The sequence below is a fragment of the Salminus brasiliensis genome, chromosome 2 (genome assembly GCF_030463535.1).
Source record: "Salminus brasiliensis chromosome 2, fSalBra1.hap2, whole genome shotgun sequence".
In the NCBI taxonomy this organism is placed as follows: Eukaryota; Metazoa; Chordata; class Actinopteri; order Characiformes; family Bryconidae; genus Salminus; species Salminus brasiliensis.
Window position 1 is genome coordinate 38,218,118 of NC_132879.1, and position 121,896 is coordinate 38,340,013.

General features: G+C 40.1%; 2 protein-coding genes across 3 annotated transcripts; one reads left to right on the forward strand and one right to left on the reverse strand.

Annotated features, from left to right (window-relative positions):
• Window positions 1-23,874: 23,874 nt before the first annotated feature.
• Window positions 23,875-100,868, reverse strand: nell2b (neural EGFL like 2b). 2 transcript variants are annotated; one of them, XM_072672606.1, is made up of 20 exons: window positions 100,511-100,868; window positions 96,209-96,337; window positions 84,043-84,193; window positions 74,827-75,000; window positions 74,576-74,672; window positions 74,390-74,462; window positions 74,164-74,246; window positions 73,562-73,690; window positions 72,752-72,854; window positions 71,991-72,082; window positions 70,245-70,347; window positions 69,010-69,144; window positions 61,756-61,881; window positions 51,993-52,115; window positions 51,445-51,540; window positions 38,896-39,036; window positions 37,103-37,296; window positions 35,274-35,450; window positions 26,412-26,639; window positions 23,875-25,641 (listed from the first exon to the last, which is right to left on the reverse strand). In XM_072672606.1, the coding sequence occupies exons 1-20, from the start codon at window positions 100,617-100,619 to the stop codon at window positions 25,600-25,602; spliced, it is 2,505 nt and encodes an 834-aa protein (XP_072528707.1). In that variant the 5' UTR covers window positions 100,620-100,868; the 3' UTR covers window positions 23,875-25,599. The 2 variants fall into 2 exon arrangements, with proteins under 2 accessions (XP_072528707.1, XP_072528706.1); XM_072672605.1 differs by having other exon boundaries at window positions 74,137-74,246.
• Window positions 100,869-118,205: 17,337 nt separating this feature from the next.
• Window positions 118,206-120,792, forward strand: prl2 (prolactin 2). Its single transcript, XM_072673851.1, has 5 exons — window positions 118,206-118,227; window positions 118,582-118,757; window positions 119,525-119,632; window positions 119,975-120,154; window positions 120,601-120,792. The coding sequence occupies exons 1-5, from the start codon at window positions 118,206-118,208 to the stop codon at window positions 120,790-120,792; spliced, it is 678 nt and encodes a 225-aa protein (XP_072529952.1).
• Window positions 120,793-121,896: the final 1,104 nt, after the last annotated feature.

Consider the following 121,896-nt stretch of genomic DNA (forward strand, 5'->3'; position numbering starts at 1 on the left):
GAGAGCACTGGTCAGAGAAGCAGCCAAGAGGCCCATGGTCACTCTGGAGGAGCTGCAGAAGTCCACAGCTCAGATGGGAGAATCTGTCCACAGGACAACTGTAAGTCGTGACCACCATAAATCTGGCCTCCATGGAAGAGTGACAAGAAGAAAACCATTGTTGAAAGAAAGGCAGAAGAAGTGCCGTTTAGGGGATGAGTGGAAGAAGGTGCTGTGGTCAGATGAGACCTAAGGTAAACTTTTTGGCCTAAATGCAAAGTGCTATGTGTGGGGTGGAAAAGTAACACTGGCCATCACCCTGAACAAACCATCCAGCATCATTCTGTGGGGATGCTTTTTTTCAGCAGGGACAGGAAAGCTGGTCAGGGAAGACGGATAGAGCTAAATACAGGGCAATCCTGGAAAAAAACGTTTTGGAGGCTGCAAAAGACTTGAGACTGGGAAGGAGATCCAGCAAGACAATGAACCTAAACATACAGCCAGAGCTACAGTGGAATGGTTTAGATCAAAGAATAATCATGTGTTAGAATGGACCTAGTCAAAGTCCTGACCTACATCCCATTGAGCATCTGTGGCAAGACATAAAAATTGCTGTTCACAGACACTCTCCATTCAACCTGGCTGAGCTTGAGCTATTTTGCAAAGAAGAATAGGCAAAAATCTCAGTCTCTAGATGCGCAAAGCTGGTAGACAAAGACTTGCAGCTGTAATTGCAGCCAAAAGTGGCTGTACAAAGAATCGGCTGGATGAGCTGAATACTTTTGCACATCACACCCTTGAGATTTATATTTGATTCAAATTTTGAAAACCATGTATCATTTTCATTCCACTTCACAATCATGTGCAATTCACAATTATTCCAGACAAGTTGATGAAGTTAAGTACACCAATTTTCTGATTTTCAAAGATCGATTTAAACTGTAAGATTTAAAATAAAGATTAATAAAGGAATAAAGGCTCTGAGTGGACCAGTGGACTTGGGTTCTCCCACTATGATTCGAGGTGCTGGTTCGAGTGGATCATACTGCTTGTCATCAGTATTCAGAGTCTGAAAGAGCACAATTGGCCTGGCTCTTTTAGGGGTGGATCGATGTTTCTTACTACATTATGTTGGTCAGCAAAGGTGTCTGTTGGCTGTTGTAACATAGCTAGGGAGCCATGCTTTCCTCTAAGCGACTGGCTACCTAACAATGTTGCATCAGTGGCTGTTCAAATTCACACTTCAAGCTCAAGAAACCATTCTACCATTCCATTCCATCAACACTATCTACCAACAGGACTGGCTGGAAATGCATCCAATGTTTCCACCAGACTTACCATATTTCTTTTCCTTCATCTGACCATCATGCAACAGACATGTCGCATACCTTCCCTAACACACAAATAGGCTTCCAGTACAACACTGAAGTCGTCAGGTACTCCTGCCTAAACACCTCTGCCTCCATATCCTAGTTCCTTCCAGGGTTAATCATTTTGGGAGGAGGACCACACTCTAAACTCCACCATCCTCCAAAAATGAGCTAGCCTAGGTTTGCAGGCTGCTTAGAATCATTGATGGCATTTCAACAATGTTCTTTATTGTGAAAAAGGTGCTGTGGGACAAAATGATATGCATTATGTTTCATGTACCCTTTTGTGAGACCCTGTCTGGTAAAGAACTCAGGCCTTGACCATGAAGCTTTAAGATGTAGACAAAATATTTCCTAGTATTTTTAGATGTAAATGGCAGAAGCTTGTGACTAACCCTACAATACTGATGCTATCAAGGCAGGTGGCCGGCACAGTAGCAGGGCTAACACCACAGTAACAACGCTAACACTGTGGTAGTGATGAAGAGAAAGTCCGGTGGCTGGCGTTATGCTGATGCTAATGCTGTGATAGTGGTGCAAACGTCACAATAGCGACAGTAGCACTGCAATAGTGATGCTCATTCTGCAGTAGCAATGCTGGGCAAGACCACTGGTTGCCACGCTAACGCCATGGTAGTGACAATAATATCACAATTGCTATGCTAAAGCTGTAGTGGTGATGCAAACACTGTGGTAGCAATGCGGACTTTTACACATACATCAGACATATCTTTGCATCACATCCTTTTACAGTAATATCTTCAGTAGATACAATCAGGAGATACAATTTTAGCCTAAATGTACTCTTTGGAAGCACAAAGCCTTGTGGAAAAATGTCCTTAGACCATCCAGAACATCAAGAAATCCCACTCAGCACTATGATGTTGAAAAAACGTCCATGCTGTTTGTAGAAACTATGTCCCATTTTGGTAGAAAATGAAAAAAATCATTTTCACGTAAAAAAAGACATTCCCCTATGCCTATATTTGGTTGCAAATGAAAGTTGAAAAGGCATTTTTTTCAGGTTGTTTTAGTAACTTGATTTCAACCGAATTACAAACAAGAGTTTCTATACTGTATTCATAACATCTCTAAAAACTGACAAAATGTACCCATAATACTAATTATTTTTAGTAAGACAGTTTATGCATTTCAATAAGACAAAAAAACAAAACAAAAAACGAAACAGTTCAATTGTACATATCCCACTTTTGACAGCAGCAGCATTGACATTTTAATCAACCATTATTTAATCTTGATTTAAGCCCTGATTTAATGAACCAAGTAGTGATTGTTATGACTTTGTACACATCTATTTGCTTAAGTCAAAGAATGTGTGGCTGTTTCTGCAGACTGAACATTGGCTTATAGCCAATTTATCGCGATGTGCTAAGTGCTAAAGATAGTGCTAAAGAAACATGAATAAACTTACCAAAAAAAACAAACATGTGTTAAACCCAATTTAGACCCAATTTAAACTTAATCTGAATGAGGTCACATTTAATCTAAATGGTCACATTAAGACATCATTTAGACCTAGATCGCATTCAAATAGTCACATTTAGACATGAGATTTAGCCTCCAAAACAGCGTCCATTTGACATCATGTGCTGGGTGGATAGGTTTTTGTTAGCGGCTAATGCTAGCATGAAACTTGCCTGTCGATTACAATGTGCTACCTGAGCAGCTTCAGCTGGGTTTCTAGTGTAAAGTGTGTTTTGTCCAACTAAAACTCATAAAATGCTTAGTGGAACTTTGGCCACTGCCATTTTAGAGTAATTCTGAATGTAATATGATATGAAATCATAAATTCATGATTGTAATCAGGTAGACAACATAATTCTTGATACCAAACTTTATTGTTCTTGGAACAGCCGCTTTATATACGCTTCTTTATCTTCCACTGGTCTGCATTCTGATAGGTTGCCAAGGTTACGCACATTGCAACAGAAATCATTAAATGATGTTTCAACAAAAACAAACAAACAAACAAACAAAATAAACCCCACAATCTCAACAGAAGACGTCTTAATATGTAGAAAAAAAAAAAAAAAAAAAAAAAAAAAATAATGAGAGAAATAAGCAAATTGGCCACCATCAAGCCTTAACTATGAGCTAGAGGTGTAACAGTTTAGCAAGTCTAACAGTTTAGCAGTAGAACTGCATACTTTGGAGCAATGGATCTCCATCATGAAATGAATACAGTCATTTTCACACAGCTTGGGTAAGTCTACAGAGCTAAAACATCTATAATACACACAACTGTACTTCAATGTTACACACTACATAAAGAACTAAACAATAGTTAGTCTTGTAAGTTCAATATACATGAAAATATGTCAATGGCTGAGATATGAACAACTGAATTTTAAGCACATACTATAATATTTGCATAAGAAGGCATAGTATGTAGATTATACAGAATTAAGCATTGTTTTGCTTACATGAACAGAATAAACAATTTGCAATGTTAACTAGACCTATATTTTGATTTTGAGAACAGAACAGACTAGAATACCTTTAAAACTACCACAGAAATGTTGTAATATCTGCAACTAGTTAGAAACATCTTCACTACAACATTTCACCTTGTCTTGGGTAGCTGAGATATATCAGAGCCATCAGCAAGGTACAAGCCCTTGATATATCCAACCCCTTAAGGGCTTCTGTCCCCTCACAATAGTCGCATTGGCTGGACCTCATGTACTGGTATCTTTACTGACAACAGCTGTGTCCAATTTTCAGTGCTACTTAATTCTACAATGCACTGCAATATAAAGTGTACAAACGATGTACACTGAACGGACATGGAATGTCCATAACCCATTGCATGGTTTGGTTTTAAGATTTGTGTGCAGCTTCTCTGAAGAATAGCGATGTTCAGTTTATGGACCAGTGTTTCCAGATTGGGTGGTTTCCCACCAATTGGGCGGCTTTTGCCATCTTTTAATGCATGCAAATTTAATTACATGTATTGACTTTTCTGATTACATTACTGAGAAAGGCCACAGACTGTTTAATAGGTTGTAGGTATGTCTAACAACACTTAATTTAGCTTCAAAATACATTGTCCAAAACGACAAAAGTGGAAAAATTTAGACAGTTAGAGGTAGCATTCTAGAAAATGTCTCAGAAAAAGAATATTCTGGGGAACAGCATCAAGAAATCTATACATATGCTCTGAAATGTTACTATCTAAAAAATCAAAAATAGTCTCTGTAGTAGGAACTTGAAGCAAAATTGGAACTGACTGTGGGGTAACCTTTTTATCTGCCCACTTATATGGGGAATCTATGATTAATTTGTTTAGTTCTTCAAGAGTGAAATACTTTAGGCTTTAGGGCACAACGCTACCTCCAACGCTACAATACCACTGTAAAAAAAACAAAAACAAAAAAAAAACTTTTTTTTTAAAAGTCATGTTACAAATCAGGTGGGTTGTCAGATAAATCATCACTAGCTGTAGCTGTAGCTAGACACACTTATAGGTACCTGTGCAGTCGGAACATGCACTCTGTGGCCTGTTGTTGCTGTTATAACTTCGCTTACTTGGAACTGTGACCTTTCTCCTAGACTGAAATAGCAGAAATGTGAAGTAGAGAAGGTTGTCTGCAAAACAAAACATAGTACCTTTTCCCTGTCTGCCTAATGAAAGTAATGATAATAATATCAATATTTTATATTGTATGGAGTCTTTACATTGCTTTTATTTACTAATGCTCTAAATCATATGACTTCTGGTTTGACAGTGTCCATCGACAGGCTAGGACACTTTGTCAATTGCAATTTTGTCTGCACATACTATAATATTTGCATAAGAAGGCATAGTATGTAGATTATACAGAATTAAGCATTGTTTTGCTTACATGAACAGAATAAACAATTTGCAATGTTAACTAGACCTATATTTTGATTTTGAGAACAGAACAGACTAGAATACCTTTAAAACTACCACAGAAATGTTGTAATATCTGCAACTAGTTAGAAACATCTTCACTACAACATTTCACCTTGTCTTGGGTAGCTGAGATATATCAGAGCCATCAGCAAGGTACAAGCCCTTGATATATCCAACCCCTTAAGGGCTTCTGTCCCCTCACAATAGTCGCATTGGCTGGACCTCATGTACTGGTATCTTTACTGACAACAGCTGTGTCCAATTTTCAGTGCTACTTAATTCTACAATGCACTGCAATATAAAGTGTACAAACGATGTACACTGAACGGACATGGAATGTCCATAACCCATTGCATGGTTTGGTTTTAAGATTTGTGTGCAGCTTCTCTGAAGAATAGCGATGTTCAGTTTATGGACCAGTGTTTCCAGATTGGGTGGTTTCCCACCAATTGGGCGGCTTTTGCCATCTTTTAATGCATGCAAATTTAATTACATGTATTGACTTTTCTGATTACATTACTGAGAAAGGCCACAGACTGTTTAATAGGTTGTAGGTATGTCTAACAACACTTAATTTAGCTTCAAAATACATTGTCCAAAACGACAAAAGTGGAAAAATTTAGACAGTTAGAGGTAGCATTCTAGAAAATGTCTCAGAAAAAGAATATTCTGGGGAACAGCATCAAGAAATCTATACATATGCTCTGAAATGTTACTATCTAAAAAATCAAAAATAGTCTCTGTAGTAGGAACTTGAAGCAAAATTGGAACTGACTGTGGGGTAACCTTTTTATCTGCCCACTTATATGGGGAATCTATGATTAATTTGTTTAGTTCTTCAAGAGTGAAATACTTTAGGCTTTAGGGCACAACGCTACCTCCAACGCTACAATACCACTGTAAAAAAAACAAAAACAAAAAAAAAACTTTTTTTTTAAAAGTCATGTTACAAATCAGGTGGGTTGTCAGATAAATCATCACTAGCTGTAGCTGTAGCTAGACACACTTATAGGTACCTGTGCAGTCGGAACATGCACTCTGTGGCCTGTTGTTGCTGTTATAACTTCGCTTACTTGGAACTGTGACCTTTCTCCTAGACTGAAATAGCAGAAATGTGAAGTAGAGAAGGTTGTCTGCAAAACAAAACATAGTACCTTTTCCCTGTCTGCCTAATGAAAGTAATGATAATAATATCAATATTTTATATTGTATGGAGTCTTTACATTGCTTTTATTTACTAATGCTCTAAATCATATGACTTCTGGTTTGACAGTGTCCATCGACAGGCTAGGACACTTTGTCAATTGCAATTTTGTCTGCTGGGGATTCATATAGACAGGGGCAGGGGTGTTTATAAGACCCTAAATAGCAGCCTATGTGAGAGAAAAGGGTTATGTTTAAAAACATTAAAACCATTTGGATGGTTATGTGGCCTCAATATACTCTAAACACCTCCTGAAATTCTGAAATCTGAGTCTGAAATTACCTCTAAATTCTGAGAGACCAAAAGGGGGGAGGTTGAATATTATTCAATATTCAAAAACTTTTCACCAATCTACACGATAAATGATAAATGAAAGTTCATGTGAATTGTAGATGGTGACTGTCCTACTGACCAGACTGCCCAGCTCTTTTGTTACCTCCTGCCCCCAACTGCAACCGGCTACTCCTGCTGACCACCAAGACGAGGCGCTGTTCATCTCGCACAGCCTAATCACCGGAGCATGGGTGAGTGTCAATCTCTCCACTCAACCACTACTCACAAACAGACAGTGCCAAGATAAAAGTCCCTAATACAAACAATGCAGTAATACAAAATATATTCAAATTCAAGCTAAAATTACTGCCTCACTGACAATGCAAAGTGGCCCTACAGCTTTTCCATATAACGATGCCCCCAATGGTTATTCAGTAGCTGACATTGTAAATAAGTAAGCACCCTTATGAGAGTGCAAGGAAGATGGTTTTGGCATACCCAAAATCACTCTTGATGAACTTGATTGGCACTGGTTATTGTTCTGGCTTAAAACAGATGGCCAATAAAGTTGACCTTGACAGGAGAATGAAATATGATTTTAAAAGACTGAATTCACCACAAAGGCAGTGCACAGATATCTATGGATGCTATGGTCTAATTTTTCCAATGAAGATGCTATAAGCTATAAGAAGAAAGGGCAGTGAAAAAAAATGATGGCGGTCAAGTTGGGGCCTGGAAGACCAAGGTTATGTCCACAGTAATACATTTTAGTTTTAAATGCATCACTTTTGTTTCATTCATGCCTGGCGCCAACTTTATTTTGACTGCTGAAAGCACTTTAGTTAGAAAACTTTGGGACTGCATTTTTGTGTGGATGGGCAGACTGAAGACTTTTAGAAATGTTTCCATCACGCAAGTTTTTTTTCTGGATGATTTGGCACAGACTAACAGTTCTAAATGCATCATGGATAATGAATTACAAGCTTTGCTGACTTTGTTGTCTTTGATATTAGATGTTGTGCAAGATGCATGCTATTATTCAAGTGATTAAAGGAAGAAAGCTAAACATTTGTTATTACATAACTATGATGTGATGTGTATGACTTCTTTGTAAAAACAGACGTTAAAAGCTGATGGAGAAATTGTTGCAATATAAATTAAAGCTAAATGCTATGGTTAATTGCATACAAATACATATTTCTACAGTGTAAATTTATTATTTGTCATTTTGTTTTTCCTTTAAAGAAATGCTCACGTATCACCATCACCAAACCCTTTACAGTATTCACAAAGTAAAAGCTTACCTTATTTGGTCACCAATGGATTCTTCTGATGAGATGGGGGTCTGGGAGAGGCCAAAGTGGGATCAATCTGATCTCTGAAGTTAATGATTGGTGATCCGCAGACCTCCAAGCCACCATTCAAAGAAAAACCTTAAAGTGATGGAAACATGTATGGATTTGAAGAGTGTCCAAGTTGGTGTCACACTTGATTCTTAATCATGATGTCTCTCTATTTGGAATGACAGTATCCCAATAACCAGATACAAAAAGGTTAGATCAAGTCCTTATGATGCTTTCAGTGTTCCATACAGCTCTAAAAACTAGGCCAATGCTTTAAGCATGATTTTCCAATTGAGATCAAATGTGGCAGGTTTGGCATCTTTCACAGATAGCGCTTTGACACTCTATGACAAAGAACAGAGGCATGTTCTGTGTAGAGGATTTGTTCACTTATAATTAGGAAATCAACAAAAAATATGGGTGCCAAAACTATTGCCTATGACTGTTCTAATCTAATGTGTATTCAGTAAGATTCCTCAGGCTTGCACCTGCAACTTTATTGACAGGTACATAAAAAAAGTCTAAGGCGGAGGTCAAATACACCATTACTATAATTATTCTGTTATTTATGGAATATTATGTTATTATAGTGACTTATTACTTTGTGTGCGCTCTGGCTTCTGTAGCAGAAATGCCTTGCACACGGCTAACCATGAGTCCAAAATCATACAGTTCCCAAACAACCAGCTTAATTGGCCACTCCTAGATAACTACAAAGTGTCTGCCGACTGTCAGGAATTAACACCTGTTATAGTAAATCTGCTCTAACTCAGATCTCAACTGTTGCTGTTTTTCTGAAACTGAAAGTCCTGAACATAACACGGTTTATTTCCTTCTCCTGTAAAGTTAATGGTTTGGAGATGTGGGTTGTTACAATATAAAGAGGTTTAAAGTTAAATGTAAATGAAAGTAATACGTACAGTGCCCAGTTTATACAGGCCATATATAAAACATAACCTAATTTTAAAAACAGCCTGTTTGTAGATCACTGTTTCTCCAATGTCACAAGACTCAACTGATTTACATATGCCCGCCTATTCAGCCTACCACAGTTTAGCTCTGTCATTCCATATTTAAATGATCAGGAGTGTTTCAGTTTTTAGTGTTTTTAAATGAGGCACAATACAAGACAACTAATCAGAATGGAGCTCCTTCATCTTATGTCTGTCTTAAAGAAACAGAATCATCCTGTTTAATTCTAACCCTGCTGGTACGCCACAAATGATAACATTGCTCAGGGTTGCCTATGACATAACATTTTACATCATTTGAAAACACAATTTAACCAATAAACTGGTACATGTTAGTTTACTCTAAATCTGCCGATAATATATACGCAGCAATTTCCTCTAAAAAAGGCATTATTCCACTATGGATACGAGAAAGATTGTCTAGCGGCAAGTTCAGATTGGTGTACTTAGTAGTCCTAACATGGCATGTTCGACTCCCGAGTACATTTACAGGGGGTTTATCAGACGCTCTTATTCTGAGCGACTTACAAAGTGCTTTGCTGTTTACTCCTTAAAAAATATCCTTAGCTAGTTTTGTATAGACAAGGATTCAAAAGTACTCTTGGAAGAGATGGGTCTTCAGTCGAGGTTCGAGTACAAACTCCAGAGGACAAGAGGACGCTGTATGGTAATTTTGCAATTGGAACAGCAGCGTGGTGCATAATGCATTCTGGGATATTCGGCTGTGCCAAGTCTGGCTAGATGTGAACTTTTTAATGGAACAGTACTTGGGCTGCAACTGATGACATTTCACAAGTCCACAGGAACACAAGCACAGACAAGAACGCAGATTGCAAATTGGCGAAGCTTAGTGTATCTTAGCCCTGGTCCTGGTGGCACACTGCCCGGCACATTTTACTGCTTTCCCACCTCCCAACACACTTGAGTCAACTAATCAGCTCACTAACAAGGCCTTTCAGAGTTGCAGGGGGTGAGTTAAAGCAGCGAGTTAAAACACTGGTCTAGCTGACTTGGCAAAAACGCTGTTACCTCCATTTTACGAAAGGAACAAATATCCACTAGAAGCCAAAGTCAGTGGGGCAGTTTTGAGGGAAAGTGAGAATCTGTTTTCACAGTGTCACTGTTCATTTGTATAGAGTTGAGAAGAGCTCAACTTGATAGTTTCACTGAATTCGCCCAATTCACGTTGCTCATAGTTGCTTCTGGTTGCTGTATTGCTTTCATCTCTTGCGTCGTAAAGATAAAATAAAAAATACAATACAGTATATGTGAGATATGAGCCCTTTAATAATAATGGAATAACATGCCTGCAGTTTTAGGGGTTTTAAGCCCATGGTTTAAAATTCTGAAAGCTCAAACCTCCCCAGCGAGCACCTCTAAACTCCATGCTTATTAGTGTGCAGCAGTAGAAAGCCCAGTCATTGTCCTTGAGCATTACTTTCAACAGCATTAAAAACTGCCTCAGGTCTAATATACTCTTGACTTTGTACCGGCAAAATGCTTTTTTGTGTAGGTAAAACAAATCAGTGACCGATTTCCTCTCATTACCAGTGATGCACAGTGTAGAGAGAGGTAATAGTGAAAAATAAACAAACAAATAAGCTGGCCTGTTTGCTCTGTCTTGCCTCAGATGCGGTCCAGTATCACCACCCCCTGAATCCCGATCTAATGCTGGACGAGGCAGTGAGACAGTGCTGCAAAGAAGCGTGATCTCTGACCTCTGAGAGATGCTGCGCAGCTCCACACTGCAAACACACACCAAGATTACAGCAGCAGCAGACTGACAAGCTCACACACACTACAGATTTAAGGTCACACAGAGACAGAGAGACAGGGAAGAGTGATGCTGAGTGCAAGAGAGACAGTCTGAGAAACGTTGAACAGAAGAGACAGAAAAAGAGAGAGAGAGAGGGGGACGTAAGAGAAACACATATGAAAGAAAGGAAAAAAAACATCAGGGTAGGACATAGATAAATAAAGAGGGAGGTGAAAGGAGAAAGAGAGGAAGATTGCAGACAGAGAGGGGACAGCGAACAAAAAGCGAGAGGAGAAAAAGAGCGAGAGATGGAGACAGCAGAGATATGAGAGAGGAGTGAGGGGTGGAAACAGAGAGAGGACAGAAACAGAGAGAGGGAGATAGAGAGGAGAGAGCAGAAAGAGAAGGAGAGACAATGAGAGAGGCAAGGAGAGAGAGAATGAGAAATGGAAGGAAGAAAAAGTGGGAGATATAGGAGATGAGAGCAGAGAGAGAGAAAGCGCGAGAGAGAAAAAGAGAGAGAGAGAGAGAGGGAGATAGAGGAGATGAGAGAGCAGAGAGAGAGCGCAAGAGAGACAAAGAGAGGGAAGAAGAGAAAGAGGGAGAGAGGAGATGAGAGAGCAGAAAGTGAGACAGATAATGAGAGAGGGAAGGAGAGAAAGAGGGAGATAGAGGAGGAGGAGAGAGCAGAGAGAGAGAAGAAAGGAGAAAAGAGAATGAAGAGAGAGAGAGAACGAGAGAGAGAAAAGGGAGTGTGAGAGTGAGATAGAGGAGGTAACAAGAGAAGAGTGTTCAGAAAGAGAGAGAGGGAGAGAGAGGGGCAGAAAGAGTGTGTTGGGTTGTTTGGTTGGGGGATAATGATGGGGTTGGGTTATGTTGGGTCTGAAAGCACTCTGACAGTGTCCACTTAAACCCCCCTTTTCTTCCTGGAGCTGCGGACAGAGAGTACAGCCATCTGTCAAGATTCCTTACACTGCAATCTTCCAGCTATCTGACACGCTGCTGCTGTGGGAAGAATGGCCTGACAGCTCACTGTTAAACCAGCATTAGTATTCGGAGAGCACGAGCGAGCGAGGGAGAGAGAGAGTGTAGTGTGTGTGTGTGTGTGTGCGTGTGCGTGTGTGCATAAGGGCAAGTCAGAGCCCCGTATCCTGCTGACATTACAAGCTGACTTTGTGCACAAATTATTCAAAAGAGGTTCCTTTGTCAGAACCCTCCTGCCCCATCCACTTAGTCTCGGGGGGGGGGGGGGAGACAAACACTCGGCGCTGCGTCGTCTTTGTTTCGAGCCTTTATTAAAATGCACATTTCGGTACGACCAAAAGGCAGGACTGAGGCCATGCTTCTCTTTCAAACTGCAGCATGGAGGTGCACGTTGGCAGCAAAGGAGATGGTGTGTTGACTGGCGTGTTGACCTGAGGCTCAAGGTTAAAAGTAACAGCAGTGCCTTGAGGATGTCACTAATCTCATGAAGCACCACACTGTATCAGCATGCAGATGCACACTTTGAGCATGTGACCTTGGTTAGTGAAGTCGGACTGTTGCACTGTTGGGTTAAATGCTTTCTTAGAGTCTCCAACACTTTACCTCGGGTTCTGATGGGGCAGAGCTCCTCTAAACTACATTCTAGGGCAATCCATAGTTTTGACTGCCTTGACATTGACTGACGGCTGTAGATGGACAGCATCCGTCAATAAAAATGACAGCAATGATTCATTTTCGTTCCCACAACATTCTGACTCCCTCTAGAGAGAATAAATCCATAGACCCAGGACTGGACTCTCTTTCTCAAACTCCAGGGCAAAATTCCAGAAAGAGTAGAAATCTCAAAGCAAGTTCACAGGATGATCTGAAAATAAGCATTCATAGACTGGAGGAAAAACCTCAGCAGTGCCCACCCATTGATCCAGCAGCTAGTATCGCCATCGGAGCAACACCTGCAGAAAAGTGGCAGAACAGATACCAGTGGAAAAAAAAAACACGAACCAGTATCTGCAGATATATCTGGAACCACTGCAGATATATTAGTCTAATATTATATAACCTAAGAATAGCGACTAGCTAGCTGAGAATTATACCACAATTACAGGTCCAGCCTAAAGGAGGAGATTTTGCAGATTGACTGGCTGAGTGACTGACTGACTAACCTTGTTGAAATGCTCATGCACAAGGACTGCCTCTTTTTCCTCTTCTTGTTTTCTTAGAAAAGACATTTTCTTGTACTGACTTAGGACTATGTTTTGATGTTAAGCTAACAATTAATATGCTGCAGAGAGAAGATGTAAACTTAGGTTAGCTGAAGTTGTGTCTCCTTGCTTGAAATATTAGTGTAAAAGAAAATGTTGTACAAACCACAACCGCGGCATTAGCAGTGCGCCGCCACCAGCCTCGTCTAGAATCGCTACTGCGACATTAGCATTGCTCCTGTGACGATAGAATCATTATCGCAATGTGCATTGTTACTGCGCCGGCCGCCACCCTCGACCAACATTGCACAGCATTGCTGTCACAGCGTTAGCATGGCTACTGCACTGGCCACCGGCCTTGTCCAGCATCATTATAGCGGCTTTAGCATTGCAGCATTAGTGCAGTTACCACAGTGTTGCTATTGCCGCGTTACCATCACCACTGCATTGGCCGCTGGTTTCGCCCAACATTGCTACCATGGCTTTAACATCCCTGCTTTAGCATTATTACCTTGGTGTTAGCTTTGCTAGTGCAGTGACTGCCGGCCTTGCCCAGCATTGCTGACACAGCATTGGTCACAAGAAGTGTTCATGAAATCTTGAGCCCTTCACATCTAAAAACTAGTAAATATGTGGTCTACAATCTAAGGCTCTGAGGGCTAGGCTTGAGACCTTTAACATGGAGGGTCAGATGAAATGGTACATATGGTGCATATTTTACATTGGGTCATAATTTTAGGACGAATGGGGGAAAAATCGTTTACACTGACAGACTGTTTATTGACAGTTATGGCGGTTTTACCTGCTATAAAGTTCTGGAGATGGATGGATGGATAGTTGTGGTCAACAGTAACAACAGTGATTTACTGATGAGCCAAAGCCTTATGACCACCTGCATAATTTTCTGTTGGTCCTCAACAGAAAATGTTCTGTGGACAACAAAGCACTGTAGTAAGTTGCTGCGGATAAGAGTCTCTTCTAAAATGTTTCTTTAAAAAATGTAAATAATTAATAAATAGAAAGAAGATAAGAATACAATTAATTCTGTTTACAAACAATCCAAACTACTTTTTCTTATGTTAGATGACTGACTTGAGATGTCATCCTGAATCTGGATTGGTCAGGTGTGGATGGCGTTTGGCGCACGTTCTTTGGCTTCAACTCCAGTTTTTCAACAAAAATGAGTTTAACCAAGTTAAAAAAACAACCCAGGTTTAAAATCTGTTTTGAAGGCCAAAGATGTGCTTTCCAGTGACAGTGCCTGCTGTTCCACATGCCACGATGGGGGGAAAAAGCAGGCTTCAAAGAGCTGAAGCTGTCCACAGACTACAATGGCAGCCAGAATTTTGCATTGTGGCCTACTCTTATTCTAATGTATAGTTATCACTCTGACTAAGCAACTACTGCTCTCGGGTTCCTCTGCATTCCCACCTAGTTCTAAATTGTCTACAGTGACGCCTAGTACTGCTTAGCCTTTAGCGTCCGAGAAGGGCAGTTTGAGCTAATACAGCTGCAGCAAGAGGTGAGGCAGGTGGTCATAATGCTTTTACTCATCAGTGTAAAAGTAAGTCACTGTTACTGTTGACCAAAGCACCCATCTCCAGAACGGATATCTTCTTTACAGAAGATAAACGACCTAATATAAAATATACTAAGTATATTATGTACTATAACATACTCTCTCTCTTTAACTCTTACTCTATGTATTAGGTATTATTCTCATGTAATATTCAAATCATATTATGTTGTTTTTATCATAACTGTGTCACTTATATCTCTTCTCCTGTGCTCCTGTTCACCTTCAGCTGAGAACTTCCTTCAAAAACACCATTAATGCCTGGTCAGAGCATATTCTGCAACATTTTAATTTCGATGAACCAATCAATGCTCTCCCCTGTCGGCATGGCGATGCAGCTTCTCACTGCTCATTTATATATTTATGCTGCTGCCAGTTAAGTCTTGCATGCTGTTCTGTTGCAAACTTCTCTGAAGGCCGAATCACACAGCCAAGAAATAAACATGGTTGCCAAAGAATAAAAAAAAAAAAAATGAACAAGAAAAACATAGAAAGTAATGATTCTGGAGAGAGGGCCAGGCTGACCAAGTGTATTTCTGTCTTCTAAATTCAGTGCTCTATTCATGAAACCCCAGAAACTGATCACAAGCTTTCTGTAGAAAAAGATTGGGGCTCTGTTGGGCACTAATGTGTATCAGCGTCTATTGAGATTAAGGACTGCCTTGCTTGTTCGAATCCCGGGTCATGCTGCCTGCCATCAGCAGCCCCAGCCTAAGCCATAATTCGGCTTGCTGTCTCACCCCACATCACTTCAGCGTGATGCTGGCCGGCACAAGCGTCTGCTAGCATCAGAGCTGGGTACCCGGTGCTTTCCTCAGAGCGCATTGGTTGCCTGGTGACACTGCATCAACGCCAGTTTGAAGAGAGACAGTGCTCACCCAAGTGTTGGGGGCATTACATGTAATAGAGGAGAGTTCTAACGAGTGGGTTGGGCAATTGGCAATCCTAAACTGGGGCAGAACATTGTGTAAATCATTTTAATATATAATAATAATAATAATAATAATAATAGTACGATTTAGGGATTATAGACTGATGTCTAGATCTGATCCAAGCATATTCTGATAATTTAGGTATTTACTGCATTAACTCCTCTAACCTACAGTATTTCCGATGCTTTGGTGCACTATTTAAGGTAGAATAGGAAATTCGTTTAAGTATACGTTTAAATATTTAAAGATAAAGCCCAACCCTCTTGAAGAAAAGACTCTCAGCTAAGCATGTCAAATTTGGTCTAATATTTGCACCAAGGCTATTGTGTATTCTCCATACAGCTGCATGCTGTAAATAAAAACATCTAGCCGTTTAGGATAAACACACGCACAGTTACACCTTTATCCAGTATCTGCCTACAGTGCAAATCAGGTGATCAACCTGATCAGACTGGATCAAGACCAAATTTTCATAATAGCTTGGTAATAGCAGATACTCAACAATACGTAAGGTACATCCCTAGTGCTCACATCCTCGCCCAGCTTTGAAAGACAGTTTTATGTATGGGTGCTGTTTATATGTGCACGTGCAGTCTAGCGCTAATTGCACTGTATGAACTTTTAAAAGGCCAGTTTTGCCAATATTTCAAGCCTGACCTATATCGATGAACCACAGCCGAGCATGCTGTAGGCGCAGCCTCCAAGAAATGCCATGCATGTTTTACCTCTTCCATTCCTCATCCAACCTTTGAAGTCCTACCATCCTGTAGAGAAGGCAGTAATACTGCTATCACTCATCATATCATATCAAACCCATGGATATCTGTAGCCTGCAGGCAAAAACAGAGATATGTAAAAAATGATTTTTGGTGAAGAAAGCATGAATTGTCAGAGGAGTCAGCCATGACTCACGCCTCCTTAGCACAGGGCTGCCGTAATCGGCCAATCATCAGAGCATGCAGTTTATGCTGCATTTTGAGGAAACGCCCTTTATCACAGCCATCTCTCGCAGCTCTTTATTCCCACAGGCTTCATCAGTGCCTGGCCTTCGCAATTACTGTGTTGTAATGACTGATAAGCCTCTTCTACACTAGCTCATTCAGAGACTCTGTCTCTGTGTGTGTGTGTGCGTGTACAGGCTCAGCGCACGACTTGAGCTGATTTAATCTACAGAAACAGGATAGAGCTAGAAGGGCTCTCATATTCATCACTGATTCCCTCCCATATGATTAGAGAGAGAAAGTGTATGTGTGTGTGAAAGAGAGAGTATTGGGCCCTACCTGTGATCTCAAAAAGCAAAGTTGGTCCAGGCATTCCTTAAATAAGAGGATACGCTCTCTGGCCACTTTATAAGAAATGTCCTACATGTAGTTTTGTCTTGCTGGTTTACCGTTAGAGATATTGGGCGACTCCAGAAGTAGGATAACACTTAAGCCATATTTCAACTGGATTAGTCTTACATAGGGAAAAGTGTGAATGCAATTATTATTGGTCTATCTCAGTGAATTTAAAGCTGCTTAAATCTGCTGTGTCAGTAATGTTTACAGACTACAAGCTCCCGCATAAGTATAGATTATGGCACTTTTCACCTTTAACCGTTAGTTTAACTAACCCCTTGTTAAATTAATCCTGCATGAACAGACATTTCATCACAACCTGTGGAACATTTTTGCGAGTTTTCTCAAGTATGGAAGTCCAAGCAAATCAAGCAGGTTGCACAGGTCTCTGGCAAATGTGTAAAACACTGAGCAGTGTACAACATAACATTCATGTTTTGAAGATTTTCCAAATCTGAGACCCCTGGGAAGAGAGATGCCCCTGGAATCAGCTTACCTTTCTACACTAGGTAAGATACTGAACTGTCAAATTTCTTAGCCCTGTATGAATCACTGCTTAACATTACACACCTCCTGGGGTACAATGACATCATCATGCCTCCTTTAGCTGCAACTGTTAGGTGGTCTGCATTTTACTAATTGCAAGTATATTAGCACTACTTGCCTGGACCTCTTAGGTCAGGTGCTTTAAAACGGTAAAGATAAATGCAATGATATGCAAAGATAAATTTCAACTTTTTTAAATTACATTTTTATTTTATTTACATTATTTTTTGAGAAATATGTTTGTTTTTTACGTTGACATTTTGAATTCTTGTCAAAAGACTTAAAATGTAAAAATGATTTTGAATATGATTCCATTCACATAGCTCTGATTTAACTTGTGAAAAAGGGGTAAAATAAATACTTGTAGAATAATTGTAGAATATAAAGAATATAATATAAGCTTTACCATATCAACCTGCTCCTGCAGTAATGACCTTGAATGCACTGCTGACTAGAAAGAAAATAAAAAAAAACGAAACATACCGAACATCATTCAATCCAATCTTATTAGCCCTGTCATTTCTGACAAGGTCATTCAAAACCAGGATAAAAGACATCGTCCAGAATAGAAATGCTATGCAGACAATGACTCTAATTAGTCACAACATGCACGTCCTTTCTTCATGGATCGCAATGTCTAGCTAGGCCTTCCCGGCAGACCCATTTTGCAGTGAATTCAGCTGGTCTGGCAGCAACACCACTGTAAAAAGTAAACACTACAAGGCTTGGAGTTGAATTGTGGAAAAACTGAATGAAGCTATGGACATATAAGTGAAACCTGTCTCTGTCTGTGTCTTTGCTTTGAAATAAGATATTGATATATTTTTTTTGTCTGCTACCTGACGTGGTAAGAGGTAACAGTTTAGAACAGAGGAACAGCCTCACTGAAGAGAGCCCAAAGCTCAGTCCTAGAGTCTTCGATATTGCTGCAACGCTCACACCTTTGAAGTTGGGTGAAAATAGCAAGAACAGGGGAAGCCTAGAGAGAGGGAAGGAGGCAACAGGGGGTGGGGGAGAGAGAAAGAGATTTCGACAAAGTGACTTCCTTCATTCAGTCAAGATCAAAGCAGACATGATTCCTTTTCTTCTGTTAGATCACAGCAAAGCGCTGCCCCTCTCTCGTACAGTAAAGCAGCCGTGCTGCTGAGACCGTCACCCTCATTACCAGCAAATTAACATTTTCTCTTTTCAAAAAGAATGACGTGATCTGAAGCACCGCCTGTGTGAAATTCGAGTGAAAGCTCAACACACTTTTCATCTTATTACATGCAGCTCTATTGTGTAAAACAAACTCGTACCTTAAGATGGTCTAAAAAGCTGATAGTGCCCAGCAGTCTAGTTCACAAAGAATTCTGATATGAACGAGAGCTACAAACCTTTTCTGACTGATTATTGATACTGACTTTAAAGGCACCATATAATGCATTCATCAAGTGTTTTAAATTGGCCTTTGATGTAGAAATATTAAGTATGTGATTTTAGCTGGGAAGCAAAATGCTTAGATGCAGTTTTTCCGGGCCTACTTACTACCCTGTTCTTCTACCTTAGAATGTCATACATGAAAAAGCTTTGTTTTTATTGGTAGTCACATAGCATAGCCTAGCTCAACCTAGTCTAGCATTGTTTTTAGACTTGCTACAAGAATTATTATATTTTAGATTAATTATTTTGTGTTGTTATTTATGGCCAGGGCTTAACTTTTAGCTGTTACCCACATCAATTTTCCCCGAGGGGCCTTTTTCCATGACTGCTGGCTGTGCGCCTCTGAACAGAGATTTTTCTGGCTTTTCGCTCTGCTCCTCCAAACAGCACCTTACCCAGCTCTACAGAGATGTGTGTTCCATGGCTGAGCTTCTCTGAAGGATGCATCCGTGAGTTAAGGTTAGCTTTTATTTCCGCAGCCACTACTTTCCCTAGGTTGTGTGCAATTAACAAAAGCCCAAAATCCTGAAGCTACTTTTTTTCTATTCTGCAGCTTTGACATGGGCTTGCAGGGCTTTTGCTAGAGGGCTAAATATATGCAAATTTGGGGGGTTTAAATAAAATGAGCTAAGACTGTAACATAGTCTTGGGGCTGTTACACAGATCTGTATTGGTTTCTTTTGGAATGGGAGACAACTGTATTCACACCATGCCACTTCCATGTACAAAATCCTCATTATTCAAATATACCAAGGCCATTAGTTTTTCATTCCAGGCCCCCTTTTATTGCCAATCAACTGTGTAGAGTGCCTACTGACAGTGGCCTGAGAGTATTAAGTGTTGATGTGCGAGGATAACGAATGCTAGGCCCACTTGTCTGAAGTCCTACTCACTAACATTTTTTCTCTTACAAATGGCTAATGGAACATGCAAGTAACACCACACAGCCCCCTGAAAATAAAATACCAATACTAAATGAGCCTGACGGTAAATCTCAGATTTCATTATCTTTTGTTATGCTTGCATGCCCACGCAGCTGATGAACTAATATTTAAAAGCCAGATTTTTTACCAGCCTGGATTGAGCATCAGTGTAAAAACTGATACTGAACAAATTAACTTTCTTGAGAAGGATTACATAGATCTTACAGCTGAGCCAAAATTTCACACAAAATATATAGTTAGTTATATCTAAATAAGTCAGGATTAGGTAAATACAACCTCAGATGACTGACAACTTACAATAGATTCCACTGTTTCATTATTTCTTGACAAAAATGAAGCCAAAATGGAAAAGCTGTGTGTAAAACTAAGTACACCCTATGACTCAATAGCTCGTAGAACCACCTTTAGCAGCAATAACATGAAGTAATGCTTTTCTGTATGAGTATATCATTCTCTTACACTGTTCTGGAGGAATTTTGGTCCAGTCTTCTTTACAACATTGCTTCAGTTCATTGAGGTTTGTGGGCATTTGTTTAGGCACAGCTCTCTTAAGGTCCTATTTCAATTGGGATAAGGTCTGGACTTTGATTAGGCTATTGCAAAACCTCTGTAGACTTGCTGATGTGCTTGGGATCACTGTCCTGTTGCATGACCCACTTTAAGCCAAGCATTAGTAGGATACACAGGTTCACATTTTTATCAAAGATTACTTCTGTATACAGAAGACTTCATGGTCAATGACTGCAAGGCTACAAATCAAGCTAGAAATCATGACCCCTACACCAACGTACTTGACGGTTAGTATGAGGCGTTTGCGCGGATATGCTGAGTTTTGTATAGAATGTAATGTTACATGAATGAAGTCAAGGTGTACTTTATGTTTTACACACTGCTTCTGCATTTTGACTTCATTTTTGTTAAATAAATAAGCACATGGAATCTGTGTTGTTCATTTATGGGGATCCCTTACCTAATTTTAAGACCTTCTAAGGACAATGCGGTGTTTGTTCTATTATATAAAACCATATAATTAAAAAATGGTGTATTTTTACATGACTGTAATTTAAGTAATTATTAGCAGGTTAAATATTAGATTTACTGAAACCTACCAATGCTTTGTGTACATGTGGTGCAACTCTTTAATGAATACACACATCAACTACATAAACTGTCATTAATGGATATTATTAATGACAGTTTATGTAGTTGATGTGTGTACTAATTAAAGAGTTGCACCACATGTACACAAAGCATTGGTAGGTTTCAGTAAATCTAATATTTAACCTAATAATACATTTTCTATTCCTGATGAACAACTTATTTGTCTATATCCTTATATATCCCAGGCAATGTATATATCCTAATATATACATTGCTTGGACTCATCAATCCCTTAGTTGACCAAATGAAAATATTCTGTGACAAAAATAAAGATGCATCAGTAAATGATATCAAAAGCTCCATATACAACTGGAGTTTGCCATAAGGCTTTGTGGTCGGATTCATCAAAAATGAGAGTTTCTCAAAATTCTAAACACTGTATGTCAGGGTGGGTGTAAACGAACACTGCACATTCCTCAACAATCACCATTCCAACAGTAAAGTATGGGTGAGGCAGCATCCTGTTGCGGTAATGCTTTTACCACACTGCAAATAATCCAAAATGTCCTCAGTTTGTAGGTATATTTTTCTGTCTTCCAATAGTGAGATGAGCTCTCCATGGTGCTGAAGCATTGGCTGAAGAGCAGCACTCCCTCCTCCATGGGAGTCAGCAGGATGACCACTCCACATGGACCTCTCATTTCCCCCTCCCATCGGTTCTCCTCTCCTTTTATTTTCTCCCCCCTCCACTCCACCTCCCCATCGCGCTTGCCTCCCTTTCTTCATCGTTGGAAATGATGATCCTGCTCTCGCCCAGGATTTACTTTCCGGTGAAGTCTTGGCCCAGGGCCAGGCCTGTTTCCGGTCTCCGGCCTAGACAAGCAGACAGATTTGGAGCCAAGAGCTGTAGCGTCACTGGGGGAAGGACAAAGTGCCAAGTTTTGGCAGGAACCTGATTCACCACTTCAGCAAGACTCCATACTGTGTTGAAAAGGGCAAAATGATTAAAGGATATTTGCTCAGCTAGGGAAAGACAAAGGGAGAGAAATAATGAGCACTCAGCTACAGCAAATGCTGATGCAATAAAGAATTTCACTTCAAACAAGTTCCAAAAAAAAAAAAAAAACCCTGCCTCACCATCTATTCACTGCATGTCAGTTTAACTGAAATCTTGGAAATTCAGTGCCTGGGCTTATTTGAGTTGTCATTTATTAAGAAATTATCCTGACCAAACACAGGTTTGCTATTTAGGGCAGCTAAGGGAATGATAATCCCAGGCAATGGAACCAACAGAAATGGTACAAAATGACTTACAATTTTGATATTAATGTACATCAAAGTTCAGAGTCCTTCTTGCCAGCCGGCTGCTGGAGCAACTATACATCACGGCATAAAGTATTGCTGAGCAAGTCAATAAAAGGACACTGCATCTCAGCTCACTGTTTTTTCCAGACCTGCCTCTGGTGCTGAGAGGGACCTTGTGACCCCAAAACTAGAAACTCATGATCAATGGTACACAATAGGGTGGAGAAATGCTTGATGTTGGTAGGACTGTCCACATTCCTCACAATTTTGCTCATTAAATAAAAGTAATCACATTTTAGGTCCAATGTCTGTAAAAACAAATGTAATTGGTATATTGGCACTGTATGTAAAAACTACAAACTTAATGAATTCAAAACTCAAAATTTGTTACAAATCACACTTTTATCCAAGTGAGGATTTCATGATATGGGCCCTTCATATGTAAATATTTAGCAGACAAGGACTGGAAGTGATGGCAGAGGGAATAGTCAATTGAAAATGAGAAAAAAAAACACTCAGTCCTATTTCAATAATTACAGATGTCTTAGAGACTGTCTGTGATAATTCTTACAGTCAACGAGTAATGTGATAATATAACTCCTTTAATATCATTAAGAAAATATTAAGAATTTTTTGAGATAAAAACTAGGAATGGATGAGCACGCTCAATCCACTGGACAGATGGATTTATGGACTTGGAACTTTGTTGTATCCACCTCCTTTCTCGTACTCTTCAGCAACCCTTTCCCAGAGTTCAGTGGACCTGGTTCTTTTGTGTTCATGGTGTTTTTGTAGCCAGGAATACTGATTAACCAGTGATGTGAACCCTCCGGACAGGTGTCTTTATACTACGTTCACTTGAGACACATTCACTGCACTCAGGTGATTGCCATTTTACTAATTCTGAGACTGGTAGTACCAACTGCATGAACCTCTGCTGAATTAGATTAGTCACTTTAAAGGGGGGTGATTATTTATGCAATCATTCATTTTACATTTATTTAAATGACTAAGTTGTAGAAAACTGTTTTCATCCAATAGGGTAAATACTTTTAATATGCACCTAGTATTGCAATAAAGGAAAACACAGGCTGCAGGATAAGACTCATAATTTACATTATTGTGCTAGCAGGTCTACTGAGAACAAAGATGCATTAGACTTACTTATCTTGAATGTGTACATCATGTCCTCATTAATGAAACATCACAATTTATCACAGTTTTGCTTTTCACTTTTCCTCAGCAATAACTACATATTTTATTCATGTGGATAGGATGCACACATTTCGAGTGCACACTCACTGCACCTCTTTTTCAGTGTATATCTTTGCTTCTTTCTTTCTGCCAGACCGGCACAAAGTGATGGCAGCCAATCTTGGGCATCTGTTAGATCACATATAAAGAACTGAGCAGTTAGTACGGGTTCAGCTGTCCTACGTGGATGCGTGAGCGGAGGCTCAAGAAGATGCATCGACTGCCTACACGCGTCACGGAGGAAACACGTGTTAGCCAGTGCTCTGCCAGATTGGAAACTACACAGCGGTAACGAAGGCCCCCAGTGGGTGAGAACTGGCAACGCCGAAACATTGGCAGAAGATTAGAAAACCAAAGAAGTAATAACATACTCAGTATATCTTTCCACAATTTCAGGAATACACATGAACATGTAACTTTGAACATTTTTTCTGGCCAAAAATTTGTTTAAAAAAAAAAATCCAAAAGGAAACAGAATTATAATTTCACTGGAAATCTTTATTTCACCATTACACAATACCAAGCCACTGAATAAATTAAACATTAATTCAACCAAAATATACAACAAAAACCATCAAAATGTAGACAGGTTCCAGATAAAAACAAAAACCAAAAACTCAAAAACATGTAAACTAGTCAAAACACCAAAGTCTTTCGTTTCTCTTGGGAACTGAACAATTGGCAATACTGCAAAACAGTCAACACTGGATACAATCATGCCCATGGAGGTACAGATGTGGTTCATTTACAGTGGACGGACTGCATGGGTTTCTGCTTACTAGCCTTAAAGGTCTAGCTTGGTTATTTTTTTGCTTAACCCAGGTGCAGTCAATCAGCCAAGATATGCTTTGTGTCTGAGCTTTGTTTTTTTTGTTTTTTTGTTTGGAACGAGAGATACTAGGCTAATGTTGCTAACCAACGCTGTCACCAATCTCTTCTCCTTAAATTTATGCCTGAAAACCTAATGAAAATGCATCCAGATCCTCTTTGATTTGCAGACACACATTGATGTGGTTTACAACACAGTATGACTAGAAACACAAAAATAGACTTTGCTATATGTCGTTTGAAAGTGAAATCAGTGGATCATCATATAAATTAAAATTCAAGTTCAGGTTTATTTATATAGCACTTTCACAACAGGCGAAGCAGCTTTGGTGGTACTTGATGGCAATGGTCAAAAGCCGATCTGCACCAAGAGCCCTTCGGGCTTCAAGTATGGCTCGGACCCGCCATCTCTCAAAATCCACGAAAGACAAGCGTCCAGGCTTTTTTCTGTCCTGGCACCGAAGTGGTGGAATGAACTTCCCCTTTGTGTCCTGGGAGTCGCTCACTGTCTTCAAACGCAGACTGAAGACCCACCTCTTCCGAGAGTACTTGGGCGAAGTGTAGAGTACTATGGTCGCCTTATTGACTAGCTGAGGTCTTTCTTGAGTAAATAGCGAACAACTTTTGTAAGCAGCTCTGGATAAGAGTGTGGGTCTGAGCCCCAAGTGAGCAAGCCAATGGTGACAATGGCAGGGAAAAATGACTCCCTTCCTCCCTCCCTAGACGATAACAAAGCTCCACATTTTGCTTAATTAGGTCTTTTTTTTTTACTAGTTTATGTAGCTTCTTCAAAGCAAATAAATTTTGGCACAAATTTACAGAGATGAGATTGGTGACAGTTCCAAGTCCGCTATTTATTAGCAAAGGTAGCCTAGCATCTCCTGCGCTAAACTAAAAACTCAAACATCAGGCACCAAACACGTCTCGCTGACTGACTTCATCTGACGTGACTAAGCAAGGTAATTACATTTTTCTAATCCTCTAACTCTTCTTCTGTGCTGTCCTGTGTGGGATGCATGTGCATCACGCGTCTTTCTTTTAGTCTAAATCATTCGATTTGTTAGAGTATCGAAAGCAAAAGCTGCTCCTATGCCAGTCTGCTAACATCAAGAAGTCTTACATATGTGACCCACTGCTGAGCAACAGCTGCATCATGTGTGTTCCAGCACGGCACATCAGTAAAAAAAAAAAAAAAAAAAAAAAAAAAATTGATAGGAAATTAGACCGTACACCAAGGTAAGAGGAGACAGTAAGGAGGAGAGAGCTAGAGAGAAAGAAAGAGAGAGAAAAAGAGAGAGATTCAGAATTCAGGGAGCAGGGAGAGAGAAAGAAAAAAAAGGGTAGTAAGAGATAAGAGTTGCCTTTTGAATGGCACTAAAGGCACAGAGGATCCACAGAGCAACAGACATGGCCGTTCTGTAGAGAGAGAGAGAGAGAGAGAAACAGAGAAAGAACAGAATAGGAGAAAGGTGAAACAGAGTTCTGTTAGCACAGAAAACAAGACAAGTTAACACACTCACTTGACCTCTAGAACATGTCTGTATCTCTGGCTCTCGATGCGTTTTGTGTGATTGTGAGAAGTCTGCGCCATTCCGCCTGTGTGCAGATTTCTTTTTCAGCACGGATGATGCTGATGTCCTTGGAAAACTATTCAGCTCATCCCTCAATAGTCAGCTGAATTCTGCTTTCTGACTCCAGAGACCCTGGCTCTGTTTTAAAGCAGCTTCATACCTGTGGCCTTCATAGCTTCAGTTCAGCTTTCCCTTATGCACAAAGCCTCATCCACTGCAAGACTGAATAGCTGCTTTTCTAAACACAGGTAAAGCTGGGCCTTGAACAAATCTGGAGTGTCTGTGGCATTATTTATAAAAAAAAAAAGCTCTATGAAACCTTTTAGGACTGAGCACTCTGGACTAGCTCTACATCAGGGGGTCAATCATTTAGATCCTTTCGATTTAATTATATTTATTAGAATATTAAATAAGGACACTGTATCATGAATGCATAGCACTCATAGTTATGTAAATATTAACAAACTCATGTGGAGAATTGCCAGCTTGCAAAACGTGAGCGAGTTGGTCAGTGCAAGTGAGTTTCAAGGTGCTGCACATATAAAACCTACCACTGGACCTAGTGCTGACAGATGGGAAAGGTTGTGTATGGATGGATGTATGTGTGGGTGTTACCTTGCACTGGCAGAGAGAGCATTCAGTCCCGTGTTTGGTCCAGGCGGAGCCGCTAAAGCGTGTGACGCCATGCTCATCCACGCAGGTTTTGGTGATGTCGTTGCGCACTGTGTCGGCCAGGCACGGGTCAGAAACGCAGCGGGGACAGCATTCGCCCTCGGGGACCACCAGGAACTCACAATTCAGCACAGGAGTGCACGGCACTGGCCAGCAGTCCACCTCCCCACGCTGAGAGACAGAGAAACACACAGACCCACACTTAAGCTTGTTCAACTGAAACATGGTGGAAAATTATTGTTTTTGTCTTTTATTATTTAATATTTTTCAATCTTGGCATTTATACACTGCCATTTTAAAATACATGGCCTGAAAAAAAAATGTGCATATTGTTCATTGTCCATGTACCCGGTCTCAGAAATGCTACTTGGTTTTGGCATCCTAACGCTGAAGAGTTCCACTCTTTATATGCTGGCGCCAAACAAAATGATCCGTAAGCATATTTTGGACGGTCATTGCTTTGCTGGTGACACCAAGCTTTGTTTAGCTAAACCAAATGAGGACCTTTGTCTCAATAAAATAATGGAATGTCTAACGTGGATGGGCCACAACTTTCTCAAATAAAACTTTACTCCAATGTCTTTTAGAACTGTCTGCAAAATGCTAATACTGTAGTATGTCTAAATGGGTTCTCAGTCATACCAGCATCATTGTAAAAAAACCTGTTGTTTTTCAACTCTCGTTGAATGATGCTGAAAAGCTGGTGCTGAGAAGCTGATGTATGCATGTATCACCTCAAGATTGAATTAATGTAATGCTCTTCTGATTGGAAGTTCATGCAGATCACTGAATACCTCCAAGTAGTTCAGAATGCAGCTGATAGAGAGCTCACTAGAGCTAGACCACATTAGTCCTATTCTCTCGTCCCTGCACTGGTTCCTAGTTAAAATCTACAGTGATTATGAAATACTGCCTCTGGCTTGTAAATCTCTCAATGGTTTGGCCCTTACAGTACCTTGGGAAACTTCCTAAACCCTACAACCCATCATGTGTCAGTTCCCTGCTTTAGACGAAGGGGCTTTCTCTTATAAAGCCTCTCAACTTGCTGTTTGGGACTCTCAGTGTTTAAATCTAGATTAAAAACCTACCTTTTAGCTCAAGCTTTTGGTTAATCCACCAGTGTACTGTGCTGTTCCATGCTAATGTTCAATGTTTACACACTAGCACTGTTCTGTACGGGTCTGATTACAGGTTCTGATTTTTGTTTATTGCTGTCTTTCTAATCTACTTCTCTTACAGGCCTACTACAGTTTACTCATACTCCTAAATCCCTTCCTTCATTTTCTCCTTTCCTCTCTCTCCCCCATGTGCTGAGCTGCCCCCTGCCCCCTGCTCGCTGCGTATGCGAGTCCATTTGTGGTTGGGCGTGGGTGCCTACACTCTGGGTCAGCCCTGTCCCCCCCCCTTATATTCTCTGTCTGTGTCTCACTGTGTCTCATTTACTGAGATGCCCTGTTCTGTCCTGGTACTGCCAGACCTGGCTCTCCACTACCCTGCTGGTGTGCATGATGTTAACTGGGAACCTAAGCAGTTTCTCAAGGTATGCTCCCAGCAGCCAGTCTGGGGCTGTGGACAGTCTGCCAGCCCTTGTCCGTGGTTGGGACGGGGCTTTTCTCCAGCCTTAATGAAAGGGATGGTTTTCATTCTGGGGTGATGTTTATTAACCTGAATGGCTGAGCTGACCATTTCCGCAATTGCCTTGAACACCTGGTCGTGGCACCAGCAGTAACTATCATCAGCCAGGGACTTAGGGCAACTGCTGAGGAGATGTTGTAGAGTTCCTCTACTAGCACAAAGGGGGCAGGAAGTAGACTTTGCCTTACTCCACGAATAAAGATTTGCTGGGCTAGGTAAGGTGTCAAACAGCTTGGACCAATAATCAGATGTGGCTAAACTTTTCTGAGATATTCTGCGTATTTTCCCACCTTGCTGGCTGAGTCCCACCATCCTGCTGACTGGAACCTCCTCCATGCCTGCACGTACTTCTCCCTGGAGATGTTGTCACTCCTTTCTTTCAGCTTTGTTGATCTGACAACTTTGGACAATTGCATCAGGGCAATCAGATCTGGGCTGTTTCCCCAAACAAGAGCCTTCTGCCTTGATCATGTCTCTGCCACCTGCAGCTCTCTAGCAGCACTCCACTTTCTGCCTATGCGGACCACAATGCCAGCTGCTGAAACGTCAGGGTCCCTGGAGTCTGTGTACTGCATGGCTTCTCTTGTCCGACCACAAACTTTTTTTAGAGGTTGCTTAAGGGAAGCTGTAGGATGTTGGTGGACCCATACAGAGCTGTGTTGTGTTATTGGCAAGCCAAGCCATCTTCACAAATGACTGCTCTCTAGAGCAGTCTTTTCTCTCTAGAGCCTCCACAGTTCCATAGGGAACATCATACAGTAACAGAGGCCACAAAAGCCTGGGCAGCATGGCATGCTGATACATCAATTATTTTAATTGGTTTATTTGATATATAGAGTAGTTAACAGGACACCTATTTGGGGAAAAAGGGGGGTGGGGGGAGCAGAGGGGGAGCCTGGTCTTTTCTAAAGCAAGTAATATTTTACTCGCTTAAGCCCTATTTAGACAGGATTACATTTACATGGGGAGATAGAGGAATGTAATTATTACCAGACTGATTTTAGTCTCGTCGGAATGTGCCATGTGAGTCATTTTTATGGACAGTGTGCTCTAGTGTCAGTAAAGATTCAGGTACCTTTTACCTTCTTGTAAAACAAGCCATAAAAATAGCCTCAGTGTATATTAATCCCACGTGAATCAACATGTGGGTAAATATCTTGTGGAAAAAGATGGTGCAGATACCTGGGGTAGTTCAAGTCTGGCAACCCCAAGGGGGTTATGCTGAGATTTCTTATTCTGCTTGAATTGGCCAATTTTACAAAGGTCCTGTAGTAAAATTACATTCCTTATGGTTCACGATGGCCAGTATTTACATTTATCCAATAATTGTCTTAATCAGTAAAAACAACACAGTATTTTCAAATATAACCACTGGATAATTTATGAATAATCATGACGAGAAGGATATAATAGATTTATTTTTAAAGTATATTATTAAATAATATCTATATACATAATAATACTATTTTTCTGTTCAACCTAAAGATATACTTCATGTGGTAACAAGCAACTGAAATTATTTACAGAACTTACTCAACTTAAATAAATACTTCTAATCAAATAATAGTTGATTCAAAGTATTTATTTGAGTTTACCAATATTTTGAAATATATTTAAGTTGAATGCACAAACCACTTTTACAGTGATGTTATATCGTGATTTAATAGGCAAAATTATACGCACTCAATGATAAGGTAGATGGCTTTAAAAGTTTTTCATGACAAAATGGGACGTTATTATTATATATTATTACATATTATTACTCAACATTCGTATATTACCAAGTTCTTCCTGCCATGTGACACGAATTGCTTTATGGCAACATGTCAGAAGGTATTGAGCCCCTGAGTTCATGGGACTTTGCTGTATTAAAAAATATATGGTACCCTGCGCTGGGAGTCTGAAACTGTAAACCACTTACGAGTTTTTTTCTTGCCAGACGGAGACGGACACATGGGATTAGAAATGAGGCCTGTGTGTATGTCAGAGTAAGAAATACAAGTAGATACTAAAGCCACAGTCATAAAACAATGTTTTCTTGTTTTTTTTTTTCTGTTTCTGTTCACTCATCCCGCACCTATAACCCTGTCTTGAGATGCACATATTTTCCCCCACACACATGGGACTCTTGTGTCCAGCTCTGGAGGTGTACTAATTCCAGCTAATGTGTTACAGCACTCTTGGGACTCAGCCCGTACAAATCTCATTACAGGGTTCCCAGCAAAAATCTCATTACTTCTGCTCTCGGCTTTCCCCTTTGTAAACACGCAATGGGATTCCCAAGGACAAAGACGTGGACCGTTTTATGCTGCATGCGGTTTTGTGGCGTTAAATAAGAAGGATTTGGTCGCCTTTCTCTTTTCTACTCTGGGGTTTATCTCCCTTTAGAGTAACGTGTTTTTAGAGCACACTGCAGGGTCTCTCTGTGGCACACTATTGAAGCAAACAGTGGCAGGCGAAGTCACTGGTCATAACTAGCATAAGATAAGATAAGATAGTCCTTTATTAGTCCCGCAGTGGGGAAATTCCAGAAATTTAGCATTTTAGCATTTACATTTTGATTCATTTTGAACTTAAAATAACGGAAAGAGGTTTTTTTGGTAGGTGATGGCACTGCCGGTAGGAGTCTAAAAACTCATTAGCACCAAAGAAACCGATCATGTGACTAAAACAGCTGCATTACCTAAGATTTCTTAATCACAACGTAAAAAAAGTGTAGCAGTGCGCTCAGATTAAGGCTCCAATGTGTCATAATAGCAAATAATGGCAAATACAAGCAAAACTGTAGATTTTAGAAGGGTAGATTTCCTAATCACGATCAGTCTTTTGCTCCAACACTTTCCTCCCCATCTGAGATCCCTGAGATCTCTCTCTTCTTTCTCCTACTCTTGCCCTCCCTGACTTTCTCTCTCCCTACATTGTTATTCTTTCTTGCATTCGGCCTCCATCTCCCTTTCTCTCCCTCTCAATCAGTCTCCTCTCACCCCCCTCACTTTCTCTTTCTCTTGCTCCCGTCCTCTCCCCTCTCTCTACCTTCCTCTACTCTTCCACTCTGTCCCTCCCCCTCTTTCTTCTGTCTTTCTCCCCACCTTCCTCTCCCTCCCCATATCCCATCATCATCTCTTTCCTTCCCTGTCTCTCTCCCTCTCTCCCTGCCTGACTGTCACTCCTTTCAATCTCCCTCACCCTCCCTCACTCTTTCTTCTTCCTCTCTCTCTTCCACCTTCTGTCTGTCTTCTCCCTCCCTCATTCCTGCTGGTTCTAATGCAGTCTCTTTATTCTTCTATTCCACGATCATTACGCACTCTTTCTCATGACACGGCAGGCCGCGCGCACGTCCCTGTAACGCTCTCTCGCTCTTTTCTCTCCCGTCCCTCGCTTGCTCACCCCCACCACCGCCGCCACCGGCCTTTCAAGTTCTGTATTCCGTGTTTACTGTGCTTGTGAGGGAACGATAAAAAAGTAATGGAAGGGAAGACGCAGTCGTGGAGATAGAGAGAAAAAGTAATGAAGAGAAACATTATCACGCAGCACAGAAAGCAAAATCAAAGCCTGTATAATGAAGAAAGGGCCAGTATGCTACACAGGTTGCACCAGATGGGTTGGATTAGGCTAGATGGAAGTCCTGTGTCTCCAGGAAGGAACAAAGCGAAATCAAATCAGCACGATTTACTTTCAGGAAGGCGCAATGTGGGACCGGCTTCTGCATAAATCACCACTAATGCCACAGTTCTGAAGAAAGGTTAAAAACCTGCTCTAAAAAAGCAAGGTGAAAGACTGGGCTGAGATAGCCCTGCTTGGCCATTGTGTTACTGTCTTTACAGAGCCTGTTCAGATCACGGTTACCACCTGCTTGATTCTGCCACAGCAATTTACATCTTAATTTACCTAAGAAATTGAAAAATGACTGAATGCGCATTGCAGCCCATGCATGTTCGGTAGACTCTATGACCACACACAAAAAGAGGTCAAATGTGGGGTCTAGAATATAATTTTTGGCCATAGAACAGAAACCTATTCCTTACCTAGCTAAACAGTGTTTGTTAGTTAATTCTTACTCAGGTAAGAAGCAAGGGCTTACTAATTATTGAATTACTAAATGGAACAGTAGCATAATAATAATAAATAGTCTTTTTGAGGGAAAAATGTAATTAGCAGGCAAGCAACAATCACACCCTCCATTCATTTTCAATAAGAGGTGAGCAAATAAGATGTGGGCTTGGCTAGCTGCTGCTGCTGAGTTAGAGTTGCAGTCCCCATGGTTACCATGTGAGAAACACAAGCTTTTTATGGTCAGCTGCATGAAACCTTGGGGTGTTCTGACCTTTCAAAGAGATTTGTCACTTTCACTGAGTGACAAACCCCTTAACAGTGTGTTTGTTTAACTATTTTCAGACCGATCTAATCTCTTGCTACATGCCCTGTGTAGTAATCATTCAGTACCAGTTTGGTTAATCAGATTCATTAAATTAAAGCATGTGCAAATGTGCTGCTGGTCAATTTGAACACAAATCTATGCGAAGGCTGGGGGCATCAAGGAGAAATTCAGAACCAAACCCATGTACCTTTAACCAGCCCACAGAAACTACCTTTCTGACATTATGTGATATTTTTACTGGTTTAAACACTCCTGCTGTCCAGATAACCGGTCTAAAAAAAATAAATACTCAGATGCCCTTTATAGAATATATATCACTGGATATCAAAATTTGTAATCAGTCAGTCAGTCAGTCCAAAAGGCCCCAGCTGAGAAAACAACAGCTGGCAGTAACATTCTGGCAGGTTTGAATCCTCAGCAAATGTGGTGCAAGAGTGGAACCTGTATCTGTGCCCAGATCGATATAACGGCAGAGATTTAGTGGCCTTGTGTAAGCTGAACTTTATGATTCAATTCCACTCGGAGTGGGAAAGGGTTTCTAGATAACGAGAAAAAGCCAAATCCCCGGAGGAAGCGGTGGCTGAGCTGAAGCGGTCCCAGTCTGCAGGGGATCGGAGTCTGTGATCTGTGGCACACGCTCTCTCCAGCAGCTCGTGTCTGTCGCGCCCTTCCTTGCACATTTCATAACACGTGGCATGCTTTCAAGAGCATTTTACAGGAAACTCATCAAACTAGAACAACTCATATGTTTAGAACTTTTTTTAGTTCCTGGAATGCAAAGATTTATGATACTAACAGGTACTGCATTTATTTCCAATCCTGACTTTAGCTATAAACATGCTTGCAAGTAGCTTTCTCATGCAAATTGGTGTAATTCAGAGAATCTCTACACAAACCTAGTTGTCAAAAGGAGATTACAAACCCTAGGTTATGTGAGAGCTTAACTGATGCACATAGCATTTACTTTAATACAGTAAATTAATCCGTACTTCTGTATTTTCATAGACTATTTTGCAGTAGCTCGATTTAGGCAGTAGATCGTTGCTCAATTTCTTAAACATACCAATGTAATTGACACTGGTAGATGACATTGTAAAAAATCTATATTTGCATGATTGCATTATTATTTCACAGTAAATTACAGTCTACACTGTTAAATAAATAAAGCAATGAGACTGGTCAAGAGTCCATGAGACTGTTCCCAAGCACCACTGCATCAGTTAATAGACACCTGTGCTGGCGAGCATCGCTTTAAGAGTGATGAAGGGAGAACGCGCCATCCAACCACCCGGTCAATAGTGCTCTCTTAGAATCCAGCCACCGAACAACCAATGCGTTTAGAGGAAAGCGCTGTGTACCCAGCAGACATCAGTGCTGGCCAGCAGAACACTGGAGTGATGAGGGGACAAAGCTCACCAGCTGCCGATGCCTAGCATTATGACCAGGATTTAAACTAGCGATGTTCTGGTCATAGTGACAGTGCTTTATTTTGCTAGTTATGCCCTAATAATATTACATTTCCGCCATATTACCCACTTCCACCTCCTGTACACCTCTCTATTGCACTCACCCATCTTATCCTGCACTTCATTTACTCTTTCTGCATAAACGTTAGGGTTCAGACTTTGCTACAGCATCTGCTTTTGCATGACAACTATAGATTATATATATAGATGAACGTACAAATAGGTCTCATTGAACTATTACAGATAATCCCTATACTAGGGACAACTCACAATCGAGTAAAATGTCGCAGACCAGCAGGGTCCTTCCTCTGTACTGGACCTGCTTTTACGTTCATGCCAAACAAAATGAATGAAATGTTGAAGTGTGAAGCCGACATGAACATGATACAGACAAATCACAATGAGCGTTGATAATTACCCAGGCATGTGAGAAGTGACTTTTTGGTGCTTTGAATTTTCCTGCCTTAAATGTGTTAAGTGGGTGCAAATGAATAAAATGTGTCACAGGAACACAGCTCTTGCCAAAACAAGTATATGAAAATAAATAAATAAATAAATTAATTAAAAAACACCGCTTTTTTCATCTGCAACCACAGTGTGGAATTCCAGCCCTTTCAAGTTCAAGACAAGCTTACGTCTGCCTTAATACTGACCTCTTTGAAAAAGCAATTAAAAAAAGGTGGAATACAAAAGTCACACCTGTCTATACCCGTTTGTAGAAGTCACAAAAGGCAAGGTCAGCAAGCGAGGTGAACTCACTGAACAAGCAAGTCAGGGTAAGTCACATGTTTTCATGTTTATATAGGCTGTTTTACACATAATCAGCCAATCAGTGACCACGTCCTTGACTTTGAACCTGGTTAGAGTTAGGGTTAAACTATCAAAATGGAGACTGGGCATATAGAGAAGATCATAATGGGGACATGAAGCACATATGATGGAGACCATTAACCACCATACATTATCAATAGCTGTTACTGTCTCTTTCTCTCAATAACTAATTAATACAAATAGTGGGTAAAGTGTGTAAATCGGTCCACTGTAACTGTACTTGTGCTCAGATGGAATGACAATACCACTTAACTTGACTTGACTCAACCATTAAAAACAATACCTACATTAAGCACACTGACAGTGCTTAAACAGCGGAGAAGGATCTATACTACTGTGTCATTTACTTCTATTAGTGGGATTAAATATAGATTAATATACTGTGCTACCTGCAGGGTTGGGATGGTCATTCCCTTTTATTCCCCAAGTTTAAAAAGTTTGGGATTAAACTATCATATGTAGTTGACCACACTCACAGCACATTGATGATCTCACCATGCATTGACACTGCTGGCAGTTCTCCACCCAGGTGTCTCCGTTGTTGTATGTCAGAAGTCCATTTTGGTGCAAACACTGAGAGGTGAGGCGAGGGTCACACTCCGGACAGCATGATACGTCCACCGTTGGGTTCTCGCAATCGCACACCATCCGCCTACACATTACCAGACCAGACTAAAGAGAGGGGAAGCGAGAGTGTGAACATTTTCTTTTAGCCCATCAAAGCATATTACACTTTACACATTAAAGTGTAATACCTGTGTTCCAGCTGTGACTAAGCTAGCCACATGTCTTTCCCCATCACACAATGCTACCAGTGCTACCATGGTAAAGGCTATCATGTGCTTCCTCAGAGTCATTTGAAGTGCCACTGTATCTTTTCGAACATCGTCTTTGTACAGCTGGATGTGCTGGGAGGATAATGTTAACTGCTAAGTTGGAGAGAGGGCTATCCACTCCATCCAGAGAATGATGCCAATTATGCTCTTTGAGACTTTAGGCCCCTTATGACTGCTGTCACCGTGTCAATGCTTGGATGGCTGAGCCACTGGGGAGCCCGTGGTCATTTTAAAAAAAGCAATACACAAGGATATTGGTTTCATGTCTGTATCGGCACATAACTGCTTTAAGCATTAATGATCTGCATGGTCTAGATTTGACCAATGTTCATGTAGGTCATCCTTAGCTAAGGTATTTATTTAAAAAAGCAGAATGTAGAGATGATGCTGGTCTTATCTCTCTAATATATAAAATAAATGTATTTTTTCATCTTACTGTATTTCTAACCCTAGATACACTATATGGAAAAAAAGTATTAGGACACCTGCTCATTCAACGTTTCTTCTAAAATCAAGTGAGGTAAAAAGTTTATCCTGCTTTTGTTGGAGTAACTGTCTCTACTGTCCAGGGAAGGCTTTCTACTATTTTGGAGCATTGCTGTAAGGATTTAATTGCATTCAGTGACCGAAACATTAGTGGTTCTACTTCTTCTCAACTCCCCAAAAGTATTAAATGGTTATGTGGTTGGTGTGGCGCAACAGATAAAACCACTACCTGCCAATGAGCTCCCACATCACGTGTGGGAAAAAAACCTTGGGCAAAACTCCTAACACTACACTGACACATCTCTGTAATATGAGTAACCCTGGAAGTCACTTTGGATAAGAGCATCAACTGTAAAATGTAAATGGGGGACCATTATTACAGAAAATGCAATGCTCCACAGCTCAATGCAAGGAGGCTCTTTACCCCTCTAGCCCATGGTGCCAATAGGTCCATGTTTATCTGCTCCAGAGAGTCCTATTCTATTGGCAATATTTTCTCTACAGGGACTTGACAAGCTGTCTGTGTTGGCATTGGGTAACTGAATGCATTCATTAGAAGGGGTGTCCACGAACATTTGAACATATAGTGTAAATAATGTAGTTCCAGGTAGATCCTAATTCCTATATCAAAATGCATTGTATTAAAGTTGCAGGGTGAAATGCCCTACTGTGGAACACTACTTAATGTGGGACTCCTAAACTTCTCAAATGTCAATCAAACAGGAGCAAAAATGTCTCACATTAGGGATTAGACTTTCACCAAATGAAAGTAAATTGCAGTCTGGTACACTGTACCTAATTATTAGACTTATTTATCAACCTACACAAACTGTGCACTGAGTCTGTACAAATATATATATATATATATATAAAGACACAAATATCAAATAGAAGCAGATGCTCTATACTTATGGAATAACAATTGGGGAAAGACGCGCCTACCCTCCTTCCTACAACGCATTCATTACACTTCCATCAGTGTGTGCTGCTAGCTGTGCTCACCTGGCAGGAGCAGACAGAGCACCTGTCGTCATCCAGCACCCAAATCTGCCTGTTGTGTTTAACCTTTCCTTCATGAACGCAGTCTCCTGTGCAGTTCTTCCCATGAGGGCACCGGCAGTCATACCCTCCATCCATGTTAAAACACACTGTGTCATTAGCACAGTTGTGCCTCCCTGTCTCACATTCGTCAATATCTGTGGAACAGGAAATACATAGATGGTGTCTGATGCGTTTTCAAAGGAATGTTATGAAAGCTTTTTAACAGGAGGGTTATGGGGCAGAATTAGCAATGTTTAGTGCCAGTCACACTGTTTAGGTGCTAAAAAGTGATAGTCACTAAATGCATATACATTTCCCTCCAAATACGCAAGATACTGGGAGGAGATTAAAATGTTATAATGTTATGCTACTGACAGTAACTGCATTCAATTTAACATCTGAGAAAAGGTCTACAGTCTGTAGCTAATATTGCAGCCATTGCTTTTGCTGAGGCATTTCAATTTCCATGTCAACAAATGACAAAAATGTAAAGAATGTTTTTTTTCTCTACAAAGCTTTTCAGCAAATCAAAGTATTCAAAATATCTCCTCTGCTTACAAAGGCCTCAGCCCTGTGCATGTCAACAGTCGCATAATTACATGAAGCTCCAAACAAATGTGGCAGATTAAGGTGACGTGTTGGGATTTCTGTGAAAATTGTCTTTACAGTAGCCTGTGAAGTCTTTCTGAACTGCTAATTGGTGATTTCGGTAAGATAATGTTTTATTAACTTTAAAATAGTCATTATAGTTATTGGTCTTTAGATACATGAGCATATGTCAGCATCGTAATTACTGTACATATGAATTTTTTCAGCTTTCAATGTTTTTTTTTTTTCGACAGAAGAAAATGTAAAACCTAAATGGATAAATCATGGCCTGTTTTCACAAAATAAAAAAAAAACAGTTTAAAAGTAAAAAAAAACAAAAAAAAACAAAAAAAAAACATTTAAAATGAATAACGTTAGTCAGTTAGAGGGTGTCACAATAATAAGAACTATATTTGAATGACACAAAAAACACAACACAAAAAGAGTTGTCATATAAGTTCCCTCTGCCTTTCAAAAGAAGAGGACCTAAGGTTGAAGGTGATATAAATAATAAAATAAATAAATAAACCCATTCAAAAGTCCATATGTCTGTGCTTACCATTTTGTAGAGGGGACACCAACACTAGAACATCCTTACCCAGAGAAATGGCTTGGTTATGAAGCTTCAGTGAAATGTATGCGTTGGGTGCTTAAGTAGGTTAGCTCTTCGACTAACCGGGTGCTTGTAAGACTCTTAGGTTAGCTCTTAGGCTGACCTCATAGCCTCACAAGCACGTGAGGCATCCGCTTCACCTGAGCTTCACACTGTTCTGATGTTGGTTTCCCCTCCAAAAAATGGTAGGAGCAGGCGTATGGACGTTTGGGTGGATGTTTTAAATTCAATCTTTGGATGAGGGGTCCCACAACACTCAGCTTTGCTCTAAATAGCTCTAAATAGCTCTAAATAGCGTTAAATAGTCTGTTGGTATGCTGGAATGTAAACAGTCTGTTGGAATAGCTAGCTACTTTATCTTGCATCAGTGATCGCCTACTTCACACTGGATTCACCCACAAACCTACTGATATGAAATAACTGGAAATACTGCACAAAAGCAGAAGAAACAAACTCCTGAAAGTGGGCAGGGTGGAATTAGGTGGTGATTCTGTCGGCTCACTGCAGTGCTTGGCATAGATAGACTTGTCCTAAATATCCTAGTTCCTCCTACCTTCACACGACTCCCCGTTGGCTGAAAACATCCCACTGTCGTGATAGCCATCGCGGCACTCGCAGTGATACCAGCCTGGCAGATTCACACAGGTGGCTCGACTGTCACACTCCACGAAGCCATCTGAACACTCGTCAATATCTGTCACATGGTTGAGAGAGAGAGAGAGAGAGAGAGAGAGATCAGCAAAATCAGGTATGATGAACTTCCACTTCACAATGTCAGTCACCAGAGCTCTGGCACGAGCCAGCTTTTTTTGTCCAGGTGGCACTTAAAGTGCATGTAACAGCAGCCATTACTGCATTACTTGTTTTACAATGCACCTGCAAGGGTTAAATATCGGTCACATTTGAACCATCTGAATAGGCCACATGTTAAGGACATAGTAGTATATCACCACCTCAAACTTAACCCCAGCAAGACGGAGCTGCTGTACATCCCGGGAACTGCTGGACCTAAAAACGATCTTGCCATCTCCTTTGAGAACTCACTGGTCACTCCTTCTACAGAAGCTCAAAACCTTGGTGTAGTCATGGATGTTTAGTTATCGCTCTCAGGTCATGTTGCAAACGTAACTCAGTCATGCAGATTTCTCCTGTACAACATCCGGAGAATTCGACCCTTCCTCTCTAGAGAGGCCGCCCAGCTGCTCGTTCAGTCTCTCGTCACTTCCAGACTTGACTACTGCAACTCTCTTCTGGCTGGTCTCCCTCTGCGCACCATCAGGCCCCTGCAACTTATCCAGAATGCAGCGGCACGGGTCGTCTTCAATGCTCCTAAATTCAGCCATGTTACTCCACTGCTGCGCTCTCTTCACTGGCTTCCTGTAGCTGCTGCCCGCATCAGATTCAAAACCCTGATGCTGGTCTACAAAGCCAAGAACGGACGAGCCCCTCTATACTTGATGGCAATGGTCAAAAGCCAATCCACACAAAGAGCCCTTCGAGCTTCAAGTACGGCTCGGCTCGACCCACCATCCCTCAAAATCCGCGGAAGACAAGCGTCCAGGCTTTTTTCTGTCCTGGCACCAAAGTGGTGGAACGAGTTTCCTTTGGGTGTCTGAACGGCCGAGTCGCTCGCTGTCTTCAAACGCAGACTGAAGACCCACCTCTTTAGAGAATACTTGGACGAACTGCAGAGTACTATGGTCACCTTATTGACTTAGGTATCTTTGAACTATTAGTCTATTCTAACTAGCTAAGGTTTTTCTTGGGTAAATAGCAAAGCACTTTTGTAAGTCGCTCTGGATATGAGCATCTGCTAAATGCCTTAAATGTAAATGTAAATGTAGTATATGAGCTGTGCACGTAGGGGTGCCTTGTAGCCGGGTCTGTAATATAGTGGTTAATTCATGGTTTTCATACTCCAATATTAGACATAACTCTATTTCCCCCAATCTAATTAACAGGCTACCTGTGTATAAAAAATTGTGATGTTTTTCGTGTCAAGCCAAATAACCTGAATCTCCAGCAAGGCTCCGAGCTCTGCTTCCCTACAAAGATTCAACACCGTTTCCCTCTCCCACACAAAGAGAGGTGCACAAATGAAAATCAAACAAATGCTGCCAAACGGCAATAGCATGGCGCTCGCGATTCTATTAAATACAGATATTCAGAGTCTTTCCTAATTTTTCCCTCTGTGCCCTTGATTTTGTGCCTTCATAAAGGCCTATAGTAAATGTCCTGCGTGGAATGTGTCAATGCGGCGACACTTCAATTACACAGCCATTCAACGTTAAAGAGGAACTGAGTGGTTCTTCAGCAGGCCGGGCATTTACCGCAGCGTTGACCGTGACACCCTTTCTGAATCGAATCCATCTTGCCCGTCTCTCTTCAATAGATACATTCCTTTTGGCTGATTTTTTTTTAAGCCATGATGCTTCAGTGGCTGTCGGTTCTCTGTGTGCTGACTGAAACAGCTTCAAGGCCATGCGGTGCATAGAAGCTGAATAATGTCTCTGGGTGTCCTTGTGCGTTTGCGCATGCGCGCGAGACGCATCTTTGTACTGAAGTAAATGTTTGAATGCATTCCTGGACTTTTAAGTGGCTGACTTTGACACAGCCACCACTCAAGCCACTGCAAGGCTTCCTCATTAACGCTTCCATTAGGAAGAACATTTCACACGACGGAAAAACATACAGGACTGCACAGAGGCAGCTTCAGGGGGACCATGAAGTCAGTGGAAAAGAGCTTTAGGAAAGCGTGCATGTACAGTGAAGTTAATAGGAAACTAACTGCTAGGGAACTAGCAGCACATCACGAGGCTCTGCAACCCCCAACTGCTGCGTATGAAACCTACAACCTGAAAAGGCTTTTCAGAAGAATAGAAAAAGCACTGTTCACTTTAATGAGCTGTACGTTTCCATTTTGCCATGCTGCTTTCTAAGGCGTCACTCCTAGAATGTCAAATCACCACTCAAACAGAACTGAGCCCAGAAAAAAACAAAAAAACAAAAAACAACTGTGACAACACAGCACAAATGACACTGAATAATAAACAGATCTAGGCAGTGTTACAGATGACATTTATTCATTTTCCTCCTTCAATACACTCATTCCAGACCCCATCCCATGACACACCTTTTCTCAAAGGAGAGGCTGGCATTTGCGCTGTCAGTAAGCGATAGGGACTATTGATTGGGTGTGCATTCTCAGGCAGGCCCCTGGAGCGAGTGCTGTCCTGCAGTCTAGCCACTAATTTGTCAAAGGAATGTCATGCTTCGACAGCACAATGCATAATCTTCATCTTATTTCAACACAAAAGGAAGAGAAACCCACCGGGCCCTGATGAGTAGAGATACGCAGTCCCCTAGTCTCAGTGAGCAGGAGCCGAGGTTTTTATACTTAATGAGAACTAAACTAAAGGTTATAACTAGGACTGAAAACAAGAAAAAACAGGCCAGGCTAGCATTGCCATGCATGGCTGCATAGAATCATCAATGCTGGCAACACTGCAGTAGCAATGCGGGTCAAGCCCAGCATGGTATCGCTACAGAATGAGACACACGTTAATGCCACAGTATTTCTTTACACCACTCCTCCAAATTCTGTTTCAATGGTGATTTAACATTCAAGGAGTTGAAGTCTTATCTAAACAGCATATAGACAGAAAGAGTTTAGTGTAACTAGACAAAAAATTCATAGTCATAGTAGCAAATATCAGATAAAAATCGGCCGGTAATAAACCTAAAAGTTCTCAAATTGAATTGGAGGACAAATTAATCATTTTGCATTGCAAACCATGTGGAGGCTGGCTATACACTACTAGTCAAGTTAAGCAAAAAGAGCTTGAATGGTAAAATAAAGCAGTAAACTGCTTTTATGGGAACATCTCACTGGTTAACAGCTTACAGACAGCTAGCAACAGAAGTAAATAACATTTTGAAAATTTATGCAAATACTTACAATTTACAAACCCTTTGTCTACAATCAAACAAAAACAGTGTTGGAACTGCAGTGTTCAGATTGTTATCATAAGAATTAGAAAAAAGACCCTTAAAGAAACACAGATAGACCATTCTAATTTTTAAAAGTATAGGTTTGTATTTTAAAGAAATTACAAATAAAGCCAGGGTGTGATGGGTACAGGTTTCCTACACCAGCTAAAGGCTCTTAAAAACTGAAAAAATGAGAACTGGTGCAGGAAAAGGTTGACAGAATCAGACAACAGCATCAGAAGACATGTTTCTGAGAGTCAACACCTTGCAGCACAGCTTACCACCGTACCAAGTATTATTTTCAACTATGAAGAGAAGACTTGTAGAGCTGTAGGTTTAACAGGCCACGTGGCCATAAGAATGTCAACAAAAAGCCTTACACAGACACAAGGGCCTGTAGATGCAACTATGGATACCTTGAGGTGAGATTGATTATCCTTTTTGAAATATGTGCTCGAATATCTTCTTTTGTGCTCACAGAAGACGAAGATTATTTTGTAAACAAAACGGCTGATTACATGTGGCAAATGAGAGTCAAATCACATAAACAAGGCAGCGTCCTCTGCCTTTGTGTGGAGAGCCTCAGGGTCAAATCATTAACATCAGTGAGTATTCTTTATAGAGCAAGTCCTCTCATTCCTTTTAATGCGAGAGCCTCCACCTCCCACACAGATTGCCTTCATCGGCCCTGCTCTTCTTCTTCCACCCATGTCCCCCTCTTCTTTCCTCTCCTCTCACTAATGAATGGATTCACACCCGCTGCTCCGTCTCTACAGAGTAAATGTGGTGCCTGGGCCCTCGAGGATGCACAGGGCCTTTGTTGTGTCCCCAGCATGTGTGTGTGTGTGAGAGAGAGAGACAGAGAGAGAGAGAGAGAGAGAGAGAGAGAGAGAGAGAGAGAGAGAGAGATTGAGTGAGAGTGTCTGTGTCTGTGCAAACACTGACAACCATCTCCTCAAAGGTCAGTCGCACATACAAAATTTGCACCTGATATCATGTGCTCTACATCTCATATAATGCTTTACACTGACTATATGATTACTTCTCCACACTATCAAAGGTCAAAAACAATGGACAAGGACTTTGATTTGGGATTTAAAACTAAAAACAAATGAACTTGACCATATCAGTCCATTTATATCAGCAATGAATGTCTAGTTAAATTCTGTATTGATTATAAAATACGACCCATAATGATTACTTAGATCACAGAGTGCTTTATACTAGTTCTCAAAATTCAGAAGTCTTCAGCAGAGGAAGAAAGTCTTGTCTTGTAAAGCCCTCCCAACTCTGTAATAACTTTGCAGATAACATCCAGAACTCAGTCTTACTTCTAGCCCAAAAGGTAATTCATGTTTCCCTTTAGATAAAGGCTACATAACAAGGGGTTCAAGGACAAAGGGAACTGTGGTAAGCTGAGAGGTTGGTTCCATTTGCATTTGATCACTCAGGTTTGTGGACAGTGGAGCGGATGGATGCCAGTGTTTCAGGGTGCTCCCCTGTCTGTGCTACCTTCTGTCTCTTTCCTTTTTTAGCTAGGCTAATTGCTAAGCTAATTTTTAGCTAGCTAGTTGTAGTTAGATCTGCCGGAGTCGTTAGCCACACTCTGATCATGTTGACGTTCTCTGTACTCTTTAAATCTATACAGAAGTAATTCCATCTCTTTACCTTTTTCCGAGTAAATGACTACCCACAGTATCCGAAAGCCGACTCTACTCTGATGGAAGTTTGACCAATGGGCTCTCTTTCTGCCAGCTTCAGATCAGCTGCCTCTTTTACAGAATATATTGAAGTTTAAATGGTTCTAATAATAACGATAACACTACTACTACTTTTCCCACTGTGGCTTTTGGCTTGCTCAGGGGTCTTATGTTTTATTTATTGACAACATTTTGTCCTATTACTGGATTTCTGTACAGCTGGCAATTTCAGTTGTAAAAAGTGCTTTACACATACATTTTATTTGATATATATTTGCAGGGTACATGCTGATAATACATACATGTGAACACAACATACAAACTGGGATTGAATATGCCTGGATTAGCATTTAAGAGAAACATTTAAATTTATTGTAGGAATTGTAAATCCAATAAATAGAATCAATAAGCAATTTTTTTATCATCATAGACATCAGAACAATAGAACAAGCGGAACACAAACACTCCTAAATTTTATCAGTGAACCGTCATATGCAAATGTTAACTCTGACTGATGAATCTACGTACTGGCAATTGAACAGATGGGCAGATCGACGCAGGAATGGAAGGATGACAGGCCGACTGAGGCACACAGATGATGACAGATAACTTTGCTTTTGCGTGGTTGAGTTTTCTTGTGTTTGCTGAATTTCTCTGACTGAACTGAGTGAAACTGTAAAGAAACAGTTTTTGTAAGCTGAGTGGGCAGAACAAGCAACACCAGCTTTGTTACTGGTGATCATCATCAAAACGAGAGAAATATGATAAAATAAACCTTTTATTAGTTATTGGAAAGTTATATATGCATTTATTTTCTCCTGTGAGCGCCTATGTTTTGCAATGTAGCTCATTTCATTATTATTAATAACTATACTAATCTTTCTCATTTCAACAGCCAATCAATAACATGTTCTAAAGCGCTCATTCAGAAAGAATTAACATTCAAGGATTTTTTTTTCTCAGATCAGACAGCTTTTATATTGAGAACAGGCAGCGTCAAAAACAACAGATGTTTTCTTTGCTACTTGTGCAACTGTGAGGAACAGTCACCGATCAGCTACTCAGAACTGCCTGATTATGACTTCTTTTAAACTCATGTTTGTGCTTCAAGCAAAGCCAAAACACAGCGGATCTTGAGATGCTCAGCTTCATGAACTCAAACCTTGAGTTCACACTGTTGTTGTGTTGTTAGTTGCTAAGCATCCTACATTAATCTCAAACTAAAAACATTACAAGATACTGAGCTGAGGTTCCTCTGCTGTATTGGAACATACATTCTGCTTTTTTCCAAGACAAAAAAACAAAAACAAACAAACAATACATTTAATTAAAAAGTAACTGGTTTATTTAAAAGGCTTATTTTCAAATATGGAAAAAATGAGATTCATGAATTGGGTTCTGACTAGAACTAAGAGATGTCTTAATGTCTTATGATCGGAATAGGCTTACTTTTCTTCAAACTGAAATCGTCAGCGAAGCAGACTAGCAATGAATGTTTTATAGTCTAGATTGTGTTTGAGAGATGTGAGCACACGCGGTACGCAGACACTGCTGCACTGAAGCAACAGTTTCAGAAGAGATAAAAGACTCTGGCTTTCATAAAGATGGAACATTTCTAAGAAACTTTCTCCCCAGACAGAAGACTTTTCTGAGAAGTTTCATTTTCACTCCAAATCTCAATGTAGCAGAAACAGTAGAAGCCAGTGCTAGAAACAGTAGGAGTTGTTGAGGATCCAATACAAAAGCTACCCTAAATGTTAGTCAATAGCTCTTATTGCTCAAACATTAAAACAACAGTGCTGTATTTTTGAACAGCAACTGTACCGCAACTAAATTGTTTAAGTACTCCATTTGGACATTGGATTTTTAAAAACCAATATACCCAAGAGGTTAAAGTGCTCAATATCAGCTTTCATCAAAATGACCTTGCTAAACCTATGCAGAGATGTGGAATCATATGATTTTGCCTGATGGTATTAGGCAGGGAAGGGCGTCAAGAGGTGCGCAAAGGAAAAGAAAGTGGAAGAGAAAACAAGCAGGTATCTGTGGTAGGCTAAGACCTAACCCTGTCCTTGCAGTATTCCAAATAAGGCTCAGGATAGCTATCCAGTAAGACTCACACTGGCAGAATAATTAGCATGTTCTTGTTACAATGCTAAAAGCAAAGCATGTTGATTCTGTATGAGCTGCAGTAGTACTAGTACTATTACAAGTATTACTATTACAACTAGTACAATCAGAACAAATGTCAACAAATCAATGACTTACCATTAAAGGAAATGAATTGCAGTAACGATGATGAGAAGACAGTGAGAAACCGTCATTAAAAACCCCGGTTTCTGAGTAAATTTCTGTAACTGCAAGTCACGGAAATACGGGTGATCCAAAAAGAGAAATTCTCAGAAAAGACCTACTGTTCCATACTGCTAGTCCTACACAATTAAGACAACGGGTGTGTGAGACAGTAATTATATGGCAATTATTTCATTAACGGTGCAGCAGAAGACATTTTACTTTTAATAGAATTTTCGGCTATAAGTGTTAAAAGGTCACATGGTTAGGGACAGCCACCGATTTTCCAAGGGAGCTCAGACGACGTCACTTACCTGTGACTACTAAGGGTTTGTTCTGAATCATGGTGGAGGTTATTTAAATGACGAATGGTGACTTGCGCAACCCTGCCTGTGCCTTTTTTTGTGAGTTCTGATTGAACTGATCTGCCTGAAGCAGCAGCATCAACATTGCTGCTGGCCCTAGTTGGCACACAGGAGAAATAGCCGTTGGGGCAGACAAAAAAAAAAATGTACTTGTTCCACCTCACTGCTAGGCTTAATCTTGGACTGGGGGACCTGCAATGAAATATATTTGGTATAAAGGTCTGACGACTTTGGAAAGGGGAAAAAAAAAAGGAATCTCAATTTTCAGGATTTAATGACTTGTCTTAAAAGCATGTCTAATATTCTAACATTCAATACAAAATAATAAAAAAAATGTACAGCCTATTATTAAAAGCAGCTAAATCAATGTAGGAGTTAAAAGTTATAAACTGCAAATGTTGTTTTGTGGCTTTTGAATAACTACCCCAACTGCGGTAGCATGGCACCTGTCACTTGGGGATATTTGTGGAGTAAATTCACAAAAGGCACTGCCTTGTAATAAATAAATAAATAAATAAATAAATAAATAACCTGCAAAAAATAAAAAAGAATCATCTTTTGCAGTGTTAAAAAAAATACTAATGAACCATGTCTGAATTAATATGACAGGAAATGCTTTCAGAAAACACAACCTGAAAAACACCTCTTAACAAGCTGAAACAAGTAGAGTGCAAGCTCTTTTTTCTGTATTTACACCATTATCCTGCTTCCTGGGGGACTTCCTTAACTACACAGAGCAATCCCGCTTCCAAAGACATCCTCATTAAAGTTTGATAGCGGTAGCTTTCCATTATGGCTTTTCATAGGAACAAACGCATCCCTAAATACCGGCATTCCTAAGGGAACTGGGCTTATTGCGTTCAAACCGGATCGGCCTTGAGGGCTTGTTTGTGTGTGTTTGCTTGTACACCATATCATACGGAGCGTTGTCCAGCACACATGCAGAAATGTCTTTATGAGGAAAGGGAGATATTTGGCCCTGGGTGTTTAACCCTGGGGGACCTGTGGTAATTGGGTTTTCTTTATGGGCAGAACGTCTGTTAAGGATCTAAGGCGCTCCTTGGGGTTTTTACAGGGGCCAATCTCCGTAGCTTTAAAGCCTGGGGTATTAAAGGCACTGCAAATTCCCACTCCCTAGCTCTCATTTCCTACATCCTTATAATGAGAGAGAGAGAAAGAGAGAGAGAGATTGATTCTTCCACCAGCTACTTGTATTCACACATTGTCCCTGCATGAGGGGAACATTTGATAGAGAAGATAATGCTAGATGCTTTTCATTAAGCACACATGTGGAATAACAATAACGTTCTTCTGAAATGTGTTCCTTTCTTCACCTTCAAATGTAAGACTTAGTGAAACTAATGGATTGCTTTTTCTATCCTAATCTGAGCAGGGGTATTATCCGTGTCGGCAATAAGCACAGAACATTTTCTAGAATTGACAAAGAGGCTCGCTGACAAAGGGAGAGTGTTTAATAATGAAATCTATTTAAATAGAGAGAAAGAGAGGTTTTAGTAGAACACAGATTTGTCTGCCTGCCTGTGCAGTGTTTCAAAACAATCAAAATGCTTTAGTCGAACACTTGAATAGTGATATTTCTCTAGCAAGCTGGCAGATAGGAGTCATGAAGATAAGAAACAGAACTGCGTTTATCTCAGAAAACTAATACACACTGTGAATGACGTCCACTGAGTAATGTGTCTGTGCAACTGTTACTTTATCAGTGTCACTGTCAGTTCTCTCCAAGAACAACAGAATTACACAACCATGAGATACATAGCCAATCAATCCTGGAACTATCTATCAATCTAGCTCTCTGTCCATCATTCTAGAAATCTAGCTCTCTGTCCATCAGAAATCTAGCTCTCTGTCCATTAGTCTAGAAATCTAGCTCTCTGTCCATCAGTCTAGAAATCTAGCTCTCTGTCCATCAGAAATCTAGTTCTCTATCCATCAGTCAAGAAATCTAGCTCTCTGTCCATCAGTCTAGAACTCTAGCTCTCTGTCTATCAGTCTAGAAATCTAGCTCTCTGTCCATCAGTCAAGAAATCTAGCTCTATCCATCAGTCTAGAAATCTAGCTCTCTATCAGTCTAGAAATCTAGCTCTCTGTCCATCAGTCAATAAATCTAGTTCTCTATCCATTAGTCTAGAAATCTAGCTCTATCCATCAGTCTAGCAATCTAGCTTTTTTCTATCAGTCTAGCAATCTAGCCCGCTTTCCATCAGTCTAGAAATCTAGCTCTCTGTCCATCAGTCTAGAAATCTAGCCCGCTTTCCATCAGTCTAGAAATCTAGCTCTCTTTCCATCAGTCTAGAAATATAGCTCTCTATCCATCAGTCTAGAAATATAGCTCTCTGTCCATCAGCTTAGAAATATAGCTCTCTGTCCATCAGCTTAGAAATATAGCTCTCTATCCATCAGTCTAGAAATATAGCTCTCTGTCCATCAGCTTAGAAATATAGCTCTCTGTCCATCAGCTTAGAAATATAGCTCTTTATCCATCAGTCTAGAAATATAGCTCTCTGTCCATCATCTTAGAAATATAGCTCTGTCCATCAGTCTAGAAATATAGCTCTCTGTCCATCAGTCTAGCAATCTAGCTCTCTGCCCATCAGTTTAGCAATCTAGCTCTCTGTCCATCAGTCTAGAAATATAGCTCTCTGTCCATCAGTCTAGCAATCTGGCTCTCTGTCCATCAGTCTAGAAATTTAGCTCTTTGTCCATCAGTCTAGAAATCTATTGTGCTCTTTTTCTAGATCTCTCTCTCTCTCTCTCTCTCTCTCTCTAGCCCTCTGCCACTCTCTCAAGTCCTCTTTCTAGCTCTCAATCTATATCTCTGTCCATCGATCTCTCAATCTATATATTGTTAGAAATCCGGCATACAGGAGGCAGATTCAGGAGTCAGGAGACTGGATCTTCAGTGTTGACGAGTTTATTGATGCACACAGAGATGTATGAGTACAACCTGATCAATCAAGGTCAGTCTAGTCTGATTAGGGGTATTCTGGGAGGGCCTTATATACATTGGGAACTGTGGAAGGGGTAGGGGGGGATGAAGGTGAGGGCACTTGGGGTATCACACAACAAATGGTTAATGGTAAATGGCTTTTCTCTCAATATCTAACTAGCTCTCTATCTATCTTTCTCTCCAGCCCTCTCTCTAGCTCTCTATCTTTTGAGTTCTCCATCTATCTTTCCACATATCTAACTAGCTCTTTATCACTGTATCTAGCTCTCTATCTATATATCTATCTAGCTTTCTATTGCTCTATCCATTTAAATACTGGCATTTCTCTAGCAAGCTGGCCAGATAGGAATCACGAAGATAAGAAACAGAACTGCATTTATCTCAGGAAATGAATACATACTGTGAATGATGTCCACTGAGTAATGTGTCAGCGCACACACACACACACACACACACACACACACACACACACACACACAGCCAAGGATAGACAAGTAACTGTCACTTGAACAGTGTCACTGTCAGTTCTCTCCAAGAACACCAGAATTACACAACCATGAGATACACAGCCAATCACATTGGAGCTATCCATCAATCTAGCTCTATATCTATATAACTATCTAGCTCTCTATCTATCCATCATTATCTTCCTCTGCTTTTATATTTGTCTCTCCCTCTTCCTTTCATGCTACTTCTGTCACTCACACATAGTGGTGGGTGAGTGGGTGTTGTCCTGCTACTTGAAATGCTGCTACGGACTCCAGCCAGATGTCCCGCTGTGGCAGTGTTACGCAATGCCCAACAACCACATGTACACACACATGCACATACACATACACGCACACCATCCCACAGGATCGAAGAATGCAAGTAACAGCCTGTACCTCAATTCTGATGCCTCAGAATGCACGCTATCACTACAGATGCACAATGCCACCATATTCACTATCCGGATCAGGAAATCTAGAACAGCCGAGATCTGGTATTTCTTTCTTTAAAACCACTAAGCTTTACACTAGGCCGTTCAGTTGCTCTAGAGTGGTGCAGCCGTCTAAGTGCTGAAGGACTGTCGGACTGATCCCATAGCATTTGGCATAATGTTAGCTAGCTGATGTAACAGAACTGGCAGTTAGTGTTCTCCTCCAAGCGTGATCTGCTGTCCAGTTGCGTTGCATTCACAGCTGTTCGAAAAGATGTGCTGGTGTGACATGTGACTCATATGTGACTCACACTAGGAGAATCCTAGCTATTGGTTAGGAATTAAAACTGACTAAAATACAGGATGAAATTTCTGTTTTTTTAATTGAAGCTCTTCACTTAAGATGATCATCGTAGACTATAGAGTTCAAACTACTAAAAGGTTTAAGGCCAGATTAGTTGCGGGAAAGGATTCATTCTTTTCGCCCTGCAATATTTGATCCGGCATTTTATGCTGATATCAGTCAGATACCAATACCCGTTCATACCAGCATGCAGTCTCCAACGGTCATGATTACTTGATTACACTCAATTACTTTCTCCTTGATTATTCAGCACTGATTACTTGGAAGTTGGCATGGTGATAATGCACATTTACAATTTTCCTCCTGGTCTCTCGCAGTGAGATACAGGGCCCGTTAGTTGCACGCACACACAGCCATAGCCCAGTAAACAGCAACCATCAAAACCAAAAACAGAAGCGCAGTCAGCTGAGATGACATTGTCAAATGTCTTGGTCACACTCCATTGACGGATTTTTACATTTCATAACTTCATTTGCTAGATAGTGGACCACACACTCTCACCTGTTTCACATCTCCTCCCGGTGAAGCCTTGCTGGCAGATGCACGTGTCTGGAGCTACGCAGGTGCCTCCATTATGGCACAGCCCATCACACTGTGCTGCAGGGCAAACATAAAAAAAACAAAACAAACAAACATAGAAATTACAGACTGTAATTTCAGTCTGTACCTTGTCCATCAATGGAAATAGTCTGAATCTAAATTTAACATATTAGAAAAATATAACACAACACAACGTTTGTACATAACAAAAAAAACAAAAAATAAATAGTGTATAATAAAAGCAATACAAATGAGCCAGAAAAGCTCCGATCACTCAGGAATGTGACAGTTGCACAGCCATGGCAACGTAAAAGAACACCGGCACAAATTAGACTTTTATCTATGAAAGGCCTGCTGGCGTTACGCTGAATACACAAACTGTGTCTCGCTTCGGGGTTTATATTTTGGGCACTACACATGCAGTTTTATGAAGCAAACATAGTTGTGTGTACCATTGGAAGTCAGTGTGAATACACATTAGGAGGGAAAGGGATAGTATCACTGCTCACCTCTGCAGACTGTGCCATTGCCCATGTATCCTGGCTTACAGGTGCAGCTGTGTCCTCCCACTGTATTGAAGCACAGTGCATTCTCATCACAGCTGTGTAGTCCGCTTCCACACTCATCATGCTCTAAAAAACAAAACACATGATCCATGAGTATGTACTTGTCTCGCATTTGCTCAAAATATCAAAAAGCTACAAGAAGAAAAGAGGAGCGAGGGAGGCCACAGTCCAGGAAGTGGAAGTGACTGGCTAACACCAGCATACACAGACCCCCCCTCCAGTGTGAGCATGAATACCTCTTTCGCAGGCCCCCTGCAAATGTCAGCAGCCACCTTACCGCGCCTGCCGATGCAGAGGAGCTCATTAACATTTCAAGTCGGAGGAAAAGCTCCTAAAGGCTGCCCATGGGTGCGGAGCTCCTCGAAGTAAAAGAAAGAAAGAATTCTGGAGGAGTCATTTCTCCAGAGTGTGAAAACAGACAAGGAGCCTATAGAAGGAGGCAGCCAAGCTCCAGCAAAGTGATTCTCATTAATACCAATGAGTTCCCACAGTGCACTGAGCTGTATACACAAGTCCAAAGAGCACTGATATGAGTGGGCTGATGTGACATACGGAAGACGTCTTCCTGCTTTTGTCAGGGAATAACAATATGTTTACTTTAAATAACACCACATATCATATGTGAATGCTGAAGAGACTTGTATTACAACAAGATGATCATAGAATGTCAGCAGAAAAAAAAAGTGAGGCTCAGGCAGCATGGGCTTAAAAATCACACAGTTAGCTAAACTAGCTTCATTCTTCTTCTCAAAAACCCTTCCAAACAGGCCTTTTTAATAAAGTCTATTAAAAACGAATAAAAATTAAGCTTGGATGACAATACATAATTATCATCTGCAGAATAACTGTAATAAGCAATATTACAAACTCTTATTACAATAATTCTGCAGATAATTATATATAACCCATAGCCTGCATCTTCCCTTGTTGTAATGGAATTACAATATAATTACTAACTGAGCAAGCTTCTAATATTACTGAATCATTTATAATGATAACTACATTCTGCACAGACAGCACACATCACTTTGAGGATTCAAGTTCATGTCTTTGGAGACAGGCAGTGGCTGTGCATGAAGGACTGGTTGAGCAATTAGAAAAAGCTTTCTCTCGACTTCGCGCAAATGAAAAGCCAGTTTTATCGGGGCATGAGTAAATCAGATAGTCACGTCCACTAAGTGAGGAGTCACGTCCACATTCAAACTACATGCTAACATCAGAAAGATTCAACACTGATTACACTGGTTCATTATTTATTTATTTGTTTACAAAATTATCTGGTGCGTTGGCATTCTCTTCTGCACAACCTTGTGAATTTTACTCTTCCGTAGGGCAGACCTCATGTACCAGAGTAATGTACCATAGTTTAATTACACATACCCCAAGCCCAGGTAATTTTTCGCTATTACTGTGAATAGTTAAAGCAGCACAATTTAGAGTGTTTTTTTTTTAAATAGTAGCTTTAAAATAATGTGGACACACGACTGACTGGAATAGGGAGAATAGAGCTGATATCGTTGCTAGTGCTACTTCACTAAACAACTCTGATGCAGCGGGCTGAAAAGAACTTACATGACCTGTGCAATGCCGTCATATCTGTGTGAAATCCTGTAATATTACTCCACCGTGACCGTCCACATACTTCTTTCACTTTCAGATTCTTTGTCTCTCAGCTTGTCCACAAAAAGCGTGTAAAGCATGTCCTTTTGGAGTGGCTCCAAAGGCGTCTAAATTAAGTAATATAAATAATTTCAGCAGTAAGTACATATTTCTTACTGTAAACTAAAGAAAAGTGAATGAATTTAATTGATTTCACAAAGACAACAGATAAATTGGATTGGATGGAGCTCCATCATTCCAGAGAACACTCCAGTTCCACTGCTGCACTCAATGCAGCGGTGGCTTCATACCCATCTAGCCCACACCTGGCTTTAGGTATGCTGCCAATAGATTGAGATGTTATCTGCTTCAGAGTCTTCTTTTATTTTGCTGATACTTACATTTACATTTATAGCATTTAGCTGACGCTCTTATCCACAAGGTTACTCGTATTACAGAGGTGGGCCAAAGTAGTGTTAAGAGTCTTGCCCAAGGTAGCCCATTGGTGCCCATAGCTCACTGGCAGGTAGTGGTGTTATCTGTTGCGCCACACCAACCACAGTCTATGGGGACTAGGCAAGCCGTGTTTGTGCATTTGCACATCTGTGTAGGCAATGGGTGAAAGCTACAGTAGCTGAATGCATTCGTTTGGACATAGTGTGGATATGTGTGGCGAACTCCTCTAAACTTCAATTCTTGGGAACATAATTCCCGGTTAAAAAATCTGTGGTCCTTTCAAACATACGATACAAACACCATCTGGCTGTGACAGTAATTGCTGTCAAATATATCAGTTACATCTAATTAAAAGTTATCTTTCTTTCTTGAGGGATAACTGGGAGGCGAAAACCGTACCCGTGTAGATTAAGCCTAAAAGCGAGGAGCTAAAGATGAAAGGAAAAAAAGATGAGAGAACCTTTATGTGTGTGCTTTGCTAATATGTGCTCCTTGGAATACAAAACAGTTTGTTTATTTTGTGCTGTCACTGAGTGTCTCGCTTGATAAATGGCGCCTTCATTAATAAAAAAAAAAATTACATGCTGTTCCTTTCCATCAATTTCTGCTAAAGGAAACTTGCGCTGTCGGTTTACTGGTGAATAAATACATTAAATGTTTAATATCAATACAGCTGTTCTGCTCCCGTACTGCATTACGAATGCTGTTATGAAGTCTTTGCCACAGACGCACATTCTAAACATTTGTGGCATTATTTTAAGTATGACAGTGTTATTACCTATTGCCTGTTACATAAGCATCATCTCTGGTGAATGTTCTGAAACTACTGGGCACATAGTCTTATCAAGGACCTTAATACACATAACTGAGGAGGCTAAAAGGTGGATATTGCCATGCCACCATGCAAATACTCCGAAGGCAGAAGGTTAGAGACGGGGTGAAAATCGCCCAGCCTAGTGAACTAATTACATCCACAATCCAAGACAATCAAACACAATTAGTTCACAAGCTGAAAATCTATACAAAAGGAATAAAAAAAAGATTTATTATTATTTTTATGTGATTGTTTTGAAAGGTTCTAATATGCTAGTCCTATGCAACTCCTCAGGACTCCTCAATATTTAGTAAATCAAGCAATAAGAAATGAATAAAGCTGTAAACGATCAATAATGCATAAAAAACATAAGAAAAGTTGTGATATAATACAATGCATTTCCAGAATTCATCACATTTGAATAACTTATAATAATTCACACACAATGTAAATACATAAATACAGTATATTATTTTGCATTAAATAACCTCTTGTTTTCCAAAGTACAAAATTCTCAATATTCAGTCACTGAAACATGCATTTGATGAGCAGCTTGTAATATTTAAATCCATTCAGTATGAGTTATTATACAGAAAACAATAGAGTACACTGTAGTTTCCACAGCATTACTACTGTATAATGAACAAATTCCTACTGTAGAACCTAAATACAGCATGTTACCGCAGATCTGTAAAGCACCATGGTCAAAATTTAGTGGTGAGTGAATTCGGCAGTAAATGTATTTCATCCTGTAAATCACAATACGCTCAGGGTTTGTTTTCAGCACTATGAACAATAATCCATCTTTGCTAACGGTACATTTTCAGGTACTAGTTTTAATTGACACATTCTATCCCCCCGAACACATCCTATCCCCTCTGACGTCAACTTACAGAAGAACCATTTAGGACCCAATAAAGTGAGCAACTACTGCTCACTAGGACACATTTAAAGCTGTATATAGCAAATGGAGCAACTGAATTTGGTAATATGTGGTTTCCATTTGATAAAAAGTAAACAGTAACACAGTCAAGAAAAAAATATGAATGGGCAATTAATCGCATGGACAATTTCACCCAACAGAACAGTCAGGAGAGACGACGTGTCAGGGGGATAGGATGTGGGTAAAGGAACTAGCTCGATAGCGGATAGCAAGTGCACGACAACTAGCTTTACCTGTTAGCATCAGCTTTATACGCCAGCGTGGCAACAATAATATTATATTGTTGAACTTGCTAATATGAGATTCATATTTAATAAATGTTAAATAAAGGTAAATAGCAACACTTTATCCAGATAAAAACTTCTCAGTAATGATCAGTAAACAGTATGACAGCCGTGTTAAGATGGGCAATTAATCACATGCCCGATTGTAACCAATATTAACAATCGAGGGGGATATGATGTGTCACAACATCGCCATTCTGTGTTACTGCATTGCTACAAAATGCTAGCTTCGCTGCACTGGGAGAGAGAAACCTCATAGAGAGAAGCTTCCTTAGCTAGTACACCAGTGATCAGAATAATCAAAATAAACAATCTGTACATGATATTTTGATCATTTCTGATGTTATCTGATGGTTAGCTGGATGTAGGATAAACATTACTGGATAAATGTGTGTGTGTGCCCATCTGTGTGCGCTAGCTAGCTAGTTGTAGTTCTCAGCATTAGCTGAATATTTTCTCTAGCTAGCTGGAACACAATTTATTTAATATCTATGCATTTTAAATGTTTTAAAATGATACAATGAATGATGAGTATTTAATGTTTACCCCTCGTAATTCTCAGTGTTAAAATGAATGCAGTAATGCCTTGAAAACAATTAAAGTTCTGTGATTATTGCTGTAACCAATGGTTACAGAACTGTGATTATTACTGTAATTTATTTTATAGGTACTGTAATTGCTGCCAGCACGTATACTGCACATTAGCTATAAGGACTGCTTGGTTCTATATTAAAAGTAGAAGAGGAACAGTCCATTTGAGACTAATATGCAAATACTAGAAGCATTCCACGCTCAAGGCAGCAATTAAAACAACTTATTATGAGAGCTGAAGGGCTGAAACAATGAGTTGTGATGTGAATACCAAATATCAGTAAGCCAATTTTAATTGTCATCTATTTAAAAATGTATAAACGTGGAAAACAATCATTAGTTTGGCGTTACAACTTAACTTTACAAAATAGTTAAAAATTAGTGGAGTAAATTAATTGCTACAGGTATTGCCCCACTTCCCCATCCCCCTAAAAATGAGTATAATTCTAGCCTGTGGATTATCTGGTTATTGCCACAAAAGAAAAATAGACATCATTCTCTGTGCGTGATTATGCACATAAATAATTGAAAATGCTAATGTTTTCCTGCTTCTTGCACAACGTAATAAACATTGTCAGTGTTACACTGGCTGTAATTAGTGATAAACTGCCTTCATCTGTTCAAGAAGAGAGAACAGCAGAGGAGAGTAGCACAAGAGAAGAGACAAGACAAGGGGAGAAGAAAAAGGAAAGGGAAAACAACGTGATGAGACAAGATAAGAGGAGAATGAGACAAGATTGGAACAAGTGAGAAGAAGAGAAAAGTGAGAGAGAACAGAAGTGATGAAGAGACAAGAAAGTCAAAAGCAGATAAGAGAACAGAAGAGAAGGGAAGGGATGAGAAAAGAGAAGATATGGGAAGAGAGGATAAAAGACTTTTGACCCAAATAAAATTAAGTTAATCAATTAAAAAAAGAAAAGATAAATCAGCCACATAATAAAAAAAGACTAAATCACAGATCCAGCACAAACCCACAAAGTTCATCACACTGTCAACAAGGGTGTAAAAGGTAAATTCAACAAGGAGTTGTCTCACCACCAATCCCCTGGCCATGAGTACTGGGTCGGGACTCTCACAGCTCTTCATTCTGTTTTCCCTAATACACATAATGGCCAACTTTGCAGCACCATACAGAAAATTAATCAATTTTGGAGACTGAATACTTAGAACAATTAATAAAAGAACTCTCATTGAATAAGCCTAAAAACTTTAAACTCCAGCCCTTGATCAAAAACCAACAACGGACCCAATTGTACACACTGGGAAGAAACCTATGAAACACTGTTTCTGATATCCCACAATAAAAGACTTTCCCAAAGCAGGGATCAACCTAGGACACATGCCTATTTGTGGCACGTGCATAATCTCATGCATAACACTCCACTGGAGGTCACCCACCCACACCCAGTCCTCACCCCTTCGTAAATGGTGGACCCTAAAAATGCCATTCTCCAGCACACCAATCCTCAAAGTCCTAGAGATCTGGTTCAAGTGACAGACATTTCCCCCCTTTTTAGTGACAACGTTTTAATACTGTACTGCCATCAAAACATCAAACAAGTCCCTACTGCTAATTCCCCAGAAATAACTGGGGCGGATGAACTAACTAATAAAGTAACATTCGATCCATGATTAAAAAAATTCTCCCCTTTAAACCATAAAACCAATCAGATACAGTTTTCTCATCACTGTTCGTTTCTTGCAGAAAATATATGGTCTGTTTACCCTTTGTCCCTAAACCCATAAAATAGAAGAACCCACCCTTCCAATCCCCATATAGACTGGAGAAAGAAAAAGAAAGCAGTAAAGCAGCAAACAGGTAGAGAAAGTACAAGAGACGCTCCTTCCATGGGTCACGCACCAGACTTTACACATTTAGCCTTTCTGATTGAAGTTACATGTCTTTTTAAACGAAATTGCTTCTGCTCTGAAAGAACGTCATAACCAACACTCTTTTTTGCCTTAATGTTTTATCTAAGAAGGAGTTCATCTGATCTACAGAGTATAATATCTTACTGTTGTGCGTACTCCTTCCAAAATCTGACACCGCAGACATCCTATCCTCCTCTATACTGTTCAGCGGGCACTCAAGCCGTTTATGCTGGAAGCTCCCACACTGGAAGCATTTCAGACTTCCTGTGCTGACGTGCACCCCCCCCCCCCACCCCCCACCCCCCCACCGGAGCATGTTTGAGCGTCCCCGCCGCACGGCCACAGGCCAAGAATACCCCACTCACCGCACTCACAGTTTACAGTCTATAGTGAACACTGAACATTTTAAAATATAAAAGAAAAACATCAAACAAGAGGGATACAACAAATAAAAGGAGAGAACCACACGCGCACCTCCACACACACACCACTCCCTTACACACTTACAAACGCTCCACCCACTCAATGCATGCAGAGAGAGACCCTGGAAATGAACAGAGGGAAAAGGAGAGAAGAAGAGAGGAAAAGAAAAGAAATTAAAGGAAAAAAAAGGAGAGAAGTACAGAGAGAAAAGAGGAGAAATCAGGAAGAGAGAAGAGAAGAAATGAAGAGAAAAGAGGAAATGAAAACAGAGGACAGGAGAAAAGAGAAGAAGAGAAGAGTGGAGAGAAGAAGGAAATAGGAGAAACAAGGAGAAAAGAAGAGACTAGAAGGAAAAAGGAAAGGAAAAAAGAAGATAACGGTCATGTTTAAAAAGAGGTCATGTGTCTGTTGTAACGGCTCTGTGAGGTAAAGAATAAGGCGCTCTGCAGTTCAGTGCAGCAGTATTAAGTGTTTAACCCTACTGGGTCCTTCATCCAGGTACAGAGTTTACTTTTTCACTGCAGCAGACTAAGCACCATCTCTCCTCCCTGAACACGGAGTTCACCTAGAATAAAAACCCCAGCAGCATTACTGTAGAAGCCATCACTGATTGACCAAATGGTGTAAAGCACTGGACTGTTCACTCCTGAAAAGCACTGATCTGCTCACTGAAGCTAATGAGCAAAAACACATCAGAAGAGATCCGCAGCTTAGCTTGATGCAATACAACTGTGCCGCGTAGCAAAAAACAAACAGTACAAAAGTTTCTGGAACAATCTTTCAATCCAGGTATACAGTGCCACTAAAATGTTCTGTGTTTGTACATAACTGGCCCTAAACACAAGCCCTAAAACTACATAAAGCCAACCTAATTAAACAAATAATGCAAAACATTATAGGTTACATTTATTTAAGGAGAACAATTATCCAACATTTATTATGTTTGCCAGGGAAACAAAATTTATTTGTAGACGGTTAATGCTGATGGACAGACACCCTGACACTACCCCATAGAATTTGCTGGTACAAACCAGAATTCTTATGTTTTACAACAACAGCAATCGGTCTTGGACCCTAGGCAGCTACAGAGGCCCAAACCACAATACCGCCAACCCCATGCTTTTCAGCTGGGATGAGGTTCTTAAGACGAAATGTGGAGTGTTTGGTTTCCTTTTATATGTGAATATGAAAGTCCAGGTCTACAATCAACCATGTCAACCTTGTCTTGAGCAGTATTTGAACTAATTGTTTTGAACTACTTGCTAGGAAAACAATTTCCAGGGCATTTCCAGAACAGTTTCCATGACTTAATATGACATAAATATCCCAATATTTACACACAAGGTTACTGCATGTACTATTCAACCAAGTACTACATGCAAATCTTTTCCATTTTTGTCACAGCCACTTTCAAGAGTGTGTTTCCTCCATCCTCCTTCCTCCGTCATTTAGTTTCAAATGAGTGGTGGTTGCATCTTTTTCAAGGTGTATGCAGGCTCAAGTAGGCTACTATTGTGGACACTGATCATAAAGTAGCTAGCTATGCTTACCCAACATGCCAACAGGCTATTTAACGTTATAGAGGTATTTAGAGCAATGCAAACTACCTTTCTAATACAACACAAAAAAGAGTGCACCCTATCCAAAAAAGAAGAGGACCTTGGATCTATGGTTGAAGGAGCCACATTTAACATCCACCCAAACATCAATATGTCTGCTTATATCATTTTGTAGGGGGGGGAAATAGGTTGAAGCTCATGTAAAGAGTGGAAGATGCTAGCCTAAGAGCTACCCGACATGTTTAATCTGGGCTTCATGACTCTTGGGTCATTTCTCTGTTTAGGATGTATAGTGTTGGTTTCCCCATCCATAAAATGGTAAGGGCAGACATACGGACAGTGGTTTAAAATGTAGCAACTTCAGCTTCAACCACAGATGCAGGTCCTCTTCTTTGGAAGGCAGTGTATATAAGCAATTTTTGTGTTGTGTTTCTAAAGCTGATGTTTGAGTGAAATTCTCCTCTTCTTTCAAATACTGAAATAAAAAAAACCCTCTAATGGAGCATATTATACTGCTCATTGTATGTTTATTTATATCGCTGTGGTTGTAATCAGTATCAACAGACTGGCTATCTAGGTTAACAAAGATAATCGCTCCCATTGTTTAATGAAAAATAAGGTTCATAAGTGCAAATCATTCTGTAAATTCTTTTCTTTTCTTTTTTTTTAATGTGAGGCTTATTAATTTCAGAACTCCCTTGGAATTATTATTATGTACATAGAAAGTGAAATAATGGCAAGAATGGATGTCAAATTAGAGAAAGGAAGTTAGAACAGAACTTGGAGGGAAAATGGTATGGAACAAATTGTGCACATTTATAGGTAGTAAGTGTTTTTATGTGCAGGTGTACCTGTTTATGTACGTGTGTGTTTACATTAATTTTGAAAATTGTGTATTAAGTGGGTATTAAGTGTAATTAATTTCTAGGAACTAGGAAAAGAGCACAGGTAACAAGGACTGCGCCAATTTGTTTTATAATCTTGGAGTGTCTGTTCATTTAAACAGCATGCAGAAATGTTGCACTCATTTAGATATGCACACACACACACACACATATATATGTATATATATGTGTGTGCCATCTGCACCAGCCAGTTCAACAAAAACTCTTCTCAATCTCTCATTCTGGGAAGCCCACAGAAACCACCCAGCAGAGTCACCTACCAGTGCAAGAGTAGTCATCAATCCGGATGTAGCCGGTTTGGCAGACACACATGAAGGATCCCGGCGTGTTCACACACACTGTGTTCTCTCTGCAGTAGTGCTTCCCCTCCGCGCACTCGTCAACGTCTGCAACAAAAAACCCGCACAGACAGAAACTCTGTTCAACTCACAATTAGACAAAATTCAAAGAAAAAAAAAATCAAACATCATTTTTATCCACAATGTTGCCACCAGCATTACTGAGCTACTGAAGTACATTCGAATTAACCTTAAAAGGATGTTTTACTGACTCAATTTGAAAGATTATATTAGGAAGTGTTATGAAAATTTTGCCCCTTGCTTTTTGTGATCTAGAAGTGGATCTTCACAATGGAAGTGCAGGCCATTAATGTTAGCTAGCCAGTTCTGGTGTAGTCTAATTATCTACACAGCTCTGGTGTTCGCCACAATCAGTGGTTTCATGACAAACTTAAAGGTAAAGAAAAAGGTTGGTGTTAGGTTCAACGTTTGAAGCATTTATTTGCAAAAGGAAATACTGCATTAACCTAATTTTAGCAGGTTGTCTTGGGTATCTAAGCCAAACCATTTCTTCACTGAATAAAAATCAACACATAGAGGGGCCACATGACATACAGCAGTCGGTAGGTTGTTATCTTTACATCTGTGTTTTTGCTGTTTAGAGTAGACGTGCCAACTTGCTAACTGCTGTGTTTGCTTCTTGGATAACTGCCACACAATCACCCCTCTGTCACCAGTCACACTAATTTCTCTACAACTTGGGAATATGTATATATACATGTTCTGATAGAAATATCTCCACTTTTATATATTTTTGTTTATGGTTGACTAGTTAGCTAGCTTACTGACTGCACCAAAATGGAGTATTTTCTTCATCACTAAAAGCTAAACATCTAGTGGGAACTGCGGATTACAATACATTGCAATCAGCAAATTAGCTACAAGAGCCTGTTTGGCACTTTAGTCTTTGGACAAGTTATTGCTGGAGTCAGCAATGTATACCTGGGATCACATCATCTGAATGATTTAGAAATAAACATGATATACCCATATTTGTTATTTAACTATATCTTATTATCAATATGTTGAAATTAAAATAGCTGTTAAGACTTTATAGTAAGCGGCCTCAATAAACAGCAACTTAAGCATTTAATATAAGTTAGCAAATGCTTACTTCTCAATTAATAACCACTTTAGTGACATTTTAAATTATGCTTTAACAATGTAATATCTTCCTAATAAGCTATGAATAACTGTTTATGTATATACTTATCATACTTAAAGCATAAGTCAATGTACATCAGCACTTTGCAGTTTCAACTTCTTCAAATCAGGAGAGTCAAGAGGCCCTTCTTGTCACTTCATCCGATGTACAAGTATATTGTGGAGCGAAATTACGTGCCTCCAGGACCATGGTGCAACACAGAGCAATACTACACAGGACTGCATAAACTGCAACGTGTAAACATCTGTGCGAGAAAATGTGCAAACAAGAATACAATAAATATGATACATGCTGCAGACATAATAGATGCTGCACTCATAAACAGAAAAGACAGTTCTCAGTACGGAATATAATGGGTGAAAAGATGTGCAGAGATATGTAACAGACTATGACATGACTAAGGGGTTACCCAGTCAGTTAATAACATATGAACACAGTGGTTATTGATAAAGAAAAAAAAAAGCAATTAGAGTATCAAATTTTGACCTCCAATATTCAAAATAATGCTAAATCTTTGGCATGTAAATGAAGCAATGGTTAATTGAAACAGACTTACGTTACTTGTTATCATAACTCATATAAATACATTATAAATACTGTTTTATTAATATTGGAAACAAAGTCTCATTGTTGACAAAATTAACATTGTTTCCAGCGAGTATGCAATATGGTCTTCACAAACACTGTACTTCAGTAACGTAGGGAACTGCAAGAATAGAGGGTATGCATGTGATTGCATGATGCATGATGTGATGCACATTTGGCAAGAGTCAGTTCGGACACGCCCACTGAGTGGCAAAACGTTTGTGATAGACAGATTCAGCAAGAATCCAGAGCTATCCCACAGGATCTTTTTACTGCAGAAAGCTAAAAGAGGCAAATTGATTGCTGCAATTCACAGAAACAACTGAAATACAGACACAGAAACATGTGGGGGCTCACTGATTGGTTACGTCATTCTCTGAAAACAGACATTTACTGTAGTTGCGAGTTAAACAACCAGCAGAGTTCGAAAACAAACCTGAAAACTGAAAACAGTTGGATCACTGCCGAGCCCAACTGTCTTTAACTTGAGCAGATAAACACGTTTTAGCCGTTTTGCCATTCAGTCTGACTATAGGGGACTCTCTATTAACAAGGTATATTTTAATTGCTTATTAGACAGCCAGAACCCTAACGATTACTGTAGTAATAACCTATTAGACAATGTTGAGCAGCTGACTTTTTTCCTTCCTGAGGGTGCCCAAGTCAAAAGAACGGAATAATAAAAAAGAGATAAACAAGATTCAGATGAAACGTGCAGTGCTGAACCTCATCTGGTCTTTTTAAAATCTCTAACCAAAACTAAGCTTCTAATTAAAATGTCCTTCATTCCATACTGATGGGTCAGATACTGGCAATTTAGGTTAGGTGGCAAGTGCTGGAGCTGAAGGTTGGGTTAATTAGGGTCTCTAACTCCACTTACTTTTCCGTCCATCAACCACATACCCTTGAATATAGTATAGACGTCTTTTCACTTTATTATGCATGATTTGTATTTCTCTTTCAAATCTATATTGCCTTCCCCAGTGAGTCCAGCATTAACACCTAATCTGCCTCATGACAGCTGCAGGTTACCATTCCAACATTGCCAGTTATTTTGCTTGTCATTTTAGTATTTTTGTGCGCAAGATTCTTGTTTATTTCCTAAACGCTCCCTAATATGAACACTGAGGCAGAGACGGTGGTTGATATTACTTATAACATTAGCATCCAAACACATTATAGCAATAAAATGTCAGTATATGACAATATTTTATGATTTTGCAATACTATATTATTATTAAGATATTATATTATATTATATTATAGCAATTCAGTGTTATTTGCTTTTCTATTTAGTGTCGACCAGAGGACGATGGAGACTCGTTTCCACCTTCACCATTAAGCTGGCTCACTTGGGGCTCGGACCCAGATCTCGCTAAAGCTGCTTCGTGACAATGCACGTTGTCAATAATATTGTGAAATAAACTTGAAGGTCTTTCAAATAAAAGCAGGATGCAGAATACAGAATGAATCAACTAATATCACTAATATACCCCACTTAAACGGTTCAGGGTGCCCTGCTAACCCTGCTGTGGAGACTGTAAACATGGTTTGTGAGAATTCCATGCCAGAACTGCATCCATGTGGAAATACTACTGGAGTAGCCGTTTTCCTCACACAGAACCGTCCCACTCGACAGTGGCTAAGAGACATTTGGTAAAGGCATAGGCCGGATGTGTTCTAAAAGCTGTCAAAAAGAGCACTAAATAAAACGTTTTTTCAAAATACAAATTAACACACGTAGATAAAACAACAAACTAATTCACTGCCAACTTTCAAGAGAAAAGCAATAGCCCATTGTCAATAAAAGAAAACAAACTCAGCTTTTCAGATATAGCAGTTAATAAACCCTAATATTGTTATGTTTTATATTTTACATTTTAAACATATAAAAAAAGTATATAAATAAATGAATTAATAAATAAATACAAAAACAAACCAGTCAAAACCAAAAACAGACAAAGAAAAAAAATATTTGAATGAATAATCAACTTGTTAAGGAAATACACAAATATATACATACACACACATACATACACATAGACAGACCCATGACCCTGTTTCTCAGCGCTGTCCGCAGGTGTTTTTGGTTTATGCTCTTACTGGTGGTATGCATTGCTGTAGCTGTACAAAGCCATGTCACACTCCTGACTTTTCTCAGCTCAAATGAGCTGCCTCCTCATTTCTGCCATCGAAATGCATTTGCAGGTTTACTGCACCCTTCTTGAAGTAAATCTTGCTTATTGGAAGTATGGAGTCACATACTCCAGACTTCCAAATACACAAATGTTTCAGAAGTTGCAATGAAGCCGGCATTCTATGTTTACAGCCATGTTTTGAAACGGCTGTAAAATCCCTGGATGCTGGATGAAAAATGCTGGATGCTGTATTTTGTCTTCCGGCAAACACATGACAAAACACATATAGGACAAAAATGCCAGATTAACTTCTGTATAAACTGACGTAAAGGATAGCAAATAGTATATTTGTATATATAACAAAAAGGAATTTCACAGAGAAATACCACACACAGTACACATATTCAGTCTCTAGTTTAAGGTCAAATTTGAAGTTTGTTCACATTACAAATACTTTGTTATTCAAGTTTAAACCAAATGTGTCTTGAATAACACAGCATTGCTCATTAAAGAGTTCTGCAATGATTATTTGGCTTCTTTACTACTGTAATTCACAGTGACCATACATTTCAGTACTACTTATCAAATTATTTGCTGGGCTTAGTGGACATTACATACATCAGCAAACCTTCCTTCTATAGTCCTCACACACCCGTCCTCAGTAGAGCCAGGTAATGCCATCCATTAACCGGACATTGGCCACAGTGAAACAGTCCTTTACTGAGACAATGACTATTCAGGTGCTCCTACAGACGGGATGTGATTTTACAGTGTGGTAGTTATGATATAGTTATTGCACAAGGTATACGCAAGGTATTGCATATACGTTCTTAATTTAATTTGTTTATTCAAAACAGAAGGGCATCACCAAGACAACAAGGCTTGTGGGGTGCTCCTGGACAACTGCGATGATTACCTACCAACAGTGGTCTAGAAGAGTTAGAAGAACAACTAGAAGAACAAACCAAAAAACGGTAATGGTGTAAGACTCTCTCACTTGATCTGAACTGAAGGCTAGGCTAGTATTTTTTTTTAATGATGGTTAATATCTCACAATTCACAGCACATCACACCCTGCTGCACAGCCAGTCAGGGTGCCCATGCTAACGCCTGCCCAATATTAAAAATGCTTACAAGAGGCACACAAGCATCTGGACTGGACCTTGGAGCAACCAAACAAATTGTCTGATCCGATGAGTCTCCAGGTCAATCAAACTTCTGTGAAATCAAACTGTCTACTTAGGAAGCAACACTGACACTGACTGACAATCAATTTCACATGCTGTTGTGCAGATGGAATAGACAACAGGTGGAAATTATTGGCAATTAGCAAGACACACTCAATAAATTAGTAGTTCTGCAGGAGGGGACCACAGACCACTTCTCAGTACCTATGCTTTCTGGCTGATGTTTTGATCACTTTTGAATGTTGGTGGTGCTTTCACACTCGTGGTAGCATGAGACAGACTCTACAACCCACACAAGTGGCTCAGGTAGTGCAGCTCATCCAGAATGGCACATCAATGCGAGCTGTGGCAAAAAGGTTTGCTGTGTCTGTCAGTGTAGTGTCCAGAGGCTGGAGGCGCTACCTGGAGACAGGCCAGTACACCAGAAGACGTGGAGGAGGCCGCAGGAGGGCAACAACCCAGCAGCAGGACCGCTTCCTCCGCCTTTGTGCAAGGAGGAACAGGAGGAGCACTGCCAAAGCCCTGCAAAATGACCTCCAGCAGGCCACAAATGTGCATGTGTCTACACAAACGGTTATAAACCATGAGGATGGTATGAGGGCCGACGTCCACAGATGGGGGTTGTGCTCACAGCCCAACACCATACAGGACGCTTGGCATTTGCCCGAGAACACCAGGATTGGCAAATTCGCCCCTGGCGCCCTGTGCTCTTCACTGATGAAAGCAGGTTCACACTGAGCACATGTGACAGACGTGACAGTGGACATGTGACAGCCGTGGAGAGCGATCTGCTGCCTGCAACATCCTTGAGCATGACCGGTTTGGCAGTGGGTCAGTAATGGTGTGGGGTGGCATTTCTTTGGAAGGCCACACAGCCCTCCATGTGCTCGTTAGAGGTAGCCTGACTGCCATTAGGTACCGAGATGAGATCCTCAGACCCCTTGTGAGACCATATGCTGGTGCGGTTGGCCTTTGGTTCCTCCTAATGCAGGACAATGCTAGACCTCATGTGGCTGGAGTGTGTCAGCAGTTCCTGCAAGATGAAGGCATTGAAGCTATGGACTGGCCCGCCCGTTTCCCAGACCTGAATAGGATTGAGCACATCTGGGACATCATGTCTCGCTCCATCCACCAACGTCATGTTGCACCACAGACTGTCCAGGAGTTGGCGTATGCTTTAGTCCAGTTCTGGGAGGAGATCCTCATCAGGAGCATGCCCAGGCGTTGTAGAGAGGTCATACAGGCACGTGGAGGCCACACACAATACTGAGCCTCATTTTGACTTGTTTTAAGGACATTACATCAAAGTTGGATCAGCCTGTAGTGTGCTTTTCCACTTTAGTTTTGTGTGTGACTCCAAATCCAGGCCTCCATTGGTTAATAAATTTGATTTCCGTTGATGATTTTTGTGTGATTTTGTTGTCAGCACATTCGTCCAGAACAAAGTATTCAATGAGAATATTTAATTCATTCAGATCTAGGATGTGTTATTTGAGTGTTCCCTTTATTTTTTTTAAAGGAGTGTATATTACATTACACACACAGTGGTCCTTTTATGGTTTTCTGCATTAATCTGTCAGCATTGATCTTGCCAAAAATGTGATGTGATGTGATCATTCATGTCTTCATTGAGAACAAAGATAAAAGCCTTATAGTTCTAGTGGATAAAGTAAGTGAACCCTTGAGTTAATGATCTCAGAAAAGCTAATTGGAGTCAGGTGTTAGCATACCTGGAGTCTTCTTAAGAAAATGAGTTTGGATGTGTGGACTAGAGCTACTTTGACTGATAAAAACCACTCAAACCTCCGCACAAGAAGGATACGTGTATGTGAGCCATGCCTCGCCTAAAAGAGCTTTCAAAGGTTATATGATCAAAAATGGATGATTTACATGAAGCTGGAAAGAGTTACAAAGTGATTCCATAGTCATAGTATAGCATTAGGTCTATTATAGCATATTAGGTCTCAATGTTTTGGCTCATCTGAGTATATATACTATATATATTGGATTCCAAAAAGTGTACTCTGACTTTTGTCTGGCAATCCATGTCATTTATATCTTGTAGCACTGTGCCCACAGGGGTCTGAAAGCTGAGAAGTACCTTGACAGTAAGCGCTGTCATCCCGCAGCGCTCGGTAGCCGTCTCTACAGCTGCAGCAGGCTCCTGCCTCCAGATTCACACACTCTGAGTTCTCCACGCAGCTGCTGCTGTAGCCCTCAGCGCAGAAATCATGTCCTGTGACAGACACACAGACACAGGCAAAACACATCACACCTCTGTGTGTGCCTGGCATCTCCCATCGATACACTGAGCAAGAAGGGGGGGTGGGGGCGGATAGAGAGCATGTGTGGGTTTGTGTATGTGTTATAAAAATAGCTCGGAGGTGTCAGGGAGATCCATGGGTAAGTGCTGACCGGGTCTATTGTTTATGTGTATAATGAGCAGAGGTAGCAACCTTAAAGAGGGAAGTCATTAGCACAAGCGACAGTGATATAAAGTATACAGATGAAACTTGGGAAAGCACAATGGGTGTGTGTGTGTGTGTAAATAAGAGAGAAAAACTAGCGGTGTGTTCTATGCAATTTCAGAATTCTATTCCTAGTTTTGGACATACCAGGACACTTCACCAATAAAAGTGAATGGATGGATTTCCTGACAAGAACACACTGATGAACTGGTTTCCTCCTTTTCAACCACACAGCCTAAAGAAACCAGTCTTTGTACATTTTATGGGATTAGCCTTAGATAGATACAACATGAAATAACCAAGTGTTGGTCTCCGTACTCTTCCTATAACTATAAACGCTTAGTTTGATTGTTTTTGAACATTTTACTCACATGAGTCATGATTTGGGGTCAGTACATGCTAGCTTTAAAGTACGTTTGTCACAGTTATTACCTAATTGCCTGATCTAGCCTTACTGCCTGAATCTTCTTAGTTGACCAGGTGCTCATCTTAAGAGAAGTGTCAAAATTACAAATACTCCTTGTAAAGCTTATTGAGTTTTAAAATAGAAATAATAATAATAATAATATTAATAATAATAAATACATTACATTCATCAAGAAAAATCCTGGAACTTGACAATGTAACATGGTTAGACAGCAACATCAAGTAATGCTGGTTTATTTAGCAGCTAGGTAGCTAAAACAGCACAACATGAACAAGAAAAGGCAATCAAAATGATAATTGCAATAATTAACATTTCAGAACTGTGACAGATCTACATATCACAATTCTTTACATGATGTTCCATAGTATGTTTGGCTTTATACATGGTAATATCGCATGCCTTAATTATGTATGCAATCGCATGTGTGTATGCATGCCTCACCTCGACACACTTTGCAGCAGCGGTCTGTGAGGGTTATTTGCTCTGACTCGGGGCAGGTCAGCTCTGGACACGGCTTGCTCTCAGCTCTTCGCATGCTACGGTCCTGTCCACCCACACACACACACGTAGGTAAGGTATTAACTGTATCTCTGTGCTGTATTGTGTAATTGCTACTGGCTGCATAATTTCCTTTGGCATCAATAAAATATCTATCTATCTCTATCTTTCTATCTTTTTTTTTTTTTTTGCTAAAGCAAATATTCAAACACCCAATTATGCCCTATGCAACCCTAAACACGTGTGCAGTCCTACATGAGTAAAGTACACTTTATTAGTAACTTTAACTTTGAAGCTCCATTCTGCTGGTGTACAGTTATGATGAATGATGAGTAATTACAACAGATAAGCTAGTCTGTATCCAGACCCCTAATGATTTAATGATGACCAAAGGTAGTAAACATAGCAAAGCAGTAAACAAAGCAGTAAAAATAGCCCTTTGTAGCTAATCAAACATAAAACTCAATATTTTCAGAAAAATGTAAATGCACAGTTCATCTGTCTTTGATGACACAGGAAAACAAACACACACATTAACTGTGACCTTATCACAAAATGTTTACAGTATGCTGCAGAACATCGAAAAAAATGCGATTTGGAAATAATGTGGAATGATGAAGTCAAAATAGAACTCTGTGGCCCATATTCAGCAAAGATACGTTTGAAGAAAAAAGTAACTGCATGAAAAGAACACATGGCCAACTGTGAAGCATGGGGTTGGCTCTATCACACTTTGGGTCGAGTGGCCTCCAGTAGAATTAGCAATATTGCATGGGAGGAAGGAAAAAAATCCACAAAAAAACAACAAAAAAAACAACAAATAAAAGGTTGTGAATGCAAACTACCTGTTAAAAGGCTGAGGATGAAAAGATGACTGCATCTGACCATGGCCAAAAAATACATGACTCAAAAATCACAATGAATGACCCTCACAGTCCTCTGACTGAAATATCATGGGCATATTTGTGAAAAGACCTTAAACAAGCTGCACAGACAAGATCACCCAAGAATATCTCAAGACTAGAGGTCTTCTGCAAAGAAGGGTTGGAAAAAAGCCAACTACAAGAGCTTAAAGACTTTTAGCTTTGCAGGCAGTGATTTATGCATAGGCCACAGTGATTATTTCATTTCATTTTTATGTTATAAGGGAGAGAGTAACTGTGCATTAGGAATTATTGTTGTATGTTTGATACAGAGGGTACTACTTCTCCATTTAAAAAAGCATTTTTGTCCAAAGATGCCCAAAGAAACAAACAATAAAGACTATACCTGTTTTTTTCAGTTATTTATTTATTTATTTTTTATCAGAATCTAAATCACAAGTGTTTAGTTTGATTATTTATTCATTTAAACTTAATTGTTTTATATTTATACATTTACCTAATAAAAACATATGTTTAACAACAAAAAACAAAAATAAAACAAAAAAAACTATGAACAAATAGTCACATATTTCTATTGCATGGCCCTAAAAAGCAGAGTTAAAAGTCCTCAGAGAGTGGAGGTATAAGATATGTGCTTCTAACAGAGTGAGTAATGGAGTTCTTCAATTGTACCACAATTGGAGCCTCTTAAATAAGAACCATGATCAACAGATAAATCGTGTCGCACCCAACTCCATTTGTATTGTCAACCTGATCTGAATCAGGCGAAGATTAGATGTAATCACTTCAATTGCCTTCTGCTTACCCTGCACTCAAAAAGCAGACAGTTTCCTGTAGAGTCACGAACACTCTTACGATCACCCTCCACATAAACCCTCCCCCTGAAAAGACACACCGCTAGAGAGAGAGAGAGAGAGAGAGAGAGAGAGAGAGAGAGAGAGAGAGAGAGAGAGAGAGAGAGAGAGACAGAGAGATATTCAGGCAGGGACAGAAATATCTGATCAGCATACTAGATTAGTTAGGACTCCAGTTTAATAGCAGATTTAGTCATTAGTCAAACAGCCATTAGTCCTGCTTACTGAAACATGCCACTGCACAGCTTCACATTGGCCTTGAATTATTTATGATCTCTATGAATGTGTGTGAGTCTGTGTTTGTCTGAGTGGGTGGCTGGGGCTGTGAGTGTGCTCCCATTTGTTGCCAGGATAGCCTTGTAACAAATGGGCATGGTAAGACTGTTTTTATCAGGGGCGCGGCTGGGCTTGGGTTCAGATAGATAGACAGATTTAGCACAATACAGAGGAAGAACAAAGAGAGAGAGAAAGAGAGAGAAAGAGAAATGTAGATATTTAGGTTTGTATAGGTAATAGGTGTACATTCCAGATAGCTGAAATTATGTCCTCATAAAAAACACATTGATACTGTTAGCCTTGTAATTTGACTAATGACTAAGCACAGTCCGTCTGGCTTGCTGCTAAGATTTTATCATAGATTTCCCTGACAATTTAAGTAGGTGTACTGAGGTGTACTGAGAGGATGTGTGTGTGTGTGTTTGTGTGTGCTCACGCTGGCACTCTTTACAGCAGACTCCAGGAATGTAGGCTGGTGCAGTGTCTGGAGGACACTGGGGTGCAGGACAGAAGATGCTCTCACACTCAACAGTACCATTCTGTAAAGTAAACAGGAAACAAACACACTTCTGTTAGCCCAATGACTGTTACCTTAGTGGCTCCTAACTTAATGACTGTGTTAGCTCAATGACTGTTACCTCAGTGGCTCCTAACTCAATGACTGTGTTAGCTCAATGACTGTTATTTCAGTGGTTTCTAACTCAATGACTGTGTTAGCCCAATGACTGTTACCTCAGTGGCTCCTAACTCAATGACTGTGTTAGCTCAATGCCTGTTTCCGCAATTGCTCCTAACTTAAGGACTGTGTTAGCTTATAACTCAATGACTGTTACCTCAGTAAAAATTTAAGACTATATAAACCCAATGACTGTTACCACAATAGCTCCTAACTTAAAGACTGTGTGATCTATGTGACTGTTACCTCAGTGGCTCCTAACTCAATGACTGTTACCTCAATTGCTCCTAACTTAATGACTGTTACCTCAATGGCTCCTAACTCAAGAACTGTGTTAGCTCAATGACCGTTCATTCAGTGGCTCCCAATTCAATAACTGTTTAAGCTCAGTAACTGTTAGTGTCTATGTTCGCTGAAACCCACAACTTTGGTACTGTGGTATTTTATTTTTTCTTTTAGAAGCCAAAGGATCCCTCATCCTACTTAGCCTTCTGGCTTAAAGTAGCTTATAGCTCACAGCAATAATGTACTATATATAAATCTAAGGTGGACAGGCAGTTAAACTCTTACCGAACATGTGCAGTTTTTGCAGCCATCTATCCACACCTCCTCATCTCTGTAGATCTCTCCATTCATAGAGCAGGTCCTCTCACAGTAGCAACCATCTAGAGCCCTCATCCTCTCCTCTGCTCGTGCAAGCTGCAGTCAGTCAGCAAGAGAGAAGTGGAGATATATAAAAAGCAAGGAAGTTGGGTAAAAAAAAAGTTAATAGGGTAGTAGTCTTGTTTACTTGGTCATACGGGACATCCAAGCTACTTGGATAACATTTGGATCAAATGTTTTTTATGATGATCAGTATACATTCAAGTAGGTGTGTCCAACTTTTGACAACTTTTGGTACTGTATGTCTATATTTAACACATTTCTTTTTTTTCCTCCAAAGTGACAAATTCTTAGTACATAAACATAAAATATACTTTCTTAATATAAAAAAATCAGTTTGAAACTTCTACACTTTATTTATTTGCATTTTTGGCCCTCTCCTACCACCCACTGCACTACGTACCCCCTAGACATTTCATGACAGTCAAATCGTCTGCTTTTAACAATCCCTCTTTAAAAGTATAATTCACAATTTAACATGCCTTTCCCCGTGCAGCAAAAACTGTCACCTTTCCAGATGTTTTGGCCAAAATGTCCTGCAGCTCCATGATTTTCTGCACAAGACCATGGAAATCGTTGCAAGTGGGACAAGCTGAAATTGAAAAAGATCATCACTAAACATTCAAAATGAATTATTATTCAGTGTAATTTATAACCACACAGCAAACCCGTTAATTCAAATTTGATAAGACGTGTGATTTATGAGTGTGTTCTCAGCTGATGAAGTGCACTCACTGCGGTTGAGGTCTGGACATTGAGAAATGTATCCCTGGGGCATGAGCAGCAACTGAACATCCTGCATCACACCCTACACAGAGAGAAACAGAGAGAGAGAGGGAGACAGACATATATATATATAAATATATATAAAAGTCTGAACAAAAACAAAGCATACAGAGCAATGTTAAAAGATAAACCTACCTTAAAGAAACCATGAGCATTATTTCTCTGTCCAAGCCAGACAGTTGACCCTGCAGGGACATCCATAGACGGTGTTCCCACGACCCTCTCATAGATTCTAAAAACAGCAAAGCATTTAAAGACATCATTACAATGCAGTCTGCTGTGTCCCCTGGGAGAGGGGATCGATGCTCTCAAGTCCTTGCCCTTGGCCTTGAGCGTCCCAGACTGACGGGCGCTGAAAAAGCCAATAGTCTCCAGATCTTACTCACCGGCTGCAGTCCACATACAGGACCAGCTGTGAGGCACTCAGTGACAGAGCCACTCTGTGCCAGCGGCCATCTGCCAGACTGTAGGGAAACACCTCAGTGTGGGTCCGCCGCTCAGCCGTCCAGTAGTGCAGCCGCACCTCACTGCGCTGCCCGCTGCTTTCCAGCTCCAAATACCTGCAAATTCAATTTAGTTGATCCTCACTCCAGTTCTACACAAGCATCACGAAACACTTGCCAGAACCATGCGGTTCAAACGGCAGGATCATCTGGCAGATTACAGCACTAACTGGCAAAGCATTACAGAAGAGTCAAGCAGTGCCCTCCAGAATTACTTGCAGGCCTGGAATGATGAGCAAGAAAGGTTTTGCGAAGTGCGGACCACACTAGCTAAGGCAAAATTCGGGCTGGAGTTCTGGGGGGCTTCGAGCTGATGGGACCCGCGGCCAGAGCCCCCCCACCCCCCTACCCCCCCTTGCCAGTGACTCCGTTATGTAATAGATCTATAGACAAGAAATCTCATGAGCAATGTTAAAAGGGACATTTTAGAAACCAATATCTTGTAGTGGACTTGGCAACACTGTACTATATTGTACTACTAATGCAATATTAACATTGAGGTTAACATTATTAGTAATATCAAAATTCTGTTGCACTCAGGGGCCAAAATATAGGAGTAACTGCAAAAAAACAAACAAAAAAAAACCTCAGTTTCCACATGTAGTATAATTAGGTCTGTCAAAAAAATCATTATCATTCGTTCTCTGCTGGCTCCGTAATGTCGTGTTATGCTTAGACCCCAAAGATTGCCACTTGCAATCAATTCTCATAGCGTTTATGACAGTCCATGCTCTACATCAATTTTAGATGAAAGCTAAATATTAGCTGGTTGCTTAAAATAACAGCATTTGTTGTTTTGGTAGCCATCAAAAAACATCTGGAATATGAAGTATTTTTCCACTTTTCTTCAACTAAATGTGTTGGTTTCCTTGCAAAGACCATACTTTTAAGCACAGTCCCCATACTTTGGGAAGGCCATTTCAAAAAGGATACGGTACGGTCTTCTTGGAGCCCCCAGTTGTGTCCACGTTTCAGTCGTCTAGCTGATGGTTTTATTTAGTTTTATTAGTCTTTTTAAATTATTCTATCAACTTTGTGTAATGTACCATGTTTTACTGGCAGCAAAACAGCACCAGAGCATGATGCTACTGCCATGACACTTAACAGTTGGTACTGTTTTCACTCCTCCAAAACATACCTCTGGTTTGATTCCAAAGGATTTTTCCTTTATCCTTTATTATGTGATCAGCTGCAAACATGTAGGTGTCAGATTTGAAGCATGGGCTTCTTCTTTAGGTGACTGCATCTTAGTCTATGGTGAGCTCCAACTTGCTAACATGTAAAACAGCTAACCGCTAACAGTTGTTTATCAACATTACTTTATTATTAGCTGATAAATGGTGAAAAACTATTCACATCACTGCACATAAAAGCTTGAGCTGTGAAAGAGTTGCCATGTTTTCAGGGTTTCAGGGTTTTATATATGCATTTATTTGCCGTATTTGTTAGCCTAACTGGGAGTGTGTGTGGATGTATAGACGTTCACTCATATGGATTACCTGATTAAAAACAATTATTAAAAATAATATAAATAACTAATAATACTACTAATAATAGCAATGTCAGATGTATTTTCCATTAATAAAACAGATGCAGATGTTGTAGTGGAAGAGCAGACATACTAATTTATGCAAGAATTTATGTCCTGTGGCTGCTGTAAACAGACAAAACTGACGTCACATAATATGAGAAAGAAGATGAGCCATCATCTCAGTGTTAATTTCAGAACACCACCTGACTCTACTCTCTCTCTCCCTCACTCTCTCTTTGACTGCCTCTGACTGTGTTCAAATGTATGTTTGACAGAGCGAGAGATACTGTTTAAGTAAGTGTAAAAGTCTTGTTGCATGTAAAGATTAGAATGATTTAGGGCTGCAAGCAGGGCCAGAAATCTGTATCATGGTATCGTTTAAGAGCTTGACAGTTTCATTACTTATCACAGTTATATGTTTTTGCATGACTGGGGCTTTATACAGGTTTGTGGCCTATTCCATTTTCAAGAGTATAGAGAATATATATATATATATATATATATATATATATATATATAATAAAGGAATCAGTTTGCATTAAACAGTTGCAGAATGTAAAAAATAATACAATTTATATAAATATAATTTTAAAAAATGAAGTAAATTAACTCTCCCAGTAAGGGACAGTGTATTTGTATTTTACTACTACTAATTTACATATTTAATGAGACATTAGAGAGAGCTGTTAATAAAGATAATCGTAAACCTAACATCTGAGTCTCTCACAGACAGTCATTGAGAGTTTGCCTCTACAGATCATAATTGCCAGTTACTTTATAGTAGCGATAGGTAAATTTACATTTACAGTATTTAGCAGACTCTCTTATCCAGAGCGACTTACAACGTAACTCGTATTACAGAGGCGGGCCAATGTAGTGTTAGGAGTCTTGCCCAGGAACTCTTATTGGTGTAGCACAGGATAGTCACCCAGACTGGGAATCGAACCCTGGTCTCCCACATGGTGTAATAGCTCACTAGCTGCTAGTGGTTTTATCTGTTGTGCCACACCAACCACACAACCAACCACAAATCTCCTCTGCAATTGCAAGTTTGCTGAGACTAACTGGCGGGTTCATTTTAATTCAGGCGGATGTGAAAAATGGCCAGGGGTCTTTGAGGAGTGAGCGTGTGTATCTTACTGTGGCTAGCAACATCATTAGCGTTATGCATTTAAGAAAAACAGATGATTTCTGTCATCACTCAGTGCAAGCTGCAAATAACAAATATTTCCATAATCAATCAATTGTTCTATTATGGTTTTAATTAATCTATTAATAGAGAAAACAGAAGACAGTTATCTGCTCATCCGTAATGAAATATTTCAAAATAAAATTAAAAATTGTCCTTTCTTATAATGACCTGTCAAATTAAGCCACCCTAAATTATATTTGCAAAAGAACTTGCATTGGTGATTCTACTAAAATTCTGAATTTCTATTCACAATTTTAGCTCTATAGACAAAATAAGAAGAAATTGTATTTATTTGATTTTTTTTTTATTTTATTTATCTGACATTTGTGAGCTCAGAAACTGTCGGTCAGCCAAGTCCAATACATATCTCTCATAGTTCTAAAGCAGCTTATCACAGGAGAAACCGCTATAGTTATAAAACCTCCACCCTGAAGCGTACATATAGCATAGTTGTCATGTCTTTGAGAGGTCAGTGGGTGTGACAAACAGTTTTCAGAAAGTATCCATATCCTTGTGGTTGAGAAAGTCTGTCAGCATTAGAAGCCCTGAGAAGGATGTTCCATGTAGAATTAGCTGCATAGTTTAATACAGCAAAATACAGCAGTTTAATGTGCTGAAGTTTTGCAGATGTTCAAGCCAGACACTCGTGCTGCTGATGCTCGCTTTTCGACACTGCTCAGCAAACCTTTTTTAAGGAGAGGTTAAAGTAAAATGTTTCCAGATTTCTGCCATTTTACATCATGCACAAGTATGCACTGTGGTCTGTGTGGCCTTATATTTCACATTGTCATATTATTTTTGTATTATTGATGTTATCAATGATGCTGATTAGTTGACGCAACTTTTCTTCTATAAGTGTAATTATACAAGGACTCATAACTAGTAGTATAGTGGATTTCAATGTTTTTGTTTGTTTGTTTGTTTGTTTTTTAAAGCCAATGGTGGGGTAACAATTTAATCATATACACTGCAACTGGAATAGAACAACTAAATAGAGATAAACAGCTCAAAAAACAGCTTCACATCAACAAGTCCATGTTCTGATCTTGTTTCACAGTTCTACAGCCCACAGGTATATTTGTATAGGTAATTTATAAAGGGTAGGGTTAATGCTGGGGGGCATTTCATGTGCGGGAATTTTCATGTGCGGGAATATGTAATTCCTCTTAGCCATAAGTCATAAGGTGGCCCTGTGGATACTCTTTCCTGTAATCAAGGGACATTTCATAACCATTACGGATCAGAGTATTACCAAAAATCAGATGAACCCCCACACTTTGAGATCAGGAGCAATATTTTCACCCTGGAGCTGAATCGAATACGCTATCTCTGCTGTAAAGGAGCTTTGTAGAACACAACGAGATAGGATAGTGAGGGCAGGGGGTAAAAGCAATTAACATTGCTCAGGGTGTTCACACACAGCTGCCTTCAACACAGACACATCAATCAATGCCGGCTTCAGATTTGTGATTGCATTGCTAGTGCTGAACAAATAGCAGTTAAACACTCACTCATGGATGGAAATCGCCATTAACACGGAGGAATGTGAAATTGCTTGCCATCTTTCCAGTTATTAATCATCTATGCGCAAATCAATTACATTTGCCATCTACTTAAAACTTCAGCCATCCATTAAACAGTCTACCACTTAGTCTGACTAGACAGATATGCAGTGAATTGGCAGATACACACATTGAGTTTACGTTCTAACTTCTCTACAGCTAACATGCATTTATATATATATATATATAAATTGGTCTTTTTAGGTTGAGGGTGGATGGCCTTCCCTCTCCCCTCATCACTCATTGCGATGTTAGGCAGTTTTGACCATCTGTTGGCTGATGTAACAGAACTGGTAGTTAAGGTTTTGTCCTCCAGGTATGTTCAGCTGTCCAGTGATGTTGCCTTAGCAGCATATCAAAAAGATACGGTAGGACATCATGTGACTCGTTTTTGAGGTAAGAGTCTTAACTACGGGGCAGGAATTGTATATGACTAGAGTTGTGGACAAAGATGGGATAGGAAAAATGTATGATATCCAATCAATCAATATAACTATCTAGCAAATTTATCAAGCATACTATCTGGCTAATGACTAGCTGGCTAATCACCACTTTCAGTTCATTTGCAAATATAATGAATGAAGGTTCGGTTTACCTTTCTTTTGTAATATTAAGGGATTATTACTTTCAGTCACAATAACTCATCAATAAGTCATTGTGATGTAAACAAATGTTAATGCATGCATACTTCATATCTGCTAAAAAATAAACACACTACTAATTAGTTTGTATGCTGTGAAAGCTGCCAAAGTACATAGCTTGTTTAAGATCTACATATTTTCAAATGTTCCATTTTACTTGATTACTTGATTACAAAGCTCTCTGGCTCATCTAGATGCGGTTTTGGAGATGTCAGATGTTGTTTTATATGATGAGGTAGCAGCTATGAGGTAGCAGCCATCCTTGTAATGGCTCGTCCATGTGGCTCATGTTTATGTAGTCTGAGCTGCACAATAATGGTGCAAGTTCACTCCTGTACTGTTGGATTTGCTTTGCCTTTCTGGCAGCACATGAGCAGTTCCATTTCAGACGTTTCTTGATCTCACAGATCTTGCCTTCAGACCTCCACTGTTCCCCTCAACTGCCAATTCTTAGTGACAGACAGTGGAAATTGCGAGCTGGAAGTGCTTTGATATCTTTTTATAGCTTTGCCCTGCATTACGGCAACAGTTATCTTCTATTTGAGATCATCAGTTGCTTAGAGAAGCCCATAGTTGAGTGTTTTATTAATTTATTAAATTCTGAAATTGTCATTGGCTAACAACTCCTAACAACAGTTTCAGAGCAGCATCACCAATGAGTCAATTGGGCCTAAAATCTGAATAAATAATTTTATTTAATAATTAAATATAGTAACTGTGCAATTGTGCATTACTATTCTAAGAACACATTATGGTTTTTGGCCATGTGTGCCTTAACATTTATACACACATATATGGCAACCTTTTTAATAAAAAATTGGGATAATGATAAAACAGAGGTGAATTCAAGATATAGGCTTTTTCTTTGTGCACTACTTGGCCTAGAAAAACTCATTACACCTTCTGATTTAATAATGCTGATACTTCTGTGGTGAAAAATCGGTGGAATTCTTCTGTGTCCCCCCTGGTATTGCAAGAAAACCTTGTGCTCAGAGTGCTTTGTGCACGTGTCTCTGTGAGTGTTGGTAAAAAATAAAAATAAATAAAATAAATAAATAAATAAAAATGCACCGATCCGTGAGCTCCCCCCACTCCCTCCCCCCCAATGTTGTGAGCATGCTGACCTTAAAGGGGAGGCATAATCAATACAGTATGTATTTAAGAAATGTCACCGGATGCTCAGTGACATTACACACGCGCCATCAGCAGGGTGGCCCATGCATCAGCACACACTCTAAAGATGATGGAGTGATAGGGAGCAGAAAGCAAAAAAAAAAACAGATACTATCAACAATGTTCCAGTGCCCTAAGGGATTTACATGACGCAGCCTTATAGATGAGCTCTTTCCTTTCTTTGGGATTAAGTCGGCGAAGAAAACAAAAGAAAACGAATAGCCGTCATCTGTGGCATTTAGTTTTCATAGTATGTGGAAGAACACGCTAAAACGGGATTAAGAAAGTGCTCGGGAATGTCCAGCTATCAGGAATGTGCTTCTGAGTGTGTGTGGAGGAGAGCTGGAAATCTGATACGATGATGATGACGTGTGTAAACAATGACAATCGTCTTGACAGCCTGATCTCTGGCACATAATTAATATGCTGCGGCTTATGCCTGATCCCTGTGATCTATTCAGGGGACGCCAGCTGTTGATATCATGCTGCTGATATGCTAGCACACAACGACCTTCAAGTAGAGGTGATGTGATGATTTTTAAAAACCATGAGCTGGACAGAAGTATACATTTTTCACAAGAAAGAACACTAAAAATACCTACAAAAGTGGCCCAAACCTGGTTCCCAACTGATGTAACTGTCAAAGCCAGGTGTGTCCCATCTTCTCCGAAAGGGCTAACATGACTCTAGCTTTAAATGGGACTAACTGTTTCAGTTGAGATCAACTGATTAAACAAGTAGGATCAGGTCTGGGTTGTTTGGGATGAAATCCTGATCAGATCAGATCAGACATCCCTGGTTTAAGTGTTCGCCCTGTTATTTGGAGATTCTACCCAGTGTGGGTGTTTGTAAACTTGTGTAACAGAATTGGCAGGTAGCGTTTTTCTCCAAGCACGTTCAGCTGTTCAATGCCATGTGCTACCAAAAAGTGGCCCAAACTGCTATTTTCCTTCCTATTTGGCAGGTTTTTTTGCATGGTAGTGTAACCACAACACACACACACACACACACACACTTACATTTTATTTTTATATTTATTTATTTTATATATTTCTATTCTAATTTGTGCCACTTTTATATATATACTCATAACAAACTCATGTTTGTTGTTTTCCATCATGGGGAAAGTAAATTTTGCTCATATTTGTGAGTGGGTGTGTTTCACAGTTTGCCACAACAAAATACAATGTTCTGTATGTTGTGTTAAAAACGGGACTGAGAAGACAGAGACAGCATGGCTGGCTGTGATGCAGCTGTACTGTCAACTAGGCTAGCTAACATTAGCTAATTTTAGACCCAAAAACCGTGATTATACTTTATTCCAGGAATGTTGCAATACCAGAAATGTGATAGTTGGTTGTGTGCAACAGCAGTATGTTACCTCATATTAGAGATGCAACAGTCTCGATACTAACAAAATTAGCTGGATTGGGTATCTGATAATTAGGCCGAGCCACAGGGCCGATACATTCACTGAAACCGATTCCTGCACCGCCAGTATTCTAGACTTCATAACTCAGGATCTGAGTAACCGACAGACAAGATTCACACATCGTAGCAAACAGCAAGGCATGGCCCTTCCTAACCAGTGGTGCCCTTGACCTCTCATCAACTATCAGCAAGTGATCACACATCACCTTCTGTTTACTCAAGAGCAGCGCAGGGAGGAGGGGCAAGCAGGGGATCTCTCTCTCTCTCTCTCTCACACACACACACACACACACACACACACACACACACACACACACACACACACATGCAGGCAGACACAGCATATATACTATATACCAAATATTAGTAAATTCCAGATTTAAACCCCCTTCGCCATTTTTAAAAGCTACAGCTGTTTTTGCCTGCTCTCGCCTTGATCGCTGAAAAAAGTTTTCAGTTGGAGCCTTGCACCTGTAATGGAGGACAATTGAGAGTGAGAGGGACAGGGTAATGAGGTCTTGCCACTGCTGGTCTTCCATATAAGTAGAACTGAGAAGGGAGGAGCTGCTCACTCCTTTTTTGCTCTCACAGATTTTAAAGGTGAAGTAAAGTGATGTTTAAGTCAATCCTGATGGCTTAGGTCTTTCCCACATGGTGAGGTATAGGGATTATTATTTCTACAATGGGATCGCTATCGGGTATGAGCTGATCTGCAAAATTTATTAAAATGGTATTAAAATGGAAAAAAGTCAGAACGGTAGATCCCTACCTCTTATAGATACTCTAATGTCAAAAAGAACCACCTGTCCCTGTGCATCCCTTTCCTAGTATTTGTCTTCACTAAACCACTAAACCCGTCTTCCCCGTTTGACATTTTTTTAACTTATAACTGAAAACTTGATCAGTATGTTTTAGGGTCCAAGGTTTAAGCAGCAATTCACTCATGATAGAGAACATGATAGAGGTGTTTGTTGGAAAATTAAGCTGGGTGAAGATTTTCTTTTGGGTCAGCAGTGTGTTCTGCTGTGTTCAGATGTCAGAAGTATGCACATCATCTCTTGTCTGTTAGTGAAAGTAGTGACATGATAGCCTGTTTTGCTTATTAGCAGACAGTTCTGTGCCGATCCCATTCATATGACGAAGGTTGACTACTGGGCAGATATTACACATGCAAGCCACAACAGGGTCAGATGCCACATACAGCTGCCCCGGCTATCAGTTGATTCTGAGCCATATACGGTCCAGTTAAGGCATTTGTGGGTCAGTTATGGCAACAGAAAGTGTACTGCACTTTAGCCGCCCGCATTTAAGGTTCGTGATGACATTTGAAGCCTGGACCACATGTGACCCAAATACAGCAGACCATATGAAATGTACTGTTTTCCTATTTTGGTCCATAACTGGCCGAACTGTGGCAGATGTGGCTGTGTAAAAGTGTAAGTGTAGACCTAATAATTCAAGAAACCAGCAGTCTGCTGCGTCAAACAATGTTTTAGAAGAATGCAAAACCTGTGTTTATCCACTATGCTGCTGATGAGCTAACAGATCTCATATCAGTCCAGAACATACCTCTGCTCTCCATGATGGATGGACAGCATCACCCCAGAGTTGAATTTGTCCTGCTTGAGAGTCAGCAGGAGGGTGAATTCCACCCTGCCTCTGAGCTTCTGCATCATCCTCTCAGAAACGCCTGCCGAGGCTCGCACACTCCTCCACATGTCTGTGAGTAAGAGAGAGGACGAGAGAGGGGGAAAGAGAGAGAGTGAGGGATTGTTCTATCATAGTTGGACTCCTGGTCAATGCAAGTAAACAGACTTTCAGTGAAGAACACACTGATGATCTGTTCTTTTCAACAAACAGTCAAAGAGCACCAGGCTGCCTTCTTAACACAAGACAAGCAGAAAGAAAATCAATGTCCTGTCTTTAAAAAAAAAAAAAAGAACAAAAAAGAAAAGTGGTTTTAACGGACAGTTAGGATGCAGTTATTGTAAATAATGAAGGCTTAAACCTAGAGCACAGAAGGGCTGAGATGAAGGAATTGCAGCAGATGGACAGCTATCAATAGCAGCTCCAGGCTCAGAGAAGTTCTGATGAGTGAAAGAGAGAGGGTTTGAATTCGTGACTCACTGTTCAACACTCTAAAATCAGCACCAAACAAACTGGTTACCATCCAAGTGCATTAAACTATGAGTGTAAAAATACAACATATTGCCACAATATATACAGTTGTGTTCAAAAGTATTCAACCCCCACTGCAGTAAAGTTTAAGGACTTGAATAATAGACAAACACAAATGACAACAACATTGTTTCTAATATACCAGCAAATGTAATTTTTGTGATTTCATCACTGAAATTATTCAACCCCTTAAAGATTACCACTCTCAAGAAGAGATGTTTCAATCAGGTGTTTTCAATTCGGCATTGAAAGCACCTGTAGATGTGAACAGAACCATAATGAGCAGCAATTAAGCTGATTTAATGGTGAAGACACCATCCCCAGCCCCAAGTCCAGGGAATGGTCAAAGAAGTCAAGAGAGGTCATTTCGCTTCATAAGCAAGGATATGGATATAAAAAGAGAGCAAAGATATTAAACATTTCAGGAGACACAATTGGATAATCATAATTCATAATTCACTAGCTTTACACTAAACGCACTGTGAAAAAAATCTACCTGGACATGGCAGAAAGAGGATACTGGAATTGAAAGGCGGAGAAAGATCCCGGGTGACAGTTGAGGACCTGCGGCAGGACTTGTTGGCCCAGACAATAAGACACACACTGCGAGATAAAGGCCTCCGTGCCAGAACTCCCAGGCGCAACCCCCTGCTGACTCCAAAGCACAAGAAGAGTCGACTTCAGTATGCCAAAAACCATGTGGACAAACCACAAAGGTTTTAGGATATTGTTCTCTGGAGCGATGAGACAGAATAGGAAGTCTTTGGGCCTAAATCCCATAGAAAATCTCTGGTGAGACTTGAAGAAAGCAGTTGCAGCACACCAGCCCAAGAATGTCAATAGCTGGAGGCCTTTGCCCATGAGGAATGGGCGAAGAAACCTGTTGATCACTACAAGAAATGTGTCAAGCTATGTTTCACATCTGAAAGTCATTATTACTGCTACAGGGAGTTGTACTAGGTACTAATGATATGTGACAAAGGGGTTGAATAAATTTGTTGGCAATAAAGAATATTGTAGAATTTTAATTTGCATTCTTAATCATACAAGTCCTTATTTGATATGATCGGAAACAAGACAAAAAAAATCATGTCAAACTTGCTAAAACACTTTACGGCAGTGGGGTTTGAATCAGTTTGAACACAACTATATATATATATATATATATATATATATATATACACACACACACACACACATACATTCACTTATCAAAATGTATAGACAACACAACTCAACAGACTGGTGCATATAATGCAAATACTCTTTTAAAGATTTAAAGGTTGGAATTGGAATATTGGAATATAAAATTTCATAGTACAGAAATAAACTCAAACCACTGTCTCATAACATACAGACCTATTCACCATAACAGGCTTTACTCATTAACTGAACACAGTGGGCAATATTGAGGTCAGCAAAAATGGTCATGTCTATACACTGCATGATAAGTCGATAACAAAATTATTGTGACAGACCTAGAAGGAAATGTAAGTACATTTAAGCGGTCGTTCTGGACAGGTCTGTTTAGGCAGGGTGAGAAGGTGGTGTGGAGCTGGACCCTGGAGGTATTTTAACCAAAGCTTGTCAAAAATCAGTAATCATGTTTTCCTGTTTCCTGTGATTAGATTGTACACTGTGTTGTGACATTCCTAGTTTCAGGGCTGCAGGAGAGGCACAATTTAGAGTCTGTATCTACTGCTAAAACCCCCTGTCAAACTAGCAGACACTCACAATCTGGCCATATGGAGAATATTAAATTATGTGAGTAAGAGAATAAACACACACACACACACACACACACACACACACACACACACACACATTCAGCACAACTGAAAGGCAGAGAGGGGTTCACAGAGTGAAGAGAACAGCGCAAAAAGGAAAAGAAGAGATGAGTTAGCCTGCAGGATGCTGACTATCTCCTCAGGGAGGAGGGTTTGAATCAGGCCTGTGAAAACATCGGAGACGTCTGGCTTCTGCCTGTCCACACACAACAGAGGACTGCAATCCTGTATACATACACAAGCACAAAGTGCAGTCTGTGTGCGCACGCACACCGAGGTCTGCCAGTGCATCCTAATGTTCTTGGGCTATTGTGCTCCAAGCTGCAGGGGTGCTGTAAGCTTCAGTGCTAAGCCTGCTCTATAAAAGGGATGAAGACTACTCTCATTAGTCAGAGCCCGTCTAAGCTAGGCTGACTTATTTGAGTCCTAGACCGGCTCTGAACTGAGCAGAACTATGGAGCATGACTGAATCTGTTTGTTAGTATTGTCATCAACAGCTTTTCTTATTGACTCAGAATAATCCTAGTTCTGGACTACTCTGGACTACTAGCTCTGAAATCTTTTTTAGTCTAGGCCGTGAATGCTCCCATCAATACATCAATTGACAACAGTTCAAAAAGAGGCATTGGCTGGCTTTGCATGTATTGGAGGAGACGTGTAAAGTCCTTATCCTCCTAGTGTTTAGGAGCATTGCTAGTGCTAGAGGAGCAACGAACAGGTGGGTTACCTGGAAGTACCTAATTGGAAGAGAAGGGGGGGCTGGCCTTTTGTGAAAGTAACTGCCACCTCAGATATTGACTTAACCAACTCAAACCACATTCGTAGGCGGATAGATGCGCATATGCTTGCATTATTCTTATAGTCTGAGCGTCAACGCGTCTTGAAGCATCCTCGACAGGACCACCCGTATCAACTGCATCATTGGACCAGCTGCAAAATACATAATCGCAAGATCACACCGTCCACCGCGATTCTCGTGGCTGGTATTATTATGATCATCACTACCATTGTTTTTATAATGCTATATTAATGTGCGCCATACCCCTCCTCCAGCAGAAATGTTGTGAGAAATCCAATCACAACAGGTGTGAGCAGCTATGCGTTTTGGCAATCATTTGTGATCGGATCACCCTAGACGATTGTTAATGACAGGTATGAACGGGGCCTAAAAGCTCCTCCCACATTTGCCAAAATACATTTTATAATTCAAGGTGGAACTTTTTTGGAAGCAAGCGTTTCACAATGAGAAAATCACACCAACAGTAAAACACAGTGTTGGTGGTGGTGGTAGAGTGATGGTGTGGGTATAATTTGCTGCTTCCGGGTCTGGTCTTTGCCAGAAAATCCTGCAGGACATTCCCTGGTCATCATCCCTTAATCTAAAGCGCAACTGGGTTATGCAGCAAGACAATGTTCCAAAGCTCAAGAGCTCAAGGCCAACTTTGAGGGAATAAAAAGAAGGAAAATTCAGCTTCCACAACATGCTACAACAAACCATCTGGATTAGACAATTTCCCAATAATGAGAGAGTGTTTGCAAATGAAAGCAAATAATGGACACTGTCAAGTATGTAGTTTGCGGAATGCTCAACCGGACAAGTGATTTGTTACTGCTGTCCTGACTTTGTGTTTTACGTGGTTTCAGTCTCATTTTAGTTCATCTACAGCATCGAGTATGTAAGAGCACTAGCTGTTGATTCCATGATCGATCACCTCATGTCAACACACACAACCAAACAGAGACTGACCAGAAAAAAAGGCTGGCGACTGGGATCCAAATAAGAGCAAGTTGATTTTAAGGACAAAATCAAACACGCACTACATCTCTGATGAGGATTGTACTCTTTCTAAAGTACATTGGTGTTCTGCCTTCGACAGAATGGAGACCACTATGACTGGCATTTTTTTTATATAAATTTAATTTATTCATGCTGATGGTAACTGATTCCATGGTGATTTGTACTTGCAGCAGCATTTTAGAAATAATGAACTGGAAAACCTCAGTAGCCTAGTAGTTTATTACATGGCATCTCTCTCATCTGGGCAGAGTATTTTTTTTTCCCATGTTCCCATTTATTTATTTATTTTTACCTTGCTTTCCAAATCAATACCAAATTAAGAACCTCAGGGGAGCACGCGCAAGAAGGCGTTTACTGCAGTTAGACCATTAAAAGCTATTAAACACAGTTTGAATCTTTGCAAAGGAGCAAAATGCCACAGTTAAAAAAAAAAAAAAAAAAAAGCAGGCAACTAACACCACTCCTGGCTGACAATGGCTGTGTCGTTGTGCTTGGCTGACCCGTCAGCTGCGGCTCACATGTAAAGCAGTGGAACCCCCGCCAATGCCTTCATTTCCTACCCGTAAAATTGCACTCATTAACATTGGATGAATAATTCACGCACACTTACAATGACACGACGAACAAGTGTCTCAACTCTAATTAACATTGCTTTAATCACGAGATATTAACATTACATTTCTCCCATGACTGCCTCTGAGCTACGTAACAAACAGAGTGCTAGTGTGTGTGTGTGTGTGAGTGTGTAGGAATGTGTGGCTTTTAAGTGTTACCCGATGTCTATCTCCCCTCCCAGAGGATGCACTAGTAAGGGGAACCTGACTTCAGAAGAGCAAACAGAAGGTAGAGACAGGAAAGATCTCAGACAGTCTCAAACCAGAAGAAACTCGCTCAGCTAACGTCCCGCCTCAGGGTCAGTGTGCTCAAATAGCCGATGAATTAGCAGCAATTTGATCCTGGCACTTAGAGCCAGTCAGACGGCTGCATTGTGAATGAGAGAGCAAGAGTGGAACGGTACTTCTTTTCTAGCTTCTGTGATGCACCTGCTCACTTAAGCATGCATGCATCATTTACACCAGTGGTCTCCAGCCCTCCAGCTCCAACCCAAATCTAACATACTCCATTCAGCCAATTAAGGATTTCTGAAGGCAGTAATTAGTTGGATCAGGTGGGGTGTACAAGGGTTGGATGCAAAGTCTGTGGGAGGGTAGCCTAGAACAGAACGCTAACTTTATAGTTACAAAAGAAACAAAGTACATCATAATAAATAATAATAATAATAATAATGCTCAAATACTAATAAAATACACTGTATGGCCAAAGTCTCTACTGTTCTGGAAAGACTAGTTCCTACTAGATGTAGGAACATTGCTATGAGAATTTCATTACATATCAGCAACAAAAGCATAAGTGATGTAAGGTACTGATGCTGGAAATTAATTCTGAAACTCAAACCTCATTTTATCATATCCCAAAGGTACTAAATGGAGCTTCATCACTCCCCAAAAAATAAAAAGAATATATATTTTTTTTAGCCCCTCGCAGACAATTGGCATCAAGCAAGGTATACTTAGGCTTTTGCAATGGAGCTGACTTCATTGTAATATGCCTTTTTAACAAGGCATGTAGTTCTTCAAGGTTTTAGAGGTACTTACAATTTATCATTACAACCACAACCAATCATCATATCCTTTCCATCATATCTCTTAATGTGACTTAAACATCATAAAAGATTTTCTTCTCAAATTGGTCAAATTGTAATGAAATGTTTGATGCATGACAGTTACAAGATGACATGCCTTCACTGTCTAACTCACAACCTTGCTTACTGAACACCTCAGCCTCATCTCTATAGTTAAAAGCACTGCAACAGCACATCCTCTATCCTTTCGTCATCTTCACTTTCGTTCCCCCTATCCCCAACTTTTTCCCTACTCATAAACAGGACACTGGGACACCTCATCAGGGAGGGAGCGCCACTGGTTGTCTCATTTCCATTCTGCAGACAGCCGACTTCATTCAAAACCCCGTGTGTAATTCCGTCGCCAGGCCATCCGTCTTACAGCATGGATCGATGCAGCACGTGAGCCTCCCAGGCCCCGCTCCTGGAGCTGCCACTTCCTCAGTGATGTCCAGAATGCAGAGGAGCTCTAACGAGAATAGAGGTTGAGGGGTCGATGTTCTGAGCCTGTTGTGCCACTTTGCATTTTCTCTAGGTTTCATGTATGACGGCAGTATAAATGTGCAGTTTTTTTTTGTTGGTTTTATTTTAATGGAAATAAATACATGCGTGCATACATTCTCCATCACCATCATGTATGTGGATTTAAGGGAAAATTGAGGACACAAAACATGAGCATATTATGCAGATGTGAGTTTTTGTAAGTGTAGCTGATTATATTATACACTCAATTTAATAAAGTCAGAGTGACTAATTTAGCAGCAGTGTCAGAGTGTTTTAATGAGAATTTATTTAAAGGACCCATTTCTGCCATTTTTCTTGTTTTCTTTGGACCTCTAATGAGATTTTTCTGGATTTATGCATCTACAAATTTGTTGTTCAAAAAGCAGTCCAGGCTAAAACACTTCTTAATTTGGCTTTAACCTGAATGGGTGGATCTAATCTAAAATAGCCTGAACACATGAATTTATGTAAATGGTTTTTCGTGACATCATAAATCCAAATGTAATTTAAAACAGCTTGTATATAACCTTACTTTCCATTTATGTACTGTACAGGCTGGTGAATTAGGAAAACACACCCCTAGTTCTCATTTCCATGATTTGTTGCTAATGAGTGACATGCTATCTTTGTGTGCACAGTGTCCAACCAACCATTCTTGGTCAGTTTCTCTGAAAAAAAAAGACAGTGAGCCTGCTAGTCATCTTCCTGAAAATGAATCAGGAACAGGATAAATCGTAGAAATAGGAGATTTCTATCAAAAAGAAAATCAACATCACTATGGAATTATAGCAGCAACATCGCAACAGGGATAAGAGAAGCAGTGTCCACTTGGGGCCAAGATGAGAGCTGTCTACTGACAGACACTCCTGAACAAGTGGACCAGGTTGCAGTGATTTGGCCATAGGCTGCATCTTGCAGTTGCTAAGGTACAGCAGCATGCAAACATTCGGGCACCCAACTGCAATCTGCTTTAACTCTTAACAAAGTCTCAGACCTCAGAGCTTGGACTGGACAACCAAAAAACTGAAATAACTGTTTGTAGGATTGCCAAAACAGCAGGGCAAAATCCTTTTATGACAGTTTTAGCGGACTAATGTTTCACTTTTTTGTTGTACTGACCATCATAGAAGAGTCCTCAGAAGAAAACCTAAGTACTTCGTACTGACCATGGTGGGTGCCCAAACTTTTATTTCAGGGTCTATTTTTATTTTTTCAACCTGTAAAAGATGAAAATGCAGTATTTAGGAAATGTCTCAACTATGTATTTTGGAAATCAGATCATCTTGTACTCACTTGGCTATTCATACTAAGGGTGTCACAATACCAGCATTTTGGTAGCACTGAAATTATAGGATTCTTGATACCAATTTTGATACAACAGCAGCAGTCAGATAACCGGAGCACAGCTCTTCTTGGTATGAGTAGATCAAATCAGCACTGTGCTTCTAGTGTTAAGAGAAGACACACACATCATGCTAACATCACTACTATTTCAGGTGCTTAGATACATTTGAGGTGCTTCTGCCTTTTGTTCTGAATGCTTTGTGACACCATTTACATACTGATCCCTGATCATCCGACTGAAATCCACCTGATGCCATTCCATATGCTTTTGTTATGGTTACCACCTCCTCCCTCTTCTCTACACACAAATGCTTATTAATCAGCCGTTATCAGGTCTTGCGTATCTATGATGGCTGCGGTAGTTTCGGTTCCTTTCGGTACCATAGAAAACTAGTACCGTCATGTTTTACAGTATACAACAGATATTTAGAGCGGGGTGCCCAAACATTTACATGCCAATGTATATTAAATAAGCTTTTACTAAACACCCTGTCCTTCACAAAATCTTTATAGGCAATGCATTATTAAAGGTTCCATCAATTTCAAACTAGAGGGCACACCACCAGTGTAAAACCTGTGAAAAAGAAAGAATGCATCGAATGTGTTGCAGATGACTGCAAGAATATGGCAGGTTGGCTACTTCTTACTCAGCTGGAAGGGTGGAAGAGGTGCTCTTGCGAACGCCAAAAGGGTACTCGATCTAACAACACATTACCTCGTATCAGAATATCAAACAAGGTGGGGTTCCAGACAGATGACAATCTAGAGCAGCAGGAGGAACCTGTCTACAAGAGGCAAGAAGATGAGGCATCCTTTTCCAACCTGGTAAGATACAGACATCCTGAAATCTGTCAATTATAATAACCTATATCAAGCCAGTTCTTCACTCCTTGAACACTTCAATGCTGCTAAGTCAAAAGGAAGACACAGACATGATTTTGAACTATACTAATTAGAAATGTAAAGGATAAAACTACTTAGGAGCTGCAATCTATGGCATATAGTTTGGACCCCCTGTTCAAGATGGGCTTCATCAGTGCAGACGACAAGCCCCAAGTCAATACCAGAGTGACATCTGAGATGACGGAATCACATGAGACATCAAGCTGTAGCACTGAAGTGGAGCCCAAAGTTACTGACACGCCCCAGGCAAAGAAAGCCAAAAAGGCCTTGGGAGCTTACTCTAAACATAGCTGAGCTGCAGCTAATGGATTAAATCTGCTAGAAATCAGATTTGAATAACGACCAACATTTTGCTTATTACAAGTTATTGCTATAACTTATTGCATATTCTATGACAAAGTACAGATATTTATTGATTATTTTGATCATTATATATATATATATATATATATATATGTGTGTGTGTGTGTGTGTGTGTGTGTGTATTTGTAGTAAAGTAAGCCACTGTTAACCTATAAAGACAGGACAACGCTTTCTAACAGCATTCTAGTTTAAAAAGTAGCCAATTTGTTAGTGCATTTATAAAGTTTGTTTAACTGGCAAATTGTTGTTTATGGGCAAATTGAAAAAAACAAAAACACAGTGACGCACACTTTTGGTCATACCGACCAGCCCTAGTAGGCGCCCTACTGCCCTACCGCTGATCCATAGGCCCAAAAGGTTCCAGTTTTGTTTCATCACTTTACAGAACAGGATCCCAAAATTTCCATGACTTTTATTAACCCATTTATATGGGTTGAACATGCGAGCTATACTTCCAGCTGTATCTCTAGGAACATTCAGTGTTTTGCTCTCTTTTTGCATCCCTTTTCTTGTTTGTGCAAGGCAATTATCTCTTCTCTCAACTTTCTAAACAACTCTCTTGACTTAGCCATATTTCTAAATTGCAATCAAACATCATTAAACCCCTAGCCAGTTCAGGTAATTGATGCATTTCACCTCAGGCACACCTGGTGCAACTAATGAATGAACACCGGATTTGCAAATGTGTGAACTTATGAAGGATTCTGTTCAGGGGGTTGAATCATTCTCAGACTGCAGTAGTGGACTGCAGGAGAGATCCCTTGTTATAGTATTGTTTTAATTGGTTTATTGCTGGAAGTTTGAAAAAAAATGCTAAGGAGTCATATAGGGTTGAATAATTTCGATGTAAATGACCTATTTTGTCACTCATGTTAATTCCCTCATGTGATAATGAAGCTTCCTTAGTTTAATGCTCGTTTTTAACCTTTAAAAGATACCGCCTACTGTAATCTCTCTGTTCCCTTCTAGACACCACCCTCCCTCTGCATTCACAGATGAGCCCCTCATTTCAGGTTAAGCAGCATGCATAATTAAGATAACTGACTTTAGACCTTGCACACATACTGAAAGAACACAGATCATCAGAACAGCACTATTTAAATTCTTATGCTGTGAGGTAACCTCAATGTGTGTCTGTTGTCCAGGTTATCGTTTCCTTAATTCTATTCTTTTAGCAGGATTAAAATGAGAATTACTGCCCCCTGAGCATAAAATAACTTCATTTATTAACACTGCTATCTCTTCATCACTGAGTTTTCATTTTCCATTTTGTCCTGAGCTAGTTGATGGCTTCCCTGCATCGCTGCGCCTTTTAAATCCTGCTCTTTACAAGCATCAGCCAGTTGGTAGGCAGTCCTATGCGCAGTGATTATCTACAGCAGCAGTAAATCAAACGATATCATCAGATGTGTTGTGAGTTCATTTTTTAGTTGCATTGCAGATTGGTTTTTGTGAGGCAAAACAGTTGGTGGGGAGTGCTATTTCTAATAACAGGGATGCACCAATATTACTTTACGATATGATACCTAATCATCTTCTAATATATCTAAGATTACTACTATATCTAACCTAAGCACTTGATATATCTGCTGTCCAATGAAAACCATGTAGCTACATTTTTATACTTTTCCTGTAAAGTTTCCATTTTGGAGATGGACAGCGACAATATGTACCTATTAAACCTATAAACGTATGATTTTTTCACTCATTACACATTTTTTTTGGTAAGTCAGTGTTCTGTGCCACAAATTTAATTGAATTTACATAAAATACCAGCATTTACAGGTTGAATAATGTTGGTTTCAAGCTATTTACATGTAAACAACTAAACTTTCTTAACTTTAAATGGAAGAAAATGTAAAAAGATTTTATTCAAAGTAAGGCTGGGTGATATGGTAAAATACAAAACATCACAATATTTAAAGACATTTTTCACAATATTTATCAAGATACATAATTTAATCACAGCCTAAACACATCAGTAGCGACACACTTCTAAAAACCTACTGTTCAGATAATTTCCCGTACTGAGTACAGTGATTCTTATTCAACATCTGCTGCACTTTATCTAATTAAACCAGTCTAATTACACTGCTTGTAATGAAACCTGATCAGTGTTCTTTAAGAACTAACAGTATCCTCGATATGCTTAGAAATGCATATTGTGCATCACAATAACACAATTGATCACAATATGATAAAATATTGTCATATTACCCAGCTCTACATTACAGATTTTGCACTCACTCCACTCTACATTCTACTCACATTTTGCTCGTGTCAGAATCCGTTTCATGGTATTGGGGTTTTGTATTATTAATACCAACACTGTAGTATCGGCACTGATTCAGTATTAGTGCAGAACACAACAAAATTACTACTGAGACAATATTGATTGAGCACCAAGCTGGAAATTACAAAATCATGTAATTCAAATCAAACAAAATCATGCATGAAGCATACCATTATTAATTACAATGGTTAAATATTTGCACAAAGTATTAGGCTGCCGTCACCTGCGTTTCATCAGGGCTAAGAACTAGCTTAAACGACAGAAGGATTTATTGTTTATCGTACATCAAATGAACATGCTAATCTGACATGAATAATAACAAATCTGCTTTAAGTACATGCTAATAACATTTAAAGGAATACTTTTGTTGTAGTTGTGCCTGATTATACAAATCCTTATCTGTTTTAAACAGCGGATATAAACTGTATTTTGACTGCAAAAGCATACTCGCATGTAGAAGGTCACAGGAAAAATACCCAATGCCTCAAGGTGGAATTCATGGCCTAGACATGCAGCACCACATGCCCTGCATATGGTAGTTGTTACTGTGCATTAATGGATGGGCTACTGGAGCAGCACGGATGGCTGTTAACCTGTTTACCATGCTGCCTGCTGTTTTGCTGTTGTTGTGATCCATTTTTCATGAGAGATTAAGATTAAGTGGAGGGCAAAACTATGCCGTTCCAAGCAGCTGCACACCACCGCCTGGCTGGCAGCTTTTCAACCAGATGTTTGCTGTGGATTGACCACTTCAATCTCATTTTGGAATTCATTTTAAAAATGAAACAGTGACCTCCCACAGGACATTTTACAGAGAGAAGTGACTGCATGAGTGGTTTGCTAATGAGCATTATGTGGTGGAGAATTAAAACTCCAGATCCTACCTTTAAACTGAAAGGCTCTGCTCTCATTGTGAAAGCCCTGGACTTGGGAAACTCCTGCATAAGACTCGTCAACATTCAGCTCCTCAAAGAAGTCAATGCGTAGTGCTGGATCAACCCCAAAACCTGAAACTGAAGAAAAAACAACTGAAATAAAAAGCAGGATCAAAACCAAGAACTTAAAAGCAGAATCATTCCCAACACCTAAAAATAGAAAGCAGAGTTAACCCTAAAATTTGAGGCAATCCCAAAACCTGAAACTGAGAAACGGAGTTAACCCTAAAACCTAAAACTAAAAATGAGAGTCAACCCCAAACCCTGACACTGAAAAGCAGGATCCCCCAAACTCCCAAAACCCTGACACTGAAAAGCAGGATCCCCCAAACTCCCAAAACCCTGACACTGAAAAGCAGGATCCCCCAAACTCCCAAAACCTGAAACTGAAAAGCAGGATCCCCAAAACTCCCAAACCCTGAAACTGAAAAGCAGGATCCCCAAACTCCCAAAACCTGAAACTGAAAAGCAGGATCCCCAAAACTCCCAAACCCTGAAACTGAAAAGCAGGATCCCCCAAACTCCCAAACCCTGAAACTCAAAAGCAGGATCCCCAAAAACTCCCAAACCCCAAAACTGAAAAGCAGGATCCCCCAAACTTCCAAACCCTGAAACTGAAAAGCAGGATCCCCAAAACTCCCAAAACTAAAAAAGCAGGATCCCCCAAACTCCCAAAACCCTGAAACTGAAAAGCAGGATCCCCAAAACTCCCAAAACCCTGAAACTGAAAAGCAGGATCCCCCAAACTCCTAAAACCTGAAACTGAAAAGCAGGATCCCCAAAACTCCCAAAACCCTGAAAGTGAAAAGCAGGATCCCCCAAACTCCAAAAACCCTGAAAGTGAAAAGCAGGATCCCCCAAACTCCTAAAACCTGAAACTGAAAAGCAGGATCCCCAAAACTCCCAAACCCTGAAACTGAAAAGCAGGATCCCCAAAACTCCCAAACCCTGAAACTGAAAAGCAGGATCCCCCAAACTCCCAAAACCCTGACACTGAAAAGCAGGATCCCCCAAACTCCCAAAACCCTGACACTGAAAAGCAGGATCCCCCAAACTCCCAAAACCCTGACACTGAAAAGCAGGATCCCCCAAACTCCCAAAACCCGAAACTGAAAAGCAGGATCCCCAAAACTCCCAAACCCTGAAACTGAAAAGCAGGATCCCCCAAACTCCCAAAACCCTGAAACTGAAAAGCAGGATCCCCCAAACTCCCAAAACCCTGAAACTGAAAAGCAGGATCCCCAAAACTCCCAAAACTAAAAAAGCAGGATCCCCCAAACTCCCAAAACCCTGAAACTGAAAAGCAGGATCCCCAAAACTCCCAAAACCCTGAAACTGAAAAGCAGGATCCCCCAAACTCCTAAAACCTGAAACTGAAAAGCAGGATCCCCAAAACTCCCAAAACCCTGAAAGTGAAAAGCAGGATCCCCCAAACTCCAAAAACCCTGAAAGTGAAAAGCAGGATCCCCCAAACTCCTAAAACCTGAAACTGAAAAGCAGGATCCCCAAAACTCCCAAACCCTGAAACTGAAAAGCAGGATCCCCAAAACTCCCAAACCCTGAAACTGAAAAGCAGGATCCCCCAAACTCCCAAAACCCTGACACTGAAAAGCAGGATCCCCCAAACTCCCAAAACCCTGACACTGAAAAGCAGGATCCCCCAAACTCCCAAAACCCTGACACTGAAAAGCAGGATCCCCCAAACTCCCAAAACCTGAAACTGAAAAGCAGGATCCCCAAAACTCCCAAACCCTGAAACTGAAAAGCAGGATCCCCAAACTCCCAAAACCCTGAAACTGAAAAGCAGGATCCCCCAAACTCCCAAAACCCTGAAACTGAAAAGCAGGATCCCCAAAACTCCCAAAACTGAAAAGCAGGATCCCCCAAACTCCCAAAACCCTGAAACTGAAAAGCAGGATCCCCAAAACTCCCAAAACCCTGAAACTGAAAACCAGGATCCCCCAAACTCCCAAAACCCTGAAACTGAAAAGCAGGATCCCCAAACTCCCAAAACCCTGAAAGTGAAAAGCAGGATCCCCCAAACTCCCAAAACCCTGAAACTGAAAAGCAGGATCCCCAAAACTCCCAAAACCCTGAAACTGAAAAGCAGGATCCCCAAAACTCCCAAAACTAAAAAAGCAGGATCCCCCAAACTCCCAAAACCCTGAAACTGAAAAGCAGGATCCCCAAAACTCCCAAAACCCTGAAACTGAAAACCAGGATCCCCCAAACTCCCAAAACCCTGAAACTGAAAAGCAGGATCCCCCAAACTCCTAAAACCTGAAACTGAAAAGCAGGATCCCCCAAACTCCCAAAACCCTGAAACTGAAAAGCAGGATCCCCAAAACTCCCAAAACTGAAAAGCAGGATCCCCCAAACTCCCAAAACCCTGAAACTGAAAACCAGGATCCCCAAAACTCCCAAAACCCGAAACTGAAAAGCAGGATCCCCCAAACTCCTAAAACCTGAAACTGAAAAGCAGGATCCCCCAAACTCCTAAAACCTGAAACTGAAAAGCAGGATCCCCAAAACTCCCAAAACCCTGAAAGTGAAAAGCAGGATCCCCCAAACTCCAAAAACCCTGAAAGTGAAAAGCAGGATCCCCCAAACTCCTAAAACCTGAAACTGAAAAGCAGGATCCCCAAAACTCCCAAACCCTGAAACTGAAAAGCAGGATCCCCAAAACTCCCAAACCCTGAAACTGAAAAGCAGGATCCCCCAAACTCCCAAAACCCTGACACTGAAAAGCAGGATCCCCCAAACTCCCAAAACCCTGACACTGAAAAGCAGGATCCCCCAAACTCCCAAAACCCTGACACTGAAAAGCAGGATCCCCCAAACTCCCAAAACCTGAAACTGAAAAGCAGGATCCCCAAAACTCCCAAACCCTGAAACTGAAAAGCAGGATCCCCAAACTCCCAAAACCCTGAAACTGAAAAGCAGGATCCCCCAAACTCCCAAAACCCTGAAACTGAAAAGCAGGATCCCCAAAACTCCCAAAACTGAAAAGCAGGATCCCCCAAACTCCCAAAACCCTGAAACTGAAAAGCAGGATCCCCAAAACTCCCAAAACCCTGAAACTGAAAACCAGGATCCCCCAAACTCCCAAAACCCTGAAACTGAAAAGCAGGATCCCCAAACTCCCAAAACCCTGAAAGTGAAAAGCAGGATCCCCCAAACTCCCAAAACCCTGAAACTGAAAAGCAGGATCCCCAAAACTCCCAAAACCCTGAAACTGAAAAGCAGGATCCCCAAAACTCCCAAAACTAAAAAAGCAGGATCCCCCAAACTCCCAAAACCCTGAAACTGAAAAGCAGGATCCCCAAAACTCCCAAAACCCTGAAACTGAAAACCAGGATCCCCCAAACTCCCAAAACCCTGAAACTGAAAAGCAGGATCCCCCAAACTCCTAAAACCTGAAACTGAAAAGCAGGATCCCCCAAACTCCCAAAACCCTGAAACTGAAAAGCAGGATCCCCAAAACTCCCAAAACTGAAAAGCAGGATCCCCCAAACTCCCAAAACCCTGAAACTGAAAACCAGGATCCCCAAAACTCCCAAAACCCTGAAACTGAAAACCAGGATCCCCCAAACTCCCAAAACCCTAAAACTGAAAAGCAGGATCCCCAAACTCCTAAAACCTGAAACTGAAAAGCAGGATCCCCCAAACTCCCAAAACCCTGAAACTGAAAAGCAGGATCCCCCAAACTCCCAAAACCCTGACACTGAAAAGCAGGATCCCCCAATTCAACACTGAACAGTAGAGTCAAGTTCACAACCCCCCAAAAGGAGAAGGTCAACCCCAAAACCTGAAAGTGACACAGAAACACGAGCTAGAACCAAAACCAACGAACATTAACCTGAAATTAAAAACGGAATCAATCTGGAACATAAACCGAAGTACGAGCAATCCCTTAAAAAGATGCAACAAACCAAAGCAGAATCGACGCGAAAGTGGGAACAAACCCCCCGAGTGAAGCCTGAAACTGATCAACAAACAGAAGCGAGCACAGGGGGGGTTCTTCTGAAACGGCATGTTAACACGGTACATTACATAGCTACATTATAGATACACGCAGCAGACTAAAGTCAGTTATTCCCATCCATATCCATATCTATATCCATATCTATATTCATATCTATATTCATATCCATATCGCCCACAGTGAACCCTAACATCACTTCACCTAAACACCGAGCAGCTCCAGCCTGTGCGGCAGACAGACAGAACACCGCTTAATGTGTGTCTTACCCGATAACACACTGACTAAGAGCAGAAAACAAAGTTGCAATAGTCCCATCGTGAAGGAAAGGGGAGCAACGGCTAGTCCATTTGTTCGTCCTTGCAAGTGAGTCCGCATCACTGATAAATCCTGAGACGCGCCGAACTACGCATGACCACGCAGCAGGTTCTAACAGGCGGCTTGAACTTTAGGATCCACAGAGAGAAACATGGGGCGAGGCAAGACGACACGAAACCTACAGTCTACAAATTCAGCGCAACCAGGCAGACGAGCTCAGTTCACAAAGACCAGTCCACTGCAGGGCGGAGGAGCACCATCCCTCCTTCACGGTGACACACACACACACACACGCGCGCGCAGAAAGTGGGGTTGAGCTACCTCAGACTGAGGAGGTGTTTTGTTTTCCCACCCGTTTTCCACAAAGTCCCGCCTACTTCGTCAGGGTTGGCCAATGGAGAATCGGCTCCAACGCTGTGATAGGCTAATAGTTCATTCTCATCAGACAGTCTATGGTACTGACCAATCCCAGCGCAGGAGCCGGGGGTTGTCGGAAAATAGGCTGGAAAATATAATGCCGGCCACATAGGAGTCCTGAGAGACGCGCCCCAAAGCCTGCTCACTCATGTCCCCTTCCGGTGGACACTGGTACGATCACTGGCTTTTTTTGGACAAAAAGATAACAAAGACCTTTTGTAATGTTTGAGGGTTTGAGGGTTAAGGTGAAAACATTATTTAGACGTTATTTAGAAATAAGACCTTGATCAGAATCTGTTGTTGTTGTTGTTGTTGTTGATATTTTGCTTTTCAAGGTAAATGTAATCAAAATGACCCAATCAGGTTGCTTTTAACTGAAAAGAAGGAAGTATTAGGCTATAACCTGGCTGAGGGGAGCCCATGAAGTGGGAACCTGGACCTCCACATCACAGCCGACCAGGTGACAAGGGTGCTACATCAACAGTATCAGCACTAATGCGCTAAAGGCCTGTGTAGACCAGTAGCTTTGCAAGGCCTCCTACATAAATCCAACCCCTAAGACAAGGTACTCCAAGAACGTGAATAACAACAGGCCTAGTACTGAGGTCAGAGAGGCATGTCCTAGGTCACCTCAGAACACAGGTGGTTGTAGCACTGGATTCCTTAAAATCAGCCGCATGTGTGGGTTAAGGAGGATAACTGCGTGATCTGCCATGGTGTCCTGCATCACCAACTACCTGACCAGCTAGCCCTAGTATGTGGGGCTCGAGAACTGTGTGTCAGAGCAGACTATAAACAGCAGTGTTCCACAGGGGACTGTTCTTTCTCTCAGGGCTACAGGGGCCTGGTTAACAGCTTTGTGGACTGGAGTCAGCGCAACAATCTCCTGCTCAACACCAGGTAGGTTGTGGTGAATTTTCTTTGCCCCCTGTCACTTCCCAGGGTGAGAACACTGCGGTGGTTAACACCTACAAGTGTCTGTGTGTGCAACTGTGTGACAAATTGAAATGGGAAGTGAATGTAAACAGGCTGTACAAGAAGGGCCAGAGGCAACTGTACTTCTTGAAGAGGCTGAGGTCCTTTGGTACGGCAGGTCTGCTGCTGAGATCTTTCTATGGGTCTGTGGTGCTAGTGCTAGTTTTTATGCTGTTATGTGCTGGGACAGCAGTGTTACAGCGAAGGACACTAACACTCTAAACAAGACCATTAGAAAACCTGGTTCAGACCTTGGGGTTAAATTGGAGTGAGGATGGTGGCATGGTAGAAACAGAGGAGTAGACTGATCATCAACTCTTCCACAGGTCATTTCTCCCTGCAGCCAGCACAGTGCACAATTCTGCATGCTGATTCAGTTTTCCATATGCATATCCCATGCTCAGCTCAGCTGTCTGCATTCTCAGCTATATTGTGTAGGGACTTTATTTATTAACGTTATTGTAATCTACCTAATCTGTGGATTAAATAGCTGCTGATGATGATTAGCTGTGAGGGAAAATCCCAAAAACCAACAGTCAGTGACAGTGCTGGCAATTCTTCCCTTAAAAAGTGCTTCAGTCCTTTAAGAATCTGATTCATCCAAAAACACCTGTTTCCTCTTTTGAATATGTAGTAAGCGGAGGTAAGTTTGTCCGTGTGAAATAAAAACCTGCAATGCTTCCTCTGTATTCATACCCTTTTTAATGCATGAACAATACTTGCATGGACTACATCCAAATCCGCCCATTTTGACAATAAAATCCACTTTTAAATTGCCAGGAAATGATCTTAGTGCTGGGTCTTCCAAGCTGTGTTCCAATGTTTCATATCTGATGCAGTTTAAAATGCTAAATACGAAAGAGCAATCTGGCAGATGACGCACATTGGTGTGTCAATAGTGATAATTTGTGCTATTGAATTTCACCGTAGGAAAAAGCCTCCATGTGATGCCGCTGTAGGCTGTATGCAGTGCTGTCAGGGTGCCCTTGAAAAAGCACTCAGGGGCGGATGTTGCTTAAGGGGAGGTTGTTGCTGATGTTGCCTTGGCATCAAATGTCTGATGTGCACATATGGAGGGGATATGGAGGGGTCAGAACAGAAGGGTTTCAGTTTTAAACATTTAGGACTCAGCGGCCTAAACACACAATCAAAGATTTGATCAAGAATTCTTCAAAAGCAAAGCTTTCTATTAGCTTAATCAATACCTTAAACCTTATACTCAATACCCCCCCCCCCCCCAAGCCTTTCTAAAAGAGTAGAGGCAGTTACTGCAGCAAAGGGAAAACAAATTTCCAGTAATTACTTCAAAATTCAGAAGAACTTATAGTTCTTATAGTGCTTATAGTGAAGCAACATTTTGTAGTCTCACCATATAGCCCTGGGTTTCATCTGTGAAGACTGCATTTGCTAAAAAAGGCAAAACCAATATGAAGACCAGAGAATTGCGCAATCAGCCACCAACTCTTTTGGAACTGCTGTCAAAGCAGCATTATTGGGCAACCAAGGTGCTCAGAGGAAAGCAACTGGTACCCAGCTCTGATAGATCGGCTAGCAGACACCCGTGCCGGCCCGAGCAGCATCACACTGGAGTGTTGCAGGGAACGAGAGGGCCATCTACCCACCTGAGGAGAGCAAGGCTAATTGTGCTCTCTCAGGGCTCCGGCTGCTGATGTGGGCTCACTGATATTAATTGATGATGTGACTCATTATATCAGAAGTCTATAGAAGCCAATTTACATAGAAATACATCCGATTTAATCAAGAGGACCTGTATCATGAAGCAAGACAATTATCTTAACCCAACAGCATCAATTTCACTCCCTGAACAGCAGATTGGAGGAAGACCACCCCCCAAACAACAACTGAAATCCTGACAAAGCATCACAAAAGAAGAATGCAACAGTTTGACGATGTCAGTGGATCACTGGCTTAATGCAGCTGTTGCCAGCAAGAGATATACAATGAAATATTACTTATTATTATTCAGTTCCTTTGTCCGAATGATGCAATGCTCTAAGTCATTCCCACTCTTTGTTTGGTCCACAACTGTACATATGTTTCCAAAAAAGACAAATGATAACCAATCGACTAATCAATCTTCTGCCCTCTGAAATGATCGGACATAACATATGACTTGTCCTTGCTCTGATGGTTGCGACCTTTGGTCACTGAGGCCTTGCAGTAGATCTTCAGTGCATAGCAGAAGTCATTAATGTAGAAATCCATATATTCTGCATGAACAGCTTGACTGATGAAGCCTCCATGCAATCTAAAGCAGATCTAATACGTGGGTTGACTGTCGGCTTCCAGCACTGTCAGATGGCATTAAGCTCACATCTGTTACCTGCTGATGATCTTGCAGCAGTAACACACAAGCCTCATTGCCATTCCACAGGACAGACACACACACACTTACACATACACACTCACAGCTTGCTCCTCCGAACAACTCAACATTTTAACAGCAAGGCCTCCAGAGGAGTGATGGATGAGGGCACTAGAGCCTTGCCCCACCCCATGACCTCTCCCGCAGTGTAATTACAATATTCGTCCACTCTTGACCCGCACAGAGCACAGAGGGATTGGGGAACAACCCTTGTGAACAGAGTTGAGTAATTAAGCTATACGACACAAGGCCACGTGATAGAAATATATAGAACAAGAAAAATGCATGAAGTCGTAAGTGAATTGACCTGTTTATCAGCATATTTATCATTATGCTCAAATATTTTATTAATCTCATATATCCAGTCATTGAGACCATGTGTTTTGTGATACGCTGTAGAAGCAAGTATAATGACATCCTTAAAACAAATGGGGTGATGCACACCGTCTGGCAGGAGAAATAAAACACACAGTGCAATATTTTACTGAAAGACATTACGGCTTCAGCAGAAACCCCTACATGTCTTTGTTTTCCACTATTCTATTAATTTATTCCATAACTTCTGAATCCAAATTCAGAAGAACAAATAGGTCATACAGAATTAATGAAGACAACAATAATGATGATGGTAGCGACTGGGCTGTGTGTGTTTACGTTCTTGCCACTTTTGTCACTGCCATATCTGCACCTATTTATCGCCAGCACTATATTTCACTCAGCAATCCATACTGGCTTTAAAAATATATGGTTACACAACATCACCACAAGTTATTATTTATTAACACTGTGGATAAAGAGACGTAACATCTCTAAGACATCAGAGTGAGAGAGAGATGGGGTGAGTGGCACAGAGCACCAAAGAGGAATATAGTGAGGGAGAGAGAGAGTGTAAGGAAAACTGATAGACAGAAAGGGAGAGGAAGAGACATGGAGAGAAAGTGATAGAGTGAAGGAGAGCAAGACAGACAGTGAGAGAGAGAGAGAGAGAGAGAAAGAGAGAGAGAGGTGAATTTCGTGCTGATTTCTAATCACTGGTCTCATCAGTGTGTGTCCTCCAGTAGCTGGCATTATGGCTGGAGGTGTTGCAGGCAGACAGATGGCAACATAAAACTGAATACACAGGGGAAGCCATGTCCTCCATTCTGGCTCGAGTGCTTCATAAAGCTGCACACGGAGGAATGCTCTGGAGTGCAGGCTGACTGAAGTGTGTGTCTCGGTGATGTATGAGCGCACAGCTGATATACAGGAGAGGCCTCAAAAGAACTCAGGTTTTTCGCTGGGATTTTAGCAGCTTCACAGGAAAGACACACCCTTAATCCCACCAGTCACAGATATCACCAGGAGTAATAAAAGCATGCTGTCATTTTATACTAAGAACTTTTCATTTATAGCTCATTAAAACAATCTAAATGAGCCTAAGTTTTCAAGGAATGATGCTTTGGAAAACACAGATGAGACTGCAGACTTAAACAAATGTAGATATAATGTATTATAAAACTAACTGTAAATGTATTATGTAATTGCTTTAGAATAACACAGCAGGATGGCAAATATTAATGACACTAAGGAGGAGTCAGTGGGTAAACACTTAAATTCATCACTGCAATAACTAAAAAAAAGTCAGGGAACAGCTTTCATTTAGTTCTTTTCTAGACAAAAAGATCAATTCAAGGTTCATCAGAAGATATTCAAAAGGAGATTCGGCTAGAAAATGGCACCCTTAAAGCTCCCTTCGACCGCTTTTAAATTTGATTTTTAAAAATGCTATTTCAAAAAAATTTATGCAATGGTTATGGATATGCAATGTCATATATATTCAATGTAAATTTATATACTAATGCAGTTTATTGTGAGCTGCAGTCTGCTGAGAACTGCAAGTGTGTCAGATCACAGGATGATTGGCAGTGGTATCACCATGGCAAAGTAAACAACCCCTGCGTCAGTAGCGGTGCCGGTGAGAAAATGCCAGTCAACCCTTTCACAAGTGCAGGGTCGCAGTTCTAGGCTGTTACTGAGCAGAATGACATCTGTGGAATTGTGTGGAGAATCAACAGGTAAGAATTATGCAGAAAACATCATGTTTTAATAAAGTAGCAACACTTCATGACTTTTAAAAAGAAACTGCATGTTTGTAACCTTGTACGTAGCAGTTTAACAGTGACTCATATAGCAAGGAGCTCTGGCTCAGAGCTGCTGCTGCTTACAATGACATCTAAATGGTATACGACTAATAGTGTTCTACTTGCAGAGTATAAACACAAACATTATTTTATTTAATAAAATTATCTAAACATCATCTAAATCCCAGACTTCCATAGGCTTCCTCTGAAAGATGTCAAGAACCTAAGGGTTCCCTACTACAAAATAACATGTTCCATAATAACATCATCAGTACACATTTTCAGTCAAACGTTGTATCAACATGCTGTATATAATGCCTTGATCTGAATACAAACACAGGAGCATTCTTGAGGAGTTTGTTCTCACAAAGTGTTCATAGTTTGTGTTCCATTCTTGTAGATGTTTAAAACAGCAGGAGGCAGCTGGTGGCACAACTGCAGAAGCCTCAGTGGCTTGTTTATGGTTTTAATTCATCTATGTGATGGCTTCTTCACTTCACCACCTGCTGGAAGAAGCCAGCATGCCTCCTTATCTAACAAGCATCCTTACTCACACACACACAGTACACCCCCCCCCCCACACACACACACATACAGCCTATGTATATTATATGTATATTGTAATACAATAAAATAAACACAACTTGGTAAGGTAAGCAAAATGTAAGAGCTGCTGACAGTCATAAGAGAAATACAATGATACAAATGATGATGAAATATTGCTAAACATGTTTTACCTTTCCCCCCAATGTTCATTTCTCAAAATCATTGTTCTACACCACACCAAAGGTAAAGGTAGCATGCTCTAATTCAAAAACTAATTCAAAAAAAAGCCAACTTCAGGTTCTCATGACTTTAAGTCTAGTTTGGCTTTAGATTCCTCTCCACAAGTTAATTTTGCTATATAGTGCTTGTTGTTTCAACCTAGCAATGCAATTTAAGGTAAAGGAAATCTTGCCATTGCTTTCCAAGATTATGTAAAAGCATTTGGTCTTTTAAATGATCAATTATATTTAAAACAACAAACACCAATTCTGAAACAATATTTCACTGTTATTAGTCAAACTCATGCAAATGATAACTTGCTTTTACAGCCTTTAATATTGAGCCCAGGCAGTCAATCTTGATGTAGTATATAACCGAATACTCAAGAGAGGGTAGCCTGTGGAGAACGACTACACACTGATTGCGAGTATAGGGAGAAAGGCACACCCAGTATACAAATAGATGGTGCCAGAGGCCATGGGAAAGGTGTGCACTTTACTCAAAGTGTTTGCATTGCTCACTTTCCATTTGTCAATGGAAACATACTAAACTCAATTGTTATTAGAATCCACTTAAAGATCTGGAAAATTATTACAAATATTCACCTAATTGAGTAATATGTGGGATATATCCAGTTTTACATACAAATATGAGACTTAAACCTGAGTTGAAAGGCTGACAAAAAAAACCCTTAAAAAGCCTATGGCCTACCGGCAGGCCAAAGGTGTTCTATTACCAAAGAATAGCTCCACCAGTTTTTACAGAAGTCCCTGTAGTTACTAAGCAATACACCTTAGTGTGTAAGAAGCCTTGAAGTGTTAAGGTGTGTAATAACTGTAGCTGAAATCACAAAGCTTTTATATGCTTAAATATGTTTTACAGTTTACCCTCTTCGAAAGTTAAGTTACACTCTTACAATGTTAATCTAGTCATGCTAGGCATGTCTGTTAAAGGTGGGGCCTTTTGTTAAAGGTATATCATTTGGCATTGTTAAAAGTGCATCATATTGCATTGTGGAGGATCAACATACCGTACAGCTCCAATCCTTATCCTGGTCTCTGTTTGTGAGGTTTAATGTGTTCTCCTCATGTCCACATGGGTTTCCTTTGGGTACTCCACAAACACATTGTAGGTGAATTGGCTATGCTAAATTGCCCCCAATACAGTTACAATCAAACATATTCAACCCCCATTGCACATTAGGTTTATTAGCAGAAATTGCTTTCAGCTGTTCGCAATAAACAAATCAAGCCAGAACTATTTAAACAGCTCAACACAACTAATATAACAAGCTCTTTCTCCACACTAAATGCTACTTTTAATGACTACCACAGTGTCTGAATTATTCAACCCCTTCATGACCAGTGTCTTTAGTACATAGTAGAGCACTCCAATTGCTGTTATGACCTGCTGCAGACATGCATAGCCAGACATGAGCTTTTGAAAGCATTCCTCATGGGCAGTGACCTCCAGTTCACTGATGTTTTTGAGTTTGCTGCTGCAGCTGCCTTCTTCAAATCCCACCAAAGGTTTTCTATGGGGTTCAAGTCAGGTGACTGTGATGACCACTCAAAAACCTTTTCAGACTACTTCTGAAACCAAGCCTTGGTGGACTTTGAGGTATGCTTGGGATCATTGTTCTGTTGGATGGTCTAATGATGCCCAAGCTTCATAGAAGGCATGATGTTATCCTAGGATTTCCTGATACTTGGTTGAATCCATCTTACCCTTTCACATGCTGCAGGCTTCCATCACCAAAGGAAGCAAAGTAGCCCCTTAGCATCACATCACAGATCCACTGCCAGGCTTTACTGTAGACAATGTGTTCTTTTCAGAGTATGCTTCATTCTTCCTCATACTGCTGATCCATAGATCAGCCCAAAAAGTTCTGGTTTTGTTTTATTGCTCCACAGAACAGAATTCCAAAACTTCTGTAAAGCTTCTCATTGCAGGATTAGATTTGTTCTCCAACATTTTCACTGGCTTCCTGTAAAGAATCTTATTTATTTTAAAATGCATCTGCTTATTTATTACACTATTATCAATCTTACTTGTTCTTGTTAGTTTGATTCTCTTTATGACATATAAACCCACCTCCGCTCTCCACTTCCATCCTCTCCTTTTATTGTTCAACTAAGAATTCTTCCTAATTTCCATAAGCTTTGGCAGTCAAGCATTTTCTAGATTTGCTCCATATGTACGGAGCCCTGTGTCTTCACACGTCCAGCAGTGTGATGCTCTTTCCATCATCAAATTAAATCTCAAAACCCATGCCTACAATGCAGCACAGGAAAAAGCAATTGCTGAAAATTCAAAAACTGCAAATACTGCTCTAAAATGTAAACATCAACAAGAGCATCATTAAGTCCTGACTAATGAGCCCAGTGAGCTATGACATATTATCATCAACTATTGCCTTCTTAGAGGACACATTTCGCTGTACAGTCCACACTGTACAGTGACAAATACGTGCACCTTTAAGTATTCACAGTGAGAACAGTGGTCAGGACAGAGGGCATGGGGCAAACAGAATGATGCAGTTACGCCATCTTGTGGTAACATAGAGGCATCACAGGTAACAGATTATCACCAGGCCAATTCTAAATCTGTACTACATGCATTTATTTCGCATTATGAAAAATCTAGCAATCCATGATTACTAGGGATCTCAAAAAACTGACCCTCAAATAAATTAAATCGATATTGGTTTCATGAAACTGAAAATTCTGTAGCAAAAATGACTAACCAAAAATGCTGCTTGCATAGGAGTGCAATCCCAGTTCTGTTTACACAGATGAAAGATATTGCCATAATAATGATACATTTGGCTTCCAACTGGCCCAGGGTTCAGTTACAGTGATTTCCCCAACAATATTTAATTGCATATTCCAGTAAGCAATGTATCAATTGTGAAGATCTAGAGCTGCTTCATGCCACCCAGGCACTGACTAGACAAGGACATATCTCAAATGTCAGCATCAGAGCAAGAAGGGGACTTCTGAGGGAAGCCACGAAAAACTAAATATTATTTTGGAGGAGATGCAGAGATCAGTAGCTGAGACTCAAGTGAAGGCTTACCAGTCAATATATTATACAGCATATAACTGGTCTGTACAGGTGGGGGACAGTGATTTATCACAGCGATTTATCAGTCTACTCATGCTTTAGTGGAGCTCAGTAACACTGAGATAAATAACTGATCAGCACAGTGATTTATCAGTCTACTCAGGCTTTAGTAGAGCTCAGTAACACAGAGATAAATAACTGATCAGCACAGTGATTTATCAGTCTACTCATGCTTTATCAAAGCTTAGTAACTCTGAGATAAATAACTAATCAGCACAGTGATTTATCAGTCTACTCATGCTTTAGTAGAGCTCAGTAACACTGAGACAAATAACTGATCAGCACAGTGATTTATCAGTCTACTCATGCTTTAGTAGAGCTCAGTAACACTGAGACAAATAACTGATCAGCACAGTGATTTATCAGTCTACTCATGCTTTAGTAGAGCTCAGTAACACTGAGATAAATAACTGATCAGCACAGTGATTTACCAGTCTACTCATGCTTTATCAGAGCTCAGTAACACTGAGATAAATAACTGATCAGTACAGTGATTTATCAGTCTACTCAGGCTTTACTAGAGCTCAGTAACACTGAGGTAAATAACTGATCAGCACAGTGATTTATCAGTCTACTCAGGCTTTAGTAGAGCTCAGTAACACTAAGATAAATAACTGATTAGCACAGTGATTTATCAGTCTACTCATGCTTTAGTAGAGCTCAGTAACACTGAGATAAATAACTGATCAGCACAGTGATTTATCAGTCTACTCAGGCTTTACTAGAGCTCAGTAACACTGAGATAAATAACTGACCGGCACAGTGATTTATCAGTCTACTCATGCTTTAGTAGAGCTCAGTTACACTGAGATAAATAACTGATCAGCACAGTGATTTATCAGTCTACTCATGTCTGACAAGTGTGTCTGAACTGATGTCAAACTAATTAATAAACAAGCACTGCTGGTGTCTTTAACATGTTTATGTTTTAATGTTTTTTATTTTGTATTTAGTGTATTTATTTGTATTCTAAACATGGTCTCCTAAAATGCAAATGCTTATAATCAGAATATTGTCTTTTCACAACACGTGAAATACTCAGAAAACACATAATGACAAAAACATGTAAAAATATGTTCACATGAAAACTATGTTTATGTTGGGGTTTATGGTTAATATTATGTAAGGAATACGTAATTTAACATTTTTAAATAAAAAACTACTGTGTTTGCACATTATACTGTAGAAATTTCTTCCATTCCGTCAAGATAAAATAATCTTGGATATGGAAGTATTTGGATTCAGTAGAATTATTGTGTAAAAATATTTTGCTGATGACATTACAGACTAAATGTATTCCAGCACTTTGAAACAGGATCATAAATCTCTACTGGAAGTATTTTAAAAATGTAGCTTGACTTTTACTCTCATACAGTATGTTGCGTGTATGTATGTGTGTGTGTGTGTGTGTGTTTGTGTGTGTGTGTGAGACTATTTGAAGGATGTTTTTAATCAGGGATGAGTGTTTTCATGACCAAAGCCATATCTCATTATTATCTGTGCTATTAACTGTGATCTACATATTTTCCAGACTTGGAGAGAAAGTGAGAGAGATAAAGGAAGACAGAGGGAGAAAGAGAGACAGAGAGACAAAAAGAGCGTGAGAGAAGGATATTTATCTTTATTAAATGGAGCAGAAACATATTCATGTCACTGCCTCAAGGGTCCTCAAGCATAGTCATGCAAACCGGCATGAGCAATTCCACTGGCACGTGGGCATTTGTGTGTGTGTGTAAAAGAGTGAGAAGATTGTGTCTAGTATGCACATGAGGGAATATCAAAAGTTAATAATGTGGTATAACTCTAAGAAATGTTCTACTGATTGTCTACTGAATGTGAATTTATTTTTAGTGATGCCATGAAATATTAAATTATTAAGCAGAGAACACAGTATACATGAACACCTACAAAATGTGTACACTATCATTTACAACAGAAAAAAGTAATATTGGTTCTTTACAGAGAAACTGCTTTAGCTAAACCTGTGGTTCAGAGCTTAAAGGCACACAAACACACACACACACACACACTTCACCTGGAGCTCTCCTCCTGTCTTACTGAATTACATCTTGGGACAACAATGCCTGTACTACAGCGGTGCTGAGCATTCAAAGGGTCAAATGTCAATTCCAGTGTCTCATACCTCCCACTTTTTACTTTGCCAGACTCAAAGCTTTAGCTATTGTAGATGGTAAAACAGCAAGTCCAATTGTGTCTTAGCACCTGTAACTATGTCAATGAAAACAGTTGACTGTCAAAAGTTGATGCAAGATTGTCACAGGGTAGATTGTCACATGTAGACCTGCAAATGTCATGTGTAGGCTTTTAAAAGTCTATTTAGTTTATAGATGGTAACAGAAATCTTTATTGTTACTATAGTTTAGAATAATATCTAATAGTATTTTTGGATCCTAGTCTATACAAATTAGCTATAGGTATTTTCTGAGTAAACAGCAAAGTACTTTTGTAAGTCGCTCTGGATAAAAGTGTCTGCTAAATGCCGTAATTGTAAATGTAATAGTTATTCCTCAGTGTTTAGCTTAGCATTCTAGTCTGCATTGTAGTCAGTGCAGACAAATGGATCATGAGTACAGGTATGAGTTGCATGTTGTGACAATTTTGGTCTTTTAATGATTTCTATAGAATTTTCTTTATTAGAGGAAAAACTTGAGGTTAATGCTTATGTTTTTTGGAGAAATCAACACTGTCAGAAATATACATACAGGCCACTTGGTTAAATGTCCCTTTGCAGGTTGTACCTTGACCACATGCATTTGGTAGTCATCAGAATATGAAACCGTTGAACCAAATTCTTGTTACCTTTTTTTGTTTTTGTTATTTACCACCTCTGGTGTTTCCCCTTTTACTGTCTTACAAGAATTTACCAAATAAAACTCTTAAATGTCAAAGTGAAAATAAAAATATATGTCAATTAAATAAAATATTTCACGTAAAATAACTGATTGCATACATATTCACTTCCTTCAAGTCAGTATTTAATACATGCACCTTTGGCCACAGCCACAGCAGTCTGTGTGGATAAGTCTAAATCAAGCTTGCACATCTGGACACTGTAATTTTATTCTTGGCATTCCTCTTGGCAAAACTGCTCAAGCTCAGTTAGGTTGCACAGGGTCTAATTTTCTATTGGACCTCTATTGGAGGTCTGAACTTTGACTTTGCAACGCCATAACATTCACCTATTTGTCTTTAAACCACTTCTGTGTAGCCAAGTCACATTTCTCCTGCAGACTGAATCGGTTTTCCTATACTTTACAGCATTTACCTTACCTTCTACCTTCACAAGCCTTTCAGGGCCTGCTGCCAAGAAGCCTGCTGCCAAGAAGCCTGCTGCCACCCCTGTGCTTTATGGTGTTTGGTGTACATCTAGTATCAAGAACACATCAAGAACCTTCTTCCATGTGTCCTTGGAGTCCACATGCCTTTGGGTGAACTGAAGTCTAGAGTTAAATCTCTTTGCCACTCTCCCATAACATTTTGACTGGTGAAGAACCTGGGTATAAATTAGTATATACAGGGTCTCTTCCATCTCAGCTGCTGAAGCTCTTACTTACTTCAGAGTAGTCATTGGAGTCTTGGTGGCCTCCCTCTTTAGTCTCCTTCTTGCACAGTCACTCAGTTTGTGAGGATGGCCTACTCTAGGCAGATATACACATGAACCACACTCCTTCCATTTCTTAATGCCCCAGTACTGAACAACCCCAGAGGATGCCCAGTGACTTGAATTTTATGTTGCACAAAATATTCTTTTGTCTTTGTATTTGTAGATGGGAATATTGATTAACTAGTTACTGGACCTTCCAGACAAGTGTTTTTATACTACAGTAACTTGAGACACATTCACTGCACTCAGATGAACTCCATTTCACGTATAATTAGACTAGCACTAATTAAATATTTATGCAATGATTAATTTTACTTTATATATTTTAAATGGTTTAAATAATTACTTTTTAGAAATCTGTTTTCGTTTTTACATTAAAGAGTTTTAGGGGTAATTCTTGTAAAATATGATATTATACATTATATTATATATTATGCATATTATGATAGTACTGATACTGCACAATGATAGTGTACAATGATCCTATTAAGTAGTATTTTTTTTTTATTAAATGAAGAATAGGTGCCTTGGTGTGAGCGTGTTGCCATGGACATGACTGGCAAGTCAAATCCCTAAACTAGGCTATGACAACTGATGGAAGTATATTTCACCAATCCAAAAGCCAATATGTTTGCACTTCACATACTTTTAAGGAAAAAAATACCTTGTGTATCAGATAGCTACTGCTTCCCTGTTGTAACGGTGAAGTGATGAACCAGACACTTGCAGACGTAAAGCAATAAGAACACTTAAATGCAAGTAGTGTGCACAGAGGTGGTAATACAAATCATAGATAGAGGCACAACTAACCAAGCTAACAGAGTAGACATGGGCAGGGCTAAACCAGAAACCAGAAACCAGAAACCAGAAACGGTCCAAAAGTCAACCAAATGCAACCAAATCCAAAAAGGGGCAAAACCAGAAACCAGAAAAAAATTGACAAAGCAGGGCCCAAAGCACTAGTCTTAAATACTACTGCCTACCCTAATTTCTTATACAGTACTCTAACTATAATCTGTCCCTGTCTTACTCTTTCACCTCACACCCTTAAGTGGATTACCTGTCAGTATATATCTATAAATTATAACCTACAACACGTCCTGGAGCTTATTTACTAGCTTATCTGTTATTTGGCATATTCTGGTCGTCTGTCTTAGGTAAAGACAAAACAAATTGTTGTAAAATCTCATTTGAACCAAAAGTGCAGCATATCTGAATATAAATCAACATGAATAAAAGAAGTATTCCATCACAATTTATAAAAAAAAAACATTCTTGATTAACATTACCTTTGTCCTGAAGCTGTTGCGATGCTTGTGAATTTCTCTAATAGTTTTTAAAACAGCATTGTGCCTTTTCAGCTAAGGAACAGAAGTGAAGCTCTGCACGTTTTAATATGGAGATGGTGAGCATTTCACATTCGTAGTCTAATTAGGAAGTTAGTGAAGACCTCATAACATGTGAGATTAGGGAAACATGGCCCGGTTATCTTGAGGGCATCAGGCTTGCATCAACCAGTGACTGTTTTTTGGTCCTGCAAAAGCCATGTGCTAGAGTAGTGAGAGAGATAAAATATTGCATAATTTGTGCAGGGTGCGTCAAACACTGGAAGACATTTACAGCAGCTCAATCATCCACGTTGTAGTGTGTATGACTGAGTCACATAATTTCCGCCAAACCTACACGTGGAGCATTCAACCACAACACCTAAAACATTATATTAACTTTCAAAGCCCTCCAAAATGGTGAACTGACATAAAAACTAACATACAAGGCCAACTGAAATTAAAAATATCATGATGCAATGCAAAACCGAAATTTGATTAAATCACAGTCATTAATATTGAGTAAATTAAGTGAGTAATGTACTGTTTTTAAAGTATGCTACTAAAATGATTGAAAGCAAATAATGGAGACATGATCTTAGAGATGGAGAAAATTGATCTTTAGTAAGTCAGCATTTTGCAAAAATTGTATTTCTGGCTCCCCTCACTTCGAGACACCGCTAAAGGACATGCTTTACACATGCATTGGACAAGCATGTGGATTTTTTTGGACTGAGAGATACAATATGTACAAGCTGAGAGATACACTGAACATTCGACTGAGGCAGTTGAGGATTTTACATGAATAAGTGTCTTCCTGCCCACTTCGCTGGAGTTATATAGTGCAGTTAGCAGCATGCTGAGCCTGGTAGCAATGATAGAGATGCTATTCTTCCTTTAACAGATTAGTAAAGGTTCACAATGATTTGGAAGCTGTTATTTTAAGATAAAAATGTATGTAAATATGTAATGTTGCTTTAAATAAACTAAGTGGGAATGAATGTCAATTTTGTAATATGTCAGATATTGTTCATTTAGAATTTCAACAACTGCTTTTGGTCATTTGATATCCTTATACAGCTCAACCTACTCCAATATGACCCATATCTGCTCAGCTGATGTCAACGATACTGCGGTCCCAATGTGGCCTCCATCCACTCCATTTGGGCCTGAGGGTGATGTGGCATATGGGGTAAATTCAGTGCAAATGCCCCGTTCCCTGTGCACACATACATACACACACATATACGATACTACACTAAAATATGTGCCAAAAGTGGGCCTTTTCTAGGGACATACATACTTGGAAAAAAAGATACATGGTACAGAGACAATCGATGATGCTGACACTACACGTCATAAGGCAATGATGACCAACAGTTCATGACACTTAGACCAATCTATAGACAACGTTCCATTTCTGTCTCTACATTTAGTTTACTTACCATGACTGATAAAACCCAAGGTAAAAACGTTTTCTCAAATTTAAAGTGAAAAGGAAATATTGCTTTTTAATACCTTTGTTTTGCACTAATTTGAAAAATAAGGATTAAACTTGATAGTACAATCTACAAAACTTTGAATTGGAAGATCACTTCTCTGCCTGCTTGCCCCCTCAAGAGGTCACTGGATTTATAGAATGTTCTGGGGGGGATCTGTCAGGGATTAACGCATGGACTGATTGGATATACCATCTCTTGTTTCCACTTGCTTTTTGTCTATCAGCTATTATACTGGTAATATTTAGGTGATATTCATATGGGGTATTTATGATATGAATGATTTAACCATATTATTTTAATTGTAAGGTAATCTTCTATTACCAAAAAATAGCTCCACCAGTTTGTACAGAAGTCCCGGTAGTTACTGAGTAATATGCCATGTAATAAGCCTTGCTATGTTAAGAAGTAAAAGCATATCGTCATGCAAACTCTCAATAATGTTCTCTCTCTGATTTTCGTCTCCCCTGTAGCCTGAAGAAAATGTGTGGATGTGACTGAAATCAGACAGTATACATATACAAATTGACTGAAGTGACGAAGGACCGCCATGCATCGCACCAGTAAGCCATAGGTGCTCATCATCTTGTTGCTGGTTCACAGCAAGTTTCGTTCTTGAACCACTTTAGGTATATACTGACCAATGCATACTGGGAATATATATCATATACAGTTCTGACACAGTGTAAAAGACAACCGACATACATATTAAGTGAAAAACAGCAACAACAAAAAAGTAACAATGTTTTCATTGCTTTTTAATAGAATTTTACACTACAGTACAGTGAAATTTGTGCCACACGAAAAAATGTGCCACTGGATGTAATGCAAGCCTAAAGAATGATTGATCTGATTTACGTCAGCTGATTATTGGGAGATATGACTTGAGGAGTCTTGAGAGTATTTAAAAACCTTTGAAACATGTCAAATGAACATTTAATTGACTATTTAATGTAATTTTACATTTAAAATTTAAAAACCGACCAGAAGAATTCACTTGTAAATGAAGTAAGTAAACATGGATTGATATCCAGTATGAGCTTAAATGGTGATGCTTCTGGGTCATGACAGATGCCATCTTGAGTAGATATTATACATGTTAGTGTGATGCAAGAGATCTTCCGTGGCAGAGGTCAGTGAGTTGCTGCAATGATGATGTCCTCCAGCATCAGGCTGAAGGGTGTGGAAAAAAAACTGTTAGTCACAAGCTGATTCAAGAAGAAGACATATCAGATTATGACGAGTACAGCATCGTGAACGCATACGTTATCTGCCCAACCCCAGCAGATCTTTAATGATCAGAGTCACCACAGAAAGACATGTGGTCCTCCCACCTGCCTTAAACTCTGGTCACTTTAAATAGCTGCCCAACTCTCCGATGCACCGCATCCACCACAGAACTTCCAGAATGTCTAGGAACCGAACGCAAGGTACTTCAAAGAGCTGACAGAGCATGCAGTGCGAGACAGACTGGAAGCTATTCAACCTCCCACTCATTCATATTAGGGTGCACATTTTTTTCTTTTCTCTAGGTTTTTGTGGACCTTTTTTCCTCCACGACTCTTGTTCTTTTCCATTTCTTCACTTCATCTTCTCTCATCTTCATCATTTCCATTTCTGTTTATCTATCTCCCATGTCTCTATTTCTAATCTGTGTCCATCTGAATTTGTGCATCATTATCTAAATGTTACTCGTTCATTCTGAGACCTCAAGAGGGGCTCACTGCTCTCTTTTTCTTCCCACCTGTATTCTTCTTATCTGTCTGCCTGCTTTCGCTCTGTAGTCATTCTCTTTGTGACGCTGCTGTGCCTGGACCTGCACATCCATGTGGGTTCCGCACCGATCTGTCCTCACGGACACACCGGCTGCCATATCCTGTCTCTGGCTGATCTCTTCGACAGGGTCATTCAGCATTCGTCCAGAATGCACGGGCTCTCCAGCGATCTGCACTCAGAGTTTGTAAGTCTCTTTGTCTTTGATCATATTGGCTTTTTTATGTTTTCATGAGTTAGTAAGAGGACACATAATCAAGTGTAACATTTGCAATCAAAATGTATAAGCTGAATAATTGACTGAACAACAGTTTGACAGATTGATAATTACTGTTGGTTGCATTATTTTATTGTTATATTTACATTATTTCGCTCCTTACTGCATGGTACAACCCAGACACTTCAAATACTAGATTGTACATGTCTAAAAGTACCTCAAAGGTACATTAGGAGTACTAGTAAATGTAAGGGTTTTGTTTAGAACCATGACATTTCCCAGTATCACAGATAATGTTCTTCAACTACAAGAACAACCTCCTGTAGATGGCTCTAGCAGATCTTCTTGTAAATTGGTACAGTTATCTACTGGAGCCATCTAAAGTAGGTTGTTGTAGTAGTTGAAGAACATTATGAACCAAGGAAAAAACAATTTCAAAAGGGTCTGCTATTGCAAGCTTATAAAGCAATGGCACCTGATAGGGCATATGGAGAATTATCAAAGACAAATGAAGTGTAACTTTTGAATGTCAAAATGATTTGGTATTAAAAATTTAAACTGTCAGAAAAACAGCGAACACTAACCACTGTTGTAGTCATTTGTCATTTTCCAGCTGTTGTATTAAAAATGTAATCTATTAATTTAGATTTAGTCTAAAGCCTTAGTTTAATTAGTGCTTCTGGTTGGCAGAACAGACTTAATTTTGTATCTTCTTTTTTTCTGTCTTAATTCTTAAGGAACAGTACTTCCTGCCCAGCAAAAACCACATTGGTAGAGTCTATCGCAAGTGCCACACATCCAGCATACTGACTCCTAATGGCAAGGAGAATGCACAGAAACTGGCTGTGAGTTTACTCTTCAGGCAGCTCAGGCAGCTGCTTTTTTCAGTCCTTCTTGTCTACCTACCAGTGAGTCATGCAATAGCTGTATCTTAAGCTGAGCCTCAGTCTGCTGTGTGAGAAGCGTTGTGACATTCTGTGACAGTCTGTGTCCTCTGTGCTGCCTCCAGTGTCTCAAACTGACCAAGGAAAATGTGAAGCGTGATGGTCCAGTGGTTTTGTCTTCTCGTTTTTAGATCACGCCAAGCGTCCAGACTGACAGTCTGCTCTCTTTGTCTTGTCTCTGTGAAATGTTTTCAAACACCACATCTTCAATCTTACCGTCGATTTTCTCTTTTTTTCTCTCAGCGTGAAGAGCTGACGGAGGTGATACTGAAGCTGCTAATGGCCTGGAGGGACCCCCTGTCCCAGCTGCACCAGAGCATGGCCCACCAGCAGGACTTTAACAGCTTCAGCAGCAATAAAGCTCTTGAGATGAGTGACATGGTGCATGAGCTCAGAAAAGGAGTGGAGAAAGTTACAGAAAAGGTAAACGTTACAGTCTGACAAGTGTATAAGTGTAGAGCTTTAATCAGGCTTCCCAACTCCAGTCTGAACACATATACCTAAATACATTCAAGCCAAGTCTGACCTGACCCACAGCAACAAGTTTAAATCAAATCTCAACAGAATTCTGTCTAAACGAATATATGAATATATACAGTATGTATACATTTAATTTTAACATGCTAATAAGAAGGACTTCATCATGGCTTAATGATATTTTTAATGCTTTTTTCACATGACTGTAATGGTGGTCTGCCTAAAGCTGAATTACTGCTGGAGTCAATTCTATCACCACCTATGTGGCAGTCTCAGTCACATAGCAAAATGTACACTTTTGTTCCAGTGTGTCTGTATGTGTGTATATATATGTATGTATGTATGCAAACTCCTGAGAGTAAACTGACAATCTGTCTCCTCCACACACACAGATGCAGCTGCTTGGGATGATCAGTAACTCAGTGAGTGGCCTCTCATCTCCTGAAGCTCTGCTTCCCACCTCCGAAAGTGGAGAGGCCATGAGCGACTACGAGCTCCTTTACTGCTTCCGCCGTGATTCGGACAAAGTCCAGAACTACTTGAAAATCCTTAAATGCAGAATTGTACCTGAGCACGGCTGCTGAGGAACACTCACCTGCACTGCTGGACTGCACTGTGCTTGGTGTACTTCATATATCAAGTTGGTTCTTGATCTTCCACCAATTATGTCTACATTTGAGTCTCAAAGATGGAAGGAAGGAATCTGGGATTTTTTTGTTGTTGTTGTTGTTGTTCATTTGAAATCTCTGTCGCCATAACTTCTCCATCTCCATTAGGCTATAGTTAGGCCATAGTTCATGTAGACGCTTTCTCAACATGCAACCTTATAACATAAAAGCATATGTTAGACAGATAACCAAACACACAGTAGTAATTGTAATAAAATGTATATTAGCATATCCATATCAATTAAAGCACAGGAGGTCTAATAAATAACCATGGAAACCTATTTTAACTATTTTATTGAACCAAAAACAAAGTTTGTAATAGTACTGGGCTTGGAAGTGCAGTTCTCTAAAGAACCTAGAACTCGTAATCTTTACATTTTGTGGAAGTTATTTTTACACATCTCATTAACACAATGGTTCTTTTAGAAAAGTACAGATTGAAAAGTTCTGTAGGGAAGCAAAAGTGTTTTTATAAGTGTTTTAGACTTGAATATAAACCATTTAAATACGATTGTTGATTTTTAAATTGCTGGTTTAACTTAAATAAGGTTGCTGCCTGAAGTCCAATGAATGAGTTCTTTCCTTAGAAATAAAAAATCATGACCTATGAAAATAGATTTTGTGTCTAGTATTGGCCAAGAAGTTCAATATGGTCTAGGATTGTTTTTTTATTCCATCTGAATATTGAGTCTTGTATTGGATTAAAATCATGGATCTAGTGAGTAATTACTTAAATTGCAGTACTTCCTTAGGTAAAACTAATCCAGCTCTAATATGGCTTTAGTCACCATATTAATGTAACTTCCTTGAGCCATAATCACCTTATCCCACTGTGAAGAGTTTGGTGAGTAAAGAAGAAGTGTTAAAAAAAAGGGCTGAACAAAATCAGTGGAAGAAATAAGTGTAACGATGCTGAACTAAACAAGTACATAGGTTTTTTTATTTAATGACAATAAAGTGCACTGGAAATCAAATGAATAAAATGTTCCTGTCTGAGTGTAATTCTTCATTAGACCTTAT

What these genes read in the sequence shown, in the direction of transcription:
- prl2 (XM_072673851.1), top strand. Translation starts at nt 118,206, where the DNA reads ATGTCTAGGAACCGAACGCAAG. An exon ending in GTCTAGGAACCGAACGCAAG is followed by an intron (nt 118,228 to 118,581) that starts GTACTTCAAAGA and finishes TTCGCTCTGTAG; the next exon opens with TCATTCTCTTTGTGACGCTG. An exon ending in AGAATGCACAGAAACTGGCT is followed by an intron (nt 119,633 to 119,974) that starts GTGAGTTTACTC and finishes TTTTTCTCTCAG; the next exon opens with CGTGAAGAGCTGACGGAGGT.
- nell2b (XM_072672605.1), bottom strand. Translation starts at nt 100,619, where the DNA reads ATGCGGACTCACTTGCAAGGACGAACAAATGGACTAGCCGTTGCTCCC. An exon ending in GTCTGCTTTTTGAGTGCAGG is followed by an intron (nt 70,348 to 71,990) that starts GTAAGCAGAAGG and finishes GTGGGTGGACAG; the next exon opens with GACCGTAGCATGCGAAGAGC. An exon ending in GCTCTGTCTGCTCCTGCCAG is followed by an intron (nt 35,451 to 37,102) that starts GTGAGCACAGCT and finishes CCCTCTCTTTAG; the next exon opens with TCTGGTCTGGTAATGTGTAG.